Genomic DNA, 121,896 nt, shown 5'->3' with positions numbered 1-121,896 from the left:
CCCCCCACACACACACACACACACACACACACAAAACTGCAAGCATGCTTGACAACAAACAGCAGTTCTGATTTACACTCTACAGATAAGGTTTGATGACATAATATTTCATTATATGTGAGCTGTGGAAGGGTGGTGCTTTTTAGAGGCAAATCACGACAACAGTTGCTTCAGGACAATTTATATTGTAAGGTGAAGACCTTGCAATGACACAGAGAAAACCCCAACAATCACATGACAACCAATGAGCAAGGTTGTAGTATTTTCGTTGTTACTTTTTTAATGTCAACTCTTTCATTTTTTCATTTAGGTCTTCTGTTTTTTGATCTTCTTGCTTTACGTTAATTTTGACTTTTTCTCTGAACCATGTGAGAAATTCATCCCTTTTCTCATTTGAAACATGTATCACACATTCTCCATTGCTGTGTAACATTATGGTGATTTTGTCTGTGCCATATTTGTAAGATTTTTCAGTTTCATCACCAAACTCCTCTTTTATCCAGTTTCTCCATTTTTCTGGATCTTTAGTATAAAACTGGTATTTATCATCTGTCGATTTTCTTTGATTTACAAACAGCTGTTCAGGTCTGCTCGCTCTTTCTTCCTTTCTGAATTTCTTTTTTTCATGCTCTGTTGTGCTTTCATTGGGATAGTCATATTGTTGAGGAGTCATCTAAAAGAAAAGATAAAAATTGCATGAGCACATTTATTTTACGCCATATCCTCAGAAATCTTGTATGCAGTGCTCACAGTTCCACTGGTGTTTCTTGTGTTTTCTGCCATTTCTTTGAATCAGTTAACTTGGTTTGAAGAAGAGTCGACTGATCCCACAGCGGCTTCCTGAGTGCAAAGGCAAACCTTAATCATTTGTACCAGATATCATATGTTCTGTTATTCAATCTAAGCTGCACGCAAGTCATAAAAACCATTGCCAAAACAAACAAACAAAACATGAATGAATAACAGTAAATTACCTGAGCTTGCACATCCTGGTGTCTTAAAGTCTAAATAAATCTGTTTCCAATTAAAATTGTGCTGGTTGAAAAGCTAGTATTAATAATTTGTTTTCCAACCCTGTTTACCTTTTCCCTCATAATGATGCCCGTGGTTACACATTTACTGTTTTCAGGTGTTCCCACGGTAAACTTTCAAATTCAGGTTTTTTTTAATCCTCTATTATTTTTAGGTTATGATGTCATTAAAGTGTTTCTGAGTATAAAATAAACAAACGGAGAGTTAAAGACATATAAAAGGATCTGTTACTTACTCAGTCTACTGCTTCAGGCAGAGTCTGTGATTTTGCTGTTTCTCGAGCGTAGTCCAAGAGAAAAGACCTGCTGACGGCTTCTTTTCCCCTTTTATACTTTCTCCCTTTTTTTTATTTATTTAATTTTTACAAACAGCCAATCATAGAGCAGAATCAGTGTTCACCAGGGACTGCAAATAAATACAAAGAAATGTGTTTCTGTAAAACAAGTTAATCTTCACCTTCATACAGTTTAACCAAACACACACACACACATTAAAGTTTATTGAGTATTTTTTGCCTGCTAGCTGTAGCATGTTTAATACTAGAGGAGGTTGCCATGGTGAAGTGGGAGGAGTTTTCTTCATATTACATTGAGATGTTTGCGCCGTACAGGGTGTAAGATGACCTGAGGGATGGACTGAAGAGCCAAAAAGGAAGTTTAAACCACCATCCTCAACTGTTTGGACCAATCATGTTAGCATTCTGTTTTTATGACACATCAAAGTATTTACTGCCGGGATGTGGTGCTCTTTTCTTCGTTTGGGTCTCCTGAGCAAAGGAAGAGACATGGAGTCGTTTTGAATCAATAAAAGCAACCAGGCAGTGTGAGCACTGCTGCTAGATAGACTTATTCTGCTGTACTTTAGTACTTAAAACCCTTTGTACATCGTGCCTCATCTACCCTGATTCACATAATCACTTTTTTTTCAATGCATAAGCGCTTTCTATCTAAAATTCACACACATTCTCTCTACAATATATCAGAGAGCAACTTGGAGTTTATTGCTTGCCCATGGTGTTCATTAGGTGCACACTCATTGTTAGGTTCTATTCAATGATGTGAATAAGGGTGGCATGTTGGTGCAGTGCTTAGCAGTGTCCCTTCACAGGAATGTGGAATTAAGTGAATGTGGCTGTAGGATAAAATGCTTTGGATGGTTACCAGGATGAGAAAAGCTCTACACAAGAGTCAGTTCATGCATTTAACACTTCTAGGGCTGGACTTATGTATTCCATTATTATCAGGATGTCCTAAAAACTCCATAAAAAAATCTTTATTTGATCCAAGGGTTCTGATGAGGACTAAAAAAAGAGCATACTTTGCCCACACTGGCTTCATTGTCCCTGTTAAATACAGAATTGGATTTAAAATCCTTCTTGTCACACACAAGGTCTTGTATAATTAGGTCCCATCTTATTTTAAAGACTTCATAGCACTGTATCATCCCACTTCTCTCTCAGACTGTGTGTTTTGTCCCTATAGTATTTAAATGTAAAATGGGAGGCAGAGCAACTCTTGGAGCAGAGCAGCTTCTAGTTTGGATCAGGTGGCCCCAAATCCTCACTCAGGTGGCCCAGGGGCTTCCCATGATGCACTGAGTGTTTCTTCTTCACTCACCTTTACACATTTCTCTTCCACAGCATGTTTTTATCCTGTCTTCCTCCTCTAACCTCAACCAGCAGCAGATGGCTGTCTCTCTCTCTCTCAGCCTGATTCTACTAGAAGTTTCTTTCTTTTAAAAGGGCGTTTTTCTTTTCTTCGATTCCGCTTCCTGAAGAGCAGTTGTCTAAGCATTTCACTGCATATCGTACGGTGTATGACTGTGTATGTGACAAATAAAATTTGAATTTGAATTTAATTTGATTTTCTATGCCAAACCGTTGCTCATAGCAGAGCATCTGACTGTTGGGCTTTTTCTGTTTTGTCTGTTTAACTGAAGGATTCTGGCAAATATAAAGCAACTTGAGGCAACTGTTATTATGAGTCAACGCTATGTAAATAAAATTGAATTGAACAGAAAAATTCCCGTGGCCTCGACTGCAAGATCAAAATTAATAAAACTTTTTAAATTCTTCAAACAAAACTTGACACTGTAGCTGGATTTCAACAAAACCTTTTTAATTTCATTGGTACTGTTTAAAAAAATCAGCGAGTCTGCTTTGATGCCAACTTAAACTTGGTGTGTGAACCGTGTTTGTGTATTTGTGGAGGGATTCGTGGTTGTGTGTGTTTTTTAGTGTGTACTGTGATGTACACGTGTGTGTGGGAATGTGAAATTGCTTGATAAGGCAACATGCAGTCATCAGTTTCCATTGGCCTCAAAGTAAGAACACACAAACCAGGTCCAGACACAAACACACACACACATTTTGCTGGCTGAATCCGTTCTGTGTTAGCAAACACACACGTCCACTCTCACATACAGTACATGTAGACACACAGTTTTGCAGGGCAAGCAAGCTGTGAAACGTGTCAGAACACTGAGTGACAGCAGAAAGAAACGATCTGATTGGTTGAGACAGTTGAGGGGTGGGAGCTTCACAACAGTCAGATTTAGATTGTGTGAAATAAAAACCATCCTAAAAGCTACTACATATCCCAGAATTCAAGCTGTGCACAGAACTACACATAAAGCTGGTCTAATTTTTAAACCCAAACCTTCATTATGCTCTTTTAAAGATGAATTAATAAGAATAAGAATATTTTCAACTGCAATACAAACAACTGACAAATGTCCCATCTGCTTGTTTCTCTCGATGGTTTGCCAAACAGTGTTACAGAGACTAAAAAGCAGCTACACAATAGCAGAAAGTGATCTTATTTTCTCCTTGAATAGTTATTTTGAACATTTTTCACACTATCCAGCACAGATTTCTTTATGAGAATTACTCTTGAAGAAGTCACGTGTCAGGCTTTTGTGATGTCTTCCAACTCGGGACTACCTGGAGGAAATTTCTTTTAATTTGGCACAATCATTCACTTTAAGTCAAGGAAGAACTGCAGCTCATTTAAGAGTCAAAGGTAAAATTCACAATCACCATACAAAACTTGTTTCTGGCATTAACTAAATAACTCATTTAATAACTACTAATTAAATAACTTCTATCAAAGTTTTACACAAATGTGAAGCAGAATTAAATAATGAAGGTGTGATACTTGACAAAAGCTCTTTTTTAGTTGTAGTGAAACACTATAAGTTTATTTTTTTCTCTGTATGTAGCTTTCTTTCGAAGTTGCTGAATTTTCTGCAGATCAATCAATTTTAAATACAGTTCTGTGTTTCTGAAACAATGCCAGTCAGCTTCTTTAGTGCTAAAAGTTGTTCACATATGAAGTCATTGTTACAATGGATGTTGCTGAGGTCTGAACTGCTTTGGAAAAAGGACATTCTCGAATTTTAAACTAAAATTATTATTATTACTTTTATTTTTGCGGGGAAACTTCCCTCTCAGTCAAATCTGATTAAACCTAAATCCTTAACTTAAGTAGTTCAAAGTAATAAGAGCTTTCTTCTCATTAAGTCTGCTTTCTCACACCTCAAATATTTAAATGTTATAGGAGTTTCTTTTAAAATGTTGCCTTTGCTTTCTCATGCATCACATGAACACATTTCAAGCTGCTGCTCTGACAGATGAATATTGTCTATTGCTTCCACTGTATTAACCCTAAACACTGAGTAGAAACACACACTAAGCCATTCAAAGCAACACAGAACAGCTGCTACTCTAGATTTAACAACACGTTACGAGTCATTCTACACATCTGTTCATGCAGTCTACTCTAACTACTTCACATGTAACTTCAACATCATCAAAGCACATTTTCCTGCACAAGCCTCTGGAGATTTGTTCTATACAGCAGCAGCTACACATGCACACACATACACGAGCTAACACTGGTACACAGACGCACTGACTGCAGCTCATCCACCCTCTCATGTCTTGCCTCAGTCGCACACTGTGTTATTGTTCGCACCCAGAATCGTATTTCCCCCAACTGTGACTCATTCGCCCAAAGTGCGAGTCAGTGCCGTAACGGCATGTACTGTATGTGAGTGTTTCATGTGTGTGCCGAATGTTGGTGTGTTTCTTTTTTGTGTGTTTGCGTGTGAGATTTTACTATGGGTTCATGTGGCAGAGCAACAACACCAGGATCATATCAGGACACCACTAACACACAGATGAGGCGGGGGTACGAAAGCTTCAGGCTGCTTTAAATTAGAGGGGAGGAAAGATGGCGGTGAGGACCACAGGGGGAGGCACCGGGGAGTGACGAGACTGAGCGGGGAGAGAGGGGCGGTTGTGCAGCATCCGGAAGAGTCTGTATTAGTTGATTTTGGTTCCGTAAAGTCACAAAAAAATATTGTTGAAGATCTGGAGTCTGGTACAGCGAGGCAAAGGGGGAGGCGAGGGGCAGGTGGAGAGCACGGGAGGGCCTGAAGATGACTAGTATCCCTGGAAGGGAGGAAAGAAGAAAAACATAAAAACACAAATATCAACAGTGGAAGACATTTTTTATATGTATAACAGTAAAAAACATCAAGCATATGTTAAAGATCATAAAGCAGTATTCCTCTTTTTGCTACTTAAAATTTCCATACAATCATATTTTAGATGATTCGATTTAGAGTTTTGCATTCATAGTTCAACATGAAACCAGCGGCTTCAAGCATTTTTCTGCTTGTGACCTCTTACTTTAAAAAGGCAGCCAGAAATCCTCATCATATCTGTGCAATCGCTGATTTGTTCACAGCAACACCAAACAACTTCCTTTTAAGATGTCCCACCTGGTTTCAGTGTTTTGCTGTCATTATAAACTTGCGTGCTTCTCTTTTTCTGCTAATCCGGTTTGTGTTTATTTAGGCCTTGGATTCTGGAGACTGGTACACAGATTCTTTAGGTTAGATTTTATTATTGTCTAAATTATGGTTTTACTCAATTTACAAATGCATTTTGCTTGGATGTTTGATCTTTACTAAATTACTAAACTGACGCACAGTAGCAGCTTGATCCTTGATAGTATAGGATATGCAACGTGATACTGAAACTTACTCTAGTGTATTTAAAATGAGAATGGATTCCAACTGATCTGCCTATCCATGCATTTTAAGAACTGAAAATACATTTTAAAATAATTGTATGTGTCTTAAAGCCTGGAGATGTGTACAGTAAAAACCTGTATAAACTAATTAATCTGTAAGTTGTACAGTTTTGTTTTGAAATCTAGAAGCCTGAAATCTGCTTTGTCTAACTTCTATAGCTCATCTCTTCTCAACACTAGCAGCTCCACATTAGTTACCACTAGAAGAATCATAGACTGTATATAAAAGATCAATGTGACCAACATGAAATTATCCAAATTCGGCCATTACTCTTTGTGTTTTGAAAGTAAATGTGAGAAGAGAGGAGATGATCAGGCTGAGAAATGCAGGGACACTGTTAGTTATTAGCAACTTGTAAATCACAATGAATGCCCACCTTCAAGCATACAGTGCTTTATTGTCTGTTTGACTCTAACTGGGATAAAACTAACATCATGTTGGAAAAAAACGAAGATATGTTGAGTCTCACCGGGATCATGGAAACTGGAAACTGGAAAGAAAGTCCTCTGTATAACAAAGGTGTATGTGACCGCTTTTAATGTATGTGTTTTTAATAAAATACATGAAATAAAAGAAATTGTTTCATCTTACCTCTCCTCCTTCCCCGCCCTGCTGCATTCCTCCATATTCTCCCTGTGGGAGGAGAAGACGTTAATGTGGATGGATTATAAACACGAGAGAGGTGGCGTGAATATTTCAGCAAGGATCAAAGAATGAACTGATGGAACCTCTAATTCAATAAAGCAGTTACAATATTTCCAAAAAGCATGCAGTGCCATTGAAAGAGCTCTTATCATCATGCGCAAGATTTTTCAGGAAAGGGAGAGTCAGTTAATTAATTATAGCTTTCTAAGATGTCAGAGGAACACTTTTGCCTACAGGCTTCTGATGCACAGGCCTTACAGGGAAGCAGTTCAGAGCATGCCATAAGAATATTCACTGCCTTGTCTGATGTTCTATAGATGTGGCTTAATGTTGCATAGACAAGCTACACGGTTAGAAATGAATTTTAGTATCACTGGAGCCTAAAGTACGCAACTTAGTGAGCATGAGAGGAAAATGTCTCAAATATTCAGAGGAAGAAGTCACAAAGTTATTTTTTATGTTGTATTACAACTTGGATTTTTCCTGGAAGCATGAAGGGTTTAATCCAAAGCCCCAAATGATGCAGGAATAAATTCAGGAAGCCTTACAGAAGCTTCTGTTCCTTCCCTTTCCTCCTGAAGCTCACTGAGTTTGTTGTACACTATTAACTAATGTTCACGCAATCCAATACAAAAGGGTTTCTACAGATTGTGTACACCTAACAGACTGTTAGCATCATGCACAGTATCCCCCCCCGCTTTCCTAACCCTCCCGATTTCTTTATGACCTATGACCCCAAAATGTTCTGTCCAACTGGCACCTCGTATACAGGCTCCTCCTATCAGGGAAACAAAAATGAGACACAAACAGCACAAACAACAAAATGTGAGAACAGTAACACACAAAAACAAAGCACAAGAAAAAAAAGCACTGGCACAAAATTATAACAAAAGAACAGCACACAAAACACACGACAATAAAGACATGCAGAAAAGACACAAATGTTAAATGCAAGAACATCTAACATCTGACAGAGAGTTCAACGTATAAGAGCAGAAGGAGGACGATCAGTTTCAAGAGCTCCAAATGACATTAGAGTGGTAATTCAAAATTTTCTTATACAAGTTGTAATACAAGTTTTTTGCAAATGTGTCACAGTTATATGTATTTTATTATTTCTTTGCTTAAAAAACAAGCAAACAACACAGTGATGACATAAATAATAATTGAATCCGTAAATATTAAGTTTAAAAATGTACAATTTTTTCAGGCTGTGGAAAACTGGACAGACAGAAAAATCCTCTCACAAGCAGATGGAGCCACAATGACCTTAATTTACTCAGAGCAAATAAATGTAATTAAAGTTTCTCAACAGAGTGCTGCAGTAAAGAAATTGGATTTCTTTGGTGTCCTGCAGTTGTTTGATGTGAGTTCAGGGGAAATGGCTCCATCTAGTGTTCAACCTCAAACTAGCATTAAAGATCAGTTTCAGGCACAATTTAACTTAAATGTGCAGCTGACACTTTGTTCAGCTCAATCAACCCCCGATCCCGTTTTAAAAATGAAGTTTTCAGCATTGTTACTGCATGAGAACTCTGGTTCCCTTCTAGAGCTGCAAAGATGCTAATGAGGTAAACCTATGAAGAGTGTTGGTGCGACCCACAGTAACCATGGTAACTAACCTGGTTGACCAGCCCGGTTGATGCAGCAACGTTCTCGACTCCCTCCACACCCGCCTGCGCCACCTCGTTGGCTCCTGCAACCGCTGTTTCTCCGACAATGTTGGCCTGATCCACGGTCCTGTTGGCCACTGAGACGTGGAGAGCGAAAGAGGGTTAGTGTGTAAACTGCACTGTGAGAAAACAGTCCTGATTTTCACCTCAATGTGAAAATCTGTGCAAAGCTCTTTCCAGGACTTTGAAAAGATCAGATGGGGATGGGACAGGAAATCAGAACATTTGATCAGGAAAAGTGGTATGCAGTGTAGACAACATATTCAGATTAGTGTGTAACCATCTGCCCTCATACAGGTGTATTACCTGCCAAGTAGAACTGTAAATAAATATTTACACCTTTTTTCTCAAGTAAAATTCATAACCCTGCTAAAGTAACCTAAGAGTACAAAGGTTTTAGCAATTAAAGTACCTAAAGTAAAAGTACTCATTCTACAGTGTTGCTTGAAAATAGTTCATTATTCTCTAATGATTCATTAATGTGTGTTGTAAGCTATACAATAAAATACATTATATCACATAACGTAGCTTTTTATTTCAAGTACTGCAGAGTAGAAGTAGATGGTATCATAACAAAGAAGTACTTAAAGGATAAGCTTGTACGTCACTTGAGTGATGTGAATGTATTTTCCAGTACTATTTATGCTATAATCCTATTGATGCTTTCATCTAAGAGTGTTGGGCATGAACAGTAGTCTACCACAGTGACCCTAACTTTAGTGTGGAGTAGGCTTGGGCAGTGCCACCTCATGGCCCCCCCTATGGAGACACCCCTGAAACTAAGTTGATACATTGGCCTCATCACAGAAGAGCCTTTTCACATATATAATTTGCTAAACCAGAAAGATAGTGTTGTTCACTTTTATTTTCTTTATAAAAAGCAAAGTTTAAAAACATCTTGAAACCTGAAGTTTGTCTTTCACACACAAATGACGCTGTATAAGAGGGTCCAGAGCAAACAACATCAGCCTGCTCAGTGGAGGACAAAGTGAAGTCTCCAGATCCTTTAGCACAACTGTAATGTCATTATTTAAAGTAATATTAAAAGTAACAGCACTAAACATTAAAATCCTTCGGTAAACATCTTATTTACTTTTTCTATATGACAGTTAAAGCTTTATGCAGCTCTGTTATTATCTGTATGGATTAGAATAAAATCAGGATTTTTCTTATTTCTACTTGGCCATAGTATTATTTTAGTAATAAGCAATGAACCACATTTGGGTCACCTGGAAGAGGACACCTGGTATTTAAACACATTTCTGATGATTGTACCTCTAAACGTGTATCCAATGAACAGTTTATTTGTACATACTGCTCTTATTTGATTTATACCAAAATTCAATATTTATGCTTTTCATATCTTAAATTTCTAGATACAAAAAAGAAGTAATTTGAGAAATCAGATCAGCATCTACAGAGCATTTAAGCCTTTATCTGTTCAAAATAAAAGGTTATCATCATCATCATCATCATCAACATCTGCACCTGCTAGTTGCAAAATCAAATTGAGTGACACATACAGTAGGTGGCATCTGTGCTTTATCAGAAATATTTTCAAACTTTATTTATGTATTTTTTATTTTTTTCGATTTTACTAGAGAAAAAAACTTCAACAATGAAGATTAACTGACGGTTAACCATCCCACCTACCTATGTTACAAAACATACCCTTGTAGCCATCTGGGGCTTTATACCATTCAAGTGTGACTAAGAGCTCCTTGTTCTAAGAACCAGAGTGTTTCAGCACAGTGCTTAAAGGTGTAGCCATGAATTCAGTGCTGAAGTATGAATATATTCGGATGTTGTTTTTGTAATAAGAGAAGGGATCATAACGAACTCTTTGGGACAGCAATCACTTCATATTCAGACAACAAACCTCTGCATTCTCCCCTCAGAGGTTTCTGTTTCTATATTTATATGATCTTAATAGTGGCTCAAACATGCAGCTTTTCTTACCTGTGTTTACTGATGACACCACTCCCTCCTTTGTCTTACTCCCTGCAGACCAAAAAGGAAAAACAGACTCATATTCATGTACATGACTCATGCATGTTTCCTGTAAAATAAAGAGACACATTTCACACGCCCTGTTTGTCCTGTCTATGGTTTCTTTCCTCAGTAAGTAAAACAGTCAAATGAAACATAAACTATATAATAGATTTGTTATTAATGAATAATGTAGGAATAAGAGCAATGAGAGTTACATTATTAATAGCCTAATAGTAGCACATTTAATACACCAGTGCATTAAATGTTGTCAGAGAAATATCATAAAATGTTGACGGCAGATATTGCTTATGTATTTTTGGACATTTCTCAGCTGCTGTTGCCCCTTTAAACTCTGACATAACATTCCCAAGAGTCTCAGCTCAGCGTGATCCATTACTGTTTCTAAAAATACATTCACAGACCTACTTTTGCTCACAGTTTTGTCAGTCTGACTGGTATGTTGTGCGCTTTCCTGCGTCCTCAAAGGGTTTTGCCTTTTTAAATTTTTTTAATAAAGTCTGGACTGTTTAAAGATCCTGTTATCTTTACCACTAGCTCTAAAAAAGCTCCTTTCACTTGGAAACATTTTATTTAATTGGAAGTCATCCTGTGAATGGGCTGCAACAGCCGCATGTCTCTGTGTGTGCCTTCCTGCTTTCCAGCCCTGTGCTCATTACAGTATGATCCCAGCAGATTAAATTGTGGTTATGTAATCTGCCAACGTTAGGGATGACAGGAGGGAAGTATCCGAGCTAAAAGATAAGAACAGTAGAAAGAGTGAGAGGAAGGTAAAAAGGAACTAATGGAGGAAAGGAAGGCTACATCTGCAGATGAGTAAACTGACTGCACTCTTTTTTATAGTCACATAGATGCAGCTGCTGCCATTTACAGTGTCCCACATCCAGTCAGCCTTGCTACCTTCTGCTTCCCTCCATCTTTCAGCACGTTCCCCGTGGTACATGAGCCACGTGCGGGGTACTGAGCAGTACTGCAGTACAGCTCATCGCAGGCTGCAGTGACACAGCTTCTTTCTCAGTCAACAGGGGGAGCCCCCCTCCCGAGTGTCACTGCACGCCGTGACTATTTCAGCTGAAGAGCTGATCTGCCTGTCACCAAACAAGCCATGCCTGTGAAAGAATACATGACTTCTGAGGAAACTTTGCTTTATGATTTATCGAGTAACTCATAAACATCTTTTTGTAATAACGTCGATTCCAGCTGAAGGTGATGCACAGGACACAGCTGATCAAATGACAAGAATAAGAACAAAAACGCAATTGTTGAAATAATCCTTGTAATAAATTATAATCCTGATTGGAGGCATGCCTGAGTACACAAAGACGGCATGGATTAGAGCGTTTGAATGCATTTTTACCCATTATGAAATGATGCGTTAAACACAGAGAAATACAGCTTTTTTTTCCAGAGGAGGATTTGCGCTTCAGCAATCCTGATGTGGTGAAAAATCCTGTTAACTGTGAATCCTTATGTGCTCTCAGCTAAAGAAAGATGCAATTTTACACACCTATATATAATCAACAACACGCTGTATTACCATATACATACAAATGAAAAAGGAAATTCATATTCCGTATTGCAAATACATCGTGTTAAATTTACAGGGCAGAAAAAAAAAATCATGCTAATTGATTTCTTTCTAAAATAATTGCTATATATGTTGGTATATTTTCATATTATTGCAAAAATAAACACCTAGAATTTTTAGATTGTGTATTTTGGATTTTTCATGAATCTCTTTAAACAAAAGATTGTAATGAAACCATCAGTGATTACCAAAACACCGAATTAAATCTTAAAAGCAAAAATAAAGGGATTGATAAAATCACATGAAGTTAAATCTCTTAATTAAAAGTTAAAACTTAAGTTTTGGAGCTGTTTTGCGGCAGAAGCTTTTAAAAATAAATTAATAAATCACTGAGCATGTTGCTGTGTTTGTCCAGGTCTGGCCCATGTGGTGGAAAGCAGGCGTGCAAACCTTGATACTGTGTACTGACAGCCACATGCTGACGTAGGCACTCTGCTGCAGGTGGATACAGTGAAACCATTGACACTCTTCACTGATCACATCCCCTCTCCCCCTTCTGATCCTCCCCCTGTGATCTGCGTTGTTCCCTCTCTGTCTCTTGCTTCACTTTTACCCCCTTTCTCTTGCTTCCTTGAGCTTGTGACCACTGTCTACTTCCTGGAAGATCCAGGGTTTCTTTACCCAGCAAGTCTCAGCCCTCTGTCCCAATGTGTCACCTGTCTTTCTCCTCCACGAGCCACGAGACTACAAGCTCAAAGCTTTTGGTGACATAACACCCCTCCCTTCATTTTTTTACCCCCTCTTTTCTCTCTCTGTCTCTCTTTCCTGCATCCCTCCGTTCTTCCATGTCTCCCTGGGGTGGGTGTTTTGTGAGCTGTGGGGGGTGGAAGGAAGGAGCACTCACTGGGAGGCCAATCCTGCTGCTGTGACACCACAAACTAACACAAGCACACAAATGTTTTTGCGTCCAGCACAAACCGATGAGGGTAGAGCGTGCGGGAGAAGGAGGGTGGGGGTGGAGGGGTTGTGATAGAGAGAGAGAGCAAATTGCTGCAGTGCTCAAATGATCCTTGCCCTAACTCACCCCTCCCTCTCCAGCTTGTGCCGTTGACTTCCCCCTTTTTTTCATCATTATGATTAAAATTTTGTAGTTGCTGCATGACGGTCAGACAGAGCACTGACAGGATAGACAGCAGACAACGATGGAGCCCTCCACTCTGATCGTTCCTCACCCACCCTCCTTACTTTTGCACCCCCTCTGGCCTGTCCCAGGTGGTGTGAAAGCCTGCTGCTTGGGATAACCTTGAAACGTGACGCAGTGGCAGCTTGAGCTATAATTAAAGTGCAGGAAACAACAGCATCTGTGCAAAGCACCCGAGGTAAAATATAAATGAATCATTTTTCTTGGGCATTTAAAATTGTATTTCCTCTTACACTTACATCATCTTGCGTCTTGCTGTGAAATGATTCTTTTTAAGTGTTTAAATGCTTTTTATAACACTTTTCTAAATATATTTTTTTCTTTTAATTATGAATGTAAGTCAGCTCTATTCTGTAAATTTAATTAAAAAAAAATCAGATAAATTGACACTCTGGAAACCAGTCCATCACTGGACATCCCCATCCAAACTGCTTCACAGACCAGTGATTTAATATAGTCACGCTGGTCAGGTGATGAAAGCCCGAGGAAGCGGCGTCACAGAGCTCTGCAGTGACCTCCTTTCCCTCCTTTTGCTCTTCTCTTTTGCTTTTCTTTTGCTTTCCCCCCAAACATCCACTGATCACTGTCCTGCTGCAAAGCTGTAACCCTCACTGTCTTTTCCTCGCTGTTTCTCACTGTCCACCCTCTGGACCCTGCACCAGTCCTGCAGCAGTATCCCACCAGCACTCACTCCATCCCCTCCTTCCTGCCTTCTCTTCTCTTTTTCCTCCTCCTCCTCTATCTGTTCCTCTCACAAGTCTCAGACATGGATCCCAAATCATATGATGCAAAAAGTACACGAAGTAATTCCACATATAGACCAAAAAATGAGTGCACCTCCCCCCCACAACCCTCCAAACTCTTTTTGCTGCATGATATATTACATACCTACATACATTACCCCCTCCTTGGTCTTAGCTGCTGCTTCCTCCATGCCAGCTTTGGTCTTCTCTGCGGCGGCCACCACCCCCTCCTTGGCCATGGAGAACCCCTTCATCAGTACATCCATGTTGGGCGATGAAACAGTTGGGCTCCCCTGCTCCAAATGGGCCTGGCTGGTTGGCTGGCTGGTGCTTACAGTGAGCGTGCAGAAGTGATGCTGTGAGATGTCAGAGTGTGTGGCTGGGTGAGTATGTGTAAGTGCCTGTTTCCTGGTGGCTCCTCCTCCCTTTGGTGCTCCAACAGAGGGCTGAGAGGAACACACAGCAGGGCTACAGCACTCAGACTGAGAGAAACAGGAGGGCGGATACAGCCAATATGTAAAAAGATGGGGAGAGGAGGAGGAGAGGCAGCCGGATGCTGCAGCATTTTCAAGTCATGCTGCAACCCCGCCCCTTTAGTCATCCCTCCACTCTCGTCCATCTTTTCTTCTGGTGACTCTCTCTCATGCTCAGCTCAGCCTCTGGCTATCTGTTTGCATATTTTGATTGGCACGCTTTGCTCTGGGCACACCTTTGTAGATGCTGAGGCTCCATGCGCTGGTTACATAACCGACAGATCCTCTTGTCAGATCATATGCATCCTTAAATTTTGCAATGTAATCTGCAGTTGCATCACAGAGCTTGTCCCAAACATTTGCTTCCTTTGTTTTTAATTTCTTAGCAAAATGTTCTCAGTTGATACTTTATTTATATGTTTTTCTATTCTTTTTACTTATAGTATTGCTGTTTATATTAATGCTTTGCCATCAGCTCAGATTTTTTTATTTTTACCACTTGAGCTGAATCAGAATGCATTAAGAAAGACAAAGAGAGCATCTACAGCTATTTCTGTGGTTGTGATTGGAGAGAAATTGCTTTGTCATCTTCACCTGAATGAGTCACAACAGCCCCGCTCTTCCTCTTCCTCCTCCTCCTCCTCTTTCTGTTTCACTCAGACATGCCGATTCAGCAGTGCAGTGATTCTGAGTGACATTGATATCACAACCAGGGTTTGAAATGATCCGGAACCTTCAGCACCTTCAGTCATTAAATCTGAGGCAGGTTAAGGTAATTTTCCGTGTGCTGCTGCCTGGTGTTGCTTCCAGTGAAAACATGGAGATATACTTGCTCAGTAATAAAAACAAAAACGTCCCACGACCCGCTACACCCTCAACACATCCTTTTTTTCTTCTCGTCCCTGTGATGCGTTCGCGGTGCACATGTAAAGTTGGAGTGACATGCAGTGAAACGCACAGGAGAAGAAATGTGAGATTATTTTCAAAAGTTTAGCTTTTAAATCACACATTGGATCCGTACTTGGTATTTTGCTGTTTTTGTGAAATATCCTGCAAAATAAACTGTACTTGAATAATAATTTTGTGTTAGTCAAAGGTTTAATGAAGATACTAGGCTACATTGGTTGGTTTGCGGTAGTGTAATAAAGAATACACTGATTCACTGTATTGGACTAGTGCAGAAGAGGCTGTGGTATTCATGTAAGGCTGTAGGAAGGGTAGCAGACATCGATTTCTAATAAAGGTGATGATGCACACGAGATTCAATCACTGAATTCTACTTTATATTGTGCATTTGTTGGATATCAGCTTGTAAAACATCTGCAAATCAACGAAAAGTAATCAATATCAGAGTCATGTGACTTATCTACAGGTTATTCCTCACCAGCTAAATCCCACTTTACACAAGCTCCATTTTTTTTTTCAAAAAACAAAACAAAACAGTTGTTTGATATTAAAATGTTGGCAAGTAGGAAAATAATTATATTCACTGTATAATACTAGATAAAGGAAGGGATGAAGCTAGAACACCGTGATCCATGAAGCGCTGTTTTGCTGTTGCAGAGGCGGAGGGTCCCTCCTTCAGGTCTTTGACTGCCCTCTGGTGTTCACAGGACTCATCGCATCATGACGCAGCATTATGGCAGTGATGGGGGGTTATTTAGACTTCAGCTGTTGTCATAAGATGTATGATCATCAGTCACTGATGCTGTTTGCAAATCTTTTGTAGCCAAGTCCAAGTCAACGTGCACGACTATGAACGATAAACTGTTTACCTGAAAAGAGCCTTGCTGGTAGCCCCCCTTCATGCAGTTCCCCTCTGCTCTGCAGAAGTTTTCTTTCTAGAAATTGAATTTTTGGTTCTGTATTTTAATATTTTTTGTTGTGGCCTCACTGGTCAAGTCCATGTTTGGTGTGTCAGTTTTCACCAGAAAGTGCAGAAACATTAGGTAGCTGGTTGGGGAGCGAATAGCAGAAAAACACAGCCAAATATCTTTGTCATGTGTTGGTGAAGAAACAGAACTAAACAAAGAGTTAATATTGTTAACCCCTGGATGCTAACTCACTGCCACAGTATACACTGCTAAAAAATTTGAAAGGGGGATTTTAGAGTACAGCATCCAGCCAATCAATCTGGTCAGTTAAGTAGCAGAGGGAGTTGTTTTTGCTGCTTTGGTATCAATGAAATTAAAAACAGGTGCACAAGAGAGGCAACAATGACACAACCCCCGAAGACAGAAATGATTTTACAGATGGAGGTCACTGATATTTTTTCCCACCTCATGTTTCCCGTTTTTTCATTAGCTTTGCATTTGGCTGTTCTCGGTGTCACTACTGGAAGTATAAGGCAATAGCTGGACCCTACAGAGGTTGCACAACTACTCCAACTCCTCCAGGAGATGCAATTGCCAAAAGGTTTGTTGTGGGTATCAAGATGAACTCTCTGGACCCAATATCAGACACTACGCTGGTGCAGTGGGTCCTGGGTTCCTCCTGGTGCACGACAATGCCCAGGCTCTGGAAGGAGAAACCCCAGGAAACCTGTCATCCCATTAGGAGCTGTCACTGTTATGCATGCATATAAGCACATGGGGGCCATACAAACTACTGAGCACCATTTTTTCCATTTTTCCATTGAGATCTGATATGTTTTCAGTGTTTTATTAATTTGTTTTGAGAAGTGAATGTTAGAAAATAAGAAAAAGTTTAATGGCGTTGCCTTAAAATAAAAGCTGAAGATTGTGGCTCCACATGCTGTGTTCATATCTAAGGCTTTGTCAGCCCTGTTATCACAGCTGTGCCAGTGCCAGCGGTGCCACAAGCAAATAAACAATCATCTTATTATCCTGTCAAAAGCTGTTAGATGCTCTTTTGTTTTTGGTTTAGTTTTTATCCTGGTTTGCAAAGTCAAAGACTGCTTCTGCTTTTCCATCAGGAACAGAAATGACAGGAAACACGATTGATGAACGTCTCAATCATAGCACCACACCATGTTTCCAGCGGTTTACAGCAGTTCATTCAGCCGTATTGTTTTAAGAAAACATTTATTCACATTCATATCAGTGCATTTGTTTTTTTACATACTGTATTGGTGCATTTAGATACATCTCTATGTGTGCTGCCTCACAAACATGCACATAGTGTTAAAATTCATATGTTTGTTTACGTACTGGTGCATAAAAGAAACATAATTTCTGCATTTTCACTTGAATACTTCATTTTTTGTACAATTTCCCTTTCACATAAGAGAGACAGAACCCAAACAAAAAGGAAACAAGGAAAGAAAAACCCAAATGCTAGATCAGGTTTTAGCAGCTGACAGATATATTTGACATTTAACATTTAGCATTCTTACACTAACATTTAGTATCTTTCATCAAACTAATCTGGGCTACAATACTATGTCACATTCCCGAGCACTTTGCTCCTCCTCTTGCTCCTTATCTCTCTCCATAATTTATCTCTTTTTCCTCCTTTTGTCCATGTCGTCCTTTACATGTTCTCCTCCTCCCCCCTCTCTCTCTTTCTCTTTCCCTTTGCTTTCACCTTCTCCTCTTTATTCCTGGACATTAAGGATCTGTGCAGACAGTCCATGATGCCAGTTCTTCAGCTTGGCAAAGCGGGGCCCTTTGACCTCCGACTCAAACTTCTCTCTGATGGTAGGGAAAACAATATGTGTGTGCGTGGGGAAAGAAATTAAATAAATAACACTTTTTAGTTTACGGTTAGGTGCATGCATATTTGGAGAGTGACACACTTCTTTATAATTTTTCATCTGTACATCATCAAAGTGTATTACAGAAGAAAAAGCCAGTTTTAAACATAGTGCACCACTTTTCCAAGTGGATTCCAGAGAACTGAGGAAAAAAGTATTTTTCTGTTTTCGTGATTTCCTTCCTCTTTGGAGGTAAAAGAGACCACCCAAACATGAGATATCACTGGAAATGCCAGAATGTCCTCTATTGAGCACATTGAGACTTAGTAGGGTCGCTCAAATAAGTCAAAGGATACAGATTAAAAACAAATGTCCATTACAGAGGACAAAAATGAATAGGCTGGGTCTCAGGAGGATATTGTTTCGATCACTGTCAGGTTTCCATGCTATCAAACTCAATGGCAACATCCTTGCTCTAGTCCAATCATCTTCTTGCCCACTTTCTCTGAGCCAATCAGCCTGCACTCTGTCCCACTCTTGTCACTCAGAGCTTCATTTAAACACCGGTGACGATGAAGATGAAGATGGAGGCTTAGACTCCAGGGGGTCCTATCCTAATTCCTATCACTGGGAGTCATCAGAGTCTAATCGTCAAATAGATTAATTGTATTCTGTATCTTGGTGTCTCTCCTTTCTGAAATAAACTGATGATAGTAAAGTGTTTCTTTAGAGGTTGTCAAAAAACAACTCTCAAGACGTACAAGATTAACTTGCACAAAAATGATGGAAGGAGAAGAGTATGAAGAAGGAAAAGAGCAAGTCATGATCTAAAGCATGCCAGCGTACTGAAGCATGGGCGTATATAGCTGCCAGCCAGTGGAGCTGGTTTACTAGTATTTATTGCTGATACGTTCCTAATAGAAGCAGCTGAGCTCTCTGCTCAGATTCAACCAAGTTCTGCAAAACTAATCTGACAGTGCAAATGAATAATTAGCTGAGGCAAAATTCAAAATATGATGTTCTAGTGTCAAAATAGGTTATTAGATATAAAAGTTAAGTCAAAGAGACCCTTAAAGCAGAAGGAAAGCTGGCTGCAGTAAAGGCCTGGCAGAGCAGGGTTTCAAGCAGGGATCCAAGCATTAGAAACAATCCTTCCATTAAAAGTTATGTTGGTTTGTCCAGTTACTTTTGAGCATATGAAAGTGGATTGCTATGTATAAAAATGGCTGCAATAAACAGTTAATGCAATACCTTTCTTAAACCCTTTTAAGTTGAAGTATCCACTTCAGTTCAGCTTAGCTTTCTATGCATTTTTCTTTAAGACAAGGTAGCTGATGCCAGTTGATGTAATTTTTCAATTTTGCTAAAGTATCTGAACCTCTCTAATGTCTCCAACTGTCAGTAGACTGGTCACGCACCATTAAAAGACCACTCTTACCTTGACTTCTGCAGGGCTTCCTCATCTGGGTCTTGCACTGCATTGACAGACATAAACAAGAGCATTTAGTAAGATCTCTCAATGAGATGATAACTAATTGAGGATTTGGAAGGAGAAGTATCGGGCACATTCAGGGAGAGGGTATGAAATCATAAAGGATGAAAGGACAAGAAGATAAGGTGGAGTCAGTGTACTGACGGAATTCGGTGCCAGTGATGTGGGCCAGAATCCTGAAGCTTTTAGACTGCAGGTTGGCAGCGCGGCGAGCCCAGTCAGTCATGTCCAGGGGCTCTCCTGGCCTGATCACTGCCTGGTACACTGGAGATGCACAATCTACCACAGGCTCCTTGATGGGCAGAACACCACTGCAGGACAAAGAGTTCAGTTAGACGTCATCGGAACAATGATGGATGTTAAGGCCCAACCTTTAAAAGCTGAAACTAGATCATGTATTAAGTGCCCATGATACACTACCACCTAACGATATTAGAGTAGTAGAATATTTGTACACCAAAAACAAATATTGGAACAAAAAGTAAAATTGCCTAAAGCATCACTCTTTTAATTCAGTGTTGTGAAGAATTATTTGCATCCTTCCTAATTTCTTAGTTTTTACATTTAGTTTTGACATATTTAAAATTATTAAACAAATTTTAATACTAGACAAAACCCAAATAAATACAAAATACAGTTATATATCCAAACCTACCAGGCCCTGTGTGAAAAACTAATTGCCCTTTGTTAAATCATCAATTAGTGGTAAAGTTGTGAAACTTTTGCCTGCCAAACGTACAACAAGAGTGAATGATGACTCATCCAAGGGGTCATAGAAGAACCCAGAACAACATCTAAAGAACTGCAAGCCTCACGTGTCACAGTTCAGGTCAGTGTTCATGGTTCAACAACAACAAAAAAGAGACTGGAAAAAAAATGGCATCCATGGGAGACTTCCAAGGAGAAAATAACAGGTGACAAAAAAAGAACACAAAAGCTTTCTGCACATTTGTTAAAAAAAACATCTTAATGATGCCCAAGACATTTGGGAAAACAATATATGGTCTGATGAGCCAAAACGTAAAGTTTTTGCAAGATTTAAGTTCCATTACAGCATTTCATAAAAAGAAAATCATGTCAACAGTCAAGCACAGTGGTGGTAGTGTGATAGTCTGGGGCTGATTTGCTGCTTCAGGACCTGGATGACTTGCTGCAACTGATGGAACCATGAACTCTGTTCTCTATGAAAAATCCTAAAGGAGAATATCTGGCCGTCAATTTGGACCCTTAAGCTCAAACGGACTTGGGCTGCAGCAGAACAATGATCCGAAAAACACCAGCAAGTCCATCTCTGAATGGCACAAAAAACCCAAATCAAGGTTGCAGTGACCTGAAAAACTTTGGCATGATCTTAAACAGGCTATTCATGCTAATAATAATACAAAAAAAACCTTCAAAGTTATCAAAAAAAACTTGATTGCAGTTCTTTCTGCCAAGGGTTTTGCATCATTTCATGTTATCTTTGTCTAGCATTAAAATTTCTGTGATTATCTAAAACATTTTAGTCTGACAAATATGAAAAAGATGAAGATATCTGGAAGGGGGCAAAGACGTTTTCACAGCACTGTATGCATATTTGTATGTGTCTATAATTCTTTGCTTTTTAGGAGTTCTTGAAAGTCTCTAATCTCAGTGTGTAACAGACCTGAAACTGGAAAGACCTGCTGAAATCTGCAGTATTAACACCCACTGAAAACCCACTAAATATTGAATTTTATACAATCATGGGCATTTTTTACATTAAGGTTAATTATTACATTTTTATAGTTTATGTGTTAATCCATCATATTCAATTCTGTTCTGTTGATCTATAGTTTTACCTTAAGTGCCTGTATTTACTGTCTTGTAGTCTTCATGACAGTAAATACTCAGGAGCATGTACACAGCAGTTAGTAAGTGATTCAGTAGATGTTTTAAAAACCTGTGATACTCAGAACATTCCCATGCCATAAAACTGCATCAGATGAAATCCCATCAGGTTCCCGAAGCTGTGATGATACTGGCTCCTTTTTTCAGAGTATGACTCTAAACTCGACTTGCACTCTCACACTAAGGCCAAAGTACCCACGGTACTTCCTCACACATAACCATGACAACCTCATGGTTAGTGTGCATCAAACACTTTGATGTGATGTTTCAGACAAACACATAAAAACATAAATTCTGTATACAGGAGGCTGGAGGATTTTCAGACATTTTTCAGTCGGGCATTAGTTTATGAGACACATGGCACAATGCGCAAGCTATTATGAAGTCGTGAGACGAGAGGAGACGCACGGATGAGGAGAGGCGAGACGGAAAAGCAGCTCTGCTGTACTTACGCCAAGGGGGAGCCTGCCTCTTCACTTCATGTCACAACCAGGAAGGAAGGATGGGGAGGGATGGGTGGAGGACAGCGCGGGTGTGGTTGGTTGGTTGGATGGAATGAGCAGAGGAAAGTGGGTGAAGGCACGGAGGAGTACTCGGCATGGACATAGACAACAAGGAAAAGCCCGGGCATACACTACACCACTATAGACACCCTATTTGTAGCAGCGTAGGCTTAACGTATGCTCAGAAGCTCCACCTTATTTGGAGCTTTTCAGGCAAAAGTTAAAAGGTCAGTTTCATCAACCACTGCTGTTTTATCAGACACATTGGCATCTCATAGTGGCAGTGATGCTGTGACCTACTGCGTTATGGCAACAGTAAAATGGGATTCTCATTCATAACTCACAAGTTGACTTGCAAACTACTTTTTGGTGTGTCATTTACACACAGAGGCATATTTTAAACCAATCTGACAATCAAAGTAGATTTTAGTGCCTTAATATAACCAGCAAGTGAAGATTGAGTGAATGAATATGGGGATTTTTGTCATTTGAGTAACTGACCCTTTAATTTCTAAACACGTGGCTTTGTTCAGTCAGTGTGATGTCATCAAATGGTGAGTGCAAAAGAGGTATAAAACACCTGGGGGCGGGATTGGTTTAGTTGTGTGTCCTCACCTGTCGTGTCCCTTTGCCTGTGACTGCCCTGCGATAGCGTCCATGATGGCGTCCTGTGAGTACATGCTGATTGGTGTGTTGTACTGAGCGTGAACGATAGTGGCTTTTCCTCCTGGACCCTTCACTTCAATGGGCTTGTGGGTGGACAGGGCTGAGTCTTTCAAAGCAATGGGGTTGAAGCTGGGGGTGTACTCCACACTGTCAGAGCAGGTGGAAAGGGTGAAAGGTCAGTGGGTAAAAGAAGAAGGTTTCAGGTGTGGGGTGAAGGGTTTAAACATGAGGCGTTAACAGACGGGGATATGAGGGGAACGAAAAGGCAAGGTCAAGGTGTAGTCATGCAATCGGCAGAAAGGGGGGGCTGTTGTACCGCTGTAGTGGTTAGCAAATATTCACCACTCTGTACTGTAGCTGTGTCCCAGATCCAAAACATGGAAAAATGTGTGATTCCAGACTGGATTCGAGCCCCAGATCTTCTTGCTGTGGGGAAGCAGTGCTAACCACTGCACCACCATGCCACATATGTTGACTTACACCATCAAAGTTTGGGATTGTCTACAAACATCACTTAAAAGTTCACAATTTATTAACAGTATTTAAGTGCCCATAGACATAGAGACAACCTAACAGCTCTTTCACTTTTAATGCTGAAGCCACAATGAAGTATATTTTAAAAATAATCTAGTTGACACAGGGAGCATTGCATCCTGCTGTCACTGTTTGGAAGGGACATTAGCTGCTGCATATGTCATATGCTAACTTCTTACAGTGCAATCCAGCTGAAGTCAGAATTTCCAAGTTCAGAAATGGAACTTTCACCTGGAACTCTGCCTTAAAATCGGATTTCAAACTTGGAAAGTTGGAGCAACCCCACCATCTCGACTGAAACTATTCTAGATGGCAGCAGCGAATGTAAACAGTAAAACTTTTCATCTGTATTGTTGCATATTTGTGACTTGCTAATAAATAAGCCACAGACAGATCACTGACCGGGCTCTATCGATTATGGGCTGCGGTGGCTTTTAAGTGCTTGTCACACATGACAGGCTTTACCTAAGGAGCAAAAAAATAAATAAATAAATAAAATAGTGTTTCTTGATTTTCCAAGTTGAAAATGCTCAAATCGGGAATCACGTTGTTCCAAGCTACAACACCCAACTTTAGAGGGGAACTAAACACAGCATTATTCGTGTACTATGTGCGGCAAATGTTCAGATCCTACTGGATAAATATTTAATACCAGTGAATTAATATTTCTAATATTTGTGGAATTGGGACACAGCATGTCAACAGAAACTAAAAGGTCTTTGACATCATCTCTTGAACATTTCTAAACTCTTAGCTTTTACTTGACAAACAAACAAGTCCAAAGAAAACCAAACATGCTAATGTTTCAGGCACCCAGCAGGCCAAACTGACAGGTCATCACTGGCATGTTTAAAATGATGCACTCAGTTATACTGATATAGGCATAGTACTGCAAATACATAACATATCTGTTATGAATTTCACACACAGTAAAACTGATTAAAAGGACCAGCAGAAGTGGAAATGCAGGTAAATGTCTCAGTACATTATGAGTTCAGTGCTGATGCTGGAATGCCGGCAGCCTTAAACAATTTCCTTTGGGATCAATAAACTTAATGAAATGAAATGAAAATGAAATAATTATTTAAGGGAGAAATAAAATTGTGTCAGCGCTAAAATTTACAGTCTGTTTTGGTTTCTTTGTCTCAAAATGTAAGTAACGTTGGAACTCGTCTCTTGGCTACAATGTAATCTTGGCAGGCATGTTACATTTTTATGATAAAGTAAATGGCAGCAGAGCTGTCAGATAAACAAAGTGAAGAACGATGCACAGTCATTTCTTGTGACATGGAGAAAAGTAGAGATTCTGGCCAAAGTCACCAAAGTAATGTGGTAGTCTGCCATTTTCCACTTCTGGGGACCAGATGATTTTAACATGACTTGAATTTTTAGCTTGTGAACACCACGCTCAGTGCAGCCCAACAGCTACAAGGAAGCTTTAGTTCAACCACAAACACACAAATCCCACAACCTCACACCAAAGTTACGAGTGGATGATCGAAAATTGCTAATACTGCTGCGCTTCACTTCATGCACATGAAATGCTGTAAAAATAAATTAAGGTACTGACTTTGCAGCTGTGTTTGCAATAACCTGAAACACACCAGAGGAACCGACACACAAAGAGAGACAAATAGACAAAAGGAGGGAATGTGGTGAATCACTACAGGTATTTTTTGTGGATAACAATAGCCCTATGTGCGTTGCAGGAAACCATCCGGCTACAGTGCTCATGTGTAATCCCATGTACTGGTCAAAATAGCAGCCTTTTTCCCATCACTGGGATATTTCCCTGCTACCCCTGAAACCTCAGGAGTGACTGACAGGAGCAGAAGTGTTTCAGTCACATGACACAGGACGACAGGGATGTAGACACATTTAGCGCAGAACAGACAAAAATATACACAACCACACAAAACAGAACGCAAACCACCCGCTCAACTTATGTCAGAACAGCAGACATTACAGATAGATGAACACAGGCTGGCACAGACAAGTTACTGCAGATTTCTAACCCTGCATATGGAAATATTTATGTTGGTTTCACTTTAGCTTTTGCCAAGAATCTGTCTCATGTATAAAAGGTTACACTCTGGGCTCTTAAAACCTGCTAAAACAGGAGTTTGTAAAGTTTCACACAAATTCACCTTCATAAATCTGCATCCATTTCACTCTTATTCTCAGGGTTACTTGGAACAAATGGTGGTTTTCAGTGTTGTTTCATTTTTAATATGGGCACAAGACAAGGCTAATGATATGGCAATAGTTCAGTCTGTCCATCCATCCATGCATCTAGCTTATTAACCGCTAATAAACTCAGAGTAGCAGAGGAGACTGGGGCCTATCCCAGACACAGTTATATAGTTTTATTAAATTTTCACCTACTGCAGAGGTCAGTTTGAATGTGCTTTGAGTTTGTGAGTATTTGTGAGTTCTGTTGCTGTTTTCAAAATAAACTGAGAGGACAAACAGAGTGCCTGATAGTTTTAATGAGCTACACATAGTGCAGCATAACCAATATCGTGTGAGATTTTAAGCCTGAATGATTTCAATCTTCAGAGAGACTGACTTCCTCTTATGCGAGGAATCATTGCCAACTTCATATTGTCAGTGTAAATGTGTTCAATTCCACAGTGGTGAGACACATAAATGTTTGTCTCTACAGTACATGGATGTGTTCAGGGTACAGTAAAGTGAAACATATCACGTATGAGGCATCTCCCTATAGACGGGGTGTCCTTTCTCAGGTTTGGCCTTCAGGGGATTCAGGATGATGGTGTGTAACCAGAGCGGAACATTCCATAACTGCGTACAACAGCTGCTCGTCCTCTCCGAGTGTGTGTGTGTGTGTGTGTCCGCATGTACTCAGTGAGGTGGGGCTGCTGGCATGACGCTGCCGTCATCATCCTGTGCTCTGCATGGAGCACGTTTTTCTGACACCTGACTTCCCATTGGCTGTTACTGTAAGGGCTCAGCAGAGGGGAAACAGATTAGGGGGAGACTGATACGTGGCTGTGATATGTCAGAGGCCAAACACGTTACACCCTTAATTAAACTCTACACGTATTCCATGACTGAGACTTCACGCAAACACATGCCATCCTTCTGAGAAGAGACCGCTCAACAGCGGCCATAATTCAACTCCCACCAGACTCCAGGTATGGGAACTTCCAGATCAAATATGCAACATGAATATGACTTTACGGACACCAAAAAAGAAGAATAAGAAAGAAATGGAGCCAACCTGAGCTTTGTTAGGTGGAAATATGAGTTGAAGAAAGTGCTGTTTTTCTGGTATCTGTTTAGAAAGTATATATAAGAATGTGCAGAATGTGTTATATTATGTTTTGTCCAAAAAATATATTATGTAGCCCAATAATGCACTGTGAACACAGAAGAAAAATTATTATTATAGTGGCATTTTCCCTCGACGTTGGAACTAATTTTGAGTCAATCCCTTGGTTTTCTGTGGAGCTGAAAATCACCCTCTATAAGGATGTCTTTCATTACATGAATATCAACTCTAAAATTTACTATAGTGGGGCCCTACAGTTATATTCTCAAAACTGATAAATTTAGAAAGAGAAAAGCACAATGCTGAAATAAATGGCCACTATTACGCTGAATAATTCAGTGATAACAGCACAATACAGCAGAAAAGATTAGTCAGTTACAGGTTATTAAATATGTGATCCACTGAAAAACATTGTTGCTATTTTAGGGGTGAAAAACCAAAACAGTTTTACAAATTCTGACTTTAATTTTTAATGAATGTTTCTGCATTTTTCCCTTAGAATTGTTTAATCAAAATAAATGTTATTGGTTTGTTTTCTGAATCTAAACACACAGATAGCCAGAAGGCGAAAACAAAGATAAAAAAGCAACAAAAAACAACAAAATTAATACCTAATTATTTAGATCTATTGAATAAAAAAACAAACAGAATCTGACACCTTTTGTTTTTTGGTTTTTTGAATGAGCTCAGAGAACCGTAAGTCAGCACCTGTACAGCGGGTTTGTTTTTGCTATACCTGCAGAGCTTTTACCTTCGCATCAGCGACACTCACAAAAACAGCATGTCTCTGCTTCAAACAAGAATAAAACCTTTGTTGTGGGCTTTCATTCCCATGTGTGCAATAAGAGGGATGCATTCCCCAGATGATAAAATCTTCAAAAAACCAACTTGGGGAGCCGAAACAGCAAAAAGACTTCTTTGGTGACGATGTTGCTGATGGCAGCATCATTTCACTGGCTTTATGTTTTCATCTTGAAGAGTCAGTTTTTGTTCTGAGATATTTAAATGTAGTACTGAGGGAATGTGACCTTTAGTAAAGAGGCTCCAAATATCCTCAAATGATCCTGCGCTCCTCCCGTTCTGTTACCTGGATGCAGGCCAGGTGCATTTGTATGCACGCTCCTAAAATAGTGCCACGTGTGAGAGGTTATGCGTACTGGAATAGCAGTGGAAAGTTCTGAGTATATTTTCTGTTAATCTTTGGTTAAATGAGGGAGGTGTGGCTTCATTCCTTGGGTGAGCTCTGTTTGGCTCCCCCCCCCAGATTAGTTATCTTCTTCTCTCCGTATTATTTAACCGGTGGTTAAAGTGTGCTAACCTACCCCAGCGATGAAACTCTTCTGGCCGATGCTGATCCCTCGCCTATTTTGCCCTGCATATCAATCATATCTCTGAGAGTTTCGGGGGAGTAAAGGCCTATTGGGGAATTGTACTGCCCCCGTTGGCTTGGTGGAGATCTTGAAGCTGGGAAGAGATTTCTTTTGCAGGGTTTTTTGTCCAGGAGGATTCCACAAGACTCTTGATCCTTCTTTTGAACTTCTCCTGCAAAATGTTCCTCTTGTAATGCCTTAAAAATGGGAGAATGTCAAGATAGATGGATATATAGAGATGAAAAATGAATCTTTTAAATTAAACCAAAGCTAGCAGCTTGTTTAGCAGTTGTTCTGTTGGTGTTTTGCTTTTCTTTTGCTGACCTCTGACCTCCCTGTAGTGATTCCCCTTCAGTTGCACTGTGAATATTTTACACTAGAGGGCAGCAGGTCACTGCCTGATGGCACCATTATAAAATAGTTAATCATATTCTTACAAACACGTATAAGACGAGGATACGTAACACATTTACCAACACACAGGATTTAACAGACAACATATATGATATTCAGTAGGTCTGCGTGTGTCATTTAGGTATGTTTTTTTATGATAGAGCGGCTGTGTTTATACCTTCTGGTGAGGGATGACTGGCATAGGTGAGTCCATCCTTGGAGTTGCCGTGGGAACTGGGGCCGGGCGTCTTGATCTGTAGATTATACAGCAAAAAAATAAAAAATTCTGTTCAGGGAGAAAACGTCAGATGTGTTTTCCTCATGTCACTTTTTTGGTGTTAGAGCTGCAGAATCAGCCAGTTTTTCATATGCATAACTAGAAGTTGGAAAAATCTCATGTGCTCACCTTTAGTCTAAATGGAAACTGTGTAGGCGGATTGAAGAGACTCTCATAAAATTAAACTGATTTGAACTGAGTGTGTACATAGAGGGATTTCGCGGAATCACAGCTAGTTACAGAGCGAATCCCGGATCTGTTAGTTTACTCAAGTGTGAAGTGGAACCTTAATTTTCTGAAGTATCACTTTCATCACTTTGTCCTCCTCCTTAAACGCCCAAATTGACAAGGCAAATCCAACTCAAGTCCCTTAAAAGTTTCTTCTTCATCACCTACTTTAGTTTGTGGGGGTGGGTGTTAAGATATAAGTGTGCTGCTTGTTTACTTCTGCATTGAGAGGTTGAGTTTGATGGTGGCAGACTTGATCTTGTTCTGGGCCTCCAGGTGCGTCATCCCCTCGGTGCTGACCCCATCAATAGCTGAGATGATGTCACCCTGGGTCAAGCTGCCTCCCGCTGCCTTGCTGCCCGGAGTTATCTAAGGAAAGGGTCAGCAGAGCAGGTCACGCTAGAGCCACTGATACACCTTCCTCAGAAAACTGACAAACATATGCAGTTACACTTAGTACAAATTGACCTGCATTTAAGAAAGTTACAAACACAAGATACGATTCAAACAGTTTGTTCATCTGCCTGCTAATGTTGGCCTTAAACCGCCCAGCCGACGTGTTACTTCCGCTTCCACTGTAGCTGCTCTTTTCACTCAGTTATTAATGCTGTGTGTGTGTAGCGGCACAGTAAATAAGCCTTAAAGTTAGTGGAGAGAAAAGCCGATGAAGCAAACTAAAGTAATCCTTCAGCTCTGGAGATGAGTTATGTTAACTGACAGAGCGTAACCAACTGTTATCTACGAGTCTAATGAGTGTCAACAGCAGAGAAAAAACAGTGAAATAAAAGCAGCAACATTTCAGAGCCACAAAGCGTGCAGAATACTTTTATTCCTGACACTGAACTTATTTCATTGACATGTCTCATGTCGGTTAGAGAACACAGAACAAGAGAGAAAGAGAAGAAGGTCCTTAACAGAGGGATGGGAAGATTTTCTTGAATTTGAATGACAAGAAAAAAGATTTTATTCTTCAGATTATGTAAAGCATTACATCACTTTTCTTTGTCACTTTCAGTTATCCTTCATGTATGACCTTCAACGCAGTATTCCTACTTCTAGCTGTGCAACAAAGCCTCGTTTTAGCTGTTAAACTACACAGAGAGGAGGTTTAAGTGAGCTCAGCGGTCTGGGTTATACAGTATTGGGTCTAGGCTTACAGGCAACTCGTTAAAGAGTTGAAAATAAGCGATGCTCCTGATGCCAGTGATTGACCCCTGTGAGCCCCCTCTCTATCTCTCAAACACACACACACACACACACACACACACACACACACACACACACACACACACACACACACACACACACCTACTACTGACATTCATGCAAAACTTCTTTGATTGTTCTTTTTTTCTGTTTATTTTAATCATAGCCTCTACAAACTCACTACAAAGCATTTTTTCCCCCAAGATTTGATCACATTATCATTGGTCTGCTGTGTCTTTTCACACTGTTGTCATGTCTTTATTTCCTCTTTACGTCTGCTTTGTCTGCTTTAGTGTTTCCATTTCAGTCTTTGTGTGTGCGTGTGTGCAAGAGGCCAGAAAAGCAAGGTGAAGGAGAAGTAATATTTCTGCTGCCTCAGTTCAGCGAAGCGCACGACACCACCCAAACAATTCATCACGCATGTTTTCCTTAGATATAACACGTTCATCCTTCAAAATAAGAGTCTTTAAAATGAACGATGAATAATTCATGTGGAAAAAAATGTTACTTGCAGGTTTTATACAGCATGCCAGACTGCACTGAATCAATTAGCTGGACAAATATTAGGCATAATGTTGCTATTGTTAGGTTATTTTTTCCACATGCACTAACGAGAGATGCTTTCATGGTGAGAGATGTTTTCACTCCTTTAGAAATATGTCAGTCTCAAGAGAGCATGCACATAGACCAGAGTGGTGTGGGTGAAACTCTGAGAGAGTCAAGTTTTTAAAACAATTTCAGCTATGGCAAGCACAATGAGAACATTTTAACATCAATATATTTAATTAATAACAATAGATATATAAATAAATATCACTCTTAGTGGCAAGTGCTTTGGCTTGGATAACAAGAAGTAAGGAAAACCAATGTCTTCATTCCTCTTTCCTTTTATTAGTTCTTGGCAAAAGTCCGAAATCCAAACCTCTGCAGTGTTACGTCAAACTGTAATGTCACCCTGAGCTGACATGTCAAGCTGCAGTGTTTTATGTTAACTTGTCAGGACCAATCACAGGTAACCTGAACAAATCCAATGATACAATCTTACCCTGGACACAGATCAAAGCTCCCCTCGCCTGCCTAAGACGGGGATCAGAAGACAATGAAGTAACAGATGTCTGGATCAATATAACAGAGCCTGATTACCAGCTGAGCATCAATCAGGCCTGAGGAATGAAGGGCTCGAGGTGGGAGGGGAGCAGAGATTACTCTCAGGCAAGCATCCACCTCATTCCTACTTTTCTCTGTTATTTCCTAAATCGACCCCCTGCCCATCTGTTTCTCCACAGGAGCAGCTCCAAACGAGGAAACTGAAACTGACCACGAGAAAGCTTACTAAAGGTAACACAAGCTGCCGTTAGCTTCCTCGCAATGCTCGCTGCTTTCCTGTCCCATTCCCAACCATCCATCCACCTCTCCCCTAAAGCTATTTAAAGGGAATGCTGTAAATACACCCCCAGTGGTGCCTGCCAGAGAATCAGAAAGGGAGAAAGTCTCTCTGCTGAACACTAAGTGGTTATAGTCTTTCCTTCCTTTTAACTTGAATTTTAGATTTTGCTTTGTTTTTTTTAAGAAAATTATGCTTGTTATAAGTTCTTATAAAACTTTTTTAACTTTTATTTTAAATAATTTAGTAACAGTTTTGACAGTTAAAATAACTTCAATAGTCACTTGCTTAACTAATGACTTGGATGAGGAAAAAAGTGATTAATCAAGATGAAATGTAGGTATTCTTGAAAATTAGCTGAAGTGTGCCAGCAGCACTCAGCGTTAATTCAGGCAGCAGTGAAACTATTCCCATCTTTCCACTGCTGCTGTTCTCGAAGTCTCCATGGAGGTTACATCGGAGGCTCCCTACCATCACTGCTTACAGCAACATTACATAACCAAAGCACACACACAAACCACACCTGCTCACACAGATATACAGTATGCGCATACACAAACACAAGCTAGATGTCAAATATAGTCAGAGCAGGAAAAAATAATCTAATCTGCGCTGCGTAATAAAAGATTTTTAGGCTTTTTAGGTTACATTTAAGGGTTTAAGGGCACTTTATTAAACAGTTGAAGAATGTGCTGTGTGATTGGTTTTCTGCTGACACAACAACAAATAAATAAAAAGATGCTTACTAAGTTATCCAAGCAGGGAAAGGTTACAGAGGTTTTGTTTGAGGGTGTTAATCATTTGCTTACAGTATTGTGAACTGTGTATTTTGTGTTTTATCACCACTGAATTATTCAATTTGCTTTAAGCCAGCCAATCAGTGCACACAGTCTGAGATGTCTGAAGTTTTGGTTTCCCTTTCCAAGCTAATTACAGGCTGTCTCGTTAGTGTCACATTTCTCATTACTTTCTCTTTATGTTGCACAACAAATCTGTGAGGGTCGCTCTGTCCTTACCCTGGAGATGGTGAGGGGCATGTTGAAGTCTTTTCCTCCCTGTAGTCTGAAGCCCCACGGAGCAGGGCCATTCAGAGTCACTGTGTATGTACTCATCTTCGGCTAAATGTCAACACTCCTCCTGCAAACAACTCCTGCTGGCTGCGCGGTTTCCCCTCCTGTGTGCTGTGCCCTTGTTCTCCGTCCTACCCCTGCTATCCTTTTGTCCCGCTCGGTGCCTCGGTGGTTGCTCTTACCTCCCTTGGCCCTGGCTTCACAACCCTTCTGCTCCCAGCTCTCAGGACAAACACCCTGGGGTGGGTGGGTCAGGTGCTATGGAACCACTGAGATACACAAATGGAGACACACACACACGCATATGTTTGTGCACACAGACACACACGTGCAGATAGGTACACACACAGAAGAGTCGGGCTGAGCTACTGCAGAAAACAGTAAAGTCTGACTTCTTACCCCGAAATCAAAAAATATCAATAACACTCAAATGCAAAGTGGCAAAAATGAACATTTAAATTAGTATTAATGTGGAGAAGAGTTTCTTGCCTGTAGGGTTGCTGAGGGTGAGGGACAGACAGCCTAAGAATAGCTGAGAGAGCCAGAGACACAGGGGCCCTGGCCCGTATAAGGCCTGTAACACGAAGCCCCAGAATGCTTCACTGCCGATTCATATCGCCAATATAGACCCCTCTTACTGCAACACATTCTGTCTCTCTTTCTGCCTCTCTTTGGCTCTCTCTCTCTCAGTGCTATGAGTACATGCCGCTTGCACTCTATTGTCTGTAATCAGTGTCTGTGGGCTGATGTCATTTGCCTTTCAGGCTCTCAGTCTTTCATTTTGTTTGAGAGAGGAAACAACAAATTACCAAAGGCCAGTTTTCTAGCAACACACCAACCCAGTTGATTAAGTTGCCGACACTCTCTGTGTGTGTGTGTTTGTGTGTGTGTGATACAAAGCAATTTAATTCACAACCAAACACAAACAACAGACGTAGGCATTGTTAAATAGGTCGTGACAGACTGCATGTTTTTCTAATTTCACATACCACATCCCATTATTTTTGTGAATCAGTTCTGAGTCACACACCTTCAAACTGGCAGGGTTTTTGCAGTGGTGTGAGACTAAACACCTGGTTTCATGTGCATGTGGTGTGGAAAAACAGCAATAAGTGAAGTTGAGCCAGCCTGGCCAATCTACTCCTCGAGGCAGTGCTCAGCAGTGATTATGGATTCACCTTGATGATACTCGCACAAATCTGTCAAACATTTTTGACACCACTTGATTAAATCATATTTCTTAGTCATGTATGTGGCGTGGTCACATACTGGGCCTCTCTGATAGAATTAGAGCACAATCACGCCTGGTTTTAATCTATCCCAGACACCTGTCCAAAAAAGAGAAATAAGATATTTGAAAACAGCTGAAGGTTTTGGGCTCACATTCAGTTCCAGGGAAGAGTTTTCAGTCAGCGATCTTTTATTCCTATACTGCCACCAGTATACGGTGGTCAGAGGGCCTAACTCTGGCGGGCGGTCTGGTGCCTATACCTGGTATAGGCACCAGACCACCCACAACCCTGATAAGGACAAGCAGAAGAGTATGCATGCATGGATGGATGGATGTCCTCAATGGGCATGGAAGAGACACTAGAGTTTAAGTATACTTATCTCAGAATAAAGCTCAATATACTGGCTTTTGCAGCATTTATATAAAAAAATTAAAGTGACCTGAACACACACTTTTTTTCTGGAGGGGTTCTCACTGCCCGCTGTTGTTATAAATGTATTTTTATTCATTGTGTTTTTAGAGTACTTTACACCAAAAGTGTTTTTATACTGTTGTGAAGTGTTGTTGGCTGTGCAGTGTGTCTTAAATGCCGCTGGAGAACGTTCTTGTATTTGGAATGGGTGAATGGGATTGGCTAGTTTGTCATGCAAATGTGTGCGCATTTATGTATTCTATTATTTTCTTGATGTGCATGAGCTGTAAATACACTTGTTACTGTATAATTAGGGCTTATCTACAGTGTGATGAATCCTATGCATGTGTCAGCAATGAAAAACAAACTGACTAAGAATGTCTCAGAGGAGTGTGAAACACACACTCACATGAGTGTGAACACTTTTCGGAAATTACTTTCCTGCAATGAATAACAAGCATGATCACATAGCAAAGATGTCATTGAAGCTCATTTGTTCTGTTTGTTTCTCATACCACTTATGCACAACAGCTTACAGACACACATTGAAGGGCACCATTAAGAGACACCTGAGAGATCCGACACACAAGAAATTCTGGGCAAACTGGACAAAATTAAGTCTTTAAGTGGAGTTAAAATGAACAACACAGAGGCTGTATACCAGACGGGATGAGCAGGCTCTGTTTACTAATCAGAGATCCTTCAATATGTCCAGAAAATGATGGAGATTTTCTGTCAGTCTGTTGTGGTGAGTGCAGTTTACTTTGCTGCAATCTGCTGGGAGAACAGCATTGGAGCTGATGATGCCAACAGACTTAATAAACTGATCAGGATTAGCAGTGATTGGCTGGACAGTGGACACTTTTGAAGCTGCGGTGCAGAAGAGGTCACGGAACAAACTGTTGTCCATCATGCATAATCTTGACCACCCACTGCACCACCTAGTGGACAGGCAACAGAGCACCTTTATTACACCACTTCCTGTTCTGGTAACTGTCCACAGGGAGATCTCCGGAACTCTTTTAACCCACATTTAATCATTAATTTCACTTAACATAAGAATTTCACAAATATATGATATATAAAGTATCCATCATCATCATTGTCATCTTATGTTGACTTAAGTAATGTGTTTAAAGACAACTGAAATTAAACTGAAAAAAGACTAACATGGGCACATGGGCATATTAATGCATGTGAAATACCTTTAATATCTTACAAACGTTTTGCCTTTTGAGACCAAGTTTTTAAAACTGAATAAAACCATCTGACGCTTGGAGATTTAACAAACTGAACAAAATCACTTCAGCACTTGGTAATGGCAATTTTTAAGAGCATATGGTTTACTATAAGAGTTAAGACATACTAAGTTTAAAGATCACAAAACCAACCTTCCAGAATTTAGCGAGATCTTTTATTTAGAAAAATAAATAAAAACAACACAAAACATTTTATACAAAGAAAACAAATTTACCTTCACTTCATCAAAGCAGATTTTAAAGTCAACATATTTATAATATTTGCATTTTTCATGTCATAATATTTCAAATATGTATTTTTTTTAATACATTCATTAACAGATACTACAAGACAAATGAGCAATAATGAAAACAGATTTTAAAAAGTCTTGCATTTTTAGCTAAGATTTGAATCCGCAATACATTATTTGACAGAAATGACATCAAGAGTTAGATTTTATGCTGAGGCATGAAGAAAAAGGTTTTTACAATCATAGTCAATGATGCAGCAACCTGAGGACTCTCAAAAGGAACTGGACACGTATGGAGGTGGACAAACAGTGTTGTATTTGTGAGATAACGGTACTAAACTAAAGTGAACTAAACATGTTTAGGGGAAAGAATGATTTCACAAACTGTCACCTATACATCTATATGTTAAATTATGGCATCTGGGGTGATGCAAAATACACTAGGACATCCAGTACACGTGCAAACACGCTCATACTGTGTTGTTGGGTGACCTGCTGTTCTGTTGTAACCCATTTGTGACCTGCTGAGTATGATCTGTATTGCTTGATGTCACCATGAATGGAAAAATCAATGACAAAGTTACTCTTCTCTTCTGTCCTGTTACATGTGTGTATATGTGTGTCTGATTGCCAAGTCTAGAAACATGTCAAATAAAACTTTTGTTACTTGTTTTTTAATGTTAAGTCAGATAAAGATGTAATCAGTGGTACAAATCCAGCAGGTGCATTTTAATTTGTTTTTTAATTAATCGGTTTCTAATTTAATCCTTCTAAGGCCATGTCCTTGTGTGCAATCAGATGGGTTCCAGCACTCCTGCTACATTCTGTCCCCAGAAATCAAATTTTGACGGCCTCGAGACAGCAGACCTCAAATTCTGTGCAAAACTAAACTAGCTATCATGTGGAGAAGGTTGGCATTTAAATAGTGCTTTTTAAGTTTCACTAACCACTCAAAGCACTTTACACTACAAGCCACATTCAACTTTTCAGACTTGGTTGTACTACCCCAATGACTTTGTGGTTGCTAGCAATTGTTAGGTGAAATAAATTGTTAAGAGGGTTTTGATTGAAAAAAACCTCCTTGTTGCTGCTTTGCGCTGATTTGCCTGCAAACACTTGCTAACTAACAACCATGTGGCAGTGAACCTTATAATGCAAACGAGAAACAAAGAATGTTCATCTTCAAAGTTAAAGCTGTGCCTTACTGTTGAAATCAACACGTTTCAAAAGTTACATCTTTGACTTAAAACTGCTAGCAGTTCCTAGGAGGTTTTCTTGCAGTACCATATATCTCTGTTCAACCAGTTTCACTTAACTGGTTGAAAAGTAGGTAGGTATTCTCTAACCTGGCAAGTATTTGCCAGGTTACTTATTTTGCTCTTCCATTGGTTGCCAAACAGTTGTTAGCAGTTTCTCGGCGTGAGGCCTAACTCAGCAGATTTGGCTTTTTGTGAACTTGTGTTGTTCAAAGTGAAATTTAATTTGAACAATAGAAGTGGTTAACTAGTTAGTGTGGGCATACAAAAATTGCATAGAGCAATCTAAAAATAGCAGAAGTGCTCAAAGCCATCCATTGGTGCTCAAGGGGGATAACCTTGAAGTGGAATATTGGTGGGTGTGAGCGAGGTTTTCGATTTTGATTAGTCACAAAAAATGCTTTAATCTTCATAGGTGAATTCCTAACTGTGGAGGACCTTTGTATATCTTTTTTTACACTTTTCATTAAAGTTTTGTACTTTGTTTCTGTCATTCTGAAATTTCAGCAGGTTTCAACACGTAGAGCTTTTCAGCAAACACTGTGTGGGTACAGATGGAGCAGGAGCTGAACACTACAATTTTAACGTGACTTAAATAGGTAACGTGTGAGATCAGTAGTGCGCCCAGTTTTTCCACATTATCAGCAGTCATTTTAATCAGTTTTAATATACAAAATGTCTGGTCCATTATTTATACTAGATACATCATTTAGAGTACATCCTTTAATCGGCAAACACTGTAAAAGAAAAACAAGAACTCTGATTCTATTTTATTGTAGAATTGGTTTGAAAACATGCTTTTCATTTGCATGAATAGGTTCTTAATTCAAAAGTAGGATTCTGACACTTTTCCGTAGCTACGCATTAACATAAACGCTATGCACAAAATAAAATCTCAACATTTTTTAAAACTTTCAGTTGTAACACCGCAGAATAAACTGATGACATCAGTAGCCATTCGACTTCTGTATGTAAAGATAAAGAATATTCACATTTCACTTTGAAATTGAAATAATTCAGAAAGAACATCTCCGTTTATGGCAAATCTCACAAAGTATGACCGGAAAGCATGTCTAGAAAGGTCAGGTGTGATCCGAGTGCGACTCCACCTTTCACATTTTGTGTTTAAGGCTAGTTTACTTACAGTTGAGGTAAACAATCTCCAGCCACCATGATATGTCAGAAATGACAAAAATCCAAATGAGTGCAAACACATGCATAAATTTACTGGGCACGCACGCACACATACTTGTACACTGCATGCATAAAAACAATGCTAGGGTCCACAGTTATCATAACCCGCAAACAGCATGCTAGTAAGAAAAGTTCCCAATTGGGGAGAAATACTGAAGCATACATACGCACACTTTCACACGCTTTCACTCCTTTCTGGCTGTTCATGGTAAAGCTGTTGTCTCCAGCATGGCTATGTCAAGGGTCTCCTTGGCAACTGGGCTGTGACTTTTGGTCAATTTGAAGTTGCCATGGTAACCTGGGGGACTGTGCAATATTGACGGGCTGGATATGGAGGTGACGATGACAGACGATGTGGTCTTGCACACAGTCCTTGGCCCTGACTCCCTCATGACATTGTCCAGCTGTGCAAACAGAGAGCGAGAGACAAGAAGAGGTGTTCAGGTGTTCACGTATTATCATTCCCATTGTCAGTCAGTGGTTGGAAATTTGAATAACGGAATGAAACAGAGAGTTGCTAGTTAAGAAAGCACTGAATAAAATGTTATCAGATGTTTGTCCAGTTTACATTAACACAGCTCTTTTCCACTTAATCTGCTAGAGCAACACGGCTGATCAAAGGTATTGATTGGATAGATTGATGAATGGCTTTCTGACAGAGCCCTTAATGAAGTTTGATAGTTTAACTTGGTCAACCTCACGAAATCAATAGTTCTTCTCTAGAGGTACAAAGTAGTGTAGCTGAGTATATTTAAGTATAATTGTGCTTTTGTATAGGAAGTGCACACTATTACTAAAAAGAAATCAATGGGAGAATTTTGTAATACTAAAGATAGCAGTTGTCTTGTTCCTGTTCCAAGCAATAGCCCGACCAGGAGCACAATAGAGGTTCAGAGCAGTTATAGCTCTTGACTTGATTAGATCTTTTAATTTGTAGTTGCACACCATAAGTGGGGGAAACAATGTTTCAATCCTGTGTGTGTACTGCAGAATTGACAATTGAGTAGACCTGTATGGACTTGTTTTTTTATTCAGTATTATCTGAAGAGCGCGACGGGGCTCATAAACTCATCGGGAAAGTGTTTTCAGAAAATAGGGCAGTTTACCCACAGGGGTATATTCACACACAAAAGGTAATTATGGAGTCCCACAGGGTTCTATGTGAGGATCAGTTCTGTTTGCATTCTAAATGATTATCTGCAGTGTCATTCAAAGGAATTACAATGCAGATGTAACCCAGCTTTATCTATCCATGAACTCAGAAAACACACACTAATTAGTTAAACTGTTTCAGAGACCTCTAATGGCCTCAAATTTCCTGCTTTTAAATTCAGATGAAACAAAGGTTATTGCACTTGGCCCTAAAAAACTTGGAGATATCATGTCTAACCAGATACTTGTTCTGGATGGCATTACCTTGGGCTCCAGTAACATAGTAAGGAAAAACTAGTTCATGAATTTGTTGCTGCTAGGCTGGACTACTGTAATCCGTTATTATCCGGCTGTGCTGAAAAACTCCCTGAAAACTCCCTGAAAAGCCTTCAGTTGATCAAAACTGCTGCAGGGACAGGAAAGAGAGAGGTCATTTCACCCACATTGTCTTGTCTTCACTGACTCCCTATTGCATCCAGAATGTATTTTAAAGTCCTTCTCCTCGTATAAAAGGTCTTGAATAATCAGGCTCCATCTTATCTTAAAGACCTCATTGTATCACATCACCCCAATAGAGCACTTTGCTCCCAGACTACTGGCTTTTTTTGTGATTCCTAGGGCATTTAAAAGTAGAATATGAGGCATAGCCTTCAGCTTTCAGTTCACTCTTTGGATTCAGGAGACAAAAAGCCTCTCTACTTTTAAGATTAGTTTTAAAACTTTGATTTTTGATATAGCTTATAGTTAGAACTGGATCAGGTAACCCTTAATCTTCACTCAGTTATGCTGCATTAGGCTTTGGCTGCTGGGAACTTTCCAGAGTGTTTCTTCTTCCTCCAATTTTTTTGTTTTCTATGTGTTTATACCCCTCTGTGCATTTTCACAGCATATCTTTTGTTCTGTCTTCCTCTCCTCACCCCTAAAAGGGTCGTGGCAGATTGTTGTCCACCCTTGAGTCTGCTGGAGGTTTATTTCTTTTAAAAGTGAGTATTTCTTTCCCACTGTCACCAAGTGCTTTAGCATAAGGGTTTGTTTGATTCTTAGGAGTTTCTCAGTATTACTGTAGGGTCTTTGCCTGACAATATAAAGTGCCTTGAAGTAAATGAATTGAATCGAGCATTTATATTCCTCATAGTAGTAGTATTTTTTTCTTTTTTCACTTTCTCTACTGTATCCATAAAATTTGGTAATGGTTAAATGGATACAAAATTAGCAGGATTTTGGAGGAACAAGTCAGTCTATTTTTACTTTCACTTTGATAGGATAGATATGATTCAGGGGGAAAAAAGTTGTTACATTGTCCAAATGCAGTATAAATGCCAAAGGGTACCTTACTTTTGACCAAATAGCTGTATTGGACACCTACAACATGAGAAAGAGCTAAATACACTCAAATTACACCACATGTAACAAGTAAATCATTTTAGACATTTTATATACTTTATGTTGTAAAGTTGCCATTAAAAATTTCTCTGTGAATGTAATTCAGTGACTTGTTCAAACTCAGGTTGTTCTTGGCAATATTTTTTCATCTTCATCTTTATGAACCACAAGTGCTAATAATATGAAAATATGACTTATTTTTATGTTATATTCCAGAGGTGTGGACTCGAGTCACATGACTTGGACTCGAGTCAGACTCGAGTCATTAATTTTATGACTTTAGACTTGACTTGAAAAAATGTTCTAAGACTTGTGACTTGACTTGGACTTTTACACCAATGACTTGGGACTTGAATTGGACTTGAACCGGTTTACTTGAAAAGACTTGATATTTTACCCCAAATATAAAATTTAACATGCATATTATATGGAGATTGAAAATGTGACGTCATTCACGGGTAGAACCGCAAAGGATTCTGGGAACTCGTGGCAAGCGGTACTAGCGCACGCAGGCTTTCAATTAAAATCAGTCACACAGCGATAAAAAGAAACACAAAAATGTCAAGAAGCTGTTGTATCATTAACTGCAATAGCCGGTCGCATGACAGCCACGGGAAGCCGACGGGTAAAGAGATCGGTTGTTATCGGATTACGTCGTTGAAGAGAAATTGTTCAGCCATGTTTCCGAAGTAACAAAGAGGCGACTGGATTGCAGCCATTCAAAGATCAAATATAACGTCCTAGAACACTCCAGCTCACAGGTTAGTCTGCTCCAAGCATTTACACAAAGGTCAGTCTGCTGTTGTAGTTAATGCGTCATTTTTCTTAACATAATTGGTGATATAGGTTACAAGCAAGTCTGGCGCTGAACAGAAATTGTCGCGCTATGCTCCTTTATTTATTGTGCATAAATAGTAAATTATCCTGACACAATATTGCGTTTCGCTTCTGTTATTATGGTACATTGACAAAAACACATACTTTTATTCACAGGATAAAACAGGTTTTTTGTATCACTAATTGTCCAGTACGATTACAGCATACAATATTATTGTCACTGCTACATTTCTGTGATGCTACCAGAAATTATTTCCACTACTAATTAATTACCGTTGAGCTCAAAGGTTATATTAATAAACGGTTAAGGAATGTGTATTTATGACGACAATTTGTGAGACTGGTAAACTTATGATACGTACGATGGTCTTTCGTTCTACACGGTGCATTTCAAGGTCCTGCACCCATCCGTCGGTAAACTGTACCTGGGCTTGTTGCAGTGACCTGAAGTTACTAAACTTCATGAGTGTATGCACTCACTCCAAGAACCGTATGATTATAAATATGCATATAAATATGCTACGATGAGATAGCTGACTTCATCTAACTAGCAAATGTTGTCCAGGCTACGTTGGTGATGCAGTTTTTTTTAATATGTATGATATTTTTGTCATGCGATTTTAAAGCCGGTCCTACAACCGCATCCAAGAATAACATGCAGCGTATCTCAGAACTGTCGGTGAAAATTATTCTTGGAGCTAAGTTTAATTGAGCTGCATTTTAAAGAGGTGCAATTTCACAATTTGTGTATATTTTCTAAGTTCACTATTTTGTATGTGTTGAGAAAAACACAGATTTTAAAATTACATGGTCTAATATTTACATTTAGCATAACTGCAACATTATTTTTTCGTTTGTTTTTTTTAAAGACTCGAAAGGACTTGAAATTCAAAGTTTCAGACTTGAGACTTGACTCGGACTTTTACACCAGTGACTTGAGACTCGACTCTGACTTGCCTGACATTACTTGAGACTTGACTTGAGACTTGAGGATAAAGACTTGAGACTTACTTGAGACTTGCAAAACAATGACTTGGTCCCACCTCTGTTATATTCTAATTATAGGTTTGGGTGTGGATAGTGAGAGAAAGGTTGACAAGAAGCACCCTTCATGCCTTTGATATTCTACAAGGTTCGATTAATAAAGCAGCGTCATAGCAGCAGGAAATGAATTAACCATGAATGGACAGAAAGCACGGCTAATTAGATCTCCTAGACTCGGCAAAAGAAAACATTTCTAAAGATATTTGCCAATCATTTTAAATTACTGTCCTCTTATTTTAAGTTATTGGCCTATTCAGCTACACAGTCAGCCTAAAACTAAACCTAAAAAAAAATTAGTGCAGACAATTGGGAAAGACTGATAGAAAATATTATTTAAATGTTAAAGTGGTGACAAAAAATCAAACTATTGCCAACAAACCTTCTTCTCTGCACATATTTTGACTCATTATAGCAGGAAAAACACAAGTGGTGCTATGTTAACGATAACACTGTTCTATTAAGTCAGACTCTCATCAGTGAACCACTATGTACCATTACCATCCCCTTATTTAGCTCATCTAAATGGAATACAGCTATCATTAACGGCATTGATTATCCTTACAGTTTTCCTCCTTTTCCATATAATTTACAAACGTGCTGTGAAAAAATACCCTAGTCTATATCATACCTGTGTAAACCAGCAATTTTCCAATGCATAGATCATAAATGTTAAAATATGTAAATATCTTAAAAAATCCATAAACACAGCAAATACAATGATTTGCATTTATTGGAAAGAAAAGTAGCTCTGTTTTATGTACACCAAATATCATTCCTTTTAAGTAACCAAAAACTAATTATTACATTGATGCACAGTTATGCAGAATTTAGCAATGTTTCCTTTTCATCCCAGTGGGATTTGAACGTCCAGCTGGGTTAAAGATTTCCTGTGTTATCTGCCAAGCAGGAGGTTGCACATCCACCAGTGCCTGAGTGGGTTTTCCCCCACAAACCAAAGACGTGGATGTTAGGTAACTTGTTGATGTCTCTCTGATAGAGTGACGTACTGTTTTCCTCCTCTTTACCAGCCTCAGCTTCAGCCTCAGCTCCAGCCTCAGTTTGACACAAGCTGGATAAGAGATCGATGGATGGACCATTAGAGTTATTTTGGTGATCACATGACCATGAGCTTAACATAACACAGTCATCCACAATCTTTGTACCAATATATGCCATTTGCTTTCAGCTAGTCTACACTGTAACTACAGTGAAATTAGGACACAACTGCCCCTCTGCATTGTTAACTGAAACACTGGCCACGATTTACTTTTTCAAAGCCTGATTCAAAGTATTCCGATTCCTGGATTTCTGTGAATAGAGCATTCATTCTCATTACAAAATGAGCAGAGGTTAATGGAAATAGACTGACATTTAGTCTTACTGACCTGCCAGAGGTCTTTGGAGTGCAATGCACATTTACCCACACAGACAGGACTTTGGTCTACCCACTTGATCTACTTTACATCCATAGCCAATTTAGAATCACCAATTAACCCAACTGACCAAAGCACGAAAAAGCCCCAGCCAGCCAGGAAATTACTAGAACCTTTTTGATGCAAAGACACAGCCCAAGAGAGAAGCTGAAATTAGAGGCAGAGCGATACCTCCTAATTAGGCAGTGAGCTTTTCACTTTAAGGAACCTTAATAACCTTTGTTGTAAACAGTAAATGAACTGGTTCTTATAAAGTGCTTTGCTACTCGGCTTGAAAAAAATCAAAGCACTTTAGACAAAATGCCTCATAATTGTTTCTATCGGCCACTTTCACACACAGTTGCTGATCTTGTTCCGAGTTCAGATCTTGCCCAAGCATACTTAAGCATGCACACTGATGTTGTGCATAATGCGTCTCTTGTCCTCCGCCCTCATTACTGCAGAGTTGGCTTAAATGGTGAAGGTTACTTGTTGAGAGGTCAGGCTAAAACACAAAGCGTTCTTGATTTTCTTAAAACTTAAAAAAAAAAATTAAATCAAAGTTATTGAGCAAGAAGTGGCTTCTCATTCAACAGCAACAAATACTGAAAACTCCTTGAACAAGGTTAAGTTGTGCATAAACACTGGCACTGGCAGGAATGTCATTTTATGGTTTAATCTGTGTATATTCATACATTCAAACAATGTTAAGTGAAATACTGTTATGCTGAAGTAACTTAATATGAACAGAAAAATACATCTGCTGCAACAAATCTAGTCAGCCCCACGATGAAAAAGAAAATTTAAAACCATTACTTCTTCTGTAGGAATTAGGAAAGTAAGTGTCAGTCAGGCGCTGTTAATCAGTTGTACACAACTAATTGATCATCAGTGTGAACACCTCTATAGCAGCTGAAGTTTTAGCAGTTTGCATGTCTGGAACATTCAGACCAGTGGATACGCAATTCAATGCTCAGAGAAAGATCATCTCAGACTCAGACTCAGACTCAGTTAGCATGTAAAATGTTCAAGTTCATAACAGTACAATTAGAAAGACTGAAAAAGTATGTCTTGTTTGGAAGAACTGCCAAAAGTAATATCTTTTCTCTAGAAAGAAGGCAGCACAGCCCAATCAAAGTCCAGAACTTAAAACGATTGAAATGTTGTGGCAGGACATTAAGAGATCTGTGGATGAATGCCCACAAACCTCAATGAACTAAAGCAATGCTGGAAAGAAGAGGGGGCCAAAATTCCTCCACAACAATGTGAAAAACCAAATTACTAATACAAAATAATGATTACTTCAAGTTATTGCTGCTAATGGTGATTGCACCGGCTACTGAATCATGTAGTGAAAAGTTTACAAGCAGACAAAAGAAAACTGTACATTTACTAATCACCGTACTGAACTGCTGAATGCCAGTCTGACAGATCACCAGACCATCACAGCAACAACACAGAGACTGTTAATTCACATTCAAATCCATACCTACAGCCTAGAACCTCAATTAACCTAACATGGGAAAAAACAATCCAGGCACAGGGAAACATGCAGCACTGTTATGCATTTTCAGCTTATAAGTACTTGTGCTTGTAACAACATACAGACTTAATCTGATGAAAGCAACTGATGTGTTGACTGGATCCTTTTCCCATTGATAGCCACTGATCTAATCTGACATCAAATACAAACACAATAATGATTTCCAGGAGCACAAAAGAGTATGAAAGCAGTCCAAAGCCATGATACACAAAAACATCCTGACTGTGTCTTGTCCTTGTTGCAGCAACATGAAAAGCTAATGTGATGTAAGAGGAAAGGAATCTTGGTAAAGTGAAATAATTTAGCAGAGTATGTATCAAGATTTTTCAATATAATGTGGAACATGTTTAATAAAAAACATGAAGATTGCTTTTTTTGTTATGTTGGCAGGAATCCACTGCCCTGAGAATGTGCTTCATACTGTAGTACTTTAGTTTGAAGTTTGTGATAAACCAAATTAATAGCTGGACCAAACCATAATGGACGGAAGTACACATGCTAGAAAAAACAACATTAAAAAATAAAGGTGAACTAATGATTTGTACTATATGATGTTCTTACAGTTATTCTGAGAGGATGGATAAAGAACATTTCTAGAAGTTTTTGGATCATGGAGGTTGTATATGTATGTTTAATGTACACAGATACTATTTATTAGTAGAAAAAAACTATTTACTACATGTGTGGCAAAAAGAAAAAGGGTGATCGGTGGATTCTTACAGAAGCTGGCAGATTGCTGGTTGGCTGCAGACTGATGTCCGACATGGAGATGCCTTCAGGTTCTGTCAGAGCCTGAAGAGTGTGCACATAAACACAGCCATTTATTATCAGTTATACTCACAACAGCTTTTGTGCTATTTGGGCCTTCAGGTAACTTTTACTGAATGCAGACCCGCCCCAAAAAAGCAAGAAAACATGAGGATCGGTCCCTCTCAAATCAGCAAATTATTAGAACGTCTTCTAATTAAGCAGCCCCAATTGCATAAAAAAAGTTTTAAAGTCGGTCTAAATATGGGTATATAAAACCAGAATTGCAAATATTCAAACCACTGGTAAAAATATATTTTAAAAATGGTCAGACAACCCACTTTCAGACCATTTTTTTGCACTCAGAAAATGAATAACACAAAAACGATCACAGATAAATTCCTAAAATTTTCACTGGTCTTTCTTGCCATGAATATTGAATCAGGATCTGTAATTTGAGACAGATACATAAAATAATCTACAAGTATTAGCTCATTAAAATATGAACAAAAAGGCCATCACTCCTACAATTTAACATATTTGTGCACACACACTAAACTATTATTCTTATTTAGAATTTCTGAATATTCGTCTTTATAACATGTGAAAACGTTATATTTCACAACAATGCAAAAAAGAAACTCATAATTTCTTTTTTTTTTTTAAGTTTGGATATATATAATGATTGCTATGAAATTTTAATACATTTTATATATCTATAAATATATGTCTATATCTATATCTATATATATATCTATATATATCTATATATATAGATATCTATATCTATCTATCTATCTATATATTTATTTTTTATTTTTTATTGCCCTTTGAAATCTGAATCAGTGTGTCATCAGAATGTCTCAAAAATTATTAAAAACCCTGTAATTTTCAATGCTCTTTCTCACCATCAAAATTAATCCACATCTTTAATTTGAGCTGGATGCTCATGATGTCTCAGTAATAATAATAATGGATACTTTATTGATCCCCATGGGGAAATTACTTGTTTTTCTCTGCATTTGACCCATTCACTCAGTGAAGCAGTGGGCAGCCCACTAAGCAGGCGCCCGGGGAGCAGTGTGTAGGGACGGTACCTTGCTCAGGGGTACCTCAGGGTAGCCGTTAAGTGGATTCGAACCGCCGACCTTCCGATCATGGGGCGACCACTTTACCTACTGAGCTATCCCTGCCCCCCGAAAAGTAAAAAGTAAAAGTAAAACAGCAGGTTGGCTAGCTCAATAGGAAAATGGAAGAAACAATTCAGTCTTTATACTTATCTGTTCAAAGTAGTCTTTTACTTAAATTTTATTATGTTGACTGATGCTAGGCTAAATAACAGGACCTTGTTTAATTCAGTGCAGTTTAACAGCACAACAAACTATATCAACAAAAATAATCGTACAGTTAAAATGCCAGCCCTCTTAAACACTCTCATAAATTGAAATTGACAGTCATGATGACTGTGTATAGGTAACAGTGTGTGAGTGTATATGTCATGTAAACATGTATACAAACTACTGACTAAAGATGGAGGTAGCAGTCAGGGGCTTTCTTCCACTGCCAACAAGTGCAGTACTTTTAAACACGGGGCCGCATCATGCAAACTGTGGATTAAGTCTGAAAGTCCCAGATTACTGGATTAGTGTTTGCACCCTCTGTATCAGAGTCCTCAGTGAACCTGACCTGCGTGGCGGTTTGCCTGCATGTGTGTGTTTGCATCATGCATACATGTGGATTGCTTGTATTATTTTTATTCCTGTGAACTAAGATGATTAGAGGGAGACGGAAATGCTCCATATACTGCATGTCCCACATAAAAAGACCTGTTGCTATCACTGGCCTGTCAACAGCATGAGGCTTTTTTTCAGGTTTTTATGAAACAAATAAAATGTCTGGGCGACACTTGACACAAGAATGTGAGATGATACTGAGGAATTATTCAGAACAAGCTGTTAAATAATAAATTGTTGTTAATCAGCTTCTGAACATGTCAGAATTGCGAGGTTTATAATTTTTTTCCTACACCAGCCAATGAGCCATTAATTTCTAAACACTAAACATTAATTTATTTTAATTAAAAATGGTTTAAAATGGTTTATGAGTTAAAATATAGATTTTCATGATGATTCAATTACATGGTGGTTTCAGTTGCAACACTGGGTAACACAGGACAATGGAAGCTCTCAGTTTAAGGTGGTGAGTGCATTAAGAGTGATCAATCATAAAAAGATCAGTTGGCTTCTGCCACTTAGTTGCCAAAAGCTAGAGCAATCGCTGACAGCTGGTGTGGATGGCCTCCAGTACCAGAAACTATTACACACCTGGTAACTTCTGTGTACGCTGGGTTTCTTAGTTTGTGAACACTACCATGCAAAATTATCTACTCGTGTTCAAATTTTATTGGACAAATTTTATGACATTACTCTAACATCCTAAACAACATAAATGCAAATTAAACACATGTGTGACGCTTGAAGGGGCTGATAAAGTGACTAAGTCGATAAAGCTTAAATTATAGATGTGATATGAATGAAAACTAATGCTGGGTTTATTTTTAAGATACTCGACAGCCAATTTCACTTGCTGCCAGCAACTTCTGTCATTTTTAGTTAGGTCACAGCCAGCTAAAAATGACAAAATGCCATTGCAAGCTGATCTTCAATAATAAAAGACAGAGAGAGAGAGGGGGGGGGAAGAAAGGCTTACAGAACTGTGATTGTCTGGTGGGGAGGCTCAGGCATTTAGTATTTGAGGTCACATGTGGGTTAGCACAAATTACTCATAAACTGTGGATTTTGAGCTGTCTGTCAAAGGATGTGTGAATGGCATTGTGAGGGCCGCTTTATGCTGTCTGTCCACATCAGAAATCCAAAGTGTTTATAGACGTTCTAGGCTGACATGTTCAAAGGCACAGAGAAAAGCAGGGTTTTATAGAGAGGAGGAGATGCAATAGTTTTTGAAAATGGTCCATTCCCAGTTCTGCAATCGTTCACGTGACAAAGGCATCAACATTTGACTCCTTTCATGCCTTCCCACAGTTATGTTGTTCCCTAGTTTGAATTAGAGTATAAAACCAATATGATGACAATACAAGTATTCCCCCATGTACAAGAGAGATGGACATCTAACAAATGAAGGGTGTGTTGAGAAGATAGTAGGGGTGCTTCGAGGATGGAGGAAAGATGCAGAGGATTAATAATGTACTAGTGACAATCTTCCAAAATAAAGGTGATAGGACCAGAAGGGAAAGGATTAGAAATGGGTATGTCAGAGGAAGTTAGAGTTAGAGATGGTTTGGACATGTGCAGAGGAGGGATCGTGGATATATTGGGCAAAGAATGTTGAAGATGGAGCTCTCCAGCAGCAGAGGAAGAGGAAGACCACAGAGAAGATTCATGGATGCAGTGAAGGTAGGGTTAACAGGGATATGACAGGATGGAAGCAGACGGTCCGCTGTGGTGACCCCTAAAGGAAGCAGCCAATAAATAAAAAGGCGAAGAAGAAGAAGAGGATGCTAGGCATGTTCTACTTCTTTAAACCATGGTGGTATAACTGAGTCGTGACCTGGTGGTTGTTTATGCTCCTTGACAGTTTATTACTCTCAAACAGATCGACTTACAGTATGTAACTATGACAACCACATGGATTGACCCACAGGTGACTTCCAGCCTTTGAATCAATAAATACATTGATGGAGGTTAAACTTTTGGATAAAACTTTCCTTTGAGTTCTTTATGTGCTGTAAACTGTGAGAGTTTATAGTCCATTTAACAGCCTATTTGTTAGAAATTTGCCTGCACTGTGAACTCTTACAGCTGTTCATTTACTGAGTTTTGCAATTAAAAGTGGCACTTTGTGGGGTGCTAATTTAGCTCACTGGCTTGAACAAGCAACCCATATGCCCAGGTTTGAATCCGCTCCAATGACACCCACTGTTTATCTTCCCCTGTTCTCTATCCTCAATGTCGCTGGCTTCTCCCTCACTGTCTAAAAAACAAACTTTATGTGGGTTTACATTCACTTTCACTTGGCTGTTTACACCATATGTCCCTCAGTGGAGAAACTGTGAGTTACATTTTTGTCACTAGTGATAGAGTAATAATGCAGAGTTGTAGACATCAATACATGCTGATTCCAACATGACACTCTTTTCTTCATTTTACTGTATTTCTGATGGCAGAGTTTATATGCAGGTTGATTTTAAAGTAGCTGTGATCACAATAAAGTTCCAGACATGAAGATTTCAGACTGAGACAGTTCGCAAATGTCAGCTTCAGAGAGTCATTTAAAAGCAATAGCAGTCCGCGAGGTACTTGTTCTTTATGAAATTCTTTCTGTGGTTTGAATTTGTTTTAAAAAGTCAAATAAGCTGTTCCCATTGGTAACCAGACAATATGAGTGATACTGAAATGCAAAGTCAAACCAGCAAGATCAGCGTTATTTTCTGGCACCACAGAAACACAATTACACAGTCCCTGGTCATAACATTGAGTTAGCCTGGATTTTAAGTGGACTCCCATCAATATGTCCTCTTTAAGTTATATGCAATTAAACAATGATGACATCGACGATGTCTCGAGCTCCCAAACAACAATTTAAGAGGATTTAGATCAGCTTTGATGGACAAACAAGAAGCAAAACCTTCCATCAAAAGTATCATGAAAATATTATAAGAAATGATCGCCTGAGTCCTATTTCACCCCTTTTTAACTCTATACTTCAGAAATATACTTAGAAATACCATATGGTGTAAAAATAAATCTTTGGGTTTACTATATAGTAAATATATTCTATGTGTGCTGTCAAAAAATCCAGCGACTCTGCCAATAGAAAGAAAAACACTTTATCTGTTTTAAATTTGAAAAAGTTATCACCTCCGATTCAAGACTACCAGCACAAGCTTAACCGCAGTTTCACAGCAGACCTCAAATTTGCACAGAAAGTAAACTCTGTCCTCGAGAAACAACTTTTACATCAGAGTTCTGGTGATTAGAGCTGTGTCCAAACAGTTGTGTCAGTGAACGAGTTTGTTACGTCTGAACCAATAACAGGGACATCTGGTCACAAGCAAGCACAGAAGCAGTTAAACTGTCATTCGACGGGTTGTGTGCTATGAATTCATCTGCAAGGGAAAGACTTTCAGTGCAGTTTTACTTAGAGGGAATATTCAATACAAAGTACCTCAACAGTGGTGTTGTGTCAGCCGGCCATTGTACACCCATTCAAAATGCATCAAAACTTCTTTCTACTTCTTTCAGGAGCCAAACATAATTTGCAATGACTCCCTACCTTACTCTACAGATTTTACCTTGTGCAACTCTCTTCCCCAAAATAAACACAGGCTGAAGGCTTTTAATACAATGAAGGACACTGTGCAGGTGATCAGAAAGAGACTTCCACTTATTGAGCACTGAAAGGTTTTTTCAAAGTGAACAAGGAGATGAGAATGAAGGGGAGACAAAGCTAATTAAAATCAAGTAGACTGGAATCATGGAACTTTTTGTCGTGTTAGCAGCAATACCTTTACACAAGTGAGGCTTTTATACTCACAGTGATTGGTGACAGGTGACATATTGCTGGATCAGTGGCATTGTGAGCAGAGGTTCTCTCGTACTCTGTGTTATACCCTCTCACCTTTGACCTCTGGCTAGCGTGACGCACCTGTTTGGCATCACCGGACAAGTGACGACTAACAGGAGTTCGTGAAGAGTAGTCTTCCTCCGTGTCTGAGAACTGGGCCTGAGATGGAAAAGGACTGAAATCAGCAATCCATATTTTAAACCTTTGTACAAGGACATAAAATACAAAACATATTAAATATGAGCCACACTCACTGATTCACTCTCAGACTGGGAAGAGTTGTGAGTCCTGCTGGGGCCTTTGAACTCTGACTGGCTGGTGAGGGTTGATCGGCGGATGGACTGGAAGCTGCTGCTGCTGAAACGGTCTCTGCTCTTCATACACAGCAATACCCCGAGGTAAGGAACGTACCTGCTGATTGCTGACCTGAACGAGACAGAGAAATTTTCCAATCCATAATTGCTTTTTTTTTTTAATTACATGATAGTGAAGTGTGGGGCTGCATGACATCCTTACAAGCTGGAGCTGAATTAGACAAATGTCAGCTTTTAATTAGGATGTTAAAAAGTTATCAAGATGAGAATACCACAAAAAATAAAGTAGTCATGAGGCTTGGCTCCTTAAAGTTTGGTAAATGGTAAATGAACTAGATATATATACAGTATAGTGCTTTTCTACACTATACAAGTTTGATTAATGCTGTGCATTTAAGGGGTTGTGGTACAACTACCAAGACTGCCATGTTGTCACTGTAGTCAGTTTTTTCCTTTATTTCAGTGTACTGCTCTTTTACTACTATTTAATTATTGCCTTACTAATCATTTACTACTATTCAGTTTCTAGTTGCTTCGGTGATTCATGTAACAACACAAAACAAAACCAAATAAGCTATTTTCAGCCTTATTCACTTGGGGGTGAGGGGTGGGGTAGGGTTGTTAGCAGGTAGCTTGGCATGTTTGATGTGGTTTCACCTGGAATTCTCTCCCTGATAAAACCTGAAAGGGATTTTTGTCTCCTGCTGGAACCTTTTGATTGTTAAGCGAATGTGCCAACTACCACACAAAAGCAGGATCAAATAATAAACAGTAGTAATAAAATAATGATAATAAATTATAAAGTAGGTTGAGGCTGATGTTCACCCAGCACTTTGTAGTGTCTTTAAAATCAACACGAATTGGCTCCGTTGCTAAGGTGCAGAATGAATCCCCATGTAAGGATTAGCTTTAAAATAATAATTTGATAAGGAGCAAAGTTATGATAAAATGGACATGATGAGTACTTTAAGGGGAGATGGGATCATAGTGTCTGCTCAGATCAAGTTTGCTTGAACTTACACTCACTAGTGCGTAGGCATGTTCATGGTAAGCATGGCAACAATTTTAGGGGCAGCTGTAAATCAGGAGGTAGTGCAGGTCATCTACTAATTGGAAAGTTAGTAATTCCAAAAGTTCCAAAATACAAGGATATTTGCTGCCAAATGTCCTCGTACTACTGCCAAAAACAAAAGTAAGCGCATTGTGTACATGAAAGTATAGCCTGCTAATGAATATTATCAGAATTTTTCCCCAGTTGAATATTTAAATACATTTTTAAAAAAGTGAAGTCATTTGCATTCTTTTTCATTGTTCATTTCTTGTACAGATTTTGAATTTCTGCTTTTACCATCCCACAAATCAGAAAATATGGTCAAAAGTCTGAAAAATAGGATTGGAACTGAAATGTTCTACAGAGTAACATATATCTAAATCCCTCCAAATTGTTATTGCATCGGACTTTCTTGTGGGATTGGTGTGTGTGTGTGTGTGTGTGTGTGTGAGTGTCATGTGTTGCAGGAGGTTGCAGGAGGTGCCGAACACATGGCCAGTGTTCATGGCCAGACTTGTAGCTTGTTCGCAATTTTTTTTATATTAGAATGTGATTAAAGAAGTGCAAAGGAGTCACTGGGAGTGTCATGCGCCTCTGTGCGATGGCACATTTACCCTCTGGTTCAGTGGCGGCTGGCCCATAGGGGGCGCTCGGGCTCCGCCCCCCCAAATGTGGAGGAGTAAAAATATATATTTTTAAAAAATTCATCAATGATAGTTTTACTATGTGTGTGCCCATATACAGCCAGGCGTATTTTAACATTTTCACCAGCTGACTCATTAAAGTTCAACCAACAAACGGTGTTTTTCTTCTTCTGGGGCGCTCGTCAAAGCGCCCTTGATATGCAGCGAAATAGCCTATCATTAAATGGTTGCCAGGGGAAAATAATAAATATTTGACCTATCAGCGTCGCTGAATTAAATGGTTTGGGGGCGCTTAAAATTGCGCCCCTGCAGAAAACGCGCGAAGATTTGCTGTTCTAGAATTTTACCTCAGTCAGTAGCCTAAGTGAGCTATAAGGTCAGAGAGAGACGATGGCAGCGGTATTGTTAACGGTTGAGGCACAGCCTCCCCCAAATTCGGTTAGATCGCTTCTAACCTACCCTTTTGCCAGAAGGACAATGGCAGAAAAACTGCAAGTTAAAGAGTTGGGACCTGACAAGCCCGAAATTCAACTAACCCAGGCAATGAAGGAGAAGTCAAAAGCATACAACAGGACTTTTTGTCGGAGTTGGTTCCAGCGCAAGTCGTGGCTGACAGGCTGTGGAACAGCTAATGCACTTTTTTGTTTCCCGTGCATACTGTTCAAAAGTGACAAGTGTGATTTGACGTGGACACAATCTGGACAAACCGACTTAAAGCACCTCTCCGAACGAATCAAGAAACATGAAAGCTCACGAGTTCATATGGACAACAGTGTAAAGCTAGCTGTGCTAGGGAAAACTAGCATAGCGGCGCAGCTAGATGATGGACATCGGATTGCTTTAAGAAGGCACAACGAAGAGGTAGATAAAAACCGTCATATTTTATCTAAAATCATCGATTGTATTAAGTTTTGTGGTGCTTTTGAGCTAGCAATGCGGGGACATGATGAAAGTGATTCCTCAGACAATCCAGGGATTTTTAGAGGTTTAGTCGACTTGATGGCATCAATTGATCACGACTTGAGGCAACACCTTGAAAATGCTACTGTATTTAAAGGCACCTCGAAAACAGTCCAGAACGAGATCCTGGATTGCATGTTGGCAGTTCTGAGAGAAAGGATCGTGGAAGAAGTAAAGGCAGCGAAGTTTTTAGCCATTCAAGCTGATGAAACCACTGACATTTCTACACACTGTCAGTTAGTCATGGTGCTAAGATACATTGACCAACGAAACCGTATTCAAGAGCGTTTTTTTGAATTCATCAAGCTACCCAATGCTTGTGCAGATGCAATAGCCAGTGCCTTATCGGAGAGGCTGCGCTTCATCCTCCCCCAGGGACAAGAGAGAAAGTTGATCGCCCAGGCCTACGATGGGGCCGCTGTAATGAGGGGTACCACTGGAGGAGTGCAGCGTAAGATACAGGACATTTATGCTAACGCTCACTACGTACATTGTTATGCCCATCAGTTAAACCTGGTAATGCAACAAGCAACCTCCCACATCCCTCAAATCAGTCACTTTTTTTCCGACATAGCAGGATTCGCTTCTTTTTTTACTAAATCGAGCAAGAGGACTGCAGTGCTTGACGAGGTGGTGGCGCACCGACTTCCAAGTGCATCGGCAACCCGTTGGAACTTCAACAGTCGTGCTGTGAATACAGTGTATGAACATAAAGACGATCTGGTGAGGTGTTTTCAGACCATCCGTAACAGTGAAGGATTTGATGCCCCTACAAAGAGAGATGCCGGTGGTTTCGTGAGAATGCTGGAAGACGAAGCTTTCTGTTTTTTCCTGGCCTTGTTTCACAAGATAATGCCACATGTAGACATGCTGTATAACCACCTACAGAAGAGAAACATCGATTCTGTCACCATCGCAGGGATCACCCAGACATTCATCAGCCGCATGCAGGCTATCAGGTAGGCATAAAAGCATAAATATGTAACCTAGAATAAATGTTAATTATCTATGCATAGATTCTATCAAATTCTCTGCATATATTCTGTGTTCTGTGACTTAAATGTTTAATGGAATTCAGATAATTTTGATTTATATCAGCCTTTGAAGTAATTTTATGAAAAATATTTGATTAAGTATATTTGATGAAGTATATTCCCAGTAATGATTTGATGTAGCCTATACCATAGGCTATTTCCTGAAATTATGGCCAGGGCCTTTATTTACTTGCACTGGTTTTCCCCCAGCCATTAAACCAGGTCCGGTTATTAATTAAATCCGGTAATTCCCGGTAATTAGAACACAACCTTTGTTTGGTTTGTGTTTGGTTAATATATCCCTATTCAGTTTTCAGAAGCCATTAATGAAACTTATGTATTGGATCAGGGAGGCACTTCCTAATCTGGTTGTGGATGAGGAGTACAGGGGACCTGTTCAAGACCCACCCACAAAGAGACGGAGAACATTGGGGGAAGACAGGCAACACCATTTGGCACTGGAGGTAAGCACTAGCTGCTTGGTCTGATTTAAATCGGATCATCAGATAAAATCTAATGACGATGCTGTCAGATGTCATTTGATATAGTGGTCATGACTGTTTTGTTTTGTTATGGACAGATTTTTTTTTTCAGAATAATGATTAACATGAGACATGTGCCAAAGTCTTACCACTGAATCTAACTCTTACCAATTATATATTATTGGATAGGTGTGCGACACCATTATGAGCCATGCCAAGGAGAGGTTTTCTTTCACCAAGCACCTTGTCAGCGCCACTCTGTTGCAAGGAGACTTGTTCCAACAACACAGCAAAAATTTTCCAGATGCAGCACTACAAACCACAGTGGAAGCCTATCCCTCATTGGACAAAGCCAGACTTAAAACAGAACTGTCCCTGATCTACGACAACGAGGAGTTTCAGAGTTGTAGTGGTGCGCTGGCGCTCTATCAGGTTCTGATGGAAAACAACCTTCAAGACACATTCACCGAAACTGTAAGTCTTCTTAACATCCTCATCACCACACCAATGACAACATCAGAATCGGAGAGGTGTTTCTCTACTTTAAAGAGGATAAAAACTTTCCTGAGAAACAATATGGCTCAGGATCGGCTCAACGCTCTGGCTATGCTGTCCATAGAGAAAAAACTCACACAAGAACTTCCTGATTTCAACACCAGGGTCATCGAGAAATTTGCCACTCAGAAAGACAGACGAGCAAAGTTCTTGTACAAATAAGAACCCTTAACCATATTTACTCTCTTTCTCCATCCCTCTCTCTTTCTCTCTTTAGCCCACCCCCCCAATCAGTTTACAGTTGTTGTTTTCAATAGTTATTTTTCATTCATTCATTCAAAAAAAAAAAAATCTGTTCATGTTCATTTTTACAAATCTATACAAATGGCCAGAATATGGTTGTTCATTTTTACAAATCTATACAAATGGCCAGAATATGGTTGTTCATTTTAAATTTAAATTAAAATTGTGTTGTTTGATGTACTCATTAAATGGGTCATTTTAGTCGATATCATAAAAATTGCCCCCCCTGAGATTTTTTTCAGGAGCCGCCACTGCTCTGGTTATTGTATTTGATCATCTTTATTAACCTGCTTTCTAGCACTCTCTGTTTCATGCAGAGTAGTGATTAGCTATGAAGACTCATCTGCTTGCATATGAAGTCAGGATGGTTGGAGTGCCTCTCTCTCTGGTCTGACATTGGCCTCCTTTGACTTCAGCTGCTTAGTAAACGTTCAATATTCTACTGAGTTGAATGTTGTGGGTTGTCTTGTTTTCCGTTTTAATTTCATTAGTTTGGTTTATTAACACAAGTTTAGATAAGGCGATTTAATCGAATCACACACTGGGTGGGTGGCCTTCAACCTTCTTTTGTTTGTTTGTTTCTGGCGCTCCAATCTCCTTTATTTGTCTTTTTTAATGTTTGTTTTTTGTATTCTTCAAAATTCTTTGAACTGTAGAAACTTTGTGACATCGTATATGCTGGGCTCCTGAGAGATTTGTAGATTTTTGGGGGCTGACCTCTCACACCCCAAGCTAAAATTATACCCTTTTAAAATAATTAAAGAACAATGAAACCTTATTCTGATATAATGTAAACCACACATGTTAATCATTCTGTGGTTGTGCCATCGGTTAAAGTATCAACTACTGAGCAACATCTTTGCTAAAACTCCAAAAATAATCTCCCTTTCTAATCAGAGCTGATCAGATGTAACTGACTATAGACCAAGGAAACACATCCCAGCCATTTATATGGGTGACGATGACAAACCTGGCAACATAGTATCAATTATGCACACATGCAGAGAGAGCAATACCAAATTTGACACACTCTCAAACCAAATAAGATGAAATATTTACTTGGAGAGATAACTAACATGAGCATGGAAGCAGCTAAATTTGTTCTTTAAAAAAGTCTGAGCCGGGGGGGGACACAGAGACAACATGAACCTTTACTAAAATACTTCAAAATGATTATTTTGTATCTTTTCTTTACTTTCTCTGTATACCAATTATACTTCTCTGTCACACTGCTTTATTATTCCTTTTTGTAGCTTGATGTTTTCTTTCTTTTCTTACATTCTTACTGTGGTGTGCCATTGTGTACATACTGAAGCTGCAAAAAGTTTTTTACTTTTATGTCCTTAATTATTACTCTGACACCTTGTGTAACGTCTGCTTCTTCACCGCTGTTGTGTGCGAGGAGATTGAGAAAGAACACCATTATTTTTTAACTGTTACTGCAGCTACATCCTACCTGTATTTAGGATGTGTTATGGCGTATATGATGGGGTTGTGGATAGCTGATGCTTTGGCAATCACAGCAGGAACAGAGTTCATATAAGGAGTTAACAAGTCTGCATACCTGAGAGAGAGAGAGGGAGAGAGAGATGAGACAGATGGTGGCAGGAAGAAAAATGAGACAAGGAAATGAGACACATTTGTGTGACAAGGGCATGGGTGGGCGTGTGTTGTCTTGTGCAGAATTAGTGCAGAGACACAGGACTGGGACACACAGTTGGGCTTGCATTTAGTGCTCAATTCATCCCTCACTTCACCCCAACATTTTCTTAACTGCTTGTTCAGCCAGGGTCACGGTGGGCTGGAGGCTATACTTCAGGTGACACTGGGACAATGATGGGGTACTTCTTGGACAGGCAGCACAGTCCATCGCAAAAGAACAGGCAGCAGGTAGTTGTGTCACTGTCCACCTGATCAATCCAGTATGCAGCCTTTCCTAGTTTCTTATTGGTCTACCAAGTATTGAGAGAAATATGGTGGTTTGGAACAAATCTACTTAAAAAAACAAAGGTTTGGTTCTGTCATGCATGTGTATTGATGAATACTCTGTTCTAGGTAATCCATCACGGGAGTTCACTTCCTACAGGAATATTGACAGTCTTGTTACGACTAAAACCACGCAGCCATAGATAAATAGCTTTTGGCTGAAACAGCTTTAATGGCATCTTCAATCATAAACTCAGTACTTTATTGTGAGTAAAGTGTTCAACTTTGGGGTTTTTTCGTCCTAATGGAGAATTTTAGACGTCACTGGACTGTGAAAAAAGATGTCTCTTTAGCAGACACTGACACACACACTTGTGCACGTACCCAGCAAATGCAGTGAGGGCTGTGCAGGAATAAGGGGCCCAGGAGATGACAAACAGGAGGATGACGATGAGTGCAATTTTAGCCATCTTCCATTCGCTCCTCATTTTATGGAACCTCTTTGCAGAGTCTCTGGTCCCCTCGCAGTTGATCTTTGTTATTGCCCTGTGACGCACAGACATGCCCACCACCAGTAAAAATAGTTATCGAAAGCTGTCGTCTATAATAAATAATATAAATTGTAATTTTACTGTGATAACAGACCCTCGTTTGTAATTCATTTTTATGGCTAACTTGTTGATATTCACACAGCTGTGGGAGTGTGTCACAGGAGGAGACCTTCGAGAATAATAGCCATAAATGGTGTTGATGTTCGTGTGTGCATGAACAGTACCAACCGCGTTGTGTGTCGAATGGCTCTGAAGATACAGCAATAGCAGAAAATGATGACAAAGAGAGGGATGAAGAAGACAAAGGTGAAGAGCAGCATGGTGTAGGAGCGGACGGAAGGGGTGAACGTCATGTAGTCCCAGGAACAAGACGTCATCAGACCCTCCGGGACGTAGGCACCTTTGGGAGGACATAAACTCTTTTGGTCATTTTCCACATCATTAAATCTGACATTTCTCTCCTGCCTCTTTGCTCCTGAAAATGCAAATGCAGTGAGGGCTGTGCAGGAATAAGGGGCCCAGGAGATGACAAACAGGAGGATGACGATGAGTGCAATTTTAGCCATCTTCCATTCCATACACTATTATATATTGTACATATATTTATTAGTTTCAGGTTGGCCATTCTTGTATTTTGCTCGTTTGTGTTGTTGTGTTTGCACATCTCTGTTGCTTGTGGGGCTCGCACACAAGAATTTCACTCGCATGTGCTGTGCCAGTGTGCCTGCACATGTGATGTGACAATAAAAAGTGATTTGATTTGATTTGATTTGAAAAGTCTTTGACTTCATACTTCTGCATTTTGAACATGTTTGTGCCTACTACTTCAATAAAGGGCTGCCGGTAGAGTATGTGAGTCTTGTATGAATGGAGTTTACTATATGGCCAACCTTTTACCACATTGATTTATTTTGTCTATTCAGTGGACAGAAAAATGGAAGAAAACACTGTTTTATATAAGATGTATGGAAGGAAATCCATCCTATAACTGCTAAATACCTAAACAACCTTGAAGACAATGAATGAAAGAGCCAATAGCCTTTGGAAATACAGGTAACAAAGCATAAATAGGGAATACAGAATTAAGCTGCATTACTGGTTTGTACTGTTTATGTAATTTATCCTCTCTCACTGTATTTTATTGGAGTCACTGAGATATTTCTTTGAAATCCTGAAGAGGTTTTTTTTGCCATTGTTTGTGGGGCTTTCCATTGATTGTCACTCCCTGAGACTAGACTTGAATTTGTAAAATGACCACAGCTTCTTAAGAATGCATAACATACCAATGGAAAATCAATTAAGAGCCTTGCCATGGTATACACACTCCCTGGTGGTGGTGGCACTGGATAAAGAATGAGTCAATGCACATTCAAGTCAAACACATCTCCCCTGTGGTTCCACTGTTTCTGGCACATTGTCCAAAAGCACCTTTATTTTTAATCAATCAGTATTAGTGACACGTTCGAGTTTACTTTTATTTCCAGCCATGGTTATGTTATGGTTAGGCTTAATAAGAAGCCATGTTGTAGATTTTAAGTTAAAACCTTCAACCTTTTCAGAAAAAGCTTGGATTTATTGAGATTAAGAAAAGGGAGAAGGCTTTCAATGGTGCTGCCATGTAACCCATTATGTACTACCACCATGGAGTCCTTTGTGGAGGCGACATCATGCTGTGACAGGCTATGTAAGTGTCTAAATCTTACTATTGTATGCATTTATTTGTTTGTTTTTTTTCTTACCCTACACCTCTATCAATCATAATTGCTAGCTGTATTTTGTTGTCTTAATCAGTCCTCACACACTTTCTGGACAGGCCTAAGCTTAAGTGTCTATGATTTTAATAATGTAGACTTGTTCTTCATGGGTTGCAGCAGTTGCTTTCACAGCTGGAGTTGTACTTTGTGATACTTGAACAAGATGTGGACAGAAATACCCCTCCCCTAAATCAAACACAGTACAGGAAAAGCCAAAAGCTAATATGAGAGCGATGGCTCAAACACAGCTCTGTGGTGGTACACACAGCTTTGCAGACCATTGTCTACATGTTGTAGCTGTTTACTCTCACCAGGTGGCAATGTCACAAGCAACCATACTTCTGCTTGGGATGTTGTTGGGCCTAGCCAGAGAAGTTACATGCAAAGAGTTAAAATAGTGAAACAGCTAAAAACAGTGGAAAGTGTCCACCATCTGTGCCTCTCATGTTGAACTTTTTGTCTTAAATTTTTTCCCCCATTCTTCTCTTGTTTGTATTGAACTCGGCTGTCGCTCCTTTTTCTTGTTATGGTCCACTTTTCAACCAGTCAGCGTTTAACCTTCGCATAGCTTAATCAATGTTAAGGTGTCAGGTCCTTGGAGGACTGCACACAAGCATATTTGCATTGGTAGCATCCCCCTTTGTGTGTACTCTGCAAATGCGAGTACCTTCACAAACAGATGCAAATGTGGTACCATAAAACGTGCGAGGCTGCAGAGCCTCAGTAAAACTGTTCCACTATCATATCCATCAAGTGTTTTAATGATTCACGTGAAATGTTCATTTTTTTCCATGCTGAAAAGGCAAACCAAGATCTCTTTGAAATAATGCCACACTTTTCATCAGGAAATACAAATGCTGCCATTAGTTAGATCAGTTGGAAATAAGTAGCTAGACAGAGATTCAAAAACTATATCGCTATATCACACTGATAATCATTATTAAACATCCAGGTCACTGAATAAAATTGTACTCACTCCAGCCAAAGAAGGGCGGCAGACTCCAGCCCACTGAATAGAGCCAGGCAACAGCCACAGTGGTGAATGCTTTTTTACGAGACATCACCCCGAGGGAAGCCAGAGGCCTGGTGATCACCACGTACCGGTCCACTGCAATCACCATCAGTGTCATCATACTGCAGATACCGAAGAGAGCTCCACAGAAGGCGTACAGCTCACAACCTGGGTAGGAAATGTCAACATGTGCTCATGTTAATACTGACCACATCTGATTGTATAATCACAAATAATTGTAGTAAAAACTACAGTGATAGCAGACAAAGTGGTTAACTCTCTAACTGCAATGTTTAGTTAGGTTTAGCTTTCTATTCCTAAGGGGAACATTTTTGCTGGTTGACCATTTGAGATCTATGCTTCATAGTCTATACAATTGGACTGTAAGAATTTCTTAGAGTCAAGTGACAAAAACTGCATTCTTCAATTACCACGTGAGGCTTGCTCCCTGTTGAAATTCCCAGCTATTAATAATCCAAAAAGCATGGTACAAGTAGGAAAAGAGCTAAAAGCTCTGCAGCTTCATAACATGTAAAGTGTTCAGTTCCCTTTTTATAAATGTATAGCACCAATTTGCAACACAAGTTCCTTCACAGTGCTTTATCTTATATAGGCCCTATAAGGAAGAACTTCCACATCACAACCTAGCCATGAGGGCTGCAAACAGATGTACTCCCCATGACGGTCTCGAGGCAGAATAAATGGAGAGAGTTGCATCAGGAAGAACATTTGGTATAAAATAATTGCCAAATCAAAAATAGCCATTATCATGCAGGCATTATTGTGTTAGCAATGACAGACACGAGTGCTGTTGACCGGCAAGGTGCTTGTTGTAACTAGGATACTGCTGAGTAAAGAGAAAGAGGAGACAGCGTGTTTGAAGGCAGGCTGGAGGAAAAAAGGAAGAGCACAGGGAAGGTTTTTGGATGTTGTGAAGGAGGACGTACAGAGCGTATGAAGGAATAGGGTGAGATGGAGGCAGGTGATTGATTGGTGATGGAGCAGGTGAAAGATAAGGAATGTCTTAAGGGTCGCTATGACTAACAAGTGGATACCAACACAAGCAGCAGTAGGTAGTAAGGGAACCTCACAAACAGGTGGTTGACATCATGATGGCTATTTCCATCTATTATGTACAGTTTGTTGTCACATGCAGCGTTAGCATGAAATTCATAGTTTTTCGATCCTTTTTTTTTTTTTCAATTATCACGGTAAAAAAAGACCCAATACAGTTTATTTAAATAATCTGATTGGCACTTAATTTCATGCTACATTTCGAAGTATAATGAGATAAATGAGATATGAAATGCTGGAAAAGAGCTCTAGGTTAGCGATTACAGTTAACATCATTTGCAGACAAGTGTATGTGGTGAATTAGAAATGAGAGAAAATGTGAGGGAAATAGAAAGCAGGGAGTGTGAAACCTAATGTTTATATAATGAAAAATGTGTCAGAATATTTTAACATGCTGTCTTTTTTTAGAGAGACACATTGTTGGCATATTTACACTTAATGTATCCATGAGGAAATCTAATAGATACACTTGTGGAAATATATTCATGCAGATGACACGCATGACAAACGACAAGCATTCACTCATCATTTCATCAGCTGTTTTTCCTCCAGGCTGTAGTTTTGTAATTACCATTGACCTGTCACACGTCATATAATCACAACATCAAGTCCAAGCATATGACAAACTCTGTAATAAAATAAAATGTAATAAAATAAAATAAAATAATAAATAATAATAAAATAATAAAAATTGTCATTTGCATATGGTAGATAAGTTAAACTACAACGTCCAGTGAATATCCAGAAGAAGAAAAAGTATGGCATGTGAAAGCATCAGATTCATTAGAACCAAGGTGGACAAATAAATACATTCAACAATTTTAAATGCTGAATAATCTATGATATCTAAAATGTTTTGCAGTGTTTGAAATTTGGCTGGAGCTCATTTAATTATGGCATCTTGTGACACTTTATCTTTATCCATTTTCTTTGTCGCTTCACCAAATAATGTTGCAGGTGTACAGTAGCCAATCCCTGCTAATACTGGGCGATAGCCAAGGAACACCCATCAGTCAATCATAAGGTTTCCACACAGAGAGACAGACAACAATTCACTCTAACAACCAGCCAACAGTCCATCAAATGTAAAACCTGCTTGCTTTGAGTTTCACTTCATTTGCTCTTCTTGTTTTCATTTGATTTTTTTCCCCTAGCAGCTTATTTATATCACAGGATACTCAAATCAAAATATACCATCAGTCACATTTTTCATATTTCTCATATTTAAGCCCCTGGATTCATTCATTCATTCATGTATAAAAACATGTCACAAACACCAGTAAAAGCTATTAAATCGATAACAAGAAACTGAAAAGCCTTGATAGCTGTATAGGATCAGTCTTTGTGAAGCAGTTTTAAACTTCAGGTGATAGCTACATAGCCCTAAACTATAGCGACTCTACACCCACACTTGTGGGTAAATGTGTTAAAAATACCACCCAGTTTGAATGTTATCGATCTATTGACTGACACAAGTAGGTGGTCTCCTACAATCTTGTGAAAAACCAAGAACACCCCATGAATTAGCTGAAACACCTTTAACAGCAATAACTTGAAGTGATTGTTTTCTGTATAACTTTATTAATCTCTCACATCGCTGGTAAGGAATTTTAGCCCGTTTGTTTTCATGGGGTTTGCATTTGTCTATTCACTGCTCTCTTAAGGTTCTGCCACAACACTTCAGTCTGGTTACTGGTGCTGACTGTTAACTGTTATGACCAAACATCATTACTTTGGTATCATCTGTCCAAACAACATTGAAGACTTGTGGTTTGCTTAGTGGCAAACACTCAGCATGTTATCGTGTGCAAGAAATTAAATGTGCTATTGTTTCTAACATTTTGAATGTTGCATTTGAAAGCTTGTCAATAAATGTGTGTCAAATATAAACATACTGGAATAATATGGGTAACTTCAACCTCTGTGGTCTTCTAGTAAATCAAATCAAATCTATGTGACATCATTTCATCAGTGGGGCAGTGTTTGCCTCACAGCAAGCAGGTCCTGGATTTAAATCCAGCAGCTGGCTGGGGTCACATTATCCATGGGCCTGTGTGGGTTCCTCCTGCTTGTTAGACACATTGGTTACTCAGTGTCTGTGTCTCTATCTTAGATCTTTCTTAGTGATAGACTAGTGAGCTGTCCAGGGAGTACCCTGCCTCTCAGCCCAGGATGGGCAGGGTACCACATTGCTACCCTGACAAGCGATTAAGAAAATGAATTAATAGATGACATCATTTCATTGTGTATAATTGTTGCCTGAACTGAAGAAACCAGATGGTCACTAAAGTTTATTCTTTGAGGAAAATCAATGTCCCTGCAATAGACAGACTGACAGATCATCCACCTAACCTCCTAAAACTGCCACTCACAGAATCCCTAGAGCAGAGGTTGGCAACCCATGGCTCTTTAACAGCTAAAGAGCCGCATGCAGCTTGCAAACAACAGATTACAATTCGGGCTAACCCTAACGCTATTAATAAATGTACTCCATGTATTAATTTAACCTCTCCCAATTACATCTGTCATGCATCTGCCCTAAGGCACAACAGAAAAATCCCATTATTAATTAATGTATTGAGATTTTGTTTAAAGGTACAGTGTGTAACATCTTGCCACTAGATGTCAGTACATTACAGATTGCACCCAAAATAAAAACAGCTTTCTTACCTCTCCCAGGTCAAATGCATAATCTTAGCTACTGTGTCTGCTGTGGGACAAACACCTCTAGCCATTGTTCATCTGCAGTGAGTGTAGGTTTTTGGGCCACTGTTTACTTCAGCTATCAATATGTGTTCCGGTATATTTACTTCAGAGGAGACTATAAAACCTTTTGAAAGCAATCTGATATGAGCTGATGTATCAGTGAAGCTCACTTCTGACCAGTGACACCAATCCTGAGATGAGTTGTTGAGTATATTTGACACTGTTAGCCAGCTTTCTTTGAAGTGGATCTAACATTGATGGACTCTGGCTTGCAGCAAATAAACTCTCAATGATGTGAGAATGTAATAAAATTATTTATGTGTTTATCAGATGGAAAATGTAATCTTTGGGACACTCAAGCCTAACATTAGCTTTTATATTTTCTTTAGCTTATAACCAGCTGTTGTTGTTTAGCTGGCTTGTTGTTAGCTTTCTGCTGACAATATGTAATTGCAAAAATATTGAGAACAAATAAGCATGTTCATGCACATTGTCATGTCTTAAAACCCTGATTTAAATTCAAGAGATGAGGCTTAAGCTGACGAGAAAGAGGATGAGGAAGAAGAGAGTGCAATGGTGGGGGAGGAAATAACCGTGATGAGAAAGCGATGATGAAACTATACATGTAAAAATGTCAAAAACTCATATACAGTTTAACAGAGCTATCTGTAATCTTTAAAATAAAATAAACGTATTAAGTGTTCAATGTATGTGCTCGATTCTCTAGCCACATACATAAAACATTATTACCAAAAAATGTCCACCTCACTATATTTAAGATGATGGGGCAATGATTTGGCTTCAACAAACAGGTGCTCACTCATATGTATTTTTAATGGATTCATTTTATTTTATTTTAGAACACATTAGGTTTAATTTTACATGGATATTCTATTCACGTGAAATTATCTTAAAAAATGACTTACTGCACCTTAAAAAAAACACACATAAATTGCAAGACTCACCCGGTTTACTTGCTTTATTTTTTCATTTCATAATCTGAATCTTGTTCTGTCTTTTACAAAGGATAACTGGGTAGGAGGATGGCCAAGGCTAGAATTTAAAAAAAAGGAAGCAAACGCCCCCCTGCAGTAACCACCGCTGAGACTTGAGCTCCAGCTCTGACAGCCATTGGCTGTCTTCATCAAGGTCAGGACACCTCCTGAAGGCACCTCGACTACCAGTGTTTGATCAGTGGAGTGTGTTGCCTCTTTAAAAACCTCTCAATACGACATCTGCTCATGAATGATACCTCCCTCCGAATGCATTCATGTAAAACACGCTATCATCCTGCACATCTGATTATGAGTAACCCTACTGCACAGTGTTTTTTATTTTAAACTGTGACAGAAAAGCAATCATACGGGGTGACAGCTGTGTTTCTGTGTATGTATCTGTGTGAGAACATTCACTGAACTGTATGTCACAATGAAAAGGTTAAAGTTACAGGTGGAATTCAAAGTGTGCGTGCCTGCACATATAAAAGACTGTTTAAAGTCTGTAAAGTCTGTAAGTGCAACATGTTACGTAATTGAGTTAAAAATGTTAAGCTTTGTATGTGCACAGTGTTGCACCTTTCTTCCCAAAGATCCAGTGTTTGTGCATGCTGTTGATGAAGAAGATGGGCGTCTGCGTGAGACACATGAGGAAGTCTGTGACTGCCAGATTAATAATGAAAATGTTGGATGGTGTCCTCAGGCTTCGGCTCCTGCATACAAACATAAAGCTGTCATGCTTAATGAACTGGGAATAAATAAGTCACAACATATTCTATTATCAGAGAGATATGCAAAAGTAACTGTGGGACATTCATTTAAATCAGTCACATAAGCAGAAAAGAAATACCTGCAAAAAGCATATATGACCAGGAAGTTTCCCAGCAAGCCTGTGATGCCTACAGCAAGGATGACAACACCAATAGTGTAGTGAGCGTGGTCTGGAACATCTACGGTTGGAAATGGGTAGTCTCTGACCATGGAACCCTGCAACAGGACAACAGGAAGCAATTGCTTTTAATTCATGAAAGGACAGTGAAGAATTCAAAATCTAAAGAAAAACTGAAAAAGAAAAGGAAAATAATAATTATTGTAGTAATTGGGATGATTTAAATCTCATTAAATCTTAAATGGAGAGGAATAGAAGCTTGCAGTGGAAAGGAAAACAAAACAAATACTCATGTAAAAAATGGGCTTAAGCTGTTATTCAGCTGTAATTAATATAGACAACTATGTATACAGTAGGTCTTGAGCCACCCCTCATTTAAAAAAAAAATATTGCTAGAAAGGAGGAAATGGGCACAAAATGTGCGAAATACATTTTTGGTACGACCACCTACATTTTTAAACACAGGCTGAAATCTTTAAAGTTTTCTTTTCATTTCTTTAAGAAGTCTTCACGAACAGTTGCCAAGGTTACTTGAAGGACAAAGCTCTTCTTTGGATGTTGGCTGCCTTTTGTTCCATTCTCTGTCAAGACGATCCCACAATGCTTCAAAAATGTTTAGGTCCGGGCTCTGAGGTGGCCATGCTTGACTGATAGTGTTCTATTGTGTGTGTGTGTGTATGTGTGTTTCTTTTTCTTTATCCAGGTATACTTTTACTGCATTGGTAGAAAGTCATTGTCATGTTAAAAAAATGAAGCCACAACACTTCTTTCCAAATCGTATTGCATGGTTGATCAAAATGTTGCTGCACCCTTTTTTTGTTCACAATTACATAGATTTTGACAAAGATCCCCAACACCACTGATTGAAATGCAGCCACACACCATGACAGAGCTTCCAGCATGTTTTACATATGGCTGCAGACACTCAGTGTACATATTGGCAACAATTTGGACTAAACATCTGTTCAAATTGTTGATTTTTATTGATAAAAAGTCAGTGTTGCCACTATTTTTCAGTCCAGTTCTTATGTAGTTTGGCATATCTCCATCTTTTCTCCCTTTATCTCTTTTAAAGACGGACTGCTTCCCTTTTACTGAAACCATTTCTGGTGAGGCTTCAGTGAACAGTAGATGGATCAGCTGAGGGGCCAGATATCCGCTGTTAAGTCCTTGCTAGATGTTTTTCCTATTTCTTAAGAACGTGACTTTTAGATGCTGTTCACCTGCTGTAGATAGTTTTTTCTTCTTCTTCTTGTTCTTTTGTACTCCACTTCTCTAGCTGCCTTCATTCTTTAAAGACACACTGCACACCATGCTGACATATGCACCAAAAGGGAATTACTTTTCTTGTGCAAAAATACAATTTTATGCCCGTTGAACTGTTACCGTTTGCAGGTTAAGGAACCAAATGCAGACATAGGAGACAGGTGGAATAAACAAAAAGCACACCTTCATTGGTGGATAAAAGTTCAATAATGAAGTCCATAAACACATAAACTCCTATAAATCCAGCAAGAAAAGTGACCCAAAGTAGCACACTGGGAGACTAAACAGATGACTTAACAAAGGACTAAATAAAGGACTAAAGGATGATGTAGTTGTCACACACAAAGAGCCAATCAAGGGAATGAACCACAGCTGAGGGGAAGACACAGGTGCACACAATCAGCACAGTCTCAGGGGAAAATGTGAGACTGAATACAATACACAAGAAAACTAGACAGCAACGTGAAACAGGAAGTGAGTAACAACAATTAAATCAAAAAACTTGGACACAAAGGTAAACTTGACACGGGGGTCCTGCCCTAATTGATATGACTGTTGGGATTCTGTTTTGCTATGATGGGCCATCAGAGTTTAATCAACAAATACCTTAATTGAATTCTGTATATCAATAAATCATGTTCAGTTTCTTCTATTGATCGCTCCTTATTGAACTTTAATATAATCAAGAACTGAAACTAAGAACCTAAAATGGCTGAATCACAGGCCATGACACAAATTACTATATCTTTGCTATTTATGACAGATTCAACCTGATTTTGTGTGTGTGTGTGTGTGTGTGAGTGTGCAAAACGTGAGTTAAGTGCCTTTCTTTCTTTCTTAAATAATCCATAGGTCAGTGCTAAATGACTTTAAAAAAATAAAATGTATTCCTCTGAAAATGGTCAGCTACGTGGACTAGACTAAAAATGGGTGGAAAAGCAGTTTTGGTCAAATCCATGATTCAGTTCATGCCAAGGTTGGCTATGATTTGGTCAGTACTAAGTACCTTAACTGATAACATTGCATTTGCACTTATTAGCAGGCAAATTTGTCAGTGCATCTTCAAAACTGGATGCACTTTTAACGAGACGCAATCTTGTTACAGTTGCTAACATTCAGCAGGGCTGCAGAATTTGTGCAGTTTTGTACAAGAAGCCCTTTTATCTATATTAAAATACATTACATTGAGTCCTAAGGTTTAAAGTCAAATACAAAGAATCAATTTAAAGAAAGTGCCACAAATTTATCCCTAAAAGATGCACTTAGTTATATTCAACCACTTGCCATTTTAAATGAACTGAAATAAACCAAGGTTGGGTTTGGGGGGGTTTTTGTTGTTGGTTTTTTTTACCTCAGAAGAAGAAGTTGCGTGTTAATGAAAGGTTTTCATTTGACAGCACCTTATTTTTTCTGAGACGCTGTTTCACCTGAGAGCACACAGCTCCACTTCAGAATTCATATCAGAAATCCTTACACACCCGCCTGCATGAACACTTCCCTTTTGACTCTCCCTGTGTTTCTTTTAGACAGATGCACACCCACCCACACACATATGCACACGGTCCCCAGAACTAGCTCTGCTGAACTAAATCTTCCTCAGCTGCCCTACCGGTCAACTGGAACACGCATATCTTTTTCATTAATCCTGGATGCCACATTTAAGTGTGCATCTGTTTTTTTCTGCTTATTTGACATCTGTTTCAGCTGTTTTTTGTTTGGTTTTTTGCAGAGTCACAAGCTCTTGTTTTTAAATGGAGGAACAGTAGAGTGAGAAAATTGAGGCACAGTTATGGAGGCTAATGAGTGAAAATGTGGTGGAAAATGAAGTTTGCATGCATGCATGATGCTGTCATGAGGGATGCGTTGGATAACACAGTTCAGTTTTTCTCTGCTGGATCTGCTTCTCCTCCATGGCCACTGATGATTCCCAATTTGCATAATTTCTCACCTTCCTGACTTTTCCTACAAATCTCTCAATCACTCCTTTCTTTCCCTCTGATGTCCTCTGATGTCACCATTCTCCCAGTTTGAGCAGCTTAGGACCAGATTAATGCCGATCACATGACGACGAGGAAGGAAGGAAACAGCGAGCTGCATAGCACGGAAGGCTCCTCGTCCTCTATGCATTTTCCTACGAGACTTACAGACTAAAATGTTATCTTTATACTCTTGATAGTTAATATGTCTGTGAACGCATACTAAAGCCAGACGCACCAGCATCGCTGAGTTTTTCCTCATCGCTGAAAAACAGCTAATACAAATGTAGTGGTCTAGTGACTGTTTAATGAACAGTGAGATAAGACAGGCAAAGAAAAATAAATGAAGTGAAGCATAAAATTAAGATAAGGGATATATGAGATTGTGAGAGACATCGAAGAAGAGGAACACGAAGAAGAAAAATTATAGGAGTTGAATCTGAATGAAATTAAGACATTTCTTTTGTTTTTAATAATAATAAAAATAAGAAGAACATAGATGCTCATATTTATATCAGTATTTGTTTTATTCTGATTGGGCGCTCCATACAAACAAAATGTTTGAACAGCAGGTGGGTGGAGCTGCTGTGCTCACAGACAGAGCTGTGTGCTCCAGATGACCATATTAGGGATATCCCCTCTCTTTGACAATGAGCGAAGAGTAGAAAAAACTGAGCTCTGAAGCATGAGCTTTTGGCTCACACCGATTACTTACAAATGCTAACCTCAATTTTGAAGATTTGTTTAATTTGAAAATGTGAAGTTGTAACAGTCAGTACTGACGAAAATAAGAAAAAGCACTGTAGGTCCCTCTTAAATATCTGTAAACATAAAGAGTTTTCAAGCTCAGTATCTTCCCCACACACATGCACAGGCACTGATGAATCTGTGTGCAAAAATTATTAAATCAACATCCCTCTGATGCAGCCATATATGATAAACATAACTGCAGGAGATTCTATGTTTTTATTAAAAACAATTCTGTAGCCACTCAGATATCAGTGAGCTATAGACTTCTGCACATATTAGGAAATAGGAACCATCTCTTATATTTAAAGAGGATCTTATAGTCAGTTCAATACTATAAGTTCATCTTTAATCAAGCGCCTTTGATGCTTTTGTTTAGCAGTTCAGAAAAACAATATTGGCATAATCCCTTAAAAGATTTTTTCTGTGAGTAAAATATCTGGGTGAAATCTGGTTGTCAGGAATTAATAAAAGATCATCTAAGAAAATTAGTTATTGGATTTTGTTTTGTGTTGATGTTAGTGCACTGATGTGTGTTGGACATTCACAACCACAACTGACCAACAGGCTGCTGCAAGGAACGTCCATCCAGTTTTTAAAAAATATGTTAAGGTTGTATATTTGCACAATTAAAACCTCATATTCTGGATTTATTCTAGGGCTTAGTTGACTTAACTTTAATCATGTCCTGTCACTCCCATATCTACTGAATGCAAACATAAACAAATAATCAGTAACTGCAATCCAGCAGCCTATTCTATCTCTTTTAAGTGGTAATAGCCTTTTTTCCTTCAGTTGTTCTGAGGCTTAACGGGATTGATAAATGCTGCAGTAACTGCTCAGCTGATTATCTGCTCACTGAATCTGCCACACCTCAAGAGCAAGTTGTTAATCAGCCTATCAGCATGTTGGCAGAGAAAAGGTTGTCTTCAGAGGCAAACTCTTGTGTTTACCAGGTATCAAAACACGATTACAAAAGGCCACCCACTCACTCATGCTCTATCATAGTCTCCTTTTTAAGACACAAAGCCACATGCACGTATCATATCAGCACTCACACGAGCTGTGCTCAAATGTATGTGCATCCATGCGCACTAACACGCATGGACATTTTAAACTGGCTTATGTCCTTGTAGAGATTGCGGATTAGATAGATAATTAACAAAATGCCACAAACAGTGGAAAGAAGAAAAGAGAATCCTAGAGAGGAAGATCAAAATGAAAACCACATTTTTATCCGGAGCAGAAGATCCCATCTGTTTCTCCAGAAGCTACCCCCAGGCACGGCTCTGTTATCAGCTTTTCCCAGCACTCCCGTGAACACCAGACCACATAAATACAGTGGTTAAAGGCTGCAAGTCTGAGCTTCAAATTCGGAATCCAAACTATACCATTCCCACTTGTTGAACTACATCCAGTGTATCACTTCACCCATGTGTTTCTCAGTACATCTTTAAATCTCCTTTTATAAATCATTCTTAGTCAAGGTCAAAATGGGCTCATGTGGGGCAAAGTTAAACAGTATCTTGTGTTCTATATTCAGTACACACAGATCGTCTAGACGATCACGATGCTACAGATCTGTTTGGGATTTTTTGGATGCGGTGGGTAAACTAATCCTACTCTGAATCAGAGAGGGAGACAAAGAGAAATAGAATCTGATATATACTTGAGGCTGGGTAATGCTTTCCAGCTTGAAAATAACTGTAAATAAGGTAACAGAGGTGTGGACGACTTTAAAACAAATTTCTAAAGCAATTACAAGAAAACAATTAAAATCACTTATCGGTTTGTTTCCATGTGCCTCTGTGCGGACAGAATTTACAAAAAAAAAACCCCAAAAAAAACAGTAAAGTTACGTTAAGTCACCTGGAATATTAAAGAACTGTTATTAGTTATTAAGTGGATGATGTCCCTGCAAACTGGTATATGAGGACTATTATAAGAAAACTACACGAGGAGCAGGTTAAAATTGATTCGCGCTCTCACCACAGAAGTTAAACCCTAAATACACCCACAGCATCTCTTTACAGCCTCAGCGGAGCAAGCCAGAGAACCACCGGTGATGACGGGATTTGCGCTGCGCTCCTGCTTTCATTCAGGTCCCGCGCTGAATGAACAGAGCGCAGATACGCATGCATGGGGAGGATGCCGCGATTCATTCATTCACAGAGAGGTGACACCTCGCGCACTCTCACTCTCAAACATCTCACGTTTTCTGAATGAAAAAAAATAGCGAGTTCCTTTGCCCGTTTTTTCCCCATTTGGGTGGGTTGGTTCACATTTTCGCCTCCTTTACGCATCGATGCAACGCGCAGGGGCTCTCCAGTACAGTCGAGGGATAGTCATTTAAACAAGAAAGGAGAAATCAAGAGTTGTAGCGCGATACTTACAGTTGTAGCCATCGATGAAAGCTCCATGGGCCGGCGAGGGCTGATGGAGGTGATATTCCAGGGTGTACGGGAAGTCGGGTCCGGTGTCGGGATCACCGGTCCAATTAGGAGCTTAGAATCCATTAAAGATCCAAGGTGGTTAATGGAAAAAATAAAGATGTGTGTGTGTGATAAAGTGGAATTGTCAACTGCTGATTCTATATATGAGGTGGTCTAAGAGTCTAAGTGGCCAGTCATTATTCCTACCCTGCTTTCATATCCCACTCTAACAGAAATGTGCTGTTAGTACAGCAGCTGTTGATAGGGTGGGAAAGACCTGCTCTCTCTCTATCTGTGCGTGTGTCTCGCCCAATCCCTTCCCGGGATTGCCTCGGAGTGTGTCAGTGGGTCTGCATATGTACAGGAACACAAGCGGGCTTTAGTTTTTGTTTGTTTATTTAACTTCGAGGAATGAGTGAAGTAGTGTTTCTCCAGATTTGCCTGTTTGCACAGCTTCTCTTCCTACTCCCTCCTGGGTTGGAATTATTATATGTCGTTCCTACTGGTAAGAGTTAAAGTAAGAAAAAACAAAAAGAAGAATTATTCACTAGATTGTTAGCTGCCTCCTCCACATATGGCGTTGAATGGTCATTTATTGCTTTTCTTGTTGGGGAGAACCAAGTTTTATGTTGGCTAGCTACAGCTCGCAAAATACATGCATTTAGGTAACATTAAGTAAAAATCTGTATTTATTGCGTTGCTGAGAAATGATTCATTGTGAATGACCCAATTGCAAACACTAAAGAATGAAGGGATACATTAATCGATGAGGAAAAGAAAAATGTATTTGAGTTGATCTTGTTAGATTTTCATTCTAATGTTGTACTTGTAAAGGAAGTGAAGTAAAAAAAAAACACACAAAAATGAAGTATTAAAGAAATATGATGACTTAAAGAGATTTTGGGACTGCCTCTTAATCTTCTCATTTTTGTGTCCAATCCTACTGTGAATCACAATTGGAATTGTTTGGATTTACTGGCTGGTTGGTTTCCTGTAAGCACATTCCTGTGCACTTGGGAAATAGTGAACTAAGGAGGTGTATTGCTATCATTAGCCTACTTAGCTATGACTTACAGATCATTGTTTCAAGAAATATTTGTAAATTGCAATTTTATAAAGAAAGCGATTGGAGGCTTGCTCTGCAGTTGCTTCAAAGTCTCTTCATTGAAGCCTTTTAGCTTTATTTTGCTATAAAGCTATATTTTTTTGTTTTATTTTACTAATGTTACTAAAAGAGTTGTTGTTCAAGTCTTGAGCTGAAAGATGAAGCCAGTGCGGAAGCCCCAAAAGCTGAAGTTTATCCATTGGCCATTTGAGGGTAGCTCCAAAAGTAGGTGCATTCACACAAAGTATAACATTAAAATGCCTAAATACCATTTAAACCAGTCTTGATCTCTGTAAATAGTTTCTCTCTGAGTGTAATTGTTAAGCTTTGGATTGTGGCCATGTGCATGGCTGCCACTGTGGCAACACCTAGCTGTCTACTATTGGCTTCTGCTAATTCAAGTCAATGAACTGTGCCACTCAGCTGCAGTTACTTGTGCTTTTGGGATCATTTTACTGGAATTATTATACATTATAGAGACAATATGTGATTTTTGGTGTGTGCACTGCACCCATATAGTTTATTTATTGACTTGGCATGCAAAGCAAGCAGTGCTTGTCCAGTGACATCTAGTAGTAGATCAAAAGAAGTTAAAAACAAAGTGAAAGCAACCTCTGTCCTTCCATGTCAAACAGCATTCTTTCCCACATGCTTCTCTCATTGCCTGTTTGTGGCATCTATTAAATTATTGTGACCAAAGATGAATATTCACTCTGCAAGTAAACAGGCGCTTTGTAATTTATCACCTTAACAAATACGTTTCTTATTACTAACATGTGTCATGCAGAGGAATTAAAGTATGAAAAAGGCTTTAATAAATCCTTTACCAGGTTAAGAAAGAAAGCTTTGATGATGGAGTGGGGATGACTCCAGCCATGTCTGATTGGTGCAACTCCCACCATGGTCAGTAATGCTAGTCACACCTCAGATGCACAGTATGAACCAACATGGTGGTGGACAAATGCCACTTTTGAGGCTTTAAAATGCGGCATCTAGAAATCAACAAGTGATGCTAACTGTTTTTATGATATCTGGTGTTCTCCCACTGTTGCAATGTTTGGTTTGTCTTCCATTTGTTGGTGGTGTCAGTGTCTGCCTTATGAGTCATGACAAATAGTAGGAAAGATGTAGCTATCACCAAAATTTACCAATTTATTACCCAAAACAGCAAAAAAGCAGAAGCCACAATGACTTCATGCAGTGTGTTTATTGGGGTTGCAGTGTGCTAAATGAGTTAAGTGAGTGTTTGAATGTTCAGCATGTGTTGTGAAGTATTACTAGCTGCACTAATTAACTCTTCATATCAGGAACCTGCAAGACAGCATTTAAGGACAAACGGGGGAAGCATAGATCAGGCTCAGTGAAGGCAGAGCGCTATCACACTGGACAGAGTGAACAAAAACTGTATAAACCAACGTATCTGTAAGATCACTTTTTAGATATTCATAATAGCTGATAAATCTGGAAGCCAAAATTTAGATTGCTCAACAACAAAATGTAACAGTTGTGGTACTAATGGGAAGACAGATGAAGCTCTGAGAAAGGTCAGGGGTGCACTGATTTGTCTGTCTTATGACTCCTGGGAAGGTAATGTTGGTTAGCAGTGATACTACAGTGGTAAAGACCGATACATTTACCATGCAGGAGCATGTTTGGTCTCATCTGCACCAGCTCCGGGGTGAACAATAAAGCATTCATTGCATCTCTGCTGATCCAAGATGACATTTAGGGGAAAACAGTCTCAGGACAGGGAAAGGGAAGAGGCACTCATTGATACAGCAAAAGAAAAATGTTGACAAATTCGTAGAAACTCTCGAGTGTTTCTTTGAATTTGTCAAGAGATTCTTCATGTGAAACCCTTCCTCCCTTTGTTCTCTTTACCTCAACTGCCCTTTTTGCCTTTGGACTTGTTTTTAATTTTTTTTTAGCACATTAAGGCAGACTAAATCCTTCCCCTGTAACCCATTTTAACATTTATATAACTGTCTTTGCTGCGGTCTTTACTTCTCAACAATAACATGTTGAAAATACTTACTAAAGCCCTTTAATGCTCTATAATACACCATAAGTGCCCTTTTAACTGTCTTAACCCTACTTACGTTAACTCCCCTCTGTTATACCACAATCTTGTATGTGAAGAGTATCTACCACCTCTCTCGGGTCGGACGTCTGTGGCTTGAGGGCATCATGCTTTATACATTTCTGTATCTTTCTTTGCAACCAAGTGTCCACACACATTCATACAACATACAAGTTTAGGGTTTCAAGATGTTTAAACATTTTACTTCTGTCTTCTAGACTTTGCACTGAACTTTCTAACAAATAAACTCATCCTTCCTGCATACTTGCTGTTTATTTTGATTTTATGTGTACCGTGTGTATTTATGAGAGTGTATTTGAGGCCCTCTGGCTGCTGTAACACCCACAGAATCGTTGGTCCCATGATTCAGAGCACTGGCTGATATTAAGAGGATCAGAATGTGGGTCTGGACTCACACAACAGTAGCATTATACAAATAACACATTTAATACACAGGACTAAACAGTACCGCTCTGTGTGGCATGATCCTTGCCCTTCCTCCCTCTCTTGCTCAGTCCTGCTCAGGTTATACAGGTTATTCTTTCTCCACGTCATCCATTAGGCTCCTCACATGCAAAAATAATTAGGTTACATTAAAATGACCTGGTTTTAGATCAGGCAACCCATTGTATCCAGGATATTGCATATATTACATATTTGCTTGTTGTTTTACATGTAAATAAACAATATATCAGTTTCGACAACCACAAAATCCTATTAGGCAGCATCCAGTGAAAGTAAACCTAACTCAGTACATTGCAAATAAGCAAACACAAATAATTTAACTGCTAGTGCAACAATAAGCTAAAGTATAAACATAAGCTCCCTCAATGAATTACAATCTTATCGTGATAGAGGGGTTTGTGCATTCCAGTAATCCAAGGAGCTCTGCTGTTATTTGGCCTTTATAGGGTCTTTCAAGGCAAACTGGTCCTGAGTGGGGGGCAAGACAAAGAGTGATGCTAAATCAAAGCAATTTGCTGGACAGCATTGGCGTACCCACACATATAGTGATGGTGCACTGGGAACCACTGGCAGATACCGCCATGGAGACTGGGGACACTAAGTCTGAGTGTGCCATGTTCCCCACCTCCATTGCTGAGATGGCTGCAAGAGTTGTGGCTTCAAGGTTGGTGGTGCCTTTTGTGGCGGTAATCTTAGAACCAGATAGTAGACACTGGAGGTAAAGAATGAGACTTGTTAGGGTTGGTTAGCCCGTGAGACTCCAGTGGCTGCTGACAGGTGCTCCCAGTAGAGTGCAAGTCTGGCAGTGGCTGATGCAAAAACACAGGTGTGGGAGGAGTTTGGTGAGACCATGGAATAAGACTTTTGGCTAGCCTCAAAAAGATTCTCATAAAACATTAGAAAAATCAAGAGGGTGAAGTGACACTCTACTCATACTCTATACAGTGGTAGTGGGATTCTGCTGCCCTCAACTGAGGATATAGTCAGGCAGTGGAAGTAACACTTCCAGGGTCTCCTCAGTCCCACTGTCATCCATTCTGTAATGGAAGCAGAGTCTAAGGACATGGGGCATGACTGATTAGTTAAAAAAGTGCTCAGTGGCAAAGAGGTTCATCCTTAGCTCGACCTTGATCAGGTGGTAGCTTCCAGCTTGCACAGGAGTGGCTCAAGCAATGAGAATCTGCACTTTCACCTTGACCAAGGCTCTCGTGTGGAAAAGGCTGAAATGTCCACTCTGAGTCTGGGACGAGTTACTACACCAAGTGAATGAGTTTAAATATCTTGTGGTCTTGTTCATGAGTGAGGAGAGAATGGAGCATCAGATTGACAAATGGATTGGTGCAACATCAGGAGTGACGCTTTACTGATTTGCTGTGGTAAAGAGAGAGCTGAGCGTAAATACAAAGCTATCAATTCAATGGCTGAGCTATGTTCCTACCCTCACCTATAATCACAAGCTCTAGGTAGTGACTGAAAGAATGGGGTCACAGATACAAGTATAAATTAATTTATTTTGAAAGGTGGCTGGGCTGTCCATTAGAAATAGGGGGAGGAGCTTGGTCATTCGAGGGACTTGGAGCAGAGCCACTGCTCCTCCAGATCATAGTGAGTCAGTTGAAGTGGTTTGAGCATCTGATTTGGATTCCTCTTGGACATCTGCTAGATAAGTTGTTTAAGGATGTCCTTCAGGGGGAAGCCCCAGGGAAGACCCAGGACTCACTGGAGAGATCATGTCTCTTGCCTAGCTTGGGAACAACTAGATTAACTGGTGCCCCCACAGCCAAACCTGGATAAGCGGCGGAAAATAGATGGATAAAAATGAGCTTGTAGCAATGACCTTATTTCATTTCATAGTAAGTCAAAAAGGGTGTTTATTACCCTGGTTCAAGGTTCACTTTCTCTTTCTTGTATGAAAAATGATTAAAAATAGTTAAAGATAAAAAATACCTTTATGTCGTAAGCACGAGAAAGAATATTCTAATCACCAAAGTTATTCTAATCCCACTTAAGGCTGGTTCCTTATGTGTTCCCCAAGTGGTTGGCGGCAGTTTGTGGAGGTTGGTTCTTGCAGGATGAAATTGGACACAAAAAAGATCTTCACCAAAATACCTCCAAGTTTGGTTGCCAGCAAATGCTAGCTAACTACTAGCTGAGCAGTAGTACAGATTGGAAGAGTATAACATAAATGGAGAAAGATTGCCTTCAAAGTAAATTCAATGCCTTTTGAAAATTCTAAATATTTCAAAGGGCGCAACTTTTAACAAACGAAGCGGTCTCCATGTGTTAGTGTCACATTTTTCACTGCAGCTCTGAGAGGAACTAGACAGTGTTTGTAGACAATCTGCCTCTTTCATTCAAACTACAACTTCAATAACATGCTTGTGACCAAGGAGGTTTTGCCAACCAGTGAATACACATTTTTCCTAGAGCCAGGTGGCTGCCAGGGGCTTACGGTCTGGTTTGCAAGCTTGTACAACTGTGACTTTAGCAATCATTTTCCCAGCGACTGCCATAAATCTCCACTTGCAATCAGTCATAGAGTACTCATTTGTTCCTTTATGATGACTGGTGGTTGCCAGATGGTCGCAGACCGGTTTCTATGCCTGTGTTACTGGGATCTTATTCGCTTTACCCCACTTGCAACAATCACCATGATTGTTGCATTTTCAAAATGGCAGACAAGTTAGCATCACATGCACAGTGGTCGCATGTCTACAGTCCATGCGTAAAACACCTCTCTTGAATTCCTTGAACACTTTTCTGGTGAGTTTATGGGGTCACTCACTCATTCTGGGTCATTCTGAATTAAAAAGTAAGTCAATTTCGGCCGTATGATGTTTTATGATGGAGGATTATCCGTAGTGTGAAACCGGTAAAGAGCGCTCATTCACAATCACAAATTGTTCCCCAATGATTGCGTCATTTAAAGTCAGCTCTTCCTCGTCACATCTGGAGTTTACATTTACTAGAGATTGATGCTACACACATTCTCAATATTTACATAAAATAAAACAACAGCAACCTATTTCCCAACCACAGTTCCAGAGATCAGCAGTTTCCTAAAGCTATATTTATAATAATTTGTCAGCAGCATTTTCAACTAATTGTATACGAGCAAGAGACAATTGACTAACAACAGTACACAGTGCATTACAATAGTAAAATCTAGCATGACCCTTTACAGATCTGAAGGTTAAAAAAAGATTTTAGTCTATAGTTCATTTTGAGCTGGACAAAACTGCTTTTTACTTAACTTTGCATTTTATTCTTACTGTATTCTTTTTCTACTGAAGCTATAGAAAGTTTATTTCTTTGTTATCACTTTAGCCTTCCTCTGCATGCTGCTTTTGAGTCCTCTCTTAATGGTACATCTTAAAAGGAAGAATTTTAAGTGCTGGGGAAAAAGGGCTTTTTAAACCTTATTCTGGGGAAAAATCACCAAAAACCATTTCTTTATCAGACTTGACCTTCAGTTTTGTAGCTGTAGCTTACAATTATGGTTCTGGAGACAGCAGCTTCAAAATAACTGCCCAGAGGCTTCATCAAGATGACTTCAGTGTGGCAAGACTTGTTAGCTAATAACTGCCAATCAGCTTTATTTATACAATTCACAGCAACAATTGGACTATACACACCATAGAATATATGTGGTCTCCAATGGGTTTATTTCCCATCTTTGTTTCCTTCCTGCTTTTTATAATTGGTTGCTACACTCTAATTAGTTTTTATCTGTGTCCTTTTTGTTCTTAGACCATATTTATAATCCTGCTTGCTTTGACAGTCTGTCTGTTCACCAGCTGCTATTCACATCTCCATCCATACCTCCTTTTGACTTTGTTTTTGCTTCCTTTAGTAAAGTCCCTTTTCTGTGTTTCATCTTTTTGTTGGATAAACTGTAGTTAGTCTTCAGTTGGGTTTTTTGCCAATTTTCTGAACCATTTTTTGCTCCCACTTTGTTTTAAGTGCCATTAAAGTTCCCTTTGTCTGCCTCACCTGCTGACACCAGGTTTGGGTCCTCATTTTGATGGTGCACAGTAAGTCTGAAGTCTGTTAGTATACAGACGTCAGATGGATAAAAGGAAAAGCATTAAAGATCTATCTCCTTGAAAAACGGCAAGGATACTTCCTCCAAACTGAGTCTTTGTTGTCTCTAAGGGGCAGTTAAACACTGGTTAAAGTAAAATAAAGATTTGCTGTAAAAGGATTGAGATGCATTGAAAATTTAAACAGCTATAGATTAGGGAGGAATACATGATAAATAGAGATACACAAACTGCCAGTGTATTAAGATAGAACAGAAGCAATGAAAAGCGCAGAGGAGTATGTGTATAAGGTCCTAAAGATCTCTTGTTTATAGTGTGTGACAAGAGACCCGATAGGATGACCAATGATCATGTGGGCCATTTAGTTCAACATATTGTACGATGGGGCTTTTGTGCAACACTGGCCTGACAGTTTGATTACTAGATGCTCTCATCTGTTTCTGTCCAACAGAGGAGCCTCCAGATGGAGAAATGAAAAATGTTTATTGCAGTGCTGAGGAGGGAGAACCACAGAGGACAACGAGCCACTTCTGTCAAACATAACCGAGCCAAATTCTGGCTGCTTCTTGACATGTTGTTCAAACCCAGTGCTTGATATTTCGAGGGTTATGGAAGAGAACCCTTCCTCCCTGTTCCCTGTTGGACCTGCTAAATTGATTCCATGGGAAATAATTTCTTTTCTCGATTCAAGAGGAAAGAAATTACAGCTCTGAGACGTCGGCGCTTGTTTACAAACTCAGAAGACAGCAACCGACACAAAACTGCAGTCAGGTGTGTTGAAAGTGCCCAAGTCTAAGGTCACACCTGAGCTTGGTGTCATTTGAAACGAGAGATCTAAAATGACTGATATTTAGAAAATCTCTCTGGGTGTGTGCATTCTTTTAAGTGTGAATGTTGGAAACAAGACATGTGGTTTAAAATGCTTTGAATACTTGAGTAGAAAAGTGCTATATAACTACCAGTTAATTTACCTTTTATAGAGCAAAATCCTGATAGAAAAAATAAAGCCTCACATGTCAGTTATTTAAAAAGCCCCTATCCAAATATTATTTAGTTTAATATCATTGGTCACGAGGACATAAAATCTCTTTGCATTTATCAACGCTAACTCTGCCAACAAATGAAATTTAAGAAACTTTAATATCCTGGTACACATGCAAGAATTACACTACATATACATTACACTGTAATGAGCACCAGCAATGATAAGTGTCCCTCAAGCCTCACACAAAACAAATGCCGTGCTAATTCAAGGCATGGATACATTACGTGAAATAAACAAAATACAGTTGACTTCATTATTATATATATCAACCATCCACAAGTCAAATTGCTATGACCTTTTACTGTGTATGTGCATCAGTGTAACAAAAAGTATGGCTCATGTTTCCCACTTTGGCTTCTGATTGGCTGTTTGAGGGCAGGGGTAGGACAGTCGCCATCTTTACCATTATGCACAGGGTCAGATCTAGATCATGTGTGGGTGTGGGTATGTGGGTGCGCAGTTTAATAATTAGGTGGGCAGTTTAGGTTAGAGCAGCTGTCTAAGTAACCTACAGGTTGCTCGATTGATGTCCTACCATAATACTATACAAGAATATTATTAAGAACAATTCATCATCATAACACTTATCTAACTGAAAAGTTAATAGATGCACAGAGCAGCAGCAGTAGGTACCCTTTCAGTGACCTTTAGCTAGTCAGAAATTATGTAATTGAGGGAAAATTTTGCAGACCCAGTGACCATTACATCATTACATGTTAACTCAAACAAATGAAAGTGAGACAGAAAAAGCGAGGGCATCATCTAATCAGCAGAAAAGCTGCCACAACAGTTCAACCAAAGCTACACAGAAATTCAGGATGTCAACAAAAATCTCTAAACAAAGTACAAGATATTTAACACTAGAATTACTGAGCCTTTTTTTCCCTGGTGCAAGTCCCTACTACTAGATTTACTAGCCTGCGCAAATTTGCGTAAATTCCCCCCGACCCTAACACCTCTTGGCACCCCGCTGAGATTTTCACAGGTCTTCAGCTCTATTGTTCTCCTGCCTTTGTTGTGCAAAGACACCCTCCCCCAACCCCCAACCATGAGAGATTCAGGTCTTTCCTTCCCTGCAAGGCTACTTCCTTTCCTTACCTGCAGCGTACACTGCACCATGTTAGTTCTTGTCAATCCTTGTCACTACATTGCATGCCTGTCCATAAACACATATACACAGAGTTGTACATATATTTATATAGCCACACCTTACATTATATATATATATATATATATATATATATATATATATATATATATATATAGCAGCACGGTGGTTAGCACTGTTGCCACACAGCAAGAAGGTCCTGAGTTCAATTCCAACATCAGGCCGGGGTCTTTCTGTGTGGAGTTTGCATGTTCTCCCCGTGTTTGCGTGGGTTCCCTCCGGGTACTCCGGCTTCCTCCCACCGTCCAAAGACATGCAGCTTGTGGGGATAGGTTAATTGATTAATCCAAATTGCCACTAGGTGTGAATGTGCAAGTGAATGTGAGTGCGAATGGTTGTCTGTCCCTGTGTGTTGGCCCAGCGACAGACTGGCGACCTGTCCAGGGTGTACCCCGCCTCTCGCCCCATGACAGCTGGGATAGGCTCCAGCGCCCCCCGCGACACTGAAAAGGATAAGCGGAAGCGAATGGATGGATGGATGGATATATATATATATATATATATATATATATATGTAGATATAGATGTGTGTGTGTGTGTGTGTGTGTATCCACACACCACTATTTTTGAATACACGTGTCCATATTTATGTTTCCAGATTGTTTGTATAGTGCACTTTCTATACCGTGCTCTTTGTACAGTTTTTATTTAGCTGCTTTTGTCTTGCACTGTCCACTTTTTTGCAATGACAATGCAGATTTTCCACTTGTGGGACAAATAAATGCAGATTTGCTGTGTGTGTGTGTGTGTGTGTGTGTGTGTGCAACATTGGCATTTGTTCGCATATCACTCCAGTCTTGGCCTCCATTCACTGGTTGCCTGTAAATTTTAGGTTTCATTTTAAAATTTTAGTTCTAACCTTTAGGGCCCTGCATGGTCAGGCTCCTCAATATTTATCTGACCTGCTGAAACCACATACATCTTCTCGGGCTTTAAGGTCATTAGATCAGAGACTGCTGGTGGTACCGCGCATTCGTTTTAAAACTCGTGGTGATCGGGCCTTTCAGACTGTGGCACCACGGTTGTGGAATTCTCTCCCACTGTCTCTTCGCTGCACGGACTCCATTGATTCTTTTAAGAAACAGCTGAAGACATTTTTATTTAGAAAAGCATTTGATTAATTTCTTCTTATGCTGTTTTTATAGTTTTATTGTTTTACATTGTTTTATTTACTGTTATATTGTTTTTATATTCCTATTTTCTGTGTTGTAAAGCACTTTGTGATTTTTATCTGTGAAAAGCGCTATATAAATAAATTTTACTTACTTACTTACTTTACTAAGATCCAAGGCAGGCCAAACCTCTGTGTTACAACCTACATACAAAAGACACACATTCACAATATATGGGTACACAAGTCTGTTTTATTTCAGTGTTTCAAACTTTACAGCGTTTGCAGACCCAGTGTCCATCATCCCTGCATTTGGCACAGGTGAATTTCTGACATGTTGCACAGGTAAACCTGCTGCGATTCCTGTTGCAGCTCTTTTGCACCTGGCACTGCGTTGTCTTTACAGTCCCTGGCACAGCAGCTGCAGCAGCTTCAACAGCCTGCCTCTGTGCTAATATTTCCTTGTGCTGCATGAATCGGCAACGAAGTTGCTGAGCTTGAAGACTCAGAAACATTCTTCTTTTGCCTGTCCACCCTGTACATGCCTTGTACAAAATGTAGGCATTCACCGCCGCCAGGTCCAGCATATTGTAGAAAACCGCTACTGGCCACCTGCGTGTTGCTGCTCTTATGCCATTTGGTCCAACACGTCTACACCACACTGTAAAAGCAGAGAGAGAGAGTCATGAGTATCTATTTTTTTCTATAGGCCTGTATAGCACACATCAGAAAACATTGTGGCACTGGTGTAAAATTGTACACAAATTCACATACCTTCATGTGGTTATAGTCTGTTATCGTGTTGGGTTTCCTCTTTTTGCCGTCACCGATCATCACGTCTTGGTGCATGGAACTTAGAACACACACAGTTTTGTTTTTTTTAGGTGCATAAATTGTCAAGGAGACACCGCCACTTCTAAGCACTGAAGTGGAGAATACCTCTCGCTTTGCAGTATCTTTTGTAAGTTGAGGAAGTTCACGCCGGACTTTATTCACCGTGCCCAGTAACGTTGTTTTGCGCTGCAGCAGTCTGTGCGACAGTAACAGTGAAGTAAAGAAATTGTCCGTTGTGACGTTTCTCCCATCATCCAAAAAGGGCTCCATCAGTTTCATGACCACGTTCTCTGCCAGCCTCTCTCCCCTCTGAAGACTGGGGTCCTTTCCCAAGTAAGGAGATGCACTGCAGACATATTTGGTGTCCAAATCCATGGCCATCCAGAACTTGATCCCAAATTTGTCTGGCTTGGTTGCAACATACTGTGTGAATGGACAACGAACCTTGGTAGGGAACAGCTGTTCATCTATGGTCATGTGTTCTCCTGGAGTGAAACTCTTAGCACAGTTCTCGTTGAAGCTTGTCCAGATGTCGGAGATCGCCGCAAATTTGTCTGTTTTCACCCGTTCTGCCCGCGTGTCCCTGTCATCAAATCGAAGGTGTTGCATAATTGAAATGAATCTATCTCGGGGCATTGTCTCTTTGATTACTGGCACCAGAAATCCTTCTGACCAGCAATCCACAATGGCACCAACAGGACACATGATTGCTCTTACAAACAGGATTGAAATGAATGCCATCAGTTCATGAACTGACAAATTCCAGTCCGGCTCTGTTCTGCGGGCTTGATGTACCGTGCACTCTCTGATGGTCTGCAGCATTCCCACATCTAACAGGCAAAGGAAGCTTTGGAGCACACTTGTAATCTTACGCTGTCGGAAGATAAACAAATAGAGAATGGTAAATTTACATGAATCTCACTCTAAATGGGTTTATATCAATATCATATCTACTATGGCTGTGACAAAGCACAAACGATTTGCTACTGCACTGGGCATTCCAATGTCCTCTTCAACCCACACAGTGCCGTCTTTTGCCGTCTTTTGCTGGGCTTCCCAGTACCACGGGGCCTCTTCTGTGGTGGCATGTTGGGTTCTTGTTCCGTCTCCTTTTCAGATTCTTCTGAGGAGGTATCAGTGGCCTGCTGGACAAATGAAACCTCTCCTCCATCAGAATCTGCTTCATCCATTTCCTGAAGCAAGGCCAAAGCCTGTTGCGCGGAGAGGTTCTTCCTGCGTGGCAGTGATACGGAGGCCATCCTGATGTGCATTTTTCAGAAATGCGAATAAGAAATGATTCTCCCGTCTGGGTCAGTCTGCTTTTATGCACAGCACTGTGCTGTAGTCAAGCAGCGCAGGTTAGTAAACCTAGTGTTAAACTTCCATTGTTTTCATTCAAATTCCATTGTTTTCATTCTAATTATGTTGTTTGTTTTAAACTTCCACTGTTTTCATTCAAATTCTGTTCTTTTCATTCAAATTCCATTGTTTTGATTCAAATTCTGTTCTGTTCATTCTAATTCCGTTCTTTTCATTCAAATTCTATTCATTTCATTCTAATTCCGTTCTTTTCATTCAAATTCCGTTGTTTTCATTCAAATGCTTTTGTTTTCATTCTAATTCTACTCTTTTCATTCAAATTCCATTGTTTGTTTTCAAATTCCATTGTGTTAATTCTAATTCTGTTGTTTTTGTTCAAATTCTGTTGTCTTCATGCAAATTCTTTGGTTTTTGATCAAATTCTGTTCTTTTAATTCAAATTCTGTTGTTTTCATTCAAATTCCATTGTTTTCATTCAAATTCCATTGTTTGTTCTCAAATTCTGTTGTTTTCATTCAAATTCCATTGTTTGTTCCCAAATTCTGTTGTTTTCATTCAAATTCCGTCGTTTTCATTTTAATTCCGTTGTTTTCATTCTAATTCTTTTGTTTGTTTTAAACTTCCGTTGTTTTCATTCAAATTCCGTTGTTTTCATTCAAATTCTGTTCTGTTCATTCTAATTCCGTTTGTTCATTGAAATTCTGTTGTTTTCATTCAAATGCTGTTGTTTTAATTCTAATTCTACTCTTTTACTTCAAATTCTATTGTTTCTTTTAGAATTCTGTTGCTTTCATTCAAACTCTGTTCTGTACATTCTAATTCCGTTGTTTGTTTTCAAATTCCGTTGTTTGTTTTCAAATTCCGTTGTTTGTTTTCAAATTCCGTTGTTTTCATTCTAATTCCATTGTTTTTGTTCAAATTCTGTTTTCATTCAAATTCTGTTGTTTTCATTCAAATTCCGTCGTTTTCATTTTAATTCCGTTGTTTTCGTTCTAATTCTGTTGTTTGTTTTAAACTTCCATTGTTTTCATTCAAATTCTGTTGTTTTCATCCAAATTCTGGTCTTTTCATTCTAATTCCATTGTTTTGATTCAAATTCTGGTCTGTTCATTCAAATTCTGTTGTTTTCATTCAAATTCTATTCATTTCATTCTAATTCTACTCTTTTTATTCAAATTCTATTGTTTGCTTTAGAATTCTGTTGCCTTCATTCAAACTCTGTTCTATACATTCTAATTCCGTTGTTTTCATTCAAATTCTGTTGTTTTCATTCAAATTCCATTGTTTTCATTCAAATTCCATTGTTTGTTCTCAAATTCTGTTGTTTTCATTCGAATTCCATTGTTTTCATTCAAATTCCATTGTTTGTTCTCAAATTCTGTTGTTTTCATTCAAATTCCATCGTTTTCATTTTAATTCCTTTGTTTTCATTCTAATTCTGTTGTTTGTTTTAAACTTCCATTGTTTTCATTCAAATTCTTTTGTTTTCATTCAAATTTTGTTCTTTTCATTCTAATTCCGTTGTTTTGATTCAAATTCTGGTCTGTCCATTCAATTTCCGTTGTTTTCATTTTAATTCCGTTGTTTTCGTTCTAATTCGGTTGTTTGTTTTAAACTTCCATTGTTTTCATTCAAATTCCGTTGTTTTCATCCAAATTCTGGTCTTTTCATTCTAATTCCATTGTTTTGATTCAAATTCTGGTCTGTTCATTCAAATTCTGTTGTTTTCATTCAAATTCTATTCATTTCATTCTAATTCTACTCTTTTTATTCAAATTCTATTGTTTGCTTTAGAATTCTGTTGCCTTCATTCAAACTCTGTTCTATACATTCTAATTCCGTTGTTTTCATTCAAATTCTATTCATTTCATTCAAATTCCGTTGTTTTCATTCAAATTCCGTTGTTTTCATTCAAATTCTGTTGTTTTCATTCAAATTCCATTGTTTTCATTCAAATTCTGTTGTTTTCATTCAAATTCCATTGTTTTCATTCAAATTCCATTGTTTGTTCTCAAATTCTGTTGTTTTCATTCGAATTCTGTTGTTTGTTTTAAACTTCCATTGTTTTCATTCAAATTCTTTTGTTTTCATTCTAATTTTGTTCTTTTCATTCTAATTCCATTGTTTTGATTCAAATTCTGGTCTGTCCATTCAATTTCCGTTGTTTTCATTTTAATTCTGTTGTTTTCCTTCTAATTCCACTCTTTTTCTTCAAATTCTATTGTTGTTGTTTTTTTGGAATTCTGTTGCCTTCATTCAAACTCTGTTCTATACATTCTAATTCCGTTGTTTTCATTCAAATTCTGTTGTTTGTTTTCAAATTCCGTTGTTTTCATTCTAATTCCGTTGTTTTCGTTCAAATTCTTTGGTTTTTGATCAAATTCTGTTCTGTTCATCCAAATTCTGTTGTTTTCATTCAAATTCCATTGTTTGTTCTCAAATTCTATTCTGTTCATTGAAATTCCGTTGTTTTCTTTCAAATACTTTTTTTTCATTCTAATTCTACTCTTTTTATTCTAATTCTTTTGTTTGTTTTAGAATTCTGTTGTTTTCATTCAAACTCTGTTCTATACATTCTAATTCCGTTGTTTTCATTCATACTCTGTTCTGTACATTCTAATTCCGTTGTTTTCATTCAAATTCCGTTGTTTTCATTCAAATTCCGTTGTTTTCATTCAAATTCTGTTCTTTTCATTCTAATTCCATTGTTTTCATTCTAATTCTGTTGTTTGTTTTAAACTTCCATTGTTTTCATTGAAATTCCGTTGTTTTCATTCAAATGCTGTTGTTTTCATTCTAATTCTATTCTTTTTATTCAAATTCTATTGTTTGTTTTAGAATTCTGTTGCTTTCATTCAAACTCTGTTCTGTACATTCTAATTCCGGTGTTTTCATTCAAATTCTGTTGTTTATTTTCAAATTCCGGTGTTTTCATTCTAATTCCGTTGTTTTCGTTCAAATTCTGTTGTTTTCATACAAATTCTTTGGTTTTTGATCAAATTCTGTTGTTTTCATTCTATTTCCATTGTTTTCGTTCAAATTTCATTGTTTGTTCTCAAATTCTGTTGTTTTCATTCAAATTCCATTGTTTCCTTTCAAATTCCGTTGTTTTTGATCAAATTCTGTTGTTTTCATTCAAATTCTGTTTTCATTCAAATTCTGTTTTCATTCAAATTCTTTCATTCAAATTCTATTCATTTCATCCTAATTCCGTTCATTTCATTGAAATTCCGTTGTTTTGATTCAAATGCTGTTGTTTTCATTCTAATTCTTCTCTTTTTCTTCAAATTCTATTGTTTGTTTTAGAATTCTGTTGCTTTCATTCAAACTCTGGGGCCTGTTCTTCGTACCTCGCTAAGTAAGTTAGCTGGATTAGATTGTTGACGATTTTGCGTGATCCTGGATCGTTCGGTTCCCCGAAGCTCATCCGGGACTTGCTGTCATAGCAACAGAGCCGTAAGCGTAAACCTGCTCGGGAGCAGGCTTACTTTATGTAAACAGGATTAGATCGCGGCCACGCAGGTATGTCCGCTTCATTTATACGAAAGCAACAGCGATATTTTTCCACTGTTTCACCATAAATAAATAACATCAATGTAACTAAAGATAATGCAGCACTTGATCCTTTTATTGATGTCACACAGATACATACAGGTCATTTCCTAAAAAAGGGAAATGTACTATTAACATTCTATTACATGTATGTGATTATTACAGATGTAATTCATATTTCAGAGTAGTAATTGTAAATTACTTCGTGTAATCAAGATGAGAGACCACGGCTATAAAAGCGAAGGTGGATTTGGGAAGCCTGTCGCAGCCATGTCCTGTCCGTATACGCGACCAACCCATTGCGGAAGGTGCAAGATTGATAAGGAGAGTCCTCAGAATTCAGCGTATATTGCGGGATAGACAGGATCCTTTAGCTCAGCGCGACAGTGTGCTCATTGAGAGATATTGATATTCCCGTGAGGGTATTATTTACTTAACCAACTTGTTGACGAGGGGGTGCAGGACCACCACCTGTCTTTTTTTCCTCTGCCCTTTTCTTGGTTGCTGTTATGAACAAACTAACAGAGTATTACAGGCCAGTATTACCTTGCCAAGAGACGCAAAGCAATCTAAGAGATAAATATTACCATTCTGTAGAATACTCCTGTATTCCACTTTTACTTGTTCCCATGTTCTTGTGGGTCCTGTTGTGGCTCTAATGTGAAAGGGGATATAATATAACATATTATAATATAATATAATGCCATATGATATTGGACAATATAGTGTCATATGATAGATCTACCCTACCGCCTACTGGTGTTGGCCAGAGGGGCCGATGGCACGATATGGCAGCCTGGCTACAACCGTAGCTGCCTCCACCAGTGTGTGAATGTGGGAGTGAATGAATAGTGGTATCGTACAGCGCTTTGGGTGCCTTGGAAAGCGCTATATAAACCCAATCCATTATTATTATTATTATTATTAAATTACCTACGAGTTTGATTTGTCAGCAACTTTCTGCCAGCCCCTCTCTCCTTGCTTTTGCAGCCTTTGCAGTGTTCTCTTGCGTTTTCATTAAACTCTGAAACTCCTGAAATCCCTCACTCATGAGTTCTTGCTCTGCTGCCGGAAAATACCGAGCGCGCTCCTTCGACATTTTCGCCGACCAATCAGCGGGTTGCCGATCAATGTTTCTACTATCGATGTGTAGCCCCTTTTACGACACCCAGTGATGTCACATTACTGCGTCCAGCTGTACTAATCGTCAACAGCAGGTGTGTTCGGGGAACCGGATTAGCGAGCTCACGGTTAGCGCGATGGTTTGGTCTTGGATGTGTCATTTGATCTTGGATGTAGTAAGCGACGTACGAAGAACAGGCCCCTGTTCTGTACATTCTAATTCCAGTGTTTTCATTCAAATTCCATTGTTTATTTTCAAATTCCGGTGTTTTCATTCTAATTCTGTTGTTTTCGTTCAAATTCTGTTGTTTTCATACAAATTCTTTGGTTTTTGATCAAATTCTGTTGTTTTCATTCTGTTTCCATTGTTTTCGTTCAAATTTCATTGTTTGTTTTCAAATTCTGTTGTTTTCATTCAAATTCCGTCATTTTCATTTTAATTCTGTGTTTTTCATTCTAATTCTGTTGTTTGTTTTAAACTTCCATTGTTTTCATTCAAATTCTGTTTTCGTTCAAATTCCATTGTTTTCATGCAAATTCCGTTGTTTTTGATCAAATTCTGTTGTTTTCATTCAAATTCTGTTTTCATTCAAATTCTGTTCTTTTCATTCTAATTCCATTGTTTTGATTCAAATTCTGGTCTGTTCATTCCAATTTCGTTGTTTTCATTTAAATTCTATTCATTTTATTCTAATTCCGTTCCTTTCATTGAGATTCTGTTGTTTTCATTCAAATGCCGTTGTTTTCATTCTAATTCTACTCTTTTTCTTCAAATTCTATTGTTTGTTTTAGAATTCTGTTGCTTTCATTCAAACTCTGTTCTGGGGTCCGTTCTTCGTACCTCGCTTACTACATCCAAGATCAAATGACACATCCAAGATCAAATCATCGCGCCAACTTTGAGCTCGCTATTCCGGTTCTCCGAACACACCTGTTGTTGACGATTAGTATAGCTGGATGAAGTAATGTGAGATCACTGGGTGGCTTAAAAGGGGCTACGCATCGATAGTATAAATATTGATTGGCAACCCTGTGATCGGTCGGCGAAAATGTCGAAGGAGCGCGCTCAGTATTTTTCGGCAGCAGAGCAAGAACTCTTGATTGAGGGATTTCAGGAGTTTCAGAGTTTAATGAAAACGCAAGGGAACACTGCAAAGGCTCCAAAAGCAAGGAGAGAGGGCTGGCAGAAAGGTGCTGACAAATTAAACTCGTAAGTAATTTAATAATAATAATAATAATGGATTGGATTTACATAGCGCTTTTCAAGGCACCCAAAGCGCTTTACAATGCCACTATTCATTCACTCTCACATTCACACACTGGTGGAAGCAGCTACGGTTGTAGCCACAGCTGCCCTGGGGCAAACTGACAGAAGCCAGGCTGCCGTTTCAGGCCATCGGCCCCTCTGGCCAACACCAGTAGGCGGTAGGGTAAATTTATTATATTATATTACATTATATCATATTATATTATATTACATTATATCCTCTTTCACATTAGAGCCACAACAGGACCCACTAGAACATGGGAACAAGTAAAAGTGCAATATAAGAATATTCTACAGAATGGTAATATTTATCACTTATATTGCTTTTAGTCTCTTGAAAAGAGACCCTGAAATAATCTCTTTGTTTGTTTATAACAGCAACCAAGAAAAGGGCAGAGGAAAAAAAGACAGGTGGTGGTCCTGCACCCCCTCGCCAACAAGTTGGTTAAGTAAATAATACCCTCACGGGAAAATCGTTATCTCTCTATGAGCACACTGTCGCGCTGAGCTAAAGGATCCTGTCTATCCCGCAATATACGCTGAATTCTGAAAACTCTCCTTATCAATCTTGCACCTTCCGCAATGGGTGGCTCACGTATACGGACAGGACATGGCTGCGACAGACTTCCCAAATCCACTTTCGCTTTTATAGCCGTGGTCTCTCATCTTGATTACATGAAGTAATTTACTATTACAACTCTAAAATATGAATTACATCTGAAAGAATCAAATACATGAAATAGAATGATTAATAGTACATTTCCCTTTTTTTAGGAAATGGCCAGTATGTATCTGTATGAAATCAATAAAAGAATCAAGTACTGCATTATCTTTAGTTACATTGATAATATTTACTTATGGAAAAACAGTGGTAAAATATCGCTGTTGCTTTCGTATAAATGAAGCGGACATACCTGAGTGGCCGCGATCTAATCCTGTTTACATAAAGTAAGCCTGCTCCCAAGCAGGTTTACGCTTACGGATCTGTTGCTATGACAGCAAGTCCCGGATGGGCTTCGGAGAACCGAACGATCCAGCTAACTTATAGCGAGGTACGAAGAACGGACCCCTGTACATTCTAATTCCGTTGTTTTCATTCAAATTCCGTTGTTTGCTTTCAAATTCCATTGTTTTCATTCAAATTCTGGTCTGTTCATTCCAATTCCGTTGTTTTCATTCAAATTCTAGTCATTTCATTCTAATTCCGTTCATTTCATTTAGATTCTGTTGTTTTCATTGAAATGCTGTTGTTTTCATTCTAATTCTACTCTTTTTCTTCAAATTCTATTGTTTGTTTTAGAATTCTGTTGCTTTCATTCAAACTCTGTTCTGTACATTCTAATTCCGTTGTTTTCATTCAAATTCCGTTGTTTTCATTCTAATTCCGTTGTTTTCGTTCAAATTTTGTTGTTTGTTTTAAACTTCCATTGTTTTCATTCAAATTCTGTTGTTTTCATTTAAATTATGTTGTTTTCATTCAAATTCTGTTGTTTTCATTCTATTTCCATTGTTTTGATTCAAATTCTGGTCTGTTCATTCCAATTTCGTTGTTTTCATTCAAATTCTAGTCATTTCATTCTAATTCCGTTCATTTCATTTAGATTCTGTTGTTTTCATTCAATTGCTGTTGTTTTCATTCTAATTCCACTCTTTTTATTCAAATTCTATTGTTTGTTTTAGAATTCTGTTGCTTTCATTCAAACTCTGTTCTATGCATTCTAATTCCGTTGTTTTCATTCAAATTCCGTTGTTTTCATTCTAATTCTGTTGTTTGTTTTAAGATATATAAAAGTAGTGGGACTGTGCAGGTATTTTACTTGTTGCCTTTCTCTCTGCTCATAGCTGAACACCTTTGCATGCTCCGAGAGACACAGCTTGTACTTCAGATCTCATTAAGACTGAGCTAGTGAGATACTTTAGAGTTTGGATGTTGTCACGATCTGGTTATAGGGACTCAAACGCAGAGCGGTTAGATGTCTCCAAAATGCAGTTTATTTACAGTTCCAGTGCAATATATATACAGTGAAGGGAATCCAAAACTCCAGGGAATCACAGGGTAGCTCTCTCACACTCGCTCATGTCTTCTTGCCCACACTCACACACGTTCACACGGCAGGGAGGTCGCAGGTCCGGGGGAAGGGAAGTCACAAACTAATCACAAATCACGAAGCACAAGTCCACAGGAGCTGTGAGAACACTAACGTCAGTAGTACAATCATCCAGCGACGAGAGGATCTGTGTTCCAGCCTCAAATAGTGCTCCCGGTGATGACAGGTGATTGTTGTCAGGTGTGTGGGCCAAGGGCGGGAGCCCACAGTGAGCTCCGCCCAGGCAGAGAGGGAGAGAACCGAAACAGCAAATGTAGCCTTGTGGGGCCGACCGGGCAGGCACGGAGACCATGACAGATGTAGACTTTCCACCCAGTCAAACGTTACGTTGGGGGGTTAGAATAGGTTTAGATGAGCTGTCACCCATGGCTATATCTAGAACTGGCATTCGTTACACATTTCTGTTTAGGATTCTTTAAGTGCCATGCTTCTCTCTTATAATAGCTCTATTAATGGCTTCTTTGTTCTCTAGCAACTTTAAATTATTAATTTGCATCTAATCTACAGCGGTGCTACAGAGCTACAATGATGCAAACATCTGCCTGGAGGCTTTCACATTTTTCACGCTTTGTCTTGCAATAGAAAGGAAAGTCCAGGTGTGGATAATAGCTCACTGCTGCTATTCCCCACGTTCAGACTCACAGAGCAAATGGGCAAAGACACTTCAGCGTGCTTCCCCTTGCTCTGTGCCACCACCTCTGCTCTAGTTCAGTCATGTAAATGTAGTTGTAGGTGGGTTGAGAGGCTTCACAGGTGGCATGAACAATAAGAGCAATCAAACACACTCATCGGGGCCACATATGCAAATTAATTATCAGTTACACTGGCAGCCTTAGTTATGCTTCACCTCTTTAAACTGAAATATGGTGCTACTTGGCACTTCAAGAATTGCGTAATTCCTGTTTTTCGACTGCTTTTTTTTTCTCATTTTTGCTGCTTTATCCAATAAACATCAGTCACTGAATATGTTTAATATTGTCTGAGAACACAACGAGTAATAATCATAGTAAAACTTTTGTTTATTGCTGAAAGTTTACCACAAACTTCAAATTTTCTGCATATCCCACAAATGCTAGATTGTGAGCTACCCTTCATCTTTCACTCAGTGTACAGGCAATATATTACACAAAGAAACCGTGTTTCGGTTTGTTCGGTGACGATAAAAAATAATGGTGATAGAAAGCAGTTTGCTCTTAGGGATTCAAAAACGTCCCCTTATCCTCACAACATCCTTTTGAAACAACTTAAGCACTCGCTCATGTCAGCTTTTTTGAGCTTTAGCTGTTTGTTTGCCTCAGTGAAACACCTTTGGTGCCAGTGCACTAACACAGCTCTCCAGCAGCACCAACGTTTCCATTAGTCTTAAGGATGCAGAGCACGGAGCGTTTGTGCAGCAGCTGAAGTGAAAGGTCACCGTGGACAATGCCTTGTTGAGATGTTCAGTGCTACAATGACATTCTTTCCTAAATGAATCATTTCTTACAGGCCTCTGTCACATCACCTATAACAGGTTCAGCCACAGAAAGAAAGAAAGCTATCATTTATTGAATAGAGTTTCTGTGGAGCACATAATTGGACTTTGCACTAACATTGGTACAGCTGCGATCTTCCTCCTTTTCTCACTTTCTCTTTATGTGGGTGTCTTGTGCATCTGTATTTAAGCATCATACCAAAACTCATAACTGAATAATTAGCAGAATAATAATAACGTATGGACAAATTGCCCTTGTTGATTTAACAGTGGCTTTGACTTTATTTAATAGCACTCTTTTATTTAAGTGTCTCCAAAATTATGAAGTTACTTACGGTAGCTACATTATTGGTGTATTGGTTTTAATTAAGTTGTTTTAAGTTGAATGGAAGGAGAGTGTTTGACTCCACAGGCCAACATCCAGGCTGTGAGGAACATGACAAGTGGCAACAATGTTTCCCTCTAATGAGCAACAAATGAGCAGCAAAGTGAAACTATACTGCCTAAGTATATCATATTTTTTAATTTATCCCCACTTTAACAGATCATACATTTTGTGTCTAATTGATGTATTACTGGGTCTGTTTGCTGCCTAATAAAGAACCTTTGGTGTAATTTAGCACAAATGACTTGACAGTTTTAAAGCAGTTGTAAACTTACAGTTTACAGTAAATTAATGTGCACATCCATTAACTTGGATGATGTGGTGCAAGGCTTGTACAGTTAGGGAAGTAATTATTTAATCCCCTGCTGAATTTGTATGTTTTCTTACTTACAAAGAAATGAACACTTGTTCATTTTTAGGGTAGTTTTCGATTTAATGGCGACAGCAACCCAGTTTCACGGCAAAACGTGCAATAGACACGCCAGTTCCACTGTGTCTATTTCTCCCTTTGCTTCTCTAAATGGTGAAAATATACGCATGCAGAAGTTGCAGTAACATGAGAGGGGGATATGTTATTTCAGTCCAACGTGAAAATAATCACAGGAAAGTGTTTAAACAGACATTATTGACACATTTACACATAAATACGTATTAGCCGTATAGCTTAATCACCTCCAGCGATTAAGGACCCTGGAATGCACTTCATAAATTTTTTGCCCACTACCAACTTTGTGGCTTTAAATATATTATCTCCCCCTGCCGGCAATGCAATTTCCGCATGCATGTTCACTTCACACTAATGGACACACTGGACAGGCATTTCTATTACATATTTTGGCAATATCGAGTTGGAGAGAGACAGAATATAATATTCTCTCTCCATTAAAATTAAACTACTATAAAATAGACATTGTTCATTTCTTTGGATGTTACAAAAGCAAATAATTTTATTTCCCCCACTGTGTGATTAATGCTTCATTTGTATGTCTGTGATGAATTTATGTAGAGTGTATGAAGTGTTCGACACTGTTTAGTATCTGTTTTTCAATATTGGACTGCTCACTAACCCTCTTGACATTCAGCTCCATACATACTAATAAACTCAGCATTAATGATCATGTTTAGAAAAGGATGCACTCAGCTGAAAAAAAAGATCGCACTAACCATTTTGTTACATTTTGGGCTAATTTTTCTCTAAAATGAACCCTAATCTCAATAAACCCTCTTCAAAACTGCTACAACCCAATTATGTTTGCTGCATTGAATGTCACACTGACCCTTTTGACACTGAGCTGTGCGCATACTAATGAAATGTGTATGTTTAGAAATGGACACACTGAAAAAAGCCACAGGTAAAGACAACAATGTGCACTTGACTGACTGCATTTACGTAACTCAGGGGGAAAAAAATTAGATTATGACCATTTTATTACATTTCTGTCCCTTGGGTTCATTTTTCGTTACTTGTAACCTTATGAGTACTGGACCTGATTAGATTACTCAAAGCTTCCTGTATTTGTCAACAATTTAAGTATTGTACAAATTATGCTGCAGTGTAAATCTGCTCGCTTTCCTGCCCAGCATTAGTGAGGATTTACTAAGCAATCGTTCTGGATCCTAAATTCTGAAGTATGCAGGTCAGCATTTGCCTACAGAGAGCTGGATTTAATTTACTAATTTCTAGGGCTGATCGTAATTATCTGTGCCCCCCTTTTTTCAGAATGTTGGTATTAGATAAACCAGCTAAAACAGACATCTAGTGCATTCTGCTCACACATTCTTGACTTAGACAATCAAGCCAGATGCTAACAGTAAAACTGACCTGTATTTGGTTGTTGTGTGTGCTTGCATGTGTGCACGCTTGTGCGTGTATTCCTATGTGGTTGCATAAGTGGATCTGGCAGAGGCAGCAGATAGATGCTGACACTATTAAGCTGCTCTGGGACCTGGAATCAGTCCAGAACAACCAGTTCAACAACACACCAGCGATGATGTCCGAGTTTCTAGGACACGACAGCTGACATTGACAGAATTATCTGATCTGTCACACACACGGCCTCAAAGTCCATCTAACTCAACGCATAAATTACTGTATTTTTTAGAAATACGTCAATGTTGCATAAGAATTTGAGTGTAGATTAGATCTAGAGCCAAATTCTTGATGCTTAAAAACTTTGGTACTTAGAAAAAATACTTTTTTCTAAGTATCCAAGGTTGTCATATAAACTGTTTTGCCTTCTTTTTGACCAACAGTGTTTCCGAGGCTCACAGCCTCTTAAGCCACAGCGGTGTGTGGGTTGTTTGTTTGTTTGTTTTTTCATTTCAGTTCTACAGATGGGGCAAAATAAATTCAAGGAAAACAACATTTAAATCTTTCTCAGTAAGACAGCGTTTCTGTGAAATAGAGCAACATTCTTCAAAAACAAACTGTGCAAATCATTTTTTGTTTCTTCAAACTGTTTTCACCTCATGTGTTCAGCAGGATCTGGGCCTCATGCATAGAATTTTACTTAGATAAACACAATCACCTGTCCCTTTATTAGGGATAACTATTTAACTGCTGTTAACACAAATCAGTGATGCAAATGGCAGGAGTAGTTAAGATGACCTGCTGAACTGAGCATTAGAACTGGTGAGAGGATTTAAGTGGCCTTGAATGTGGCATACCTTAGTGTCAGATTGGCTGTTCTGAATATTTCAGAAACTGCAGATCTGCTGGACCTTTCCCACAAAATCATCCCTGAATACTTTTATCTAAAATTTACATCATCATGTGCTACCACATGCTACACTTAAACAAATGTTTGACATGGTCTGCCATCTTATTGTAGAACCTTTCCAGTTTCTTGCCTACCTGGAAAGATTGGTTAACTTTCAGCTGATTAGCTTCAGTGAAGTTTGCAAGCCACTGTTTACTGATAAGAGATAATTACATAAATTAAAAGGTATATCAAATGCCTCATGGATGCTGCTGCAGAATGCTGAGCACAGCTAAACAAAAGGCTAGTCTATTTAAGTCCAGCCCACAAGTCAGCGCAAGTGCCGGCCAATCACCTCATTGAGGTTGATATGGAAACAGAGAGCGCCAACACAACAGGGGTAAAGTGTTGAAGAGAGGAAGTAGCAGAAAGACAGAAAAGCAGCATCTGCAGTCACAATAAAGAAGTCTGAACTTCTCTTTCATACATTTACAGTTTAGGAAACATGACAAACTAGGCAAACACTGTTGCTTACTGCTTCAGCTGTATCTTAGGAGAAAGAGCAGGTCATCTACTGATTAGAAGGTTGGTAGTTTCCTGGATCCGTGGCTGTTCCAGGCTGCATGATAAAGTATCTTTGGGCAGCATATTAACCCCAAGTTGCTGTCCGATGCATCCACTTGAATATGAATGTGTATCGGTGTTAGACAGAACGCAGTTACATAGAAAAAGTGCTTGTATAAATGGGTGTGAATGGGTGAAGGCAATTTGTATAAAGCGCTTTGAGTGATCAGGTCAAGTAGATTAGCATTATATAAGAACCAGTCTATCTTAAAATAAAATAGTTATGTATTGATTTTCCATCTGTGGGTGTTTTTAAAAAAAACCCATTAAACAGATTAAAGATAAATTTTTAAAAACAGACTGTTTGTTCTCACCTAAAATTATTGTGAGCACTCAAAGTGTATCCAAGTTGAGATCCTCATATATCCCTATCTATATATATATATGTATATATCCAATGGTTATGCGTTGGTGACAATACTAACAGAGCATTTTTACACAGGGACTCGCATCTCCTTCAGATGCTGACAGATTGCTATTGAACCCTGTCAATCTGCCCTGGACACAAAGTGATGCTACATAATGCTCTCTTCAGTGCATTACAATATACACAACATGTGGGAGTGAGAGCCAGAGGTGGGACCAAGTCATTGTTTTGCAAGTCTCAAGTAAGTCTCAAGTCTTTATCCTCAAGTCTCAAGTCAAGTCTCAAGTAATGTCAGGCAAGTCAGAGTCGAGTCTCAAGTCACTGGTGTAAAAGTCCGAGTCAAGTCACAAGTCTGAAACTTTGAATTTCAAGTCCTTTCGAGTCTTTAAAAAAAAAAACAACGAAAAAATAATGTTGCAGTTATGCTAAATGTAAATATTAGACCATGTAATTTTAAATCTGTGTTTTTCTCAACACATGACAAAAGTGAACGTAGAAAATATACACAAATTGTGAAATTGCACCTCTTTAAAATGCAGCTCAATTAAACCTAGCTCCAAGAATAATTTTCACCGACAGTTCTGAGATAAGCTGCATGTTATTCTTGGATGCGGTTGTAGGACCGGCTTTAAAATCGCATGACAAAAATATCATACACATTAAAAAAACTGTATCACCAACGTAGCCTGGACAACATTTGCTAGTTAGATGAAGTCAGCTATCTCATCTTAGCATATTTATATGCATATTTATAATCATACGGTTCTTGGAGTGAGTGCATACACTCATGAAGTTTAGTAACTTCAGGTCACTGCAACAAGCCCAGGTACAGTTTACCGACGGATGGGTACAGGACCTTGAAATGCACCGTGTAGAACGAAAGACCATCGTACGTATCATAAGTTTACCAGTCTCACAAATTGTTGTCATAAATACACATTCATTAACCGTTTATTAATAGGACCTTTGAGCTCAACGGTAATTAATTAGCAGTGGAAATAATTTCTGGTACCCATCACAGAAATGTAGCAGTGACAATAATATTGTATGCTGTAATCGTACTGGGCAATTAGTGATACAAAAAACCTGTTTTATCCTGTGAATAAAAGTATATGTTTTTGTCAATGTACCATAATAACAGAAGCGAAACGCAATATTGTGTCAGGACAATTCACTATTTATGCACAATAAATAAAGGAGCATAGCGCGACAATTTCTGTTCAGCGCCAGACTTGCTTGTAACCTATATCACTAATTATGTTATGAAAATGACGTATTAACTACTAAAAAACACTGACCTTTGTGTAAATGCTTGGAGCAGACTAACCTGTGAGCTGGAGGGTTCTGGGACGTTATATTTGGTCTTAGAATGGCTGCAATCCAGTCGCGTCTTTGTTACTTCGGAAACATGGCTCGAACAATTTCTCTTCAACGACGTAATCCGATAACAACCGATCTCTTTACCCGTCGGCTTCCCGTGGCTGTCATGCGACCGGCTATTGCAGTTAATGATACAACAGCTTCTTGCCATTTTTGTGTTTCTTTTTATCGCTGTGTGACTGATTTTAATTGAAAGCCTGCGTGCGCTAGTACCGCTTGCCACGAGTTCCCAGAATCCTTTGCGGTTCTACCCGTGAATGACGTCACATTTTCAATCTCTATATAATATGCATGTTAAATTTTATATTTGGGGTAAAATATCAAGTCTTTTCAAGTAAACCGGTTCAAGTCCAATTCAAGTCCCAAGTCATTGGTGTAAAAGTCCAAGTCAAGTCACAAGTCTTAGAACATTTTTTCAAGTCAAGTCTAAAGTCATAAAATTAATGACTCGAGTCTGACTCGAGTCCAAGTCATGTGACTCGAGTCCACACCTCTGGTGAGAGCATGCTGAAGTGGCAAATTTCCTAAAAGCATTGAGATTATAAAACAACATCTCATCTAATAGCATAACAGGAACTGTGGAAAACATTGTTTCATTAGAAGAAACAAGAGCACCACCAATCAGTAAATATCTGGAGACATTTTTAAAACTCCATGAATGAACTTTAGTGTCCAACTGCAGTGTCAAGCATCATCATTCCAATATATTGCATAAAAACCTATTATGGTTGTTTATCGCTGTCATCATTCTGGGGCCCGTTCTTCGTACCTCGCTAAGTAGGTTAGCCGGATTAGATTGTTGACGATTTCGCGTGATCCTGGATCAGTCGGTTCCCCGAAGCTTATCCGGGACTTGCTGTCATAGCAACAGAGCCGTAAGCGTAAACCTGCTCGGGAGCAGGTTTACTTTATGTAAACAGGATTAGATCGCGGCCACGCAGGTATGTCCGCTTCATTTATACGAAAGCAACAGCGATATTTTTCCACTGTTTCACCATAAATAAATATTATCAATGTAACTAAAGATAATGCAGCACTTGATCCTTTTATTGATGTCACACAGATACATACAGGTCATTTCCTAAAAAAGGGAAATGTACTATTAACATTCTATTACATGTATGTGATTATTACAGATGTAATTCATATTTCAGAGTAGTAATTGTAAATTACTTTGTGTAATCAAGATGAGAGACCACGGCTATAAAAGCGAAGGTGGATTTGGGAAGCCTGTCGCAGCCATGTCCTGTCCGTATACGCGACCAACCCATTGCGGAAGGTGCAAGATTGATAAGGAGAGTCCTCAGAATTCAGCGTATATTGCGGGACAGACAGGATCCTTTAGCTCAGCGCGACAGTGTGCTCATAGAGAGATATCGATATTCCCGTGAGGGTATTATTTACTTAACCAACTTGTTGACGAGGGGGTGCAGGACCACCACCTGTCTTTTTTTCCTCTGCCCTTTTCTTGGTTGCTGTTATGAACAAACTAACAGAGTATTACAGGCCAGTATTACCTTGCCAAGAGACGCAAAGCAATCTAAGAGATAAATATTACCATTCTGTAGAATACTCCTGTATTCCACTTTTACTTGTTCCCATGTTCTTGTGGGTCCTGTTGTGGCTCTAATGTGAAAGGGGATATAATATAACATATTATAATATAATATAATGCCATATGATATTGGACAATATAGTGTCATATGATAGATCTACCCTACCGCCTACTGGTGTTGGCCAGAGGGGCCGATGGCGCGATATGGCAGCCTGGCTACAACCGTAGCTGCCTCCACCAGTGTGTGAATGTGGGAGTGAATGAATAGTGGTATCGTAAAGCGCTTTGGGTGCCTTGGAAAGCGCTATATAAACCCAATCCATTATTATTATTATTATTAAATTACCTACGAGTTTGATTTGTCAGCAACTTTCTGCCAGCCCTCTCTCCTTGCTTTTGCAGCCTTTGCAGTGTTCTCTTGCGTTTTAATTAAACTCTGAAACTCCTGAAATCCCTCACTCATGAGTTCTTGCTCTGCTGCCGGAAAATACCGAGCACGCCCCTTGGACATTTTCGCCGACCAATCAGCGGGTTGCCGATCAATGTTTCTACTATCGATGCGTAGCCCCTTTTACGACACCCAGTGATGTCACATTCCTGCGTCCAGCTGTAGTAATCGTCAACAGCAGGTGTGTTCGGGGAACCGGATTAGCGAGCTCACGGTTAGCGCGATGATTTGATCTTGGATGTGTCATTTGATCTTGGATGTAGTAAGCGACGTACGAAGAACGGGCCCCTGGTTTGCTTTAGTTGAACGTTATCATATAGGCTGCAGGCAAAGCTGTCTGTCATCACGTCCACTGGGTCCTGTGGGTTGTAGGCTGATGCCTCCGTGGATCAGCTTTGTTTTGGTGCTACTGTGGATGTTGGTCGGAGTGGGATGTGGGAGGCTGCAGCCATGTCAAAACCTCAGATTCTTTTTGTTTTGTTTTTGTGTTTTGGCAGGGCATGTTATTCTGCTGGGGTGCTTCTGCTTTCTTGTTAAGCCACAGAAGCATAGTGCATGTCAAAGTAAGCCAGGGCCCAACTATGAACTAAACAAGTGGCGTGCACATTAGTGACATTTCATAGACGGGCAAATTACAGTGATGTGGCACTCCTCAGTGATAACACAAATTAAGATTTTCATACTTGTAATTAAAGACATTATTGAGTGTCTGTTAAACGGGGTGTAGAAAAAGAGTAAATAAGCACAAGAGCACGCTCTTGACTCGAAATTAATTGCTTCATGAATGAGTGACAGCATTAATTATACCTGCATTTCCTTTTGTTGTGCTGTTGCAGAGCTTTGTTAGTGTGGCTTTTGCTGACTGACACAACTGGATGAAAGGAGCTACCATTACTGTAACAGGGCTGCAGGCACAAATACTCGAGACTTTGCTGCGAAAAATGCACGGATATTTAGAATGAGTGAAACAAAGCAGAATCACAGCGGTGGTCTAATGTCAGACATGAGAGGGATATAGCCATAGGCAAGCTGGCATTTGCAGACTATCTCTCTGCACCATTTATTATTGCAACATCTGAGGCAGATAAGCTGTAAGACTATGCACAAAAGACAAGTGGGAAAGGCAGACAGTTCAAGTCTGATGAACAAAAATCTGAGCTGTCGAACATAATTTTTCATATTATTCTATTATTCTGTCCTGTTATTATTATAATAAAGTATTATAAAGCCTGTGTACAGTATTCTGTACACCACATACTATTGATCAAAATTTGATCGTTTTTTACAAAAAGGGAAAACAAGACACCGTAAAAACACATAATCATTTACTGACACAGGCACAGTTTAATTACAGACTTTTGGTAATAACTGCTACAGTTCATTTCATGATAGTATTCCCTGATAAAAACATTTTTAAAAAAAGCTTTGAGTCTTTATTTCTTTTCATTTCAACATAAAACAAACTCATTTCTAATGTCTTATTAGTCAAACATATGCAAAAACCTAAAAGTTTGCAGTGTGTTTAAGAGGATGTGGCAAAATATTATCATGAGAGAGAGTGGAGAAGACGGGTGGGATGGAAATATTAATTTGTGATACGTTATCATTATTATTTTTTACTGGGTTTATAACAGCCACAAATATGCCACAGTTCAGTAAAAAGTCATTAGATATATTCACCCCTTGCAGTACTGTCATCATTAGGCACATTTTTTAAGAAGTGTATTTTATTCCACATGGTTACAGACTGTCAGTATTGGAGGCTTCAAGTAAGTTTAACTGTTTAATCGTCAATTTGAGCAGATATACAGCAGAAAGGTCAACACATATTAATTCCTAGTGTTGTGACATGACAATAGCTCGGCCAGTATTAGTCACACTTCAGAAACTAAGGAGGCTAAATATCACTGGCCCTCAATCCACCTGTGCCAGCTCACCACCTTTCTATCTTTTGCTCTCTCCTTAGTGCTCTCTTTGTTCTTGCTGCTGTTGCCATTGTTGCTGGCACCACCACCCTGCCCGTTCCAAATAAGCTACTTACTTTGTTTATTCTTCTGAGCAGAAATCCCTGCAAGATCATAGAGCTGAGAGAAAAGTTTGATGAAAGAGAGTCTGTGGAGAAAACGTACTTGTTGAATAACCTGCCTGTCTGGAATATCCACTGCAGCCTCACAGTGCACACAGACATATAGAGCTCACACACAGGCATGCAACTGCTCTTTCATATAAGTTCATGAGCACACATATAGTCAGACGATACTAAGCGCCACTCATGTCTACATATTGCACTCTTACTGAACCTTTCACCACTCCAGAGAGAAGAGGTTAACCAGCTATACACCCAGTTATACACCCAGAGGGTAGCTTTCTAAAAAAATTATCTTTTGTCATATATATAACCAAACGTTGATGACAACTCATTCTACCACGATTTTTTTATTACACTCACTGAACACCTAAATTGCTCACTTGTTCTTAAGGGCGACCTCAACTTTAGACTAAATGAAGAAATGGACAGGCTCAGTACAGCAGGAACTCACTGCAATTGTCAGTCCACAAATATAGTTAAGCCGTACATCTGGATTATTTCCTAGTCAGCAGCTCACTGTTCAGTGACATTTCAGACACTGAGATGCTCCCTATAGCTGTTAAAGATTATGGTCTTGTATCTTTAGCTCTAGGAAATAAGAAGGTCATTACGCCAAGTAAAAACTGGAGACTTTATTAAAAAAAAAATTTATAAGCATGGACTTTATATTTAGACTATAATTACCTGCCTAGAACATCAGAATCTGCTCTCTGAGAGCCAGGGAAAGTTGTGAAATAAGAAGGTAATTCCACCAATAATTTCAGTCTCATCACAGAAGAAAAAAAGAAAAACAAAACGTATTCAGGAATTAGAGGAAACCATTAAATCCTTAGCCTATGGCTCCTTGCTGGAATGCTGAGCAAAATACATAAAGCAAAACTAGATTAATTGAATTATTGATTTAAAAAAAATTAATTCTTAGTACAAAGACTTCGCTTGCAAAATCTTGAACACAGTAGAAAAAATCAGGTTGATTTCTAACTAACCAGTTAAAAATAAATAAAGAAGAAACAACTACATGTTCTGTTAAAGACTTAAGTGGGAATACAGTATATGATCGTGGAAGAACGCAGAACACTTTCTGGGACTTTTACAAACCTTTATATTAATTTTAAATAAGCCTATTTAAAGATAAAAGTTTTTTGATAGCATAACCCTTTCAAAATGATCAAAAAAATGTCATCTATTCTTATCCTTCTTTTATATGGTCTATATGTTTGACATTATGATTATTTCTATTTCTAATAGTGTTCTTATTGTTTTGTGTTGAAAGGCACCAAAATGCACTTATTAGACTAAATGAATCAAAAAACACAAAGAAAAACTTCAAACGACCTTCAGAAAGCCTGGAGAACTGTTGCACAAGACGACAGTCAAAATTCCAAGAAAGTCAAGCTCCTTGGAAGCAAAATATAAACAAATGAGTCATTGCTCAAGACCTTTGCAGAGTGCTGTATGTCGATGATGCCAAATGTGTTCCTGAGAATTATCACAAAGGTGGTTTTGAGTCCTCTGACAGATACTTATATGTCTGCCTGTGGACAGATTTAATGTCAGAACCATCCGAGATACCCACACGGGATTTGACAGGTGTGCAGTTAAGATCAAAATAAAGGTCGAAGAGGGATGTGGTCTGAGTCATGACTACTGAGAACCTATAAAATAATGTAGTAATGACTTGAGTTATAGTGAATTTGATTGTCATGGGTATTGTATGAGGAAATATAAGATACTATACTCTCTCATGTTACATTAGATTGTTTGAAAAAAAAAAAACAGAGAAGTGAATAATGTAAAAGAGACGAGAAACAGGGAAGTCTCTAACCTGTCTGTTACATGGCCCACATTTGTGTTTCTTTTTTTAGCTGTTAAATTATTGAAGTTCAATTTTATATCTTTAATATAGATGCTTTTTTTTGCCATGGTTTGTAATTTTGCATGGATTTGAGTTGTAGGTATGTGTGGAAATGTATGAATATATATATATATTGGGACGAGCACTCAAAGAAGACTGATAAAGAGTTGGGAATGCACTTGTTACTAAGTGTTACTAAGGTCTCTGAGCTCACCAGCAGGGTCGTCACAGGGGATTAGGAAGTCCAGGGATTACCAGCAGAATGGCAAGATGGGATCTGTGCATTTTATCAGAATTGTCATTAATCCTGAGCTAAAACCGTCCACATCTCTGTGCGACAAAGACGCAGACATCTATATTCCCTATAAAAACACCTACACACTCACACGTGTGATGTATTGACAGAGACCACACAGTCCGATATTTCCTTTTTCTCACTTATAGCAACAAGCAAACAACAGGTGTGCTTTCAGGTTTAGAGAAGAAGAAAAGAGGTGTGGGGATATTTAAAAAGGCAAAGATGAAAACGAGAGGTGATAATAACATTTATGTGTAAAAGATCTGTTTCTTCTGTACCTGTAAAATAATTCTTCTTTTTTCTTTTTTTTGGTTTTATCAACTAAAGAATCTATTAGTGTTCATGGACTATTATCATGATTATTATTAGTAGTATTGTATTAGTGTTGAAAAGGATCTATTAAGTCTTTGAGTCAGCTGTGGGTCAGTTCTGCCTGATGGGTGTCATAATGCTCATAAGCATTCATCATGTGAAACTGATATAATTAAAAGTGGTGTACACAACATAAATCTATGCAACAGCTATAGTCATGTGTAAAGAAAACCAAAAAAACCCCCAAATAAAACCCATTAAAATGGGAGCAAAGGATTAGTGTCTCCTCCCAGTTTACAATTCCCAGAGATGCTCTTATAAAGGCCGGAATTCTTACCTACTGTAAACCAGGAGAACAATCGCATTTAATCAAGGGTCAGTATCCACAAGTGCTCATGCCGTAGCCTTAGTTTCATTGCACGCTTAGTAAAACCTCTGTTTTGCTGATGCTATGCTTTGGGTAAATTTAATATTGTATTAATAGATTTTCTCGGATGCTTTGGAGCAGCGATATCTTTAGATATCTAAACTCCTGGGGGAAATTTTTGCTAAACACTTGGCTAGTTGGCATTTCATCTGTCTTTGCAACAAAATGAATAGTCCCACATGCCATTAATCATAATGGCATGTGCCTGACATTCTCCACCCCTTTACAGTGGGGCAAAAAAGTATTTAGTCAGCCACCGATTGTGCAAGTTCCCCCACTTAAAATGATGACAGAGGTCAGTAATTTGCACCAGAGGTACACTTCAACTGTAAGAGACAGAATGTGAAAAAAAAATCCATGAATTCACATGGTAGGATTTGTAAAGAATTTATTCGTAAATTAGGGTGGAAAATAAGTATTTGGTCACCTCAAACAAGGAAAATCTCTGGCTCTCACAGACCTGTAACGTCTTCTGTAAGAAGCTTTTCTGTCCCCCACTCGTTACCTGTATGAATGGCACCTGTTTGAACTCATCATCTGTATAAAAGACACCTGTCCACAGCCTCAAACAGTCAGACTCCAAACTCTGCCATGGCCAAGACCAAAGAGCTTTCGAAGGACACCAGGAAAAGTATTGTAGACCTGCACCAGACTGGGAAGAGTGAATCTACAATAGGCAAGCAGCTTGGTGTGAAAAAATCAACTGTGGGAGCAATCATCAGAAAATGGAAGACATACAAGACCACTGATAATCTCCCACGATCTGGGGCTCCACGCAGGATCTCATCCCGTGGGGTCAAAATGATCATGAGAACGGTGAGCAAAGATCCCAGAACCACACGGGGGGACCTGGTGAATGACCTGCAGAGAGCTGGGACCAAAGTAACAAAGGTCACCATCAGTAACACACTACAACGGCAGGGAATCAAATCCCGCAGTGCCAGACGTGTTCCGCTGCTGAAGCCAGTGCATGTCCAGGCCCGTCTGAAGTTTGCCAGAGAGCACATGGATGATACAGCAGAGGATTGGGAGAATGTCATGTGGTCAGATGAAACCAAAGTAGAACTTTTTGGTATAAACTCAACTCGTCGTGTTTGGAGGAAGAAGAATACTGAGTTGCATCCCAAGAACACCATACCTACTGTGAAGCATGGGGGTGGAAACATCATGCTATGGGGCTGTTTTTCTGCCAAGGGGACAGGACGACTGATCCGTGTTAAGGACAGAATGAATGGGGCCATGTATCGTGGGATTTTGAGCCAAAACCTCCTTCCATCAGTGAGAACTTTGAAGATGAAACGAGGCTGGGTCTTCCAACATGACAATGATCCAAAACACACCGCCCGGGCAACAAAGGAGTGGCTCCGTAAGAAGCATTTGAAAGTCCTGGAGTGGCCTAGCCAGTCTCCAGACCTCAACCCCATAGAAAATCTGTGGCGGGAGTTGAAAGTCCGTGTTGCTCGGCGACAGCCCCAAAACATCACTGCTCTCGAGAAGATCTGCATGGAGGAATGGGCCAAAACACCAGCTACTGTGTGTGCAAACCTGGTAAAGACCTATAGTAAACGTTTGACCTCTGTTATTGCCAACAAAGGTTATGTTACAAAGTATTGAGTTGTATTTTTGGTATTGACCAAATACTTATTTTCCACCCTGATTTACGAATAAATTCTTTACAAATCCTACCATGTGGATTCATGGATTTTTTTTTTCACATTCTGTCTCTCACAGTTGTAGTGTACCTCTGGTGCAAATTACTGACCTCTGTCATCATTTTAGGTGGGGGAACTTGCACAATCGGTGGCTGACTAAATACTTTTTTGCCCCACTGTATCTTCCGCTGCTCTCTCTCTCATTCCCTCTTTTCCTTGCTATATGCATGTGGGAGATGCTGCGTTTTATTTACCTCGATGGTTGGGTGTTGGAACTCGGACTGATAAGGCTCCCAAACTGGGGACGTTCCACTAGTAAAGTTGGAAAAGCAAGGAAAATTTTGTTCCTTAGCAAGATAGAGCCATTCATGCATCACCTGGTACCTGTTTTTCTGCACTTCAGAACACTGCTGCATGTTCATGGGTAGACCCTGGTCAGTGTGCTGTGTGTGGCGCATTTAGCCAGTAACAGTGAAAATTAGAAATTTTAAAGTTTCACTGCTGTTTACGTGTACTGCCCTTATCTTGAATTGTGACGTTGGGGTTGGTGGGGCTGCTCCGACTTGCCAAGTCTGATTCGCCACACTTAAGATAGTGTTCCAGAGTCAAAGTCAGATATATATATAGATATATATATATAACACCCTTAAATTGCTTCCTTTAAAGCATTAGAACAAAACAAAAATACGATAATTACAATAAAATTGTGGAATGGAATCATCCATCTCTGAATGTTTGTAAAGCATTCCTGCGTTAAGCTTAACGAGCGACTGCCTCTCGCTCTCCGGCTGCTACTTCAATCATGAAACTGCTTAATGATCAGCTGATCGGCTTTTCTGTCGCGAGTCCGTGTCTCTTGTTTGCTTTTGGCCCACTTTGCACCAGAAAGAGGAAACCAGTGGATAAACAACAGCAGCACGTTTAAGCTTGATCAGCTGTTGTTAGAATTTATTTATTATTACTTTCTACTCAAGGATCTTTTTCTACGTAGCTGACGGCTGGTAACTGTGCAGGGGCGGATCTAGCAAAGTTTAGCCAGGGGGGCCGATAGGGCATTAACAGGGAAAAGGGGGCACAAAGACATACTTTTCTTTCTTATTCTCATTTAAAATGTCGAGCTTTTAATTATTTAATATTTATCTGAATCTTACACCCAAAGTTTTAATCTGATGTAAAATGTATAGAAGTCCATTATTGTATATAGTAACTGTTAAGAGTAGTAATACGATGGCACCTGTCCAATATGGCGGCCAACCAAACCGGTTTGACAACCGGTTTGACCGGTTTCGTGCGTGTGCGCATGCGCGTTCAGTAATTCGATGGCACTAGTCCAAGATGGCGGCCAACCAAACCGATTTGACCAGTTTCGTGTGTGTGTGCGCATGCGTGTTCAGGTGTGGAAATACCACAGGGGATCAGAGGGGTTATATGAGTTTATGTGTTTTTAACGGGGTTTTAATTTAATCAAACCATAGGGTTTTTAATTAAACTATTTTTTCACTTAGGTGTATCGCAACATTCAGTTATGCATGTGTTCTTAAAAGCAATTCTTTGTTTCTTGTTTCATTCTTGGCGGAGTGGAAGCTGTTTTGGTTCACAGTGCGCCTTAACAAAGAGGGTGTGCTCTAGTCAAAAGTGTTGGTAATAGTGTTTTAATCACACTAATTTTCTAAATCTGACAATGTCTCAGCTTGCAGTGAGGCATGCATTTTATTTTATAAATGGCACAAATGGGAATTTCTTCTGAATGGGTGATGTCAGCATGTTCACAAGCGTTTCATTTAATCAAACCCCTAGTTTTAATTTAACTAGTTTTTACACATCTACTGGGGTTTCTTTCCAGGGTTGATGCGATCATTTTATTTAAAAATCGGGATTTCGGAATGTTGAACTAAGAGTGAGACAAAGCCAGCCAGCTAGTTTTTAACACAGTAAATGTCACAAATAGCATTCAGTCCTTTAGAAAATAAATGCTATAAGCAGCCAGTATCGCTCTTTTCAAACTAATCGTCTTTTAAATACACTCATTTTGTGATTCCGGTGTCAACACCTTGCACCGATGCAAGCATTTTATTTATTTAAAAACGGATCAAACGGGCCATTTCTTCTGTAAGGGGTTTCATGGTTTCAGAGTAGTTTTTAACACAACAGATAGTCACAAATAACATTCAGCCCTTTAGAAAATAAACGCTACAGTGATACTTCTAAAACGCTGCACACAATGTCGTCTTTTCCCCCAAAGCAGCCAGTATCGCTCTTTTCAAACTAATCGTCTTTTAAATACACTCATTTTGTGATTCCGGTGTCACACCTTGCACCGATGCAAGCATTTTATTTATTTAAAAACAGATCAAACGGGCCATTTCTTCTGTAAGGGGTTTCATGGTTTCAGAGTAGTTTTTAACACAACAGATAGTCGCAAATAACATTCAGCCCTTTAGAAAATAAATGCTACAGTGATACTTCTAAAACCAGTCGCCCAGACCCGCTCCAACTTTTCAACAGCTGGCTAATTGTTTGAATTTGTTCAGGATTGTAAAAGCACACCGCGGGTATCACATAGTTGTTGAGAGTACCATGCGAACAAGGGCCCAGCCTATTGTTTAAAGTGGCCGGTATTGGCTCTTTTTGTAATTCCTCGACAAGGTAAATGGGGCAGGTGTACCAGTCGGGTGGCGACCCCGCCTATTGTCTGAAGTATCGGTTCCTTTGTAATTCCTTGAGAAGACAAAAGCCCTGAAGGGTCTCATTTAAATTGATTGGCGACATACCTTTTCTTTTTGGAAACACCACCCTATATAAAAAACAGGCTCAGACCCCGAAACCCTGAGCCATTTACGCCTCAAGATTCGCTGCAGAGCACACCATTTTCTTTGCGATCATCAACACTAACATCGTTCTTTATAACATGGCCATCGTAAACGGTAAGTAAAACAAAACCTATTATTGGATTTTTAAAAAGTGTTATGTTAACATATTATAGGATATTCAAACTATTTTTTTTTTCCTAAAACAAAAGCTTAATTTTTAGGAGTTCGGGAGAACGGCCCAGGACCCTTTTCTTCAGAAACGGGCGCTTTTACAGCTGGAACTAGTTCTCTAACAGGCACAAGGTGTGTACAGCATTACTGGATTTTTAAACGTATGTATGTTTTAAACTAGCGATTGTTTTAAATTATGTAATAACGTTTTTGTTTGATTAGTTCCAGGGTTAACAAACTGAGCAGGAAAACATTCAGACCCCGCGACCACAGAGCCCTACCTTACATCAGGTGTGTATACAACGCGATGTATAGTTGTGTATTTTTTTTTTTTTAAGGGGTTTAAACAATTACAAATGTTCTAAACTGACCGTTTTACACCTACAGAGCCACGCCAGAGAACCGGGTGTGTGGAGAAGCAGGACCATCCCGAATAACGCACACTACAAGGTAAGCATAGGCATATATAAATTAGATAAAAAGAGATAGAGAGGGAGACACTGTTATTCAGTTTGAAATGGGTACATGTATAAAATGTTTTAACACATGTCTATCTATCTTCACAGACTGCAGAACAGCACCCCTCCTCATAATGATCAGGACACCGTACGATTCCAGACGTTTTTGGAATGTTTAAGCAGTATCGACCTCCCAGAACAACAAAAACCTGGAGCTTTGTGCAGCAGTGGAGAGTCAGAACCGATCTTCATCAGCGAACCTGCAACACCTCCGAGTGAGTGGCTACATCGCGATTTCTCTGATGTTTTTGAGTACAGCATGTCAGATTTTGATCTAGTTCATATACCCACCACCCCAGAATGTGTCAGAAATAGCGTTGATTCACACATAGATTTCGAAGAAGGCGGCATAACAGACTCTCAAATATCAGCGGCGTATGATGCTTACATAAAGCTTCCAGACGCTCAGCCTGCTGAACAAAGTCATATAGCCTCAATAGCTGATAAATTATGTTTGATTGAAGCTAGACTCAATCAATACCACCAAGAAGCACAGGTACAAAGGCAACAGTTTACCAAACTCATAAACAAAGTGTGTAGTACATTAGACAACATCTGCAGCAAAATTTCAAGTCCCTGACTTTTAAAATCCAGACCATGGACCCTCCAAATAAATTATTTAAACATAATAACGGAACCTCCACTCCTGTTAGATGTTTTGACTTAGAGACTTTTATGCAGTGGGCTGAAGAAACAGATAAAAAATTAGACGATATTATAGCTAGACTTAATAGGGTGCCTGCATCAGCCTCATCCGATACACATCCTTGTCAGACTGTTCCTACGTCTGCTATTGCTGATGGGGCTATTGTTGCTAATAATAGTGATAGTACAGCAGGTGTTGCTCGGGCCGTTGCTGTTACTGATGCTAACCATATAGCTTGTGCTGCTGGTGATTTTGCGTCTGATGCACAATCTAGCCGGGTCACCTCTGCTGCAGCTACTGCAGTTGTTATTGAGCCCGTTGTGCAGTCTGGGTCCGGCAGCCGCTCTCAGTCACACATTAGAGAGATACCTAATTTTAATGCTTGCGAATTGCGTGAACGCCTTGATTTTAGGGGTATAAGTCTCGATCATCCAGAACAAGTGCCGGCGCGAGTGCTTAGCCAATGTGATAGACAGAGCTGTGGCGGGATCCCAACAGGGCAGTGTTCTAAACGTGGTCCTGCGTGGCCCCTCGCTGGCTTCAGATGTTCAGGCTGTTTTAAACGCTGATGATCGGTATGATCCGGAGCTGTTTCTCGATCAAATTGCACAAGTTATGCAGAGTAATGATGAATCTATCGGTGATGATGAATTAGAGTTTATTGTCACGGTAGCTCAGAACAGTAGTGGCGGGTCTCGCTTAAGACTGGCGCACATACCTTATGATGAGATTCTCTCAAAGAAAGGCAGACATTTATACACACCAAACAACACAAACAACAATTTGTGCTTCTCCCTATGCATAGCACATTCATTAAACTCATCATCCTCTGAGCATGAAAAACTTGCTACAGCTAAACAGATGCATGCTGAAGTAGGTCTATGCGACACACAGCAAGTATCATTCTCTGATGTCGGTAAATTTGAGAAGCACTTCAACATTAAGATTGTAATCTATTACCACACAGAAGGGCGTAAACGCCTGGAATGTTTTTACACACATGAAGAGCCAAACCCTAACACGTTGATGATGTATCTCCATAATCAACATTACCACCTGATTTTAAACCCGACCGCTTTTTTGGGGGGATCCTATGTGTGTAATTTCTGTTACAGTATATATAATACACCATTACAGCACAGCTGTAAACATAGATGTAACACATGTTACACACTCTGTCAACATCACAGGGGACCCACAGTGAAATGCAGCGACTGTAACCGCATCTGCAAATCACAACACTGTTACCAACAACACAAATTACCTGAATTAAAACACAACATGATCCCCTGTGATAATATGAAACATTGCATGCACTGTGGCACCACATATAGAGAATCCAAGAAATTGCCACACAAATGTGCGCAGCCTAGATGCGAGCACTGCCGCGAACCTAAATTAGCAGGAGACTCCGAGCATCAGTGTTTCATACAGCCTGTTGAAAAACAGAAGCCTAACGATAAATACATTTTATATGATTTTGAGACGCGGTACCACAACGGTAAACACGAGGCTAACTTTGTGTGTGCGTCTGATCTGAAGGGCAATAAGTTCACATTTAATACATTAAAGTGTGTGGAGGCGTTTGTGCAGCATTACAGACGCCCAAGGTTTCGTGGGTACACTTTCATAGCACATAATGCATCTGGCTTTGATAACTACATACTCCTCGAGTACTTTGTCAGACAGAGCATAACACCTAGTGTCATAATGAGCGGCAGCCGTGTGATTTTAATGCATGACAGGGACTATGACCAGCGGTGGATTGATTCGTTCAGCTTTTTGCCCATGGGCCTTGCCAAAATACCCTCTGCTTTAGGTTTTCAAGACCTGCAGAAGGGCCATTTCCCACACAGGTTTAATACGAGGGATAATGAGCGTTATGTGGGCCCGTACCCAGACCCCTCCTTCTACGGCTATGAGCACATGTCTGAAAGCGATAAGGTGCGATTCATGGAATGGTACCAGGTTGCCTCACAGAATCCCTTTGATTTTCAGGCTGAACTCAGGCGTTACTGTGTTAACGATGTTGATGTCCTGCGTAAAGCATGCATCATTTATCGTGACACGCTACTGGGTTGTACTCAAGTTGATCCATTCATGTATACCACCCTGGCTGCATTTAGTATGGGTGTGTATAAAACGCTGTTTCTGCCTAGAGACGCGCTCGCTCTCACGTATGAAGGGGCATACGTTGAGCAGAACAAGACGTTTTCTAACGTCTCTATTGAATGGCTTCAATATGTGTCCCACACCACCAACAAAGTGGTAAAACATGCTCTCAGAGGAGGCGAACAGAGGGTTGGACCGTATTTTGTGGACGGTTTTGACCCCACAAGTAATACAGCTTATGAATTTGCAGGATGTTTTCACCACGGTTGTGTTAAATGCTACCCCGAGAGTGAAGTTAATCCTGTCAGCAAAGCATCCTATGGACTGCTGCATCGCATGTTTTGTGACAAAGTTGATGCACTGAGATCACAACACAGTGTGAGCGTAATAGTGATGTGGGAGTGTGAATGGGCTGCCTTGAAGCAGACAGACCCTGCAGTTCTGGCTTTCTGTACGTATGCATGAAAGCCAGAACTGCAGGGTCTGTCTGCTTCAAGACGATTAGTTTGAAAAGAGCGATACTGGCTGCTTATAGCATTTATTTTCTAAAGGACTGAATGCTATTTGTGACATTTACTGTGTTAAAAACTAGCTGGCTGGCTTTGTCTCACTCTTAGTTCAACATTCCGAAATCCCGATTTTTAAATAAAATGATCGCATCAACCCTGGAAAGAAACCCCAGTAGATGTGTAAAAACTAGTTAAATTAAAACTAGGGGTTTGATTAAATGAAACGCTTGTGAACATGCTGACATCACCCATTCAGAAGAAATTCCCATTTGTGCCATTTATAAAATAAAATGCATGCCTCACTGCAAGCTGAGACATTGTCAGATTTAGAAAATTAGTGTGATTAAAACACTATTACCAACACTTTTGACTAGAGCACACCCTCTTTGTTAAGGCGCACTGTGAACCAAAACAGCTTCCACTCCGCCAAGAATGAAACAAGAAACAAAGAATTGCTTTTAAGAACACATGCATAACTGAATGTTGCGATACACCTAAGTGAAAAAATAGTTTAATTAAAAACCCTATGGTTTGATTAAATTAAAACCCCGTTAAAAACACATAAACTCATATAACCCCTCTGATCCCCTGTGGTATTTCCACACCTGAACACGCATGCGCACACACACACGAAACTGGTCAAATCGGTTTGGTTGGCCGCCATCTTGGACTAGTGCCATCGAATTACTGAACGCGCATGCGCACACGCACGAAACCGGTCAAACCGGTTGTCAAACCGGTTTGGTTGGCCGCCATATTGGACAGGTGCCATCGTATTACTACTGTTAAGTCTAATATACCCTAGTAAGCTATAGTACTTTTTCCTTTGGGAAGGTACCATCTGTGCAGTCTGCAATTTTGTTGAAGAAAGATGTTGAATCTATTTAATATTTCTTGAAAAATAATTGATTTCTGTGTATTTTTTTTCACACTGCATCAAATTAAGGTTGATTACGTCGATTAAGCATCATGAGGTGGAGCGTGAGGGGTGGGTCCCTATTTTTTATTTATTTATTTTTGTTGTTGCTGGGAGTTGGAACCCTATTAGTTAGGTTGCTTAATATTTATGCTAAGTACTCTTTAAAATACCAGAATAGGGAGGATGGTGTAGGTTTAAGTTTATTAGATTGATCAGTATTGCTGAACTATGAAATATTTTTTTTTGCATACAGGTATAACAGAATAGCTTTAGTGTAGTTGTTGTTTTAAACTTGAGTATGAACTTATACAAAATGCAGAAAGATATTTTAAAAACAGTTTTGTTGATTAAAAAACACTATATCGGATTCATATCGGTATCGGCAGATATCCAAATTTATGATATCGGTATCGGACATAAAAAAGTGGTATCGTGCCATCTCTAGTTGTGAGGGGAGATTATTCCACAAGTGAGACACATAAACACTAACCTTGTTTGGTTCCAGTCCCAGGAATATTAAGTACACCCTTGGCCAGGACCTTAGCAGCAGCATTTTGAATAAGCTGCAACTGATTAATCTTTTTTTATTATTATTAAGATCAGTAAAAACTCTAAACTATTACAATAATCTAACCTACTGAAAAAATGCATGTGTAAGATTTTCACTATCTTTCTTTACCACGCGACCCTTAGTTCTTGCAATACTTTTAAGATGGTAATAGGCTGATTTAGTAATGGTCTTTATATGGCTAACCATATTTTTAACTTGATCTGTAGTTTTGAGATTCATTAAAGAAATTTGGGAAATAACTTCAAGCCTTGCATTTTTTTTACTGCTGTTTTCTCAGCATTGAGCTGATGAAAATTCTGGTTCATCCATACTCTAATTTGTTAAATACATTAACCTCATAAGTCTAAAAGACCAAAGTTATAAGGTGACACTGAAATATACTGCTGAGTATCATCAGCATAACTACGGTACAAGATATTATAATGCTCCATAATCTAAGCTAAAGGAAGCATATAAATATTAAACAGAGGTGTTCAAGAGCAGAACCCTAGAGGACCCCACACGAAACCTTTCTTTGGTCAGAATTATACTGTCGTTGCAAAGTGATACAAAATAATCTCGATTTGTCAAATAAGATTTAAACCAAATAAATGCACCTTAGAACACACATGCATCAACACTACAATGAGCGGGTGGAGGGAGGTTTGGAGTCTTCTCTCACCCCCATTCTCTGCGACCTGCTGGAGCAGGGGGCTAGGAGGAGGAGTTGGCCGTCCGACTGCGGTCTGGAGTGTGGGGCCTCCCTGCTGCTGCGGAGTCGGGGCGGTCTGCCTCCCCCCACCGCAGGGAAAAGGGTAACACCACCTGGGTCTGGGTGCAGTTCCCCCCCCTCCAGGGGCAAGGGTACCTAGACCCGGGGCTTAGAGTATGCTTGGGGAGTGTGATCGTGTGTACAGCGTCTCTTTATGTCTGTCTCCACATTGGTTGAGTGTGGAGTAAGTGTATATGAGAGCATGAGGGTGGGAATGGATGTTTGTATATGTGTGTGCCTGTATTTCTGTGTCTATATGTCAGGTTGGGTGTCAGGCGCCACCTCTCTGGGGACATCTTAGGCCCTCCAAGGTATGGAGGCCTATCTCCCCCTACCACCACTTCCCCTGCCAGTGGTGGACTCCCTCAGACGTCGGTGCGTTGGTGGTTCTTTGTGTCCGGGGATGGGCGTCCAGGTACACACCGGCTCACTCCTTGGCGGCCGCTTATCGGGGCCTGGAGCCTGGGGCTCGCTCGGGCCACTTCGGAGGTGGGGTGCCCCCGGCCTCTCGGCCTGGGGCTCGGTCACTCAGGCACGGCTGGCTGCCGGCGGAGCTCACGGGCGCGTCACTGCAACTCCCCCTGGCTTCTGCTCCGCGGCTGCTGAGTGAGCCCTCATCTGGGACTCTCCTCAGCTCTTTCTGGGACAGTGGCGCGGCTGCCCCTCTGTTGGTCTTCCTTGGTCTCTTGTGTTCTGGGGGCCTCTGGATGTCTGGAGTTTTGATCTCCTCCATACCTGCTTCATGCCCTGGAGGACGGGGCTGTGGCCCCCCCACACCCTCTAGCAGATCATTACATGAAGGAACCTTTTAAAAAACAAAAAACAAGCGCGTCCATGCTCACAGGTGTACACACGGGTGATCACACCCACAAACTACACCCTTTTTGGCTCCTACCTCAAAGCACACTGTGTTCTGTTGATCTTATGTGCTGCACAATAATGTTTAACATTTAGTATTTACTGTCATATTCCCATATATCATTGTGATGTTGTTTACTCTATTACTCTTGTTCTCTTCTGCTTGTTTTCTTTTTTCTTTCTCAGCAGGTGACCCAGGTGATTGATATATGCATTTTTTTTTTCTTTTTTGCTTCTTTTTTTTTCTTTTTCTGCTCATTCTGTTGGTTTTTGCCCTTCTCCCCCATCCCTCTTCTCAGCTGTTTCTCTTTCCCTCTTTCTTTCTCCCCTTCTTTCCCCCAGTCAAGTCTGTCCCATGTTCAGTAAGTGAAAATAAAATAAACAATAAAAGGTGAATCAAATGGACCATTATGGCAAGGCTGGGATGGTCAATTTGGTAAAGTAAATCCGTTGGGCATCTTTCTTTGCCTTTAGACAACAATTCTGATGGCAAAAGAGCCAAACGGGACAGGCAAAAAAAAAAAAAAAGAAGATTTAAACCAAATAAGCACAGTTCCTGAGAGTCCCACCCATTGCTCTAACCTGTTAAGCAGTACGTTAAGATCAACCATATCAAGTGACAATTCTGATTGGGAATTCGGAAAGTCTGACTTTTGATTCAAATACAATGCACCAAGAGTGGCAAGTTTCCCACTTTAGTGTGGTCTTCCTGGGGGTGTGGCTTTCAATCAGCTGCTAACAGTGTTTCACCTGTTCTCTGTTCCCTCATCAGCTGCAGTGTATTGAAGGACTTGTTCTCCCCTCTATTCTGTGCAAGATTGTACAGCTTCAGTAAATTAGGCTCATCTTGCTTTTTGGTTCTTGTTTACCTTATGTCCTCAACTTGGAGTCTCCATTGCTTCTCTGGGTTTCCTTTCAATGTGTTGGACAGTTTTCCTTGGCCTGCTCAGACAAATTGAGTTTCTAGATCCAAACTATCACTCCGAGGAGGACTTGAAATGCTCACTT

The 121,896-nt window shown here is 39.4% G+C and overlaps 4 protein-coding genes across 12 annotated transcripts; 1 reads left to right on the top strand and 3 right to left on the bottom strand.

Annotated features, from left to right (window-relative positions):
• Positions 1-511: 511 nt before the first annotated feature.
• sncgb (synuclein, gamma b (breast cancer-specific protein 1)) lies at positions 512-14,458 on the bottom strand. 2 transcript variants are annotated; one of them, XM_082544060.1, is made up of 8 exons: positions 14,078-14,458; positions 10,410-10,451; positions 8,400-8,527; positions 7,538-7,555; positions 6,724-6,765; positions 1,268-5,485; positions 751-840; positions 512-673 (listed from the first exon to the last, which is right to left on the bottom strand). In XM_082544060.1, exons 1-6 carry the CDS (start codon positions 14,196-14,198, stop codon positions 5,477-5,479), a joined length of 360 nt encoding a protein of 119 aa, XP_082400186.1. In that variant the 5' UTR covers positions 14,199-14,458; the 3' UTR covers positions 512-673; positions 751-840; positions 1,268-5,476. The 2 variants fall into 2 exon arrangements, with proteins under 2 accessions (XP_082400186.1, XP_082400185.1); XM_082544059.1 differs by lacking the exon at positions 7,538-7,555 and having other exon boundaries at positions 14,078-14,457.
• Positions 14,459-17,432: 2,974 nt separating this feature from the next.
• Positions 17,433-32,863, bottom strand: ldb3b (LIM domain binding 3b). 3 transcript variants are annotated; one of them, XM_082543304.1, is made up of 10 exons: positions 32,837-32,863; positions 32,294-32,616; positions 28,905-29,056; positions 28,361-28,436; positions 24,695-24,717; positions 22,540-22,737; positions 21,874-21,897; positions 19,697-19,863; positions 19,499-19,535; positions 17,433-18,058 (listed from the first exon to the last, which is right to left on the bottom strand). In XM_082543304.1, exons 2-10 carry the CDS (start codon positions 32,387-32,389, stop codon positions 17,962-17,964), a joined length of 870 nt encoding a protein of 289 aa, XP_082399430.1. In that variant the 5' UTR covers positions 32,390-32,616; positions 32,837-32,863; the 3' UTR covers positions 17,433-17,961. The 3 variants fall into 3 exon arrangements, with proteins under 3 accessions (XP_082399430.1, XP_082399431.1, XP_082399432.1); XM_082543305.1 differs by having other exon boundaries at positions 32,747-32,858; XM_082543306.1 differs by lacking the exon at positions 21,874-21,897.
• A 2,549-nt stretch (positions 32,864-35,412) lies between these two features.
• On the bottom strand, positions 35,413-74,589 carry LOC309712488 (melanopsin-A-like). 5 transcript variants are annotated; one of them, XM_082543299.1, is made up of 11 exons: positions 74,203-74,579; positions 67,782-67,918; positions 67,511-67,644; positions 62,121-62,324; positions 59,619-59,790; positions 59,224-59,385; positions 58,370-58,477; positions 51,885-52,056; positions 51,601-51,789; positions 46,021-46,092; positions 35,413-38,333 (listed from the first exon to the last, which is right to left on the bottom strand). In XM_082543299.1, the coding sequence occupies exons 1-11, from the start codon at positions 74,323-74,325 to the stop codon at positions 38,133-38,135; spliced, it is 1,674 nt and encodes a 557-aa protein (XP_082399425.1). In that variant the 5' UTR covers positions 74,326-74,579; the 3' UTR covers positions 35,413-38,132. The 5 variants fall into 5 exon arrangements, with proteins under 5 accessions (XP_082399425.1, XP_082399428.1, XP_082399426.1 ...); XM_082543302.1 differs by lacking the exon at positions 74,203-74,579 and adding an exon at positions 69,270-69,378; XM_082543300.1 differs by lacking the exon at positions 74,203-74,579 and adding an exon at positions 69,044-69,200.
• Positions 53,628-56,931, top strand: LOC309712487 (zinc finger MYM-type protein 1-like). Of its 2 annotated transcripts, none has more exons than XM_082543298.1 (3): positions 53,628-55,558; positions 55,983-56,097; positions 56,305-56,931. In XM_082543298.1, the coding sequence occupies exons 1-3, from the start codon at positions 54,030-54,032 to the stop codon at positions 56,830-56,832; spliced, it is 2,172 nt and encodes a 723-aa protein (XP_082399424.1). In that variant the 5' UTR covers positions 53,628-54,029; the 3' UTR covers positions 56,833-56,931. The 2 variants fall into 2 exon arrangements, with proteins under 2 accessions (XP_082399424.1, XP_082399423.1); XM_082543297.1 differs by having other exon boundaries at positions 55,944-56,097.
• Positions 74,590-121,896: the final 47,307 nt, after the last annotated feature.

This window comes from Aulonocara stuartgranti, assembly GCF_965226115.1.
Source record: "Aulonocara stuartgranti genome assembly, chromosome: 8".
Taxonomy (NCBI): domain Eukaryota; kingdom Metazoa; phylum Chordata; class Actinopteri; order Cichliformes; family Cichlidae; genus Aulonocara; species Aulonocara stuartgranti.
The sequence above is the reverse complement of the archived record's forward strand: the minus strand, read 5'-3'. Positions and strand labels throughout refer to the sequence as shown.

What these genes read in the sequence shown, in the direction of transcription:
- sncgb (XM_082544060.1), bottom strand. Translation starts at nt 14,198, where the DNA reads ATGGATGTACTGATGAAGGGGTTCTCCATGGCCAAGGAGGGGGTGGTG. An exon ending in GGAGGGGGTAATGTATGTAG is followed by an intron (nt 10,452 to 14,077) that starts GTATGTAATATA and finishes TTTGGTCTGCAG; the next exon opens with GGAGTAAGACAAAGGAGGGA. An exon ending in GGTGTCATCAGTAAACACAG is followed by an intron (nt 8,528 to 10,409) that starts GTAAGAAAAGCT and finishes TCCACGTCTCAG; the next exon opens with TGGCCAACAGGACCGTGGAT.
- ldb3b (XM_082543304.1), bottom strand. Translation starts at nt 32,389, where the DNA reads ATGAGTACATACACAGTGACTCTGAATGGCCCTGCTCCGTGGGGCTTC. An exon ending in CATCACTGGCACCGAATTCC is followed by an intron (nt 19,536 to 19,696) that starts GTCAGTACACTG and finishes CTGTCAATGCAG; the next exon opens with TGCAAGACCCAGATGAGGAA. An exon ending in GAAGCCCTGCAGAAGTCAAG is followed by an intron (nt 18,059 to 19,498) that starts GTAAGAGTGGTC and finishes CCCTACCATCAG; the next exon opens with AGAGAAGTTTGAGTCGGAGG.
- LOC309712487 (XM_082543297.1), top strand. Translation starts at nt 54,030, where the DNA reads ATGGCAGCGGTATTGTTAACGGTTGAGGCACAGCCTCCCCCAAATTCG. An exon ending in AGCCGCATGCAGGCTATCAG is followed by an intron (nt 55,559 to 55,943) that starts GTAGGCATAAAA and finishes ATCCCTATTCAG; the next exon opens with TTTTCAGAAGCCATTAATGA. An exon ending in AACACCATTTGGCACTGGAG is followed by an intron (nt 56,098 to 56,304) that starts GTAAGCACTAGC and finishes ATTATTGGATAG; the next exon opens with GTGTGCGACACCATTATGAG.
- LOC309712488 (XM_082543299.1), bottom strand. Translation starts at nt 74,325, where the DNA reads ATGGATTCTAAGCTCCTAATTGGACCGGTGATCCCGACACCGGACCCG. An exon ending in CCCAGTCTGAGAGTGAATCA is followed by an intron (nt 51,790 to 51,884) that starts GTGAGTGTGGCT and finishes TTTCCATCTCAG; the next exon opens with GCCCAGTTCTCAGACACGGA. An exon ending in GTCACCTGTCACCAATCACT is followed by an intron (nt 46,093 to 51,600) that starts GTGAGTATAAAA and finishes CACACTCTTCAG; the next exon opens with GCTCTGACAGAACCTGAAGG.